This window comes from Lampetra fluviatilis, chromosome 13 (assembly GCF_964198595.1).
Source record: "Lampetra fluviatilis chromosome 13, kcLamFluv1.1, whole genome shotgun sequence".
In the NCBI taxonomy this organism is placed as follows: domain Eukaryota; kingdom Metazoa; phylum Chordata; class Hyperoartia; order Petromyzontiformes; family Petromyzontidae; genus Lampetra; species Lampetra fluviatilis.
In genome coordinates, this window is record NC_136287.1 from 7,997,048 (window position 1) to 8,130,332 (window position 133,285).

The following is a 133,285-nucleotide window of genomic DNA, read 5'->3' on the forward strand; positions in this document are numbered from 1 at the left end:
CCCAAATGGATTATTTGCAAGAAAATAAATATGCATTGACTCGACAACGTTCAATCTTTCTGGAGAATAATTGTATTTATAATGGATCTAAATGTGTCCCAAGATGCTGTACAAAAACAGGGGCAACATGCAGAATATATAACATCCATGTGCTCCCACTAGTTCTGCAGGCTGATGAATACATCTGCAATGAGGCAGTGTGGAAGACATTACCTGTGTGCACCTGCTTCTTTTGCTTGCAGGTACCTGTGCGACTACACCTACTACTATTCGCTGTACCTGAGCCATGGCAAGGCGACGTTTGTGCATGTACCCCCACTGGACAAGCCATATAGTGCTGAATTGCTGGGCCACGCTCTTAAGCTCATCGTGCAGGCCATGCTGGAGCAGTTGGATGATGTGCAGGAAAGCTGCCTTTAGCACGAGCACCACATTCCCATTTAATCACCCGCTTCTGAAAGCCTGCGTGTAAGAATCATGCCCATGCAACTTTGCTCTGTACACTGCCACCTTCGATCTGAAAAAGCAGGTTGAGCAATTGTGGCACCTATTCTTGTTTGCAAATACATGTTATATAACTGATTTGGTCGATGCAATTATTTTTCAGCAGCAGTAAATGGAACCAGGCCATTTAGTGCACAGCAGGGCAATAATTTGATGCACCCTTATCTGTACTGACATGTCATTTGCATTGATTTTCTGTCAGCCTCATTAGAAAGTGTTTCTTATGTTCCTAAACAGACTTTGTTGATTTGTTTAGAATGATCAACCTAATACATTACTACGGAGCTGGTGCAAAACTGCAACTGAACTATCTTAATGTTTAAATCAAAGGTCTGCTTATCGATGAGCCATTATCAATACCACAGCCTTTAACTCCTTTGCAACCTACATCAAAATGGGGCATTTAGCAAGCTACAGTTGTCAATATTTTTGCAACAATGGCTTAGTTGATTAATAGTAACCTTTGGCTTAAAACTTTCGTGACTGCAGGAATTCATATTCTTGGTTCTTTCGGTAAAGTCCCATAGATAGAAAATAAAAATAATAAAATTAAATTAAAAATAATAAATTTTAAATAAAAGCAAAAACCCACGACGTTTAGATCGCAACACACGCGGTCTTCATCAGGTGGAGAGAAAAGAGGGGGCAAGCCTCCAAATGCAACTGCTTATAGGGTTCCCAAAGTGAGTGAGCGGGGGACGAAAGCTAGGAGGAGGGCTGACTTGATTTGTGTTTTCTTGTCAACCTCTACCGTCAGCAGTCTGGATGTGTGTCGCCAGGTGCAATGCCTCCCCCCCCATCTCTACCACCCCCTCTCCCCACTGGCTCTGCCAGTGGGGGGGTGGCACGTGCCCCCCCAATGATCCGATCGAAATCCCTAATTCCGAAGAACCAAAGTGTATGGATTCCTGCAGTCACGAAAGCTTCAAATCAAGATTGTCTACTCCTACATTACCACTGGCTGACTTACACCACGCAGCTCTCGTCCCCCGCCCACTCACTTTGGAAACCTTTATAAGCAGTTGCATTTGGAGGCTTGTCCCCTCTTTTCTCTCCGCCTGATGAAGACCGCTTGTGTTGCGATCGAAACGTCGTGGGTTTTTGCTTTATTTTCTATTAATTTTATTTTCTATCTACGTGACTTTACCGAAAGAACCAAGAATATAATAGTAACCTGTTTTGACTGTAAACTTTGAAATTATATTTCGATTTAAAGCTTTCGTGACTGCAGGGATTCATATTCTTGGTTCTTTCGGGAAAGTCACGTAGAAGGGAAATAATAATAATTGTTTAATGTTTATTTTATTATTTCCCTTCTACGTGACTTTACCGAAAGAACCAAGAATTTGAAATTATAATTATTTATCATTATTTCAACAGCATTCCCTGCCTCAATTTTAATTGAAAGGAAAATATAGGCTTTAGGTAACTTATTTTCAGATGGCACAGTAATTGTATTGTTTCAATAAACTTACTTTAAACATGTGATTACTAGAAAAATAATTTTGGAAACTGAATACTTTTGCAAACTCAATGCCACAATGAAAATGTGTATGGTTAAAACTAAATGTTTTGATCTGTACAGAAAGGTTTGTATCTTTTTGTACAGAGTATAGTAAATTTACAATCGACATCAAAATGCAATATTTCAATGGATAGTTGTATAACACTATACTTTTAAATTGTGAATTAAATAGCCAAATGTTATGAAAATTAAGATATTTTTCTCCAAGGCCAAAGAGTAACCTACATGTATTTAATTGTGCACACAATTGAATTATGCATGTGTTTACATATCTTCATGGCCATAGTAAAATACATCTGCTTGCACATGCATACAAGCACCTGCATGATTGAAATTGCTTCTTGAGCAGTTGAGGGATGTAAATGAGAATTAGCTGTTCCATTGGACTCCTTGCAGTGGAAACAGGTTGATTTCTTGGGTGTCCAAATACAAAACAGCTGATTAAACAAATAGACGAAACACCTCAAAAACATTATCTAGGAAAACTTAGATTTTGCAAGTATTGTAATTACATTTTGTCACTGAAGCACAATCGTACACCTTAAAATGAATATTGGCAACAAATTGTTAGCATTTCATATTGAGCAATGACAATTTATTAAAAATGTACACTTGAGACATAAAAGATAATTGATTAGTCCAAATCCCAACATAAATGGACTGCATGCTTAAAGCCTAAATTATACTTATATTTTACAAACCGATGTCGAGATTAAAATGCAGAATAAATTTTTTTACCGCGAACAAGGATTCAAAAGCCGCAGTTCGAGAAAAGCATTTTTTACCAGGACTTTAATTGATATTCAACAAGTGGTGATTATAGATATTGTTGTTAGTTTTCTGTTGTAACATTTGATTCTAAAATTCTTAAGCACCATTTTACATGCTTGCACTTGGCAACTACTTCTAAAAGAAAGCATGTGGCCATGCAGACAGGTCTAATGCAGTCTCATAGGAAACTCATTTGTTTGGATATTATTCATATTTTAAAGTTGCATAGTAACGTATAAACATTGGATAGGTGCTCCAACTTACAATAAATAATTGATAGGTGGTATATTGATGGAGGCTCCGAAAGACACTGCATTATATTGAGTCTTTGTAAATGTTATAATTTATAGACAACATTCATAATGTAAAAATCATAAATATACACATTTTCATCATCTTTTCTTGCTGTACAGTTTGAACTGGACTTGATCTTGTGGATACAAACACATTACTTCAATCGTAAACATTTCCCTTGGTTCCTCCAAGTGGTTTTTGTCTGCTGACAACAGCAGTGAATAGCGGTCGCCCTTTGATGCTCTCTGCAGAAGAGATTTTCTGTTTATTTGCCATTGATGGAGTCCTGTGTTTGAGGGTTTAAACAAAAGGAATATCTACATTTAATATTTGCAGTGTAAAAGTTGTGAATGATCTAATACGGCAGTTATATTGCCAATATTAGAACAACGTCAATGAAGTGCAGATTTGTAAATGTGTCCGTTATTATTGCATGTCACAAGCCTATTGCCATTCGTTTTACTTCATTGGCTTCAGAGTTAATCAAATGTTATATCTTAAAAGTGAATGAATAACAAAAACACTGTAAATACATGTCAAGTTCCAGGCTACTTAATTATAATTCAATGTGACATGCCTGCAAAAGTACAAAGGTGATTATCGTACTTGGAGAGCATGTCCAAGGTTTTCTGTGTAGACTTGGTTTTCTTGTGCTGAGCGCCGTACAGGATTGTTTGAACATCCAGACACTGATAAAAGCGAAACAGAGTATTATATGCCTAAAAAAATACGGTGTTGTTCAACTTCATGTCAACTACATAAAAATGGTGTTATAGTTATGATACCTTTTAAGGGATATTGCACCTAGTCTTCTTTCACTTGAATTGCATACTTTCCCAAATCATGGTCAAAATATATTGTCCCTACATAAGATGCCAAAACGCAGTAACAATTTACAACCTTTTGTCAATCCACTGCCTCCCCACGCCATGTAATCATCGTGGTTGTTAACCATAGTTCATGCTCCATAATAGTTAATGCTGGTAAATGAAGATTGAAGGTTGATGGCCAGGACCAGATGAGATATATTAAGTTTTACTGATATAAGCAAAGGTTGGGTATCAAACTCAAATGGGCAAATTCGTAGTACAGGGCATAAACCACTGCGCCACTATCGCACTACCAAATGTGTTTTTTATGAACATTACTTGCAAGGGAATGCTTTATGTGAATACTTAAGACCAACCCACTGCGAAATTTTGAGGAATCTGCACGTTATGCAATATAAAGTAACATTCTGTGAAACTACAAAATCATATTTTTGATAACGTGATGATTACTATATTTCCCAATATTTCCCCTGCAAAGCTACCTTGTTGAGGTGTTTGTAAGCTTTTTCCAATTGGCCCTCGGCCATTCGGATTCCTCCCATGAGGTGGTGAGTCTCCGCCAGTTCCTTGCTGAACTCCCCAAACACAGACGCCTTGACATTCAGGGAGATTTGGAGCCTGACAATTGCTTCCTGTAGCAAATAGACAATTCCACCAGCAAAATAATGTGCTGCATCTTTTACATTAGACACGAGAAGACTATGGACCAGTGACAGTTTACTTTTATCAAGCACTTTGGGATGTCATTAGTTTGCTTCATTGTGTACAGAAACCATGCGTGTCTTATTGCAATTTGTTGAGCGCTGCTGTATTTTTCAGTGATAAATGCTAAACTTCGATGTTAGATTTAATTTTTGAATTGCAAATATTGATATTGACAGGCCTTCGTTTAAATGTCTTAATGTTTGTGTTCTTATCTAATATTTACCCTCTACTATTATTAGAATATACTAATTTATCATGATGATCAGGGTCAAAAAATATGGTTACAGTATATATTAAATCGTTATTTTTTCAAATAAATGTTATTACATGAAAATCAGTCTTATCAGGTCTCGTACTGAAATTAAATGTGAACACTGCTAATTTGATTGTGAAAAACACGTTTTTGGCAACTGAGTAATCTGGCTTGTTTTCTGTAGGGTAATGCACGAATAGTAATGCAACTTTATACAAACGATTCGTGTAGTTTAGGTTACAATGACCCCCAATTACAGACAAATGACACGGCTAATGGATTAATTTGTTCAATCTTGCTTGTTAAGTATTGAAGAGACTTCAGCTTTAGTAAATGTCCTTTCTGTATTCCTAACATGAATGATTCCCAATTATAATAAGTTATTGGACAAACTGGCTGCAATTATGAGTGTTCTGTGCCATCTAAAGAACTTGTGTAATGTACCTGATGTCTTTTGGCACGAACCAGTAGGTGGCAGAGATCATCTTGCACACAAAGCCACTCAGGACTGTCAGTTCCATACACCAGCTCATAGGAGTTCAGGCTCTCTACAAAGTATTTCTCAGCCAAGCCTGATGCAAACAATTGAAACAGTCAATGCATGTAAATAATTCCTGTGTTAAAACCTTCAACAATGCATTTTTGGGGTATGTAAAATGTTAATAAATATTCTAGATTTGAAGCTTTCGTGACTGCAAGGATTCATATTCTTAGGTTTTTTCGGTAAAGTCACGTAGGCAAAACATCAAAATTAATTAAAATAAAACAAAAATCACGACGTTTCGGAGGCAACAAGTCTCCGTCATCAGGTGGGACCGTCACAGCCAGATTAGCTGCATCACTTGATGTTTTATTTTATTTTTATTAATTTTGATGTTTTGCCTACGTGACTTTACCGAAAAAACCTAAGAATATTAATAAATATTGATGCATGCCGTGGAACCTATCCCTTCTAATTCAGTAATTTTACCACAATTTCTGAAAGTAGAGCACACTTCTTTTGTATTTCACAATTTTAGTCCTGCTCAGGTGCTTGGCACAAGTACATGAAAGTAGAAAAGCTTGAGGAGCCATGTCATAACTACTCTTTGAACCCTACATTCATATATCTAAGTATGATGAGTGAAATGAACACGTGCCTGAGCTCTGAAAGAGGCAGTATGGTAAAAGCAATAACAGATGGTGCACACGGATGATTTGCTAGTCAACTTCGATCTACTGTACAGGAGACGTTAGCCTCCTGTACAGTATATTTGTACACTGTTGCCAACACAATCTGTTCATGTTTAGTGGACCACATAGCCTACTTATTGCAATGCAATGGCTTCCAACTTAAAGGACTGAGGCAGTTCTTATCTGTTTACAGCCCTGGGCCAGGGGTGGGAATTCTGCATTCCTTTGGCCGGAGCATGTCTGTTGATCCCATGACTCCTATTTGCATTCCACGAAGTGGTATTCATTTTATTGACTTCACGGACAGTGAAATTCCCCCAATCAATAAAACTGCACGTGCTGCCCCATTTATGTACGTAATCTTTAAATGTCATTATGCTTTTAAATAAAGCAATGAAAAACATTAACACACCAACACTGTTCACTTTGAGAATGTATTCGGCCTACCCTCAAACTCTTCATCTTTGGCCGCTGCACATGCCTTGGCCATGATGTGAGCCGTCTCTGCTGCCTCCTTGCTGTCGGTGGTGTAAGAGGCCAGCGCAATGGAGTGAGCCTGCAGTGCATCCAGCATGTGTACATGAGGCTCACTTCGGTGAATGCTTTTCATTATGAATGACACGCAAATTTCATTTCACTATTTTTCAGCTTGCAGCTAAGGCGCATGAACCATCATGCAGTGCCATTCTTTACAGAGCCATTATGAGGTACAGCTTTTGTGGAAGTATTGAGGAAAAAAAGAGATGGTGGGAAAAGTTCACATTGGCCGAGAGGCTGCCTTTAAAATAACCATCCATTGAGAGAACAAATGACAAACCATATAAAGTCCATTGTGAATTTAAAATAAAAAATGCTTAAGGGCTCACTCGATATTTAATCCAGCAATTTGAATGCGTGCTATCTACGGGTCAAGATGCCCCAAGCTGGAACTCTTGAAAGCTTCGAAGTGAGCACAGTACAGCCGTGACTTGCCTGCAGAAGGTTCTCGATTGTCTGCTGGTGGTTCTGCCGTGCGTCCTCTGCATGGGCCAGATCCTGGTAGGCTGGGATCAGCTCAGGGCTGTCCTCCCCAACTGACAACTGCAGTAGTTTCAGTGTCTTCTGCAGTTGCTCAACTGCCAGAGCTGGCTTCTCCTGTTGTATGGACAATCTGATGGCAACCAAGCACACACCAAGCAGATGTGCAGCCACTAAAATGAGATAGCCTAGTGCTCACCTTAAAATTCACTTTTATAATTGAAGTCTAGACAAGTGTGTATCATTCAAAACTAGCTCTTTTCACAGAACAATCAAAACATCTGCAATACAATGCATTCATGCCTCTACTGTAAGCAATTTTACGAGGATAACAATTACAATAGATTAGCTAATGCTAAAATAAAAACTAACACATGAAATTAAATTACTTACTGTACCTTAGTTTCCAATATATCAAAAACCTAATTTATTGCCTCTTTTAAATTGTTGATTTCATATGGATCGTTTATTTATGTTATTTACATGGTTATCAATTATAGTATGGACGTCTTATATATGCAATGCATCTCTGACCTAGATAAACGTAATCATCCACAGGTGAATCAAACCAAGCATACCATGGACAAAATGTCCAACGGCTTTCATACATAATGGATTCAAATTATTCCTACCAAAGCTTTATTTTAAACCGGAGACATATGGTTGCATTCCCAGTAATCTGTAAATGGGATTTAACATTTTGATTCTATTAAGCCATCTAATTTAAAAAGTTACTTGTGGTGATATCATGTGTTCTCCATGGGACAGCACCTGCCCAAGGCTTGTGTGACTTCCAGGTCCATCTCCCCCTGTTCTCTCTCCAGCACCATCCCTGTCTTTGACAGCTCATTTGCAATCTGCTCTGCCCTAAGCAGGCATTGTTCTGCCTCTTTCAAAGTGATGCTTGTCAAGAAGTCATGTGCATTAGAATATTGTACAAACACATTCTTACGCTCACAAAATCAGATATTTGAAGGATTGGTTATTTTAAATGTATGCAAATTATCCGCTGTTACATTTCAGCTAATGGAGCAATGTTGTACACATTTTGACAATTTTTTTTAAAAAGATGATCAAAACTAATTTTTTTTTTATCATAACAATTCATGGAATTGCTAGGCGGGGGGTGAATCATTACGTTTTTTTATATGTTTTGTATATGTAAAGGTATTAATTTTACATAAATATATACCACGCTATTTCCCGGTTCCATATCAAAAAAAGAATCACTTTCAAAATGTACATAACAAAAGAAATTACAACATCAACATAGAAAAGCCTTTGCAAAGAGACCTTTGTTTACCAGACAACATATAGTCATGCAAGGGGTAAACCTTCACAGAGATCCGTTAAAGGTTCAGTACAATACTTGTGGTTCCATACGGGAGTTTGCTGCACAATGGAAAGGATATTTTTTTAGATGAGTGTTGGCCTTTCCCAGCGTGCAGTAGATTGTGAAGAGAGTTTTGAGTATGTTGGTGCGCTCTCCCGGTGACGAGGGACTGTGAGGCGCTGTCAACATGATCGCCTGGCCTGTTTCACAGTGCAGCTTTGCTTGCAGTGCCAGGCCTGGAGTTGAGGGAGAAGAGGGTGGGCAGGGTGAGCAGAGTGTGATAAAAGTTAACACAATAATTACATGTTAATGTTTGTTATTATAGATCGCCTATGTTGATGAGCCACATTTAAATTTGATTTTGTTAATGGCTTGTTTTTCGGTGTACACAGTAAATCAAGAACCGTCTAAGCTGTATCAATTAATCTAGATAAGTAGAAAAGATGTTTAACCTTTAATCAAAGCTGGGATGCTCTATCAACAAAAAATGCTAAATGATACAAGTCATAAATGATCTCAGCTATTAAAACACAAGTGACAGTTAATATCCTACATCAATTTTTCTCTGTATTTTACGCGTGATGCATATGTTTGACCATTAGTCCCAAAGTCTGGTTTGACCACCGGAATGTGAATTTGTAGTTGTTGCTCAGCATCTACATCCGCCATACGAAAGAAGAAAAAGTCCCGAAGTATCTCACCTCTCAGACTTAGATAACCATGAGCCAGGTTGGCATAAGCTTGTGCCACCTGCCAGTGCTCATCTCCAAAAACAATTCGACTCAGAGCCACACACCGTATTAGCTCCGTCATAGCTTCTGGTATCTGTGCATATACATACACCCCAATAAACAAACAAATTGCAAAAAGTTTATGGATTTATTAGACAAAGATAATCAGCATGAAGATAATCTATACGCATCACATTTCTTTCAGTAATATTCTTTATCACTCCACTTAAACATAATTACACACAACTTTTTACGAGGTGACACTGGTTGAAGCATAATGCAAGAACTAATCTCTACGTGGCATTTATTGTAATACTAATATGTGTTTAACCAGGAAAGCACGAGTCTCACACATTTTTCAGGAGGGTGTTGCACTGGATCGTTTGAACACTTTTCTTTGATCGAGTATTGTGAATGTTGGAATAAACTGGTATACCCAGAGCAAACCATCACATATGAGGGAATAAACACTCAAAGGTTCACAATGGTGGGCCATGAATACATTTGATGAATTGTCACTTTGCAACCAAGTGGATTTGGGAGTTTCACAAATCTGAGTGATCAAACAACCCTCGCCTCAGAGACACTGATAACACGTGTGTACTGCAGACCACTCTTGGCATACATAAAATAAAATGATTGTCTGCCGTTCGGAACACAACCTATATATATTCACACCAGCACTATAAATATCTAAAACATTGGCAAATAATACTGTTGGGTACTGAGAATGCTACCTGTTTGTTTCTCATGTGTGCCTCTGCCATTTTCGTGGCGATGGGCAGTTTGTCCTCAGGAGGGGAATTCCATTCGCCAGACGTGAAGTCGCCACCCCTTTTCCTCCGCCTCCTCTCTCTGGCGCTGCCACTGGGTCTCGTCGACGGAGTTTCTGTGTGATCGCTGGAGTGGCTGCTGTTGAGACTGACAAGAAATACGTCTTGGATAACTCAAGATGTTTGTTATTCACACAGTTGTGTTCAATGCTAGTGCACTGCTGTCAAGTGACATAGGATCGTTGGCATACCCCAGGATACAATACATGAAATGTGGTCCTGTATCCAATGTCCCTTTCTTTGTGGACCCCAGTGCAGTTGCACCGCCTGCACATTGACATCAACGCAGCTATGGTATAGTTGTTTGCAAGTGTTTAATTTTACGGTACATACATGGGTTGAGGTAGTTGACTATGAGACAGGAGCTTGCTCGCTATGAAAACCACTCTGTTTGACTACGGGATACAGAACATTGTGGGACATTTTTTAGGTATGCACAAGGACTTTGGTGGTAGACACCACGACACAAACCACTGACAACTGAGGAGTCATCTAGACGACACGGTGTTGGTCAACGCAAAGAGACACTCGTGGGGTGGGGGAAGCGGACAAGAGGAATCCTGTAGTGTCCAAGACTCCACATGCTGGGGAGGTGAATGCTCGAGTCTCTGACTGGGTAAACATGAACAACTATTTCTAACTAGAGCAGTGTTCTTCATTGCAAGGTCCGCTGTCCACTGGAGGCTTTTAGTGCGCCCCCTCCCCCCCGACAATACGCAAGTGCGAAAACTCCCCTTGCAGGCGGTGTGACGGCCCTCACCCCGATATCTCAAGGGGCCATACATTGAGTACGTAGGCCAACATCTGTCAAAACTTGACCCTTCTCTCCCGGTACGCACGCGTACATTTAACACCCCACCTGCGTGCGTACGTACACTTGACGCACACCCCCCCCTACCCCCCGAACCCTATAGCACGGCTGATATTTAATCCACGCAGAAACGATCAAGAATTAATAATATTAACGCGTTCAAGTAAACAGATAGTCCACCGCCGGACTAGCCAATGTAGACAAATTATTATCGAGGCTTCACCCCCCAACCTCCCTGTTTCCTATGCGTACGTATATTGCCAGTAGACCCCCCATACGCAAGTAGCTACTCATTTGGTTTAACCCTCCTCCTCCCTCCATGCGTACTAAGTGGATGGCTCCGAACGGCGAAAGTGCCTTCCACCCCTGAACATTATTAAACAACACCCGCTCCAGAGGTTGATCCTCAAGCATGTCTCGGTGCCGGGGAAGGAGACGAGAAGATCCGGGTGAAATGTGAAGCTAATCCCCCCCCCTCCCGAGTCGCTAGAAAGTGAGGAGGATGAGGAGGATGAGGAACCCCGCCTCGTCGTCCGCCGCCTCATCTCCTCACTTCTCGTCGGCGGCTCCGTCCGCCTCGTCCCAGCGACCGCTCGGCACCTCCAGCACGAAGGGCCTGCGAGCATCGCCATCGCTTCCACCGTTACTCGTAGCCATTTGTAGTCGACGATAACCCGAGGGATCTGATACTAGTGCCACTACGACGACTAGCAGTAGCGATGGTAGTAAATTTACACGACTGATATTGTTGTTTTCAGCAGCCACCGGTGATTCACGACTCGGGCCTAGGCCGAAGGGCGCCGGTGTCTGTCCGGAGTTAAAAACGCGCGTCCGATTTAAATTAGTATAGGTAAAATAACAAGACGGAGTGATGTATCCGCACGTTATCGCGAAGATAAACTAAGCGAGTTAACTATTTTGTTATTTTTGAGGAAAATAACAACAGGCCGCTGTGACCAGAGCTGCCGAGGAGCGGGTTACCGTGGCGACGGAGTCACCACGGGTCGTCGAGAGGAGACACAAGCACGAAACGCGCTTTTAAAATATTCAGTCAACCACAGCATTGTCGTGTTTCTTGGTTCATATTCTTGGTTACTCTTAGGTTTTTTCGGTAAAGTCACGTAGGTAACAAAAAAATAAGAATAAAATAACATATTTTTTGTATTATAACATTTTTTTTTATATTTTTTTTTATTTATTTTTAGGATTTTTTTAAATATTATTTTAAAAAATATATAGAATTTATTAATATTTTATTATTATTATTTATTTTTTTACCTACGTGACTTTACCGAAAAAACCTAAGAGTATGAATCCTTGCAGTCACGAAAGCTTCAAATCTAGAATCATATTCTTGGTTCTTTCGGTAAAGTCACGTAGAAGGGAAATAATAAAGTAATACAAATAGAACATAAGAAAAATTCTCACGACGTTTTTATTATTTCCCTTCTACGTGACTTTACCGAAAGAACCAAGAATATGAATCCCTGCCGTCAAGAAAGCTTTAAATCGAAAAAAAAGCATTGTCGTGTTTCTGTAATCGATACCGTGTGTGCATTACTGCCAGTGCATGTAGTATTCATGCCGCCAATGTAAGGTATAAGCAACCGGTGAGTGGCAAAATAAATTCGAGGATAATATCGCCTTCGCATGTGAGTCTACAATAAAAATGCGTGGTCTTACGGGATTGCATAAATTCAGGATTGTTTCAAAATAAGAAAAACTCTGGCTGTGTAAGACATGTTTATTTAATGTGGAGACGGATGTGTGCAAGAGACATTGCTTAAATAGTTATTTATATGTACCGCAACACTCAAGATTATTTTGAGCAATTAATAATTTAAGTCTCTTTAACATGAAGTTAAATATGAGACCTTTCTTCCCGGTATTATTAAAATATAACAATAGGGTTTACCCTTTATGGCAATAAAACAGCTGTCAAGATGTTAAAACACCAAACAGAATTCTTATTCAAGGAATCCTGTCTGCATTCACCACGTACTTGTGGTGAACATGCAAACAGAAACACATGCTTTGATAACACTGTAACAAAAATGTTTTTTTGTTCCTGGGTAGTAAGTGTTATTTCCTAATTGCTTATGCCTCAAAAGTACAGAAAATCGCCATTATTCCCCACAAACTTTGCTTTTGTGACCAGGACAGTAATATTTTGAAATTTCCATATTTTCAATGAGAATACGTGGTGTGCATTTGTGTCTTTCGTTCACGTAAAGTCCTGGTCACAAAAGCAAAGTTTGTGGGGAATAATAGCCATGTTCCATACTTTTTAGGCATAAGCAATAAAAAAAATAGTACTTAGTACCCAGGAACAAATTTTTGTTACAGTGTATAATCTATGCATTGTCTTTGAAACGGATTAGTCCACACCAGAGACGGCTTTCTTTTGAGCCTCGTCTCGAAGTGTTAGACCAGAGAACACCAAAACGCAAACAGCACAGAGACAATGCACTATCAGGGCATTTGTTGTTTGGGGTCAGCAGCTACAATATTGGGAACTGTCTTGCCAGTATATTAAAATATAATAGGTTTTACCCTTTCTTGCCAGTACTAAAATATAACAATAGGTTTACCCTTGTATTATAGTTGCTCACCCCGAGCTATAAAAGCCCTGATAGTGCATTGTCTCTGTGCTGTTCGCCTTTTGGCGTCCTCTAGTCTAACACTTTGAGACTAGGCTCAAAAGAAAGCCGTCTCTGGTGTGGACCAATCAGTTTCAAGGACAATGCATAAATTATCAGAGTATTGTTTTTTGTTTGCATTTGACTGCAAGTATTGTGGTTAATGTGAACATGATTCCTTGCAAAAGGTGTCAGTTTTGTTGCCAGAAAAAAAGGGGAAAACCCTATTAGTATATTTTGGTACTGGCAAAGGAGGTCCCATGATGAAATCCATGTTATCAAAGCATGTTTTTGTTTGCATGTTCGTGTGGTGAATGCAGACAGGATTCCTTGAATAAGGATTCTGTTTGGTGTTTTAACATCTTGACACCTGTTTTATTGCCATAAAGGGTAAAACCTATTGTTATATTAAGTTAAATGTTAAGATTGATGTTGTTGGCTTTAGCTGATTACTGCAGTACTGGGTGTTATTTGCTGTGCGTGAACTCATTTGAACGAATTTGGTTCAACGAGTAAAGAATATCTTTAAGACGTGACACGTTTGACCTACTTTTGACCTACCCCAATTACTTTCTGAACAACTTTCAGTGCATGTCATAAATACATCTTTATTTGGAACCCTCGTTATAGAATAGCCACATACGATCACATCACATAATAATGTTGAACTTATGCACTCGAAGAATGCCTTGTGGTTGGCAGGAAGAGTAAAAATACTGGTATTTATGTGGACAGCCAGATATATGAAAGGGGATATTTTGTCTGTATTTTGTTACTTTGAAACCACTTTAATCGGCATATTCTAATGATTTAAGTCAATTTCGCCGAGATGACATTGTGTTTAGGGTAACATGAGAACATGTAGAGGAGAATGTGGGCCACGAGAAGGCTCCAGTTTCCCACCCGAACTTGCACCACATCGTAAACCACCGCATGCTGCGCTCCTTCAACGGAGTAGCGAAACTACACGAACTCTCTTCTGAAGCACTCTCGTGGCTAGCAGACCTCGACATGGGCATTTAAACTCCTGAACTTATTGCCACACGCAACATTAGAATCGGCCTATTCATCCACACTCGGGGCATAACTTGTATGTGCCGAGCAAAGAGCTTTCTTCGCATGCCGAACAAAATCTTTTAGGAGCTGGAATAAATTGAAAAAACAAAGTGTTTTTTTGCGATCTTTGGGGTGATCAACAACTCGCTACACTTGAGAACCCGGTTTACCAGTCCTATGATCTGACATTTTATACCCCGGAGCCAATTGGCGACTTCAGGTTTTATCTGTCCTAAATCCTCTTTGGAATATTACATTATTTCTTTGACAATCATTCACACGTAGGCCTACAATGTACAATTGTCAATGTAAAAAAACCGATTAATAACAATTCCCTGATTTGGAAAACTTACAACAGACGATGTTTTAGGCAAAGGGTTTCCTACTCTATGAAGTAGGGTCATTTTCCCAAACTGTCTCCTAGTATACTGTGTATATATATTCCTCTTTGGCAGTTATTATTGATAAATGTGCTTGTGTACCACTGTCAAAGTATCATCACAGATTTGTAATAAATTGCATAGGTTCTATATAGTAAAATTCTGAAATGACAAACATATCCTTTAGAGGCTTGCTGCACTTTTTATTAAACACATGGAAACAGAAAACTTATAAATCTCAACCAAACACAAGGATCAATTACAGGTGAAAATGTCATCAACAGTTACCATTAATTTCATTACACGACTTTATGTACACCGAGATCACAGGATAAAAAACCTTTTGACAGGTTTTTATGTCACTGTGATTCTTGTGGGTCCATATATCAGTGCATCACATTGTAAAAAAATGTATTGGCAAATAAATAAATCTGTTATGTTTTTACAAATCGTTAAAAAAAGGACAACCATTTTATACTCAACTTCAAGGTAAATCCTGATAAGCGTTCAGTGTTCACGTAGGTATTTTACAGCAGACATCATAGTAGGCTCGTTGCTTTTAATCATTTGATTTCATATATTTCAAAGCATATTTAGGAATACTTTTAACAAATACTGCAGATCAAATGTGTATGAACTTACAAACGGTAGTTACATGAAATTCGGACTTGAACAATCTAAATTGAAGCACACCTTAACGATGCTCATGGGGCTCCATGTAGGCAAAGGGGAGTGGACTTTTGTTCATTTTTTCATAAAGAACTGACAATTCCAATAACCAATTAATGCAATAATTTTACAAAGGAAAACAATACGAGCAATCCTCATCTCAATGTTGCAGAATGCTAACTGTATTCAGTCCTGTTAGAAAGTATTTTAATGATTGCTTTATGGCTTGCACACATCAACTTTGGCTGGTGCAGATATGTTTTTATTTTATAGTAGACTCCTTTGTATCGGCCATTCTTTAACCATTACATCGCTCATAAAAGGTGTGTAGCGAGTCATTTAAAGTTTTATATATATATAAATAATAGAACTGTAGTATGGCAGTTGCTGAACAGAAACATTTGAATTGACATTATTAAAAATCTAGGCAGTTCCACTTTATATTCTTTAATTTCTGTCTCTTGCACGGGTTTACACAAGCTTGATGATAGGAAAGTACTTGTGTGCTGAGAAATCAAATTCTGGAGGAACCTGGAAAGGAGAACAAGGTACAATCAGTATGTGTATGTACTTCCAGTGATACATATGGCAGTTCTGATGTAACTGTGGTATGCAGTAGAGACTAAGAAGTTACAATAGACTGCAGTAGGTAAGTGTAGCAGAATGGTTTACCTTTGAATCCTTCTTGTGGCCTCCAGCAAGAAGCTTCATTACAACATAGTTGGTCTTGACAATCTTGAGCAGACTGTTGATCTGTAAAAAATAAGTGAATCTTCAATTTCTGTATTTTTATTTAAACAGTACATAATTGCACCAACCAAACTTGAGTAAATTCTGAAATGTTATTTATGCATGTTTAATAACACTGGTCATCACACTTTTTCTGGCATAAGGTATTCCAACGGTTTTATTGTAATTTTGGGGTGCTGATTCCAAATCTGGCATCAGTTTTTGTCTATCACATCAGGTTTTTGAGATATCAAATATTGCATTTTCAATTAAAACTGCAGAAGAAAAATATTAAATAAATGTGGATATCTACATAAAATGATTTTATAAACACACTATCCTAAAAATACAGCACCATATTTTAACACTAAAGTAGTCACTGACTCGCAACAACTTGCAATCATAAGTGACAGAGTTAATTTCGGGTAAAATCAATGAAAATGGCATAAAAATTAGATGTGATAGAGCAAATCTGAGATCAGATTTGGAATCAGCACCCTGAAATTAGTCTAAAACAGCTGCAAAAGTCCAGGCCAGAAAAAAACTTTTTTTTGTTGACCAGTGTAATTGAAGTCTGCATACTGTGACCATATCACTTACTATTCCTGAATGTTTGATTAGCACGTTGGCTAAGTATGGTGAGAAAGAAGTTCAACATACATACAGTGTAACTTTTGTCTATTACATGTTTCTTATACAGTTTTTGCTATCATAAACAGCAGCATAATTATATGGACAGTGGTGCAACCTCTAGTTAGGATACATTAAGTTTATATGGTGTGGAGTTAAAGGGTTTGTGTTAGTTTTCAGCTTTTTAGACTTCATGAAAGCTTGCCATGTCAAGCCAATGAGACTTGTGATAGGTTAAGGAACAGGCTTTGATGTACAACGTGTTTCCATTTTATTTAAGACCAGCTATATGCCTTCCACAAATCTCAACACAAATGAAATATTTTTACATTCTCTTGGTACACTTTGACCAACATAGCCAGAGTGATTTGCTTACAACATTCAATGGTGTGCAAGCTAAGGTACATATCTCATGGTTTTTCCACATGCACATGTGCTCTTTGACATGACCCTAAAATGAAAATTCCAACAAAGTTACGTCAGGCATACACGGGGGGAGGGCATGTGATTGCTCCACATCGACCAGTCACGTACTGGACCGGATCACGGTAATTAGGAATTAGTGGGGTATCTATAAGTGAATTACCCTATAGAGTGGGGTTTAGAATGGGGACTGTGCAAAATGTTTGCTAACCTCAGGATCTGGGCTGGCCATGTTGTCGAGGATGAGCTTGGTTTGCTGGAAGTGCTTCCCAGCAGAGTTGTAGAAGTCCTCAGCCTGCAGTGGGGGGTTGTACTTGGCCAGATTTGTCATTTCCTTGCAAACAAACAGCAAATGCATTCATTGTTCTTAAACCAGTGCACCACTGTTACACTTTTTTTTTAACGCCGCCACAACCAAACGTAACCAGTGCAATAAACACTCTCTCTTCCTGGAATCCACGACAAGTGCTGGGAGCAGTAGACACCTTGAACTGTGCGTAATGCACGGGCGGTGGGGTGATGACGCTGTTGAAGGGCGCAAAGCGGTGCTCGAAGCGGACTTGCTCGCCATCCAGCTCAAAAGTGGGCTTCACTACCTTCCCATCCAGGTCAAAGCCCACCATTGCCTGCCCAAGGGGGAACACAACAAAACTGACATTTAAATCACATGGTCAATATCCATATGTTCCTACGATATTTAGCTTTAATATCTTATTTCCATATGATAATAATAATATGCTTGTTTGTCTGTCTGTAACATACCTAAAATAAAGAGTAACAGTTTGGCTGGCTGGGGAGAGGGGGGCTGATGGCATCACCCAAGATTGGGGTGAGGTGGAAAGGAGGGGTTGATGACGTCAGAGATGCTGGGGTGTTGAGAGGGGAGGAGTGATGATGTCACGCAACGCTGGTGAGTCAGAGCAGAAGGGTGATGACGTCACGCAAAATTGGGGTTAGTTGGTGAGGAGGAGGTAGTGAGGAGAGGGGCTGATGGCGTCACAAGACATGGGTGAGCTGGAGAGAGTGGTGATGACAAGGGGTTGATGGCATCACATGGGATTTGGCAGTGGGTAGAGAGTGCAGCCTGTGTTTCCTGAAGTTTTGTTTCATCCTACTGTATGAATCTTGTTTGTCTCTAACGCTCTTTGCCAGTGTTTACTGCGAACCATTGCCCAGATTGTTTTTTAATTACTTTTATCAATGACATGCATTGTAATACATGTACAATCGTGAATAATTGTTATTTATTTTCAGCTTATAAGTATGAAAATGCATTATTTCCAAGTTTATGAAATCTTCATATTCACCATCCTTTACTGCAGAAGTTCTGTGGGTTCCTGCTAGAATGATATAATACACCCCCATGTGTATGAATAAAGTGTGTCATATGTTTAGCACTTGCCTTATACATGCCTGCACAGTAGCTCTGATAGGCTTGGTTCATTGCGATTTCTTTTCCAAGTGGTCGTGCTAAAACCAATACAATATCACATTTGTGTTATTTCTGCACATTCATAGATTCAAAAATTATCAAAGCGACTTGATTTTTTTTTACATAGTTGTTATAAGTGCAACGGTACAACATAGAACACCCTGGGCAGTCTTGTAACTGAGACATTCCATCTCAAGGGATTATCCAGGTAAAACAATTGAATAAAAATGACCATTTTCACGCACCTCTGATTAGCACTGTTAGCTACGCATGGTGCGAAAGAAGTTCATACATACAAAGATCATTGAACATTTCTTATATTTGAGGAACAAAATTTACATTTTGAAAAAAGTTGCAACATTAAAAATGACTGTACGTAACTAAATCCTCAGGCTACAGATTACCATTCAAAGTATCAAAACAATTGAACAGAAACGTTCCAATACAATGAGGGAAACATTGAAAGACTCCTGCTGTTAACTTACCCCTTTTCTTTTTCTTGGACTTCTTGCTGCTCCGCCCCTTCTGAGTCTCCTCAGATAGTTTCTCCTCGGCCAGCTGGGCTGCGTCAGCTCGTGAGAGCGTGGAAATGAGCCATCCGTAAAGCAGCTCTGACAGGTACCTGTGGGGCACCGAATATAACACAGCAAGTTGCCAAAAAGACCCTCTATGACTGAGGACATAAAGGAAGCTTAGGATGCATGGTGCCTGAACTGGCCGAACAACTATATCACTGCATTCTCCAGATGATAAAAATCTCCGGAAAGAAAGACGGGCCCCAAACTTGTGTCAGGTGTAAATAAAACAACTCTGGTCACACACACTGGGATAAGCAGCATCACCAACTTTTTCTTCAAAATACATGGGGAAATGTGCTCCTTATAATCTCGATATGGTAATAATGTTGCTGTGATTTACATATTCAGAACACTATCCCTGAGCTGCAATGCTTTTCTCAGTAGATGTCTGGCCAATTATATTTTAAGATTATTTTCCACGGAGGAGGAAACCAAAGTACCTAGAGATAATCCACAAATATAAAAGAATATTGAAATGTCCACAGATAGTTGAGCGAACCCACTTGCTTTAATGTCATCTCCTGACCACTTTGCAGGCCAGCAGGCTCTGGAATTCCAGAAACGCTGCATATATCCAGCAAGCCTTGTCTACAAAGCACTGGTTTGCAGCTGCTGCGCCACAATATAAGGAACAAGTGCTCATCAACAGCAGCTGATAAAAATCTACGTTAACTATCCACTGCTTCATGGTCTTCCAGACTGTATTGTAGGGGGCCCATCACCAGTTCAGATATCACTCACTGCTGCTGTTAGCCATGGCTGGGAATCGAATGCGACCACTGGGTTCACAGCGCCGTGCACTCACCACTGCTCCACCTTACGCAGCTGTTACAAATACAACAAATATGGATTATCACAACAAAAGGAATCTGCAGGTGCACACCAGAAAATGTAGTGGTACTCATGCACGTTGTAGAGCTCCAGCTCGAATCCGCTCAGGATGTACTGGATCATGACGCGCAGGTTGTGGTACAGCACCCAGGTGCCTATGTATGCCAGGTGCTGTCGCTGTGGCTCCTGCTTGATGAGCATCGTGTGCAGCGCCGCATCCACCTTCTCTGCCTTCGGAATAGCAAACACAACGCTGCCCTCTTTACACCCACATGATGTACGCACCCAAACAACATTGGAAACAAAATGTACAACCCAGCAATAATTATTGCTTTGAATATTACACTTGTTTACTCAGGAAAGCCTCATGGAGTCAAATTACTCCCTTCTTGAATGTCCTGTCATGTTTTCGCAGTGGGAAACGATGATTCGCTTTGTATATTCTAATTGAATAATTTGTGGGTAACTTCAAAATTCGGCAAAGTTGGACCACGATGCCTGCATTGGAGGGAATCTGGAGAAAACCCTTGCATACGAGGGGGTAACTTTTAACGCATTGCAAAGATGCAGCACAATCCTACAACACCTGGTGTTGCCCGATAAACTTCTATCCGATTACTGACCAGTCTTTATGCTGCTTCTAGGCATATATATATCAGATAGATGGGCAGCCATTCCAAGAGGCTCTTCTGCCAGCAGAGGTGTGAGCAAGTAATTGCAGAGCTGCACCTTTAATCTCACATCGACCTATGATTTGCTATTTATGTAGATTGCCATTGATAATGCCCACCTCATCCTGCAGGGTGTAGAAGTCCTCCAGTACGTGGCCCAGCTTGTCTCGCTGCCGTGCGCGGTTGTGCCCGTGTATCTGGATGAGGCTGCAGAACGGCTGCACCCAGAAGGAAAAATGTTCAAGGAACCAATTATCACTGCGTTGTAGCTCTCTGATGTGTTTTCAGGTTGTACAGCGCAATGTTCGGCATGATGTACGATGTTTTGCGCCACGTTCTGGGAGACTTTTCAGGAATTTAATGGTGCAGCTCACATTCATCCTTGATTATATATAGTTTCCAGGTGCATGTAGAGTGAACCAACGGATATCATGCCAAACAACAAGCAGCACAACCTGAAAAAACATGTTATTCAGGAATAAAACCAATGATAAGGGTGTGCAAAGGTTCAAGAGGGATGTAGTGTTGAAGAGTGCTCAATGAATGTCGAGTGAGAAGAGATGCGAACACTCACCCTGACAGCATGAGATAGGAACGTCTCCACGTACTCCCTGGCCTGGGCATGGTTATACAGTGAGCACCTGAAAAGTTTCACAGTAGCAATTAGGTTATCTCAATATAATTATCGCACTTCAAACAATAAAGCGTACCGAGTTGCAAACTCTCAAAACGAACCTGAATGGCTAACCTTAATGAAACGCTCAATATAATTTTAATAAGGAAATTATCGGAGTGCATTTAATTCAATGTCCTTGAAGTAGTTTTCACATGATATGCGATTACAATATGCAATGAAACGAACTGCGTTCCACCCAAATGATTTAATGGTACTTATTGCATTATTAAAGACACATGCCACGAGCCTTGATGTACACATTCAGAAATACACATTTCAGTAATACCATTGCAAAGATTGTTGTGGTTACGCTCGATAGTTTTCAGATGGGTTTCGGGTTGTACCGCGTGTTCTTCAACATGGTCTCCGATATTTCGTTTCACATGTTCCTCAAGTGGCTCAGTTTGTGGGTGGCGAAACATCCGACATCATGTCAAACACGCAGAGCAACCCAAAACAAACAACGGAGAGCTACTCATTGAGGTGTATAAAAGCTAGCAAGGCCTCACTTGTGGGATAGCACCGGCGGGCTCACAAAGGCTCTGAGGGCATCACGCAGCATCTCTTGCAGTAGATGGGTCCCAAACACTTTCTTGTTGTCAGCCAAGAAGGTTACCTGCCAGCCAGCATAGCCAACAATCATGCAGGAGCAGTTCAGGATTTATTGGTGAAAAAAAGATTAGAAACCACCAGTCGTAGCCCACGATATATAATAAAGGCTAAAAGAGCGCTGTCTGTGGACAACACACCTGCAGTAAGGACCGTGACAGCACACATGGAGACTGCTCACTGAAGGCAATGAAAAACTCCTAGAAGAAAAAATGGAAAATGTTAAAGACACATTCAGATATTAATTAAAACATCAATGGAGCATATTCCTGATGTGGCTGTGCACTTATAACTTCACTCACCCGAAATGTAACCATGTCATGTCTATACAGTAGCTTTAAGATAACCTTGCTTTGGGACACTGCTTTATAAACACCAATTGAATAAAATATAAAATAATTAGGATCTACAGTGCTGTGTCGTACCAGAACACTGTGGAAGCTGGCCAGATTGATGAGCTCACACACAGCCTTGATGCGCTCGATCAGTGCCCGAAAGTATTCCACCATGTCGTCCCGGCGGATGATCTTGGCGTAGCGTGGAAAGGTTGGGGGAAGCAGTCGCTGGTTGACGAGTGGCTCAAATCCCATCATCACCGGCTGGTCTGCTCCCAACATGAATATGCGGGGAAAGACATTTACATTCCAATGCAAACAAAAAAATGTAAAAAAAAAAATTCTTCCTTGGTGGAAATAAAACAACATCAATGCACTTTCCAGCGTTAGATACAGAAGTCTACGTTGGATGTTCGATGTACACTACCACAGCTGCTCACCCCCCTTGCTGGAGTCTGTCTGGGCCTGGATGCCATAGGGGAGTGAAGCAAGGATGCAGGGCAAGAGGTCACCCGCTTGCACCATCAGTTTCTGAGCCTCCTGCACCGCGCTCATCTGCCAGGAAAACAAGGCCATTTCGCTCATTAGTAACCAAATACATGTTAACAAACCCAAACCATGATCGGCTGGAATGTTGCTCACAATGACTTTTAAAGCATTGCCACAAACTAATAAACATGTATTTCATTCATGTTTGCCGTTACCTGACATAAACAGATATATAAATATTGCTATAAGCTCTCACCTCTTTCTTAGTAAACGCTATAAGAGCCGTGAGAAGCAATCGTGTGAACTTCAGCCGGGTGAACACCGCCACAAATTGTTGATGCTGAAAATGACAACAGTAACATTCGGTAAAATACATAACACACAAACCAAGAACCACTGTACCAAACTGCATCGCTAACACCTACAAGGCGAGTTTCTCATGTCAATCGACACTCACCTCCAGCTCGACTTCTGGGTCTCTCTCCTCCCCCTGTCTGCTTCTTGTATTCTGCAAAACCAATGTTTGTCTCATGTTACTTTATTTACTAAAATGGTATATTACTAATACCAATAGTATTGCACTTTTCACGAGATGAGAATGCATGAACAAAAATAATTTAAAAAAGCGTGTTCAATTGTGTTGCCAATATGAGCAGATAAAATCACCTTCACTTTCTTCTGGAAGTCATCCTCGACATCTTTCAGCATTCCTGCAAGTGAGACACTTCTCAGCTCATGCATTTTGACATCATATACTGTTGTGATGTGCAGCGATAAAATGTGTGTTAACAGCATTACCTGTTACTCTCAAGTCTGTCACATTGTTCGCCATTTTAAATCCATATGTCATTGAATGGAAATCCTCCTATAAAACAACCATATTCGCAGCTGTAAACATTCAATAACATTGGCATTTAAAACATCACATTTAGCATAATTTACTATATTTTTTCAAGTAATGTTCCTACGATATATGCCTTGGTGATTATTCGAAGTCAAGTGGTTTCCTACTCAACTGAACATTGGGTGGTGCTCATCTCTTATTTTATCCCAAGTCAGCGATGGAAATTCCACATTCCTACTGTCGGGTTCAGTTTATTTAAATAACAACCACTACGGACTTCTCAAACAGTAGTATTTTATTGACCCCAGTGGGATGTAGGGCTGAGTTGACCTACAATCAGAATTTGAATGAGACGTCCCACTGTCAACAAAGGCTAGGCGGCCAAGGAATGGATCCGAAAAGATATCCATCGAGGAGATGGAGCAATGAAATCAGCTCGTGTGCAAGTGCCAGATGGACTAACACATCATTGGTTTGTCAGAGATGGTGGAGGCTTGAGAAGGCCTTCATCCAGCAGTAAATTTACATGGCTGATGAGGATGAATATTCTCACTGGGAGTTGTGTGCTCTAAGGACAGTGCCACTGGACCTGATTTGGTGAATACTACATGAGAATATTTCTCTGACAGAAGCTGTATGTAAAAAACAAACTGTCCCACTCACCTCTTCAAAGACAGATGCTTTGTTGATCTTGTCTCTGGCGATGTCACACACCTTCAGGATGCCCAAGGCAAAGGCTTTCATAGCAGGGTCCTCGATCAGCTCAGGGTTGTGCAGATACAGACACGTGAACACAGTCTGTGCCAGAGAGTGACCTTCCAGCCATGTGATCTGTTGGTTTGACAGAACACAGTGTGTTGCTTAATATATCAAACCACCTAAGTACGTGTAATATTTGAACTTCCTTGTCCACTTGCAGCATTGTAATTGCAGTGAGGTGCAATTGCAATGTGCTCTCTGATAGAAAGTTATTCCACTTTGACAATGCAGACTTTATAAAAACTGCAACACTCATTCAAGTCGTAAAGTGACACACTGCAGTAGGTAACAAACAGCATGAACATGTGTTTTATTGATGCACTCACCAAGCAGCAGAAGCACGTGTCAATTATCCCAATCAGTTCAGATAAAGTCAAGTCCTTGGTCTTAACAGCACCTTCCTATAAAACAAAACATATCCACTGGGGTAAGTAAGAAAATGTTAAATACCTTATGCAGGTATCTTGAACAAGCAGCCAAATCTTTGGGAACAATTTAAAAATATGCAGCTATTTTTGGAAAAACAACATATGGAATAAACACTTTTTCATTAAACATATCACCATTTGTTGACAGTGAATGGTAATGGAAATAACCTGTTAAAGTGACATGTTCTTACCTTAATGGCCTGCTCAAAGTTGAGAACTTGCCGATTCACTTGGTTGCCAATCATACCCGCATCCATCTTCGGGTCCATCATTTCGATGGCTGACATGGCTTCAAATAAGCCAAAACTAAATACGTCAGATACACAAATAATAATTCAATAAACTTGTTTTGACTTCAGGTATGTTTCAAAGAATGTCATGACATATACAATAAAAAATATATTTTAAAATATGTATTTCCAAATTTGGCTTAAATATATTGTCAGCATTAATATTCTTAAAAAGTCAAACCAATTAAAATAGATAACAAGGAATTTGCAATCACAAGTTAAAACATATCTTATTATCTGGATGTATGTAATTGTATAGTGAATAAAAATAGGTTATTTGCGATGTATTAACTTTTTCTAAGAACATTGAATTTTGGTCAATAGAACAAAAAATCTATTTTTTATTGAATGGAGACCCCAAATTGTGACAATTTAATTTTGGAGGGGGTGTACTGCAGGACGTTAATTTCCTTACCCCTTGTCATGAATTAATTCTCCCAGCTTGAGCTCTGCAAAAAGACAAAAACATTTTAATAACTGCCCTAGGCAAACAGTCTGATGTGTTTTTGAATTGTGCCTTAGTATTACGAGGCACGGGCCTGTTTTAGTGTGGCAGCATTACCTTTGCAGGAGTCTGTAAAGTCTGTTGAGATCTCCATCCACTCTGTTGGGCCTTTCTCTGCCTTCTCAGTCAGACCCATGCCCCAGTTCACCTCCTCCTCTTCTGTTGCTTGGCAAACTACCATCGTGCCCTCCTGTGTTAAACACGCAATGGTTACTGCTATACACTCATTTTGACCCAGTAATCTTGGGGCTCAAGATTAATGCCTGAATTTCAGAGCCAGAAGTATGCTTGTATGGAATGTTAATTCCCAAGGCTCAGTCAGAACAAGGGACATTTAAGATGCTTGGTGTTTATTGTTTAGTTGAGTACAGTATTAGTGGTTCTGGCTCCCAGTACGATTAGACACCTTTCTGATCTTTGGGTTCCAAAGGCCGTCAGACGATGACAGCTTGTGGAATACATTATAAGATACAACTGGAAAAAAAGGCGAAATGCATCACTTTATTTTCATTTACATGATCTAGACTTAAGTCACATTTCTGATTTTCAGAGTTCAATGCATTTGCCTGAAGTTCAGCCGAAGGAAACGTCGGGATTCTTCGGGTTAAATGTTATTTTCTGAAGTTCACAGACCCTATGGCACCTTTAGAATTATTAGCGTCGAATTTTGATGCACTCATAGAACCAGACTAAGATACCGCGAAAGATTAAGGGACCTTTATGGTTTGTCAGGTTACTAATGTCGGAGACAACTTTCTGATTCTTAGGTTTGAATGCTATAAGCGAGGCTCAAGAATCAGGCAAATACAATGCACACATTACTCCACCTTCAGGGTTTATTACAACACGTCAATTCTCAAACCTCATGTCGGCATACTTAATGCACAATGTTGTTTCACTGCAGGTGCCGAACAAGGCAAAGACGCTCTCTGGGTAAAGGGGAGGCCACGGACACAGGCAGCGATGACTATTATACAACAACAGCAGCAGCAGCAGCAACAACAACAATAACAACAACGACGACGACTCGCGATACCTTTCACAACAAAGCCCCCTTTAGACGCTGACCATTCATAGGCGGCGACAAACCCCAGACCCGGGTCTGACGCCCGCCACGCGACGACGACTGGCAGAGCAGAGGCAGTCGGCTACGCCAGACTTTGGTGGTGGTGACGGTGGTAGTGGTGGTGATGGTAGTGATGGTGGTGGTGACGGTGGTGGTAGTGGTGCTAGTGATGGTGGTGGTAGTGGGGGTGATGGTGGTAGTGGTGGTGGTGGTGACGGTGGTGGTGGTAGTGGCGGTGACGGTGGTAGTGGTGACGGTGGTGGTGACGGTGGTAGTGGTGGTGGTGGTAGTGGCGGTGACGGTAGTAGTGGTGGTAGTGGTGACGGTGGTGGTGGTAGTGGTGACGGTGATGACGGTGATGATGACGACGACGAGGGCGCAACGCGATCAGCACGCGAAGACGCGCGCTGCCATCTTACTGAGGGCTTCACGTCGTCGTGTTTTACCACAGGGGGGCACAAAGTCGCTCGGTGACATTTGCCATAAAAACGTCGTCGTTGTTGTTGTTATTGAAGGGGGAGACGAGACGTCGCAACCCCTCTCGGTAAGGCGGCGGCCACCACCGAATGCTTGTTCCGTTTTGCGAAATAAAATTATTAAAAAAAAAGAAAACGCGATTTCGACTCGCGCCTGCCATCTTACTCGGGGCCAGGTCCGTCAACAACAGCGAACGACGTCGTCGTCAGACAGAAACATCTAAAACCCAACAAACACAGCCAGCAAACACAGCCAAGTCGTCGTCGTCGTTATAAAGTCGATTAGACGTTCCAACCCCACCCCCTCCACCCTCAGTAAGGTGGCGGCCCCACGTGCTACGTTTTGCGATGGGACTTTGTGGGATGAACGTTGAGATTTAAAGACGTAATAAGGCGGGTCGTGATTAACGTCGTGATTAAATGTATTTTATTTTATACCTACGTGACTTTACCGAAAAAACCAAAGGGTATGGATCACTGCAGTCACGAAAACGTCAAATCTAGAGTGATAAGGGGGTTGACAGGTATGTTTGACCCACAATTCGCAACACCAGCCGGAGAGATTTAATTGTTTTATTTTTATAAAAAAAAAATAGTTTTAAAAAATAGTATTAACATTCTTTAAATTTAATACATAAAAACATACAGCGGATGCGCGCGCAATTACATTCGCTAGACCGCATAAGGCGACGCGCGAGGTGATTGGCGGAGCGCCCCTCGCCAGCTTGCTCGCGATTGGTCGAGGGCTCACCGGGGTCTTAGCCAATCGCAGCGAGGCTAAGCGCTGCTGTCCGCCAGTGTCACGTGGGCCGGCCTGACGCTCACGAGTGGCGCGCATCGCTACAAGAAGCCGGCGATGGATTCTCGTCGTTGTTTGGTATTTATTATAACTGTGAACTTAAAAATCGCGCTCCTCCCACACCCACACACCCCCACACCCCCCCACACCCCCCACACATCATGCGACGATTTGATCTCTGCGAAACGATGGGCGACAAACGCGCAGAGCTCGTGTGTGTTGTGTGTCTTGTGGCTCGTGTGCGTGGTGTGATTTCACGTTGTTTCCATAGTAACTGCGTGTGGGCAGGTTTTGGTTAAGCAAGCGTTGTGTTTTATTTTTAGATTTAAAGCTTTCGTGACTACTGCAGGGATTAATATGATGATGATTGCTTGTGTTGCAATCGAAACGTCGTGAGAATTTTATTGTTTTATTTTTATTATTTTATTATTTCCCTTCTACGTGACTTTACCGAAAGAACCAAGATTATCAAGCGTTGTGTATTTATTAATCGGCTATTGTTGATTTTGCATATGACGATGTTTGTGTTAGCCTGGCTGCAAGGAGCGCGCAGTTGGTTCACGTAGTGCAGTATGAAACCGACGTGCTTGAAGTATGGGGCCGTCCATAAATGACGTCACGCACCTAGGGGGGGGGGTCAAACATTTGTAACGATGCGTGACGAGGGGGGCGGGGTTTGAGAAATGTGACGTCACATCAAAATGCGCAACTTCAAATAAATGTAGACAACACGTTCAACTTAATTAAATAGACTTTTTGATAAATGTTTTCTCCTACAACATCAGAGTGCAGCGCCACATTAAATACGCACTACAATGACAATAGTTTAAAGCGATTTGAAGCATGTTTTTTTTGGGGGGGGGGGGCAGAGCTTTGTGACGTCACATTTGAGGGGGGGGTCTGCTTCGCCACCATAAATGAACGTCTACGTCCGTGGTCCTTATTGTTATTTGCCGGCAACATTTGTTTAAGCAGGCACGGTCCTCGTGTGAACACTACGGATGTGGGCCCTTGAAGCAACATTGGCCACAAGATGTGCACATGTAAAATGCACACTGCCTTGCATTGTTACAAATATAAAATGCATTGACAGAATCTGTATGGCCACGTAAAAATACACTCGAATTCTGTGTTTAGTGTAGGCCCATTACAGATAATGGGCCGCATTGGCTGTTTACCCGCAGTCTTTATGCACACAGAGAGAGAGAGAAGCTGGACCAATGTGAACCTTTGAAGTCCCATTCCTGTATAGATACGTGGTCCCAACAATGTGTGGCCTCACCTAGTTGGGATATATCTTGCCTTATTGAACTATCTCCTGAAATTAGGTTTTTTGTGGCCAGTGCGATGAAACATTTGTTTTTGGGTTATGCTACGTGGTAATGTTATGACGGTGTTCTTGTCATTAACCCAACAAGGTTGTCACGCTCACAAAGATATTATTTATACAGGCTAGTGTTTCGATCATATTATTATCGATAAAGCTAACCGGTGGTTTTCATGACAGAATTGAACATCAACATGCGATGTTTCACACGTACGCTTTCGCGACCAATATCCATACTACAGTATCGAGGTTTTTGGTTTAGATCGCGTAAATGTGTCGTTAAACCCGCCACCACCCGAAAGCCAATTCGTAAGGTTTGTCACGTCAACAAAACATAACAATTCGTTACTAGTACAGCACACCCGTGTGATGGGAGAGTAAACCTAGTTGTAATTACTGGCGAAACGTCGTACTCGAATTGTAAATGTGGGTTTACTCTCCAACATACCAGTGTACGGTACTAGTAACGAATTGGAATGTTTTGTTACCGTGACAAACCTAACTAATTGGCTGTCGGGTGGTGACATGTTTAACCACGTTTATATTTACGCGCTCTAACCCAAAACCATTATTATGGATACGATGTTTCGCTCAAATTGCCATCTTTGAGCAGCTAAACATCGAATGTCAACGTTAACCCAAAAACGGAAGTGGCTTTGTGCTCACCTGGCATGCAGTATCTCCTGTGATGATTGATGTGGTATACATATTAATGAGCATATGTGAAAGCTTGACCTTTGGAGTATTGTCCTGAGCCAATGGAGACATATAGATACAATTACTGGATTATCTAACGTACTATTGTAGTGACGGGTCATTTATTCAGCAAAGCGCCGCTGTGTCTGAGGCCCGCATTGGCAAGTTTGAAAGTGTTTTTGTGTCTGGGCAGCTACCCCAGTACATACAGTGCCCGGAGGAAACTACACAGGCTCAACATTGTTTAATAATGTTGCTGTGGCAGTGGTGCACAAGCACAAATAAAAAACACTTAACACATTTGTCAATAACACTGCCTGAAAAGGAAAAATGTATAATATATAGTAGGCGACGTTTCGGGCAATGGCCCTTAATAGCACAGGATACGATTATAAGCCGTTTTAAGTGGCACATAGACACTTAAACACATGGTGCCTTTGTTTTAACCCGATTTAACTAAACATAAGAAATAAGTTTTTGCTTACGTTCAGAAAAGCTATCACGTTTATATAGGCTACACATTGATGTTCTGAAATTTTTTTGTGTTTTCTTATGTTACGTGTGTTAAGCCAGGGTTCTGTTCACTGTGAGTGCAACACCAATCTTTAACGGGTTTTATGCTGTTTTATATACAACTATCCACTAGAGGGCAATGGTAGCGTAGGCAGTGAAGCACATGGAGCAAAAATGAATGTTGGCAGTCGGCAGAATAGCTTTTGTGTTTTGCAACAATGAGCATTCAACAATGGAAATTCGCTAAAAGCTAACGGTACAGAATTTTGATAGACCACGTTTTTGTTTGCTCTGTGTTGGATAGCAGTTCTGTACAGATCGCATTGTGCATTTGAGGCCCATTTTAACGCAGTATACATTGATTTATATTGTTGACTAACAACTTGAGAGGTGGCAGCGTGGCAATATGAAACAGCAATATAACTTGTATTTTTTAAAATATATATTGCGGTACTGTATTGAGAGCAACATTTGCCACTATAACACTCCTTTTGTTTCTGGTGATTGACTCATTTTGCCAGGACACTTTTTTGTGGATGAATAATTGATGTGATTTTGGCTGAGGACAAAAGACAATGATCAAGGCTAAATCTACTCCAGACAAAAGGTAAGCTGTACGAATTTTTTACAATTATATGGGTTTAATTTTATTAAAATAAAACATTCTTAATTATAGTGATTACCTTTAATGCTGAAACATTGCCTTTTGGAAGTAATGTTTATGATTATGAAAAAATAAAATGCAATTAAGTGGTCGTTCATAATTGAATATAATGCATTTTACCTGCCATGTTATGCACACATAACTCTTGCTCGTCATTATCTTTAGTGGAAATAATTAAGCAGCATAAACGCAGCATTAATTTATGGAGCACTTTAAAATGTATGTGGCACACCTGTGATCTGCTATAAATGCTCTTAATACTTATAGAAAATACACAGGTGTGAGACATGTTATCGCTGCTATACTATCTCATCTGTGGAAGGCTGTCAAGGACCACACACTGCAGAGCAGAGTGCTCGCAAGAATCATTGGCCCTTTGCTTCATTTCAACCGCGCTTGCAGTATTTCGAAACATTTTCCATTTACGAAAGTGAAATATAGATTTAGATATATTTGATTTATTTTATAGATTTTATTTATTTCTAATGTCATACTATCCAATTCAGTGAATCGTGCTATATATTATCAATTTAATACATATTCCAAGCGAAATGTTAACATTGTATTGAGACAAAAATAGCAAATGCATAAGAAGGCATGTGGTTATTGACCATTAATAAATGCCACATCACCCCAACGGCTCATCGCGAAATAAACATATGGTGTAGTTTCTCCCGCTTGCCTCCTTAATGCAAAGAATGCACTCGTTTTTGTTGGTGTCCTTGGTGGCCAGTGTCTCCCGGCTTAACAGCCTGCTGGCTCAACTGGACGAGGGCCTGACCTCAAGTGGTCGCGGCGATATGGAGCAGGCACGCAGCGTCAGCTGCAAGCTTCTGCAACTGGTGCAGACACAAGGTGCAGATGGTTCATCCACCTCTGGCTATCAGATTAGTGTACTTTCATTTGCCGATAGCTTGTATCACACAGCTCCCGTAAGGCAAAAAATCACCATCTCGTGAAATATCTCTTTTCCTCTGTAAAACCGAGCTGCGCTGGGGCCATGCCGAGACAATTTGGCATGGGTCAGGAGACGCCAAGTTGATTTTCCATTACAGAAGCCGAGCTGTGCTTTTGACGTCACACGCATTGAACGAGTCACGACATATGTAGATGACGTGGTGACCTTGTGTCCTTTCTGTGTACTGACCGATGTGCCGTGTATTCAATGTATCATTAGCCCAGAAAATGGCCCTCTTTTGCTCCAGCCAGATTCAAATGTCATGTGAAGCCAACCTATCACATTTTGGTCCAGTGGAAAAGCATGTAATGCAAACAATTTTGCTGGCTCCCCTAGGATGTACGCTTGCGATTAGCATGGTTGGCTACGTGTGGTGCGAAAGAAGTTCAACATACATACGTGCCAGAGGAAAACTGATATTTCACTCTGAGGCCAAGTGTCTGTTGATGGGCATTGACTATAACCAGCAGAGCTCATTTTTGAGTGATGAGGCCAGAAACTTTGTCGTTGCTCTAGTGTTGTTGTTGACACCTACACTAGGTACAGGGAGTCCACGGGTTACGGAAGTGTTAGGTTCCAGAGAATGATCCGTAACCCGAAATTTTCTGTATGTAGGAAATATAAATTTTTTCCCCCAAAATGAAGATAAAATCCCATAGCCGGAAATAGCTGTGCCTCCCCTACCCGATTACTAGTTCGTTTTCACTCAGTACTGGATCGGGCTGTGGTCTGTTTTCTATTGCTTCCCGTATTGTATCGCTGTACATACGCTCTGCACTTCCTATTATTCTTTAATTTAATGGAATATCTACCCGAACACTACCCATAATTAAACTAATGGAACGTATACTGTATCCAATTGTTTCTGAATACCACGAAACATTTTAACATGAATTATTAACAGAAAGCAGTCACTTCCGAATTAGGCTAGCACTAGAATTCTACGATCGCTGTTGGCTGAGACCATAATCGAAGTGTAATTGTGTTAAATAAAGTACATACAGTAAATTATTCGTGAAATAAACTTAAAATTAAGAAACTATAAATTGAAACATGGGAAAAAAGATAGTTCTAAGCATAGAAAACAATTACGTAATGCTACTAAAAGAAAAGAATTACAATGCTACCAAACATTCCATTTACCTTAATCCTAGTGAAGCTTGGACTCGGTGAAGGTGGCGTTTTGGTGGAGGGGCTTATACCTCGCACCGCGTTATTTTCTTCGCAACCTCACTTCGCTGTACTATTTGCGCTTACATAACTAACGCAAACATTTCCACATTGAAATGTTTTTAGCATGAGTTATGGGAGCATTTCTTTACAGTCGGATTTTCGTAAGTCGGGTCTTCTGCAACCCGGCAATTTACTGTACAGAAAAACCTTGGATTGCGAGTAACTTGATCTGCGAGCGTTTTGCAAGACGAGCAAATTTTTAAAATATATATTAATTTGATAAACGAGCGAGGTCTTGCAATACGAGTAGTACGTGTATACGCTTTGTCTGCCGAGCGTCACGTGATCACAACTGATATACGAGTGCTTTGATATACGAGTGCTTTGGATTACAAACACGTTTCCGGAACGAATTATGCTCGCAATCCAAGGTTTTAATGTACTCATTTTAGAGGCAGTTGACTGATGAGACGTTATCATCAAGTACATATCCCAATTGGTAGTTGCTAATAGTAAGCATGATCAGTAATTTAATCCAGATCAGAGGGATCATAGTGCATTGTAATCATCACTATGTCATATGCATGAATGTTAATCCATTGATGGATGAAGGCATCCCCATGCCATACAGGTCGTAAGGATTATTTTATCATATTCCATCATACTCGCGGGGGAAGGTGGGAAACATGAAAGTACAATACAACAATTTATTTTGCTGCACTGCCCTTTGCTGATCACCATCTAGTCCTGCAGCGTATAATACCTATTATGCATTGTGGTCACTCAAACCATCACCGTCTAGGCCGAGCCCGTGCTTAGCTTCTGAATTTTGATTAGATTGAGTGCATTCCGGGTGATTTGATCATAGGATTGTCCATATGTATTCTGCAATGTAATGGGCTTGTAATGGACATGTCATGTCTATTACATGGTCAATATACATGACTCTTTAATGAATTAATAAGTAGTTTATTTATTGAAAAATATTTTTGTAATGGATTTTTTTTCTCGAAAGCAAAAGTCAACCATCATGCAAACAATTACATTGAAACCGTATTATCCTGAAACAAGTTTATATGTTCCTTTTGGTGCTAATTATAAAACATACATAACAGCATTCTCTTGTCAATGCGATATACTGTGATGAATTGGGGTCGTGTGATCAGGGCACCGTTATATATAGCAGTGAAGACTGAGCATCAATTCCTTGGGGCCATGCACTCGGCATACCTGTGAGTGATTAGTGCATAGTTGCATGCTTATCTACTAGTAATAGACTGCTTAAAGCAAATGTACAGACACAGTAAAAAAAAATGCTGAGAAGCTGTACAATTAATACATCAGTTTAACATGTAGGCTTTCGTGACCAATATCATCCATAATAGAGGTTTTTTTGGGTTAGATCGTGATCTAACCCAAAAAAACCTGTATTATAAATGAATATATTGTTACGTGCTTTTTATTCAACGAATTGTGACCGGTGGGAAATTTTTAGGGATTTTATGAGGAATGGACAGTGACTGCACTTGTGTGTATGTATGTTGAACTTCTTTCGCACCCTACGTAGCCAACTATGCTAATTGGAGGTGCGGGCAATTTTTAACTTAATACTGTATATAACCATTCTGGGAGGGAGCGATGGTGCAGTGGAAAGGGCACTGCGCTCTCAACACAGCGACCTGAGTTAAATTTTTGGCCATGGAATTGATTCTGGGACCCCCACTCATTCACCGACTGTACTAATGACAGGGAAGTATGGTCAAACAACCCCCCATGACAGACAAGTGTAGGGAGGCCTTCCTCCAGCAGTGAAATTGCCAAGAACTACATTATTACATTGTTATTGAATTGTAAGCATTCTTATCAGCAATAGGAATTGAGGAATAAGTGGAAGGTGAAATGTGTTTTTTTACGCTTCCACCATACTATTGCTCACTTGCATCATGCTGAAGTAAGCCCTGTGGATTCTTATTCTTTGGGTCTTTTGGTAAAGTCACTTAGATAGAAAAAAAATCATGACGTTTCGATCGCAACACAAGCAATTGTCTTCAGGTGATAAATACAGCGAGAGAGCTGCTGAAACAGGATGTTATATAGGCCTGAGATGGGTGCAGCCCAAGGGTAAGTGGGCGGGGTTAGAGATGGTATTTGCATGTAAATGTAAGATCAGAGGGCGTCCTGAGGCTGTGAAGGTAGCCATTGTATTGTGAAAAAACGAGAGCCACCGCCACATCGAGGGAAAGGAGCATCGGTGATTGTGCTAGTAAGACATACAGCCTGTCAATGCAAAGACCTCCAACATGGAAATGCAACTCAGAGAGTCGGAAATAACTGATAACATCGGCAGGTAGGGTGGAAACATCAGAGCCAGTTATGACTTAAACTGGTTAATAACGTCCTTCCAATGATTTCTCAGTTTGTACCCATCTTCTTGGTTGAAATTGTGTCTGTTTATATATCTGGATGGCTTCATGAACGAATCTGTGTTGATAGCCAGTAAGTTTGCAGAGTACCTTCGTCTTGGAAAAATCTATTTTGTGTGTGCCCACAGCGTTACAACAATGATCAGCCACGGCCGAGGTATTGGTCCTACCGTTCAGATCTGCCTTGTGTTCACGAACACGGTCTGTGACATGTCGCTTAGTTTCCCCCATGTAACTATTGCTGCAGACACAACTTAGTTTGTAGACACCAGGGTATTGCATGTCAGGGATCACATCCTTCACAGATGGGTTCAGATCACGAATTTTACGTACTGTGTTGAATCAAACCTGTATCTTGTATGGTGTAGAGTTTTGATGAGGAAATTATTCTGGGCTGGATGGTGGTGGGAGTCAGATTTTAGATAGGCATCCGTGTGGGTGGATTTCCTGTAGACTGTCCCAATGAGCCATCTGGTCTCTTTTCGATTAAAACATCCAAGAATGGTAACTTGCCATCCTTTGCCACCTTCATGGTGAATTTTATGGCTGGGTGTATGGAATTGATGTGGTTGAAGAATTGGTTCAATGCTGGCAGGCCATGTGGCCAGATGACGAACGTGTCATCTACATATCTCTTCCACAAGGAAGGACGTAGGATGGATGCTTGGATGGCATCTGTCTAAAAATTTTCCATGAAAACATTGGCTACCACTGGAGCTAAGGGAGAACCCATTGGGGTACCTCCAACTTGTTTATAGAATGTACCATTCCAGGTGAAGTAAGTGTTGGTAGGGCATTGTCTCACCAGGGCCAGTACATCAGCATTCAGTCCTTGTTGGACCAATCCTTCAATGATTGCAATGGTGTCAGGCACAGGAACTTTGGTAAACAAAGAAACTGCATAGAAACTGACAAACAAGTCACCTGGAGATAATGAGATGTCTTGTGGATTCTGTCAGCATGGACTTGACAAAGTGCCCATCGTAGTCACTCGATGACCTGTTTAGTCACAACCAAGAACCTTTCATACCCCACATTGAAACTAATGGCGATGGTTCAAATTACAATTCATAAGTAAAATGAAGTGGAACTGTGAATACCATTGTCTGATTTTCCACTCACTTTTAAAATGTGCCGCACTTTGTTGTTATGGCGATCCCTAAAAATTTCACCGATGCGAACTTAAGTACTGGTCAAATCAGGTGCAATTGTATTGGAATTGAACAGTTTCAGGCAGGAAACACTGCCAGTTTTGACCTTGCATTTTAACCAAGAGATCTAAACCTTTGATATTGAACATTGTAACATGGAATTGGTGCGTTAAGGACAAAAACATTTGGCTGGTGCGTTTACAATTTCTCATTTCAGATTCTTCACTGCCACATGGATGAGTGGAACATATTTTAAATGTTTCCAGAATGGCTAGTGAAATGAATCTGTGTAAGATTATAGGTCAAAGGATGTGCTTGCGTATAATTTATGTTGCGAACATTTTTACATTTCATCGTTTCGGTATAGCCATTTAACATGTACCAACAGTACCATAATTTAATATGATATTTTTTTTGTTTACCAGAAATACATTGAAGACAAGTTTTGCATGTTAGTTACTACAATATTAATGTTGTGGTTCTGTTGAATTCAACTGTTCCTTTCCATCCCTATAAAATTACATGCCATGTTTTACGATTACAATTTACAGTCCTCATAAATTTAACATTACAGCATAGCATTCTATACTTAGTTATATCTAATTGGAGGATCGTAGTACAGGTGCTGAAGTACTTTTACTTTTTAAACTAGTTGTGGCATTGCACATTTACAAACGTGTTAATTAGTTTCCTGCTGTGCGGTTAAAATGTTTCTGTAGGGAAAGTTGTGAAATAGTCTTTTTGTGTTCTTGGTTCTTTCGGTAAAGTCACGTAGAAGGGAAATAATAAAATAGTAAAAATAAAACATAATAAAACAATTCTCACGACGTTTCGGCCACAACGCAAGCAATTCTCACGACGTTTCGGCCACAACGCAAGCAGCGTTGTGGCCGAAACGTCGTGAGAATTGTTTTATTATGTTTTATTTTTATTATTTGATTACTTCCCTTCTACGTGACTTTACCGAAAGAACCAAGAAGATGAATCCCTGCAGTCACAAAAGCTTTAAATCGAAATTCTTTTTGTGGTTATATTTGTGCGGTATTCTATATTTAGCTTTGTATTGATATAAGGTGCACATGGTTGCATTATGACTGCTTGCCCTTGCTTGAATGATGATAATGAACAGCATGTCCTATGGGCAGGGTGAACCTTCCCCATCAGCCCTGTTCGCTCCCCTGTTGGCCCCCACCCGGTTGGCCTCACCCTTCCCCCATTGGTCACACTCACCTGATACTCACCATTATCAGATACTCACCTGACACCACTCACCTGTTACAGGACAGTAACCATTCACTTGATACCTGACAGCCACCGGCTACTCCGTGCTCACCTTTATCACTCAGGAGACACTCACCAAACGCTCACCACTCACAGTGCGGGTTTATGATGGCTCAAAGCTGCTGAACCATGAGTTATGCGTACGTGTCATTCTCTGTCTTGTAAAAGTGCAACACAGGCGGGGAACAAATATAACGTAAACGTTTGTTTTATGGTATCACCAGTATATGTAAACAATTGAGATATTGCCCTTTATCCACTTTTGTTTGTGGTTTGTTGCGTGGGTAGGTGTCTAGCTATGGGTGGTGAGCCTATGTGTGTGTGCACTGGGTTATTGGTCTCATGTATAATGGAAGCACGCAAATAGTTATGGGTCCAAAGTTATAACAAGTTTGAGCTCCCGTACTTAGCACAGGGTTCAGTAACCTGCGGCTCTGAGCCACATGCGGCTCTTTCAGGACTTCTTCATGATGTTATTCACATGTCACCGTGGCTCTTGAAAGATTGAGCTTTATTTTACCGAATTCAAAAAGGCTCTTGTTATTTTGGTTCCCCACTGCCTTAACGAACACAACAATGTCTGACCCAAACCAGGGGAACGATTCCTAAGCATGCCTGAGTGACGTCGGAGTGTCGAGTTGCAGTGCCTCTGGTTAACTTAGAAATTGCAAGGCCAGTCCTTCGTATTTATACTTTATATACATAAGGGTTGCACTGCTCGTGTGTAATCTTTAAAATAGCCCATTTGAACGTCATCACATTCATCTTGTTGAATGAAATTTGTCCAGTTACACTTTTTAACAGAAATGTTAAGCAGCTTATTGCAGTACAGTGAGCGGATAAAAAAAAACTGATGGCAAAAACTTTTTAATTCTTGACATACAAATTTATGTCAAATCACTTGTACTTTTAGGCCCCTGCTTATAAAAGCTGAAAGCCACTTTACAATACTGTTATTTAGTGGATACTTTTGTTTTGGGTGCACTGATAAACCATTATTTTGACAAAAGTGAAATTGTCAACAGCACAGTTATATTTTTATTTATTTACAATGGAAATGACATTTTCATTATTCCAGATCCCCACTGCAATCTGGTGATATGCAGACAATCATGGGCATAATGTAGTTGATATTAAAAGCATGAAACCCAAGCAAAGTTCTTAGAATAGACATCAGCTCCCATGGGTTTGCACAGCTGTCTAACTTATGCATCACTCTGGTGTCTCATTCTCATTTGCACTCTTGAGATATAGTGTGGTGTTTCTAATGCGGTTCATAGATACCTTTTCCTTTGCCACCTTTGTAATGCAAATTGCACACAAAGCAACATTAATAACAGGAGAATTGTGAGTAGTTATATGCAGGCACTTTGCATCACGCTGTCTGGAATATGCATGGCTCTCAAATGTTGTTTTGAAAAGAATACACTTGCTAGCGATGTGGAACCGTGACTTGTGGTTGAACCATTGCTTGTTATCTGTTGTCATTGCTGTTCTGCTCACTGTCCACTCATGGACTTGCTGCCTTGACAGTGAGGTAACACCGTGTCCCTGTCTTTTTGTCCAATTTATAGAGATTTTCACAATGGAGCTTAAACTGGACAGGTCAATTGAAACTAGTTAATCCACTTAAAAGACACAACTTCACGATCAAAAATATCTTGCCCCTGGTTGTGATGTATTTAAAATGTTATGTCATCACATACTGCTTGCAATTAGCAAGCCACATCATACACTTGCTGTCATGTCATGTGCTTTGGATTTGTAATTGGAATTTTTGTAACATTGGCCATATGTGTTTCACAAAGATTATTTTGTAAGGCACGTTCAAGATTAAAAAAACCCGCTTGTAAACCATAATGAGCAACCTTTTCCCCTCGCATTTAAAACAACACATTATGCATTTAGGGTGGCATGGTGGCGCAGTGGTAACATTTGTGCCTCACAAAAAGAAGAGTCTGCTATTGATATCTGACTCAAGTGCCTTTCTGTTTGGAGTTTTATATTCTCCCCCTGTCTGCTTGTGGGTTTCCTCTAGGTTCCCCTGTTTCCTCCAATAGCTAACACAAATATATACAGTGTAACGGGTAAAAACTTAACCTTCAGATGACTCCGTTGGGATTACATATAGCAACATCGCCTCCTACTGCAAGCATTTGGCAGTACTCTCTTGATAAAGGCCTGCAACATAGTCCGGCTTTCCTGGTTAAACAACAAAAATGCATTTTGGAGTTTGGTAATTATGCCAGTGCCGTATTTAAAGGTACAGGCATACATGTCTTATAAAAATCAAAACAATGTTTTTACTTATAATTGCTTTGGCAGCTTGTGACACGTTATTGCTCCTTTGACATGTAAAACCCAGCATGCAATGCGGTAATACAGCGTGACAATGGGATGGATGTTTTAAACTATGGCATGTGTTGTGGACAGGAGGTTATAGGAACAAGTGGACAGATCAGGCTAATGCTCAGGAAAGGCAAGCATGTGATCTGAGAAAGCCACACATAATACATTAACATGTTACTTTGAAAAAATACCACAGTTCGTCCCTGGAGCATCATATGTCTTTTCATTTATTTATTAAGCATGATGTGTTTAAATTAATACTGCAATGACAGCTCAGGAGCGGAAATTCATTCGTCAGTCCAGTGGAAAGCTGCCCTCCCGAGACAGGAGTGGAGGTAGATTGATGGACCCACGGTGTCAGCACGGAGGCTGCTGTCCATTGCGTGTCTGGCAGGGATCAACGCTGAAAGCTGACAGCGAGAATTAAAAACAAAATAATACAAAGCTCATTCCATGCTTCTGTCTGCCCGGTAGCACTTCCACAATGATCAGAGCATTCGGTTTTTATATTTAAAAAATGCCCTTACTAGTTGGTTGTGTCGGGTGGTGGCGGGTTTTAACGACACATTTATATATTTACGCGATCTAACCCAAAAACCTCTATTGTGGAAAAAAATTCTGCCACTGTATCACAGTTATTATGGAATGGAGTAGAGTATTTTAATTTTGAGAATGTTATGTTTCTTTTCTTTGGCACCTATAACAATAATAGACAATCATTAAATGATGGGTGACTATAAAATAAAAAGCACATGTGCTCATGGCTGATGGATTGTAGAAAAGCGTCAGAGGCTATAAATGTATACTTGGTGGAGGCATTGAGATAAAGTTGCAGTGACATGCGAGTTTTTATGTCTTCATCTTGCTTTCAGATGGCGATGTAATAGATATCTTGCACATAACACGAACGGCAGAATTTTAAAGACGGCATGTAAGCAGAACACCATTGAGCCACATCATAGAGCACTGATGTTGTGACAGCAATCCAAGGCTGGTGCATTAAACTTTACCTTGGTCCTCAACATAATCATCATCAGTCGTGGTCAATCTACTGCTGGATGAAGGCTTCCCAAAGCTACCATTACTTCTCACGTGATAGGTGGTGGTAATATCGCTTTTAATAAAAAAAAAGGCATTCAAATAGAAACAAATTTAAACGTTTAATATTGTTATCTCATCATTATCACGACATGCACATCCCTTGTGTCAATCCGATGCTGGATGAAGGCCTCTACACAGTGGATTGTAGTTGCTTTGGAGGAACAATGCGAGGTGGTCGAGACTAATGATGGAGTGGCAGCTAAAAGAGAGAACACGCTCTTGATGAAGTGATTAAATTAGCTCCTGTGCAAGTACTAGATGGGTAGTTACATTAAAGGACTATCAGAGATGGTGGTGGCTTGGAGCGTCCTTCATACAGGAGTTGATTGAACATGGCTGCTGATGAGAAAGTGATAGCTGGGGAACCGTTGTATTTTTTTCACCTACTGTAATTTAAAACAAAAATATTTAATTGTATTTGCAAACATGTCTCCAATGGCTATCTCAGGATAGTATGTTGTGCAGGTATAGTTAACTTTTTACCTTATTTTACATTTATATGGAGATTATTATTGTGCTTCAAAAGGACAACAAAAAACACGATAAATTACATGTATTTTAGGCATACACACAGGCAGTGTGTCCCAGAATTTCTGATATGAGTTTCTAGGTTTGTAAATGAAAACATATATTTTAGTAAATCGCATGTAGTTGCATTCTAGTAACAGTACCGTCTTGATGTCATATTAAAACGTATGATAGTGATGTTGCAGGAACGGATGCTTTAGTGGAGGACCAGACTAACTCTGTTGTCTCTTTTTCCCTATTAATGAAACTTAAAACTCGTGTTGGAAATCCCATGATTCCAAGTACCTATTATCAAGATAAGAGATGCAGTAATTGTTTTTTGGTTCATGGTTCACTGAAAAAGAATCGGTGTATTAAATAGGTTGACTGGGTGATGTTATCTGGCTATTGTTAAGTGAAAACTGAGAATGACCAGGAGTGTATTTTTGACTATTGCCTATGATGATAGTTATCCAATTCATTCAAATTCCATGCATTGCAGTGCTGCAGGTATTTTAATGCATGCTATATTTGTAAATGGATTATGTCCACTGGAGCAATCTGAAACAAGCAGCTGATTCAAATGCTTGTTATTCAGCTCTTGGTGCCTAGGAACACTGATGCAAATAAACATCCACAGTAAACAAGAGGAATATTTATGTTCGTAGGGAAACCATGAAGATATATTATCTATTCTTAACAAGATTTTATTGCACAAAATAGCTGAGCCACTAATCACAGCAGCTGGACGGTTCAAAGGTACACAAGTATTAAAATTATATGTTTATGTTCAATACATAAACAATGACCACGTGTGCTGCACTGTGTGAGTGTTAAAGTAGTGTTTACTGCTAAGTGGAGCGTGCCCAGACATTAGGGACACTGGAGTACCTGGCACCATTGTTAACATGCGTGACTTTCAATTGTCTTTCTTTACACAATGGCCTCGACAGATTTAAGACCTGGCCATCGTTTATCACCAGCAAGTGCTGTGGCGGTCCGATTACAAGAAGTAGCTCGCTCACCGATTACGTTTCGATCTAACTTTAGAACGATACAACACAGTACATTTCTAACCACTGAAAGCTACTTATTTTTTACGGACTAACTTGGAGCATGGTTTAATAATAGTAATTTCAACTTGTAACGCGCGATGCAATATTCGCTCAAACTTGAAGAGAGAGAACGCCTCGCTCAAGGAACCACAGATGAGCAAGCAGGCGATGAGCCAGTGCCACATTCCCTCTCGAGCACTGCACTTTATATATTTTACTGTCTTATCGGCCATAAGTATGTACATGTGGGAGGAAACCCACGCATATCCCATACAAAGGGGAGAGGTAAGGCCCACTTTCACTCTACCACATTGTTAAGGCAAGCCAGGGTATGGCACCTCTTCGATGCACATGGTAAGGGAGTTTTCACAACATATGTGCGATCCACTAACCCTTGCCTCCCACAGTGCTGGATTACACACATCAGCTCCGCGTTATTAATATGCGATACGCTGAATAAAAAGTTGCAGTGCCCCCAGCATTCGTCCAGAAATAGAAGGCTTACGCTCTTGCTTGGTGGCGAGTGAGATGGAAAATGAGGCTGTGTGCTGGGTGGTGGGCTTGCCTGGGTCAGACAGGGAAGAGTAGACACCCCCTGGTCAAAACTATCTCTGTATATATAGCAACTTCCTCTGGACAATCTCAAACATACGTGAAACCCTGAAGGCAGCGCAAGCAAAGGGTGCTTGTTGCTTGATTTACTGCATCTGGCCACTTCAAGCCGGTGGGTGTGATGTGTTTTGATGGAATTTTAAATTGTTGTTGTTTAGTACCTTTCTGCACATTTTGTAGTGGATTCACTTTTGTTTTTTATCATCACCAGCCATAATCAGTCCACTGCTGAATGAATGTGTCCCCATGCTGTCACCGTCTGTTATGGTCCTAAGATGTAACAATCCACCCAGCACCTGCAAAGGAGCTGACGTCATTGCTTGATCTAGCTGGCAGATGTCCCTTCAGACGTGTTACCTCCTTTGACTTGCAACGCTCGTTATTATAGCCCACCAGCCATCATCCTTCTGAGCAAAGTGTCTCGCCCAAGCCCGCTTACTTTTCTTAAAGTTATGTCTGTAACCTGTGTCTGTTCTCCAATCCATGTGTTCTCTCTCTCTCTATCTCTGTAAACCTAAGCATGCATTTCTCCACACTTTTGTGCACACTTTAGAACTTTTGGTCCATCTTCATCAGTGTTCATGTTTCTGATTCATGTATCATCGCAGTGAACATGCATTGATTAAAAACTATCCTCTTTAGACACATGGGCGTGTTGCGTTGCATTATCAAAATGTTTCTTCCCAAAAGTGCTCCATGCTCAACATCTTTGATCTCAGTCAGTCTGAATTAGCTGTCATAAATATATAAAGATACACAATCTGCTGTGTTTTCCGGGTTGGTCTTTATCACATACTGCATATATCTGATTGTTCGAGATTATTTGTTTTGTCCTTATTAAAATAAGAGATGGCTAATGTTTTTTCTATATATAAGTTTACTTTTGTCCAATCTCATTTTCAGAAATAATCTTCTAATATCACTGAATAATTTTGGTGAACACGTCACTTTGTCTGACTCCCCTTTCAGTATTATTTGAGTGCTTTGTTCTTTCACTATGGGAACCTCATTTGCCAGTAAAAATATGATAATTGGTTCTTTACCCTTCTATCTGGCAACAAAACTGACACCTTTTTACAAGGAGTCATGTTTGCATAGACCGCAATACCTGCAGTCATAATACAAACAAAAGAACATAACTCTGATAATGTGCACTGTCCTTGAAGTTGATTGGTCCACACCCGAGACAGCTTTCCTTAGAGCCTAGTCTCATATGGGTTGGACCAGATGACGCCTTTTGGCGTCATCTGGTCCAACCCATATGAGACTAGGCTCTAAGGAAAGCTGTCTCGGGTGTGGACCAATCAACTTCAAGGACAGTGCACATTATCAGAGTTATGTTCTTTTGTTTGTATTATGACTGCAGGTATTGCGGTCTATGCAAACATGACTCCTTGTAAAAAGGTGTCAGTTTTGTTGCCAGATAGAAGGGTAAAGAACCAATTATCATGCTTTGTTCTTGTTTATTTTTGATATTGTTTACATCACTTCTAATTCTTTTTAATTTAGTCCTTGATTTGTGAGAGCTTGGCTAACTACAAAGTAGAGAAACCTTTCCTAAACCCTGCTTGCTCCCATAGTTGGTTGACCTTGACATTTTTAATTCTTCCGTGCCTATTGATATTCATCAATAATTTGTATAGTGTACTTGCATAGAGATGATGAATGGACTATAGTTCTTCAAATCTGTTTTATGTCCCTTATTGAATTGAATAATGATTGAGGTATGTCATTATATCAATATTCTATTTTATGTAAAAAAAAGTAACACAACAGACTCTGTCTCCTCGACAGACCTGTTCTCCACCTGAGGACGGCTGCTTGCGTTGTGGCCGAAACGTCGTGACAATTATTTTATTATGTTTTATTTTTATTATTTTATTATTTCCATTCTACGTGAATTTACCGAAAGAACCAAGTAGACAACTCCAACAATTGATACTACTTGTTGTTGATGTCCACATTAACTCCACGTGGTTCAGGAGTGTTGCCCATTTGAATGCTGTGAAAGCTACAGTTGACTTCCTCAAGTGTGACGCTCCAGTGCCACACTTACTATTGGAAGAAAATGGCTATTATTGATAAACTATATTAGCCTTTTCCATAATAAGATAATTCCTGAGAAAATACCTTTTTCAGCTGATGTAATATTACGCAACATGTTTTGACTGTTATACCTGTTAATCCAATGAATTAGGAGGAGGCTATTTGTATAAATATCATATTTGCTTGTGCGCTTTTGGCAGGCTTCTGCTGATTATTTGGTGCTTATGGTGGTCCTCTCTGCTCTGCAGAAAAAACCCGAAAAGAAATGGCTGGCAAGGGCTGCAGTGGAATGGACGTAATGCTGTCAACCTTGGAGGTGTGAGCTCTTATAACGTTTGTTGGGATTGTGCCCAAGTGTATTTTGCTCACAAAAGTATTTCGTCTAATGTAATTCAGATGTGGGAAATGTTGCATGAATGTCTGCAGGCTCTGTTCTTTTTTTTTACAAATGAGAGCATGGATGCACATGTACACATACGATTCTGTATACTTATACTGTGTACGGCTGTATTTTTGTGTTTGTTTATCTGTGGAACTTGAAATTGATACTTCTAGCCCTGCTCTGTTAACATAAAGTAGAAAATAAATGTGGGTTTATTTTGAAGTTTTGTTTCTTGTTTTAATTAGGAGACTATTACTCATCTAGTCAAGTACAGTAAAACCTTGGATTGCGAGCATAATTCGTTCCGGAAACGTGCTTGTAATCCAAAGCACTCGTATATCAAAGCGAATTTCCCCATAAGAAATAATGGAAACTCAGATGATTCGTTCCACAACCCAAAAATATTCATGTTAAAATGATTAATACAAAATACTTTTTTTATATTTTTATTATTTAAATTTAATATCAAGTAATAAAATGTATTAATTACATTTAATCGTGGCTGGTGTGAGGGAGAGAGGAGGAGGGGGCCATTATTGTAGTACAGTTACTAAGGAACAGTGATTACACTTGGACATCAAATAAAAAAATACTTTACGCACACACACGTGGTCACAACACTATAGTTAACAGTATACGCTCGCACGGATGTTGACTATACGAGTGAGACACGCCGACTGAGACCGAGCATGGGAGACGATTACCCACAATCCCGCAGCGAGAGAGTGAGAAGAACCATCGGCTCAGTTGTGATCACGTGACGCTCGGCAGACAAAGCTTATACTGTATGTACTACTCATATTGCAAGACCTCGCTCGTTTATCAAGTTAAAATGTATCAAAAAAATTTGCTCGTCTTGCAAAACACTCGCAGTCCAAGGTTTTACTGTATATTCAAATTGAATACTGCTTCATTCTGGTGAGGCAGTGGTGAACACACTATACTATGAACCCAACGACCCTCTTCCAATCACTGGCCTTGGCAAACATCAGTGGCGAGTAATATCCAAACTGGTCCTCGGTCTCCCCTTCTTTGACCCACACTCCCAACTTGGTGAAGTATGGTCAAATAAACATGACCAAAAGGGGTGAGTAGGTTTTCATCCATCACTATACTGGTTAGAGAATGTACATTATTATTAGATTATTAACTTTGTAAACAAATCTTTCTGTTTCAGAATTCAAAGGACCACCAGGTCACAATGGACATCTTGAATATCTTGTTGGAGTTGCTTTCAGCTGGTATTGCTACATATTTACTGTACTTTCATACACATAATGGGGACAAAGCTATCAAAAGCATCTATGGCTTGTGATGCAATGCATATAGATTGTGTAAGGCTGCTTATGCATGCAATGGTGTTATTCTCTGTGAATGTTTGCCTTTGAGTAATTTGGCTCAGAGCACTCCATACTTGTTAAATGTGCAATTATTTTTAAGTCACAAAGCATTTACGAGGCAACTCACAAGCTCATGCTCACAGTTTATATTTAAAAACATGAGTTACTTTAAGGTCTTCAAAATTGAGCACGCAGAAATATCACAGCAACCTAATGTGTAGTAAAATCTCGTTTGCAAGTTCCTTACCACAAAATATTGTAGAATTCGTAGTTTGAGCCTGGATAGCACTTGTGTGAATGGCCCCCATGTACAACAGGAAGCTACCACGTTGGGGCTCCGTGGTGGGCTATATTGAGCACTACAATGTTGATATGCTGCTGCATACACAGCGGTGGTCCCTACTTTCGCCAACCCGCGCTGACCAGCATGGGGAAGCATGGTCAAGTAACCCCCACGACTCACCCTCATCCAGCGGTGGATTTCCAGAGGGCTGTACATGCACAAGGACTTGTTCGCTGTTACTGACATTTAAATGAAGAAGACTAATTTCAAATTGTTAAATTTCACATCTATAAATAACATGGCTTAACGGCATTGTTTTGTTCACCTGTGCGTGTGGTGGGGCTGTTGTGTGTGTCCAGGCAGCGGAGGTCGTGTGAGCAATCTGGTGTGTAAGGGTGGCTCTCAGATTCTACTTCAGACGCTGGTGAGGGCTGCCAAGGATAGTCCCACCAATGATGAGCTGATGCTGGTCATTCACTCTCTGCTTGCCAAAGTGGGACCAAAAGGTTGGGCAGCTTTTCTCATCTGGTCCATCTTTACTCCAGCCAGCCTGGCATCTTGTTTGCTCAAATCTCTGCCTTAATCGTTGTTGGCATTTATCAGTTTTTTTCAAATTAATCAGTGCTCGTGATGAATGTATAGAATGTTGTGCGTCAGAATGTATTGCAATTGTTTCTAATCATGATGTATTTGACCATCCTTCAAGGAGTTCAGTAGTCACTATTCACGTGCATTATAGTTGTCAGTATTCAGCATTCAACATAGCCTTTCAATTGAGTTGCATTTGGATCTTTATGGCTCTTTGTGGTAGGCAGAAGCATGTGTTGCTTATTAAATTAATTATCAAATTCAGAAACTGTGATGCATAAAATATGTAGTCGGCGTGAGAAAAGTAAATAGTGTAATGGTGCATTGATTCATCTTTTGAAATCCGTTCTTATTAAGATAAATGTATTGAATTGAGTGTGAGAATTGATTATTTTCGATTCATATACATTGTACATAATTGGTTAATTTGACTAACTGCAGCCACTAGAAAAACAACATTATTTATTCTTGAATCATGAACTTTAATTGTGACAATTTATCGAATTACACGGGAGTTGATTGGTGCAAATGTAGTTAATCATGATAAAATATAGTGTCTACGTACTTTTGTATTCACAAGTTTGTAAGCGCTCGCTACAATGATTGGTCAACCAGTTTTACTATGGGAATCGGTGATTTATTATGAATATAATGTTTGATAATAAATAAAAGATCTACTTTTGTTATATTATATCAATCATGTAATTTATTTTATGATTTCAGATGCTAAGTTCGCAACAAAAGCCAGACTGTGCGGTGCGTTGCCAGTAACGCTGACGCTTGTCAAACAGAATCTGCACAATCAACGCCTGCTCCTACCCTGCATGCACACCATCAAGGCCTACTCCGCCAGCAGTGAGCTTCCGCACTTGGCAACATTTGATCTCTTTTCATCTTTCCACAAAAAAATGCACTGCATGCAAAGCGATTTACAGTAAATGGGCCTCCGGTTGATGAGTTGGCTTTGCCTCCATGGTAATGGAGACTTTCTGCGTCGGTGGGGTTTATGCGCATGGCCTTCTGCTGTCATCAATGCAGTTGTGAATGCTGTCTCGCTTGGGAGAAATGGTGCGGTGGAACTGCTTTTCAAAATCGTCGGCCCATTCAGCAAAAGACAAAGCACTTTCATCAAGTGAGTAAGCAGTCAATGCCAATACCATCACAAATCAACTGTGCAATCACTTTGAACTGCATAAAGTCATCACTTTAAATAACACAATCATTAGCCTTGTGTGTGCAGTCACATTTAAAATGAAAATAATTCAAGAAACACATTTTCTAACATAAAAAAAAATGATAATACATCACAAATTATTGTTATTAATTTACACAATGGAAAATTTATTTCAGAGCGTTATTAGCATGTAGCAAATCTGAATTTAAGACCTTTTATATTGACATTGGTTTAACTGCAACGTGCTGTAATTCATTGCAACATGTTGGATATTGTGTTCTTCCATAATAGAGGTTTTTTGGGTTAGATCGCGTAAATATATAAATGTGTCGTTAAAAACCCGCCACCACCTGACACAGCCAACTAGTTAGGGTTGTCACGTAAACAGAACATGCCAATTCCTCACTAGTATAGCACAACATTTACAATTTGAGGTTGACATTTCGCTAGTAATTACAACTAGCTTCATCAGGCGACAGCCAGATTTGTGGAGAAGTCCACTTGTTTTGTTCCTTCTATAGAGGCGTAGATGTGGTGACCATACTTCTGCGCTCTTGCGCAAAGTGGGGGGGAGGGGGTGTTTTTAATGACACATTTATATATTTACGCGATCTAACCCAAAACAACCTCTTATGGATGATATTGGTCGCGAAAGCCGATGGTTCAACTGTTGTTGTATTCTTGTTAGCATGGAATATAATAGATAGCTTTCTTCCAGTTCACTATTTCCACACGTTTTACAATGAGAGCATTTTAAAGACTTCACCCATCACTTAGCAGTTTTGCATTTGGGGATCAGAACTATAATTGCAGTTTCAAAGCCAAGCTCTCAGGCGTGTAGCGGTTGTGCTTTGGTTGTGTGGCATTAAAGTTTCAACTCATCTGGCTTATACATCCCACCATTTAATCTTATTGAATATTTCTATTCGGTTATTAAAATGATTTTTTCAACGGAATATTCCACACCAATATTAACATTTGTAGCTTATATATATTATCACATGATATGCGAGGTATTTCTCAGTACAATTAGAGGTATGTATTATGTCGTTTACAAATATCCAGATGAAATATAACCAAAACAATCCCAAGAAAGTGGTATGGTTGAATTTTTAGCGAAAGTGAGATACATTTACTGAAATGATTTAAAATAACAATACAACACAAGTGTTGTAAATACTTTTTTGCAGTGTGAGTCACTGTAATTGAAGTAGCAGAGCACTGAAATAACCTAAAGCAGAGCAGGCGACTGTTACCTTTGCTTATGTGCATGATGCCATCAGTGTAATGGATGCCTGTCTAGTATTAAAAAGGTTTGCAAAGCATAACACTTCTGTGTGCAGCAGCCGACCTTGTGATTGAAAGGGTATGGCCTCTTACACTTAAAACATCATTCACCACTATTAAACTGTTCGTCTCTTCTCTGTCTGTATCTCTGGGGAGAAACCTTTCAGCAATAGTTACATCGTCTTTTGATTTTAAAATGTTTTTCAAGTATTTTATGTCCAATTGTGCTATTGCCATTTTTGTCATAATCACATATCACAATGCCACCTTTTGAAATCACTTCAACAAACCTCTGGTCATTACAATAAGGACATAACTTTCCCACCCACCGATCCACTGAGAGTAAATTTCATTATATGATAGTAAAGCTAATATTTTAAATTTGTAACGTTTTTTAGCAAGTGCAGAAACGAATTTTATGCAATGGGCTTTGTGTGTATATAGTAATTGGTGACCCGGATGAGATCATAAACTCGCCAAACTTGAAGATCCGGTTTAATAAGAGATGCGAACCGAGGATCTCAGTCGTGCCACCAAAGTGCGCTAACTTAAGAACCACTCGTCCACCTCTCGTAACATTGTCTGTCAAGCGTGCTGCTCACGTTTTCCCAGCAGAGGGCACTGTAGGACCGGCTGCATGGAGTCAAATAAAACATCAGGGGTCCCTTGAACAGAAGCGGACTGTAGCTCATCTCACCCCTCGAACCAAATATGCCCCAAACTAAAATGGCACACAACCATGTAGTGAAGGGTGGATTTGGCAGCACAGATGTAGAGTATTCATTTGGGGGTGTGCTGTGCGGTGGAGAGTATCAAGCATTAGCAACTGTGTTGTAATAAGATGCAGGATGCTGGTTATATAATGGATTTGACCCTTTGGCAGATAAAGCATTTCCCATAAATCTTACCTTGGCCTTCTAGCCTTACATTTGTGGAACTTATATTTGTCTTTCATTTACCTTGACAGGATCACCTTGGATACCCTTGCAACATTACTAAAATCAAGTAAGTGATAAATGGGCTGCATTTAAACAATTACATTAAGTGTTGGGTTCTCAGGGTTACTGGAGTTAACATTGAGCATATGTATATGGAATCTGCCTGCTTTTGCTTGGTATATGTTTTCATCATCAGGAACAGGTTCATTGCTTGGTTTCCATTTAAGCTTAAAGAATAGTGTAATATAAAATATATAGTATAACTTCAGTGGTCTGTGGTGAGAATGTCAATATTGGAAGCGTGCTTAATTTTATATTCAATACATCGTTTTGATGTAAACCTTTAGTTGAAATATTGAATGCAGGAAGTTAGTCTATAAATAAGTATGTAAACACTTGTGAATTCCAGAATGGACAAGTTAAAGATTAAACATAAGATATGTAAAAATACATCACTATATCAATACAATGCTTATTCTTCAGCTCACAATACGTGCATTGAATTGCATGTGTAAGATTCATTGTTTGTGAATTTGCACATCTTGTATCCAATGGCTTTGAGACCCTACCACATCCACCACACTGTTTATAAAATGATTTTTTAAATAAAATTTAGACACTGAATCAGAACAATGCACCAAATCACCAACAGGGGTGTAAGCTGAGAATCATTATAGCTCATACAAGCATCCACGTTTAATTGGATAAATTAACAACATTAAATTTCGATTTAAAGCTTTCGTGACTGCAGGGATTCATCTTCTTGGTTCGATTCTACGTGACTTTACCGAAAGAACCAAGAAGATTAACAACATTGCTTGTGAAATTCACTGCAGAAACGAATGCAAGAAGAGCGGTAGACCGGGGGAACATTGTCTTCCTGCTCAACGTGTACCAAGACTGGCACCGTCATGACGCTCGCCACAGCCATGTGCCTGTACGTCGCGGCTTGCTCACCTGCCTCAAGCAGATCACCGCCATCAAGCACGGCCGAAGGGCCTTCCTGGAGGCTGACGGCATGAAGATTTTCTACACCACCTCACAGGTGGGCCCACCCATCTCTATGGTTGCCAGCTTTGAAATTAACAAGACATGTCGACAGAGATCGCAAAAGAAAGTGTTGTACTTCAACGTCATATATCTTGGCAAATAGGTGTTCGCGACAATGGCGTCAAATCACAAAAGCTTATTCAAGAGCCAGAATAGTGCTGAGAATTATGGACGTTGCATTTGAAATATTTATTTTCATTAACTAAAAATATATAGGTGGATATTCCACACTCACCACACTGATCACCTAAAAGCAGGGGCATCATAAATGTGGGATCATGGGGCAATCCGCCGTGGTGTCACTGAATAAGTGTAGCGGAATAACTTTTTGAACAGGTATACACCATGTAAGCTTTTATTGAAAACCGCTGTGCAGGATTGCATATATTAACCTGTCGAAAATAATCCACATTTTGAACGTTAACCCCATTCACACAATAAGCTGCATGTGCACGGCTTCCAGTTGGCACAAATGGAAGTTTTCTGTTGCAGATGAGTGCTTGCGTCACTATAACCATCTGTAATGTTAACCCATTGTCGCACATCTCAAAGGTATGTTACGCGTCAATGGCTAGCCAACAAGTTTCATTGTTGCCGAATGCGCACCCCCTGGCAGGAGTGCCTTACCAGCCGAGGACTGGACCTGCTGGTGAACTTGTCTACCATGATCATGCGAAAGTGCTGCCCCAAGAACCGCTTGCCTCTGCCCACCATCCGAAGCGTTCACCACTTCCCGCTGCCTGTCATACCCACCACGGGCCCAGTGGCACAGCTCTACAACTTACCCGCCGGAGGTAGACAACTTTTCAGTACCAATGTCACGAGCAATCTGCTTTCGTATATCTCACTTTACACTAAAGGTCGCCGTCTTTTTGACGGATGAGGCTTTGTTTAGACTGATTGCGCGCTTCCCTAATTGAAAGCCTTGTTTTGTCAGTGGATGACGTGGCCGATGAAAGTGACGATAACCTTGAACAAGATTCCGAGCAGGAGAATGAAAATGAAGAGGAAGATGACTTTTTAGAGAAGGTAACAGCACCTCTGCAGTACTTGAATGATATTTATTTAACCTTGGCTGCATTTGCTGAATATATTTCTTTTCTAAAACAATAAGCCTTACTCAGTTCTGTGCGGAACTTAAAAAAAAATGGTTTTCCTAATTCCCTTCTTGCTGTGCTGGACAATAATTCAGTGTCTACTGAATAGTTGTGTTTGCACATTACATAAATTTTGTGATAAACTGTAGATGGTCACTGTACCCATGGAATCTGGGTCTTTATCTCGTCTAGGCGGTATCTTACCACATATATCAGTGTGGACATGTACAGCCATATTTAAATTCCAATTCTGGATAAGTGTGTCCCCACTTGGTGGTTATGAATGGTGGTCACTTATTAAAACAGTAACCAGGCTCAAACTTGCTTGACTTCGGAGATATGACAAGATCCATTGTATTTCCAGGTAACTTGGTCATAGGCATATATATATTCACATATATAGATATGCATATCAATAGACTGAATTTAATAAGACTGGCACCTCGCCTCAAAAAGTTTAAACGATGGCTTATGTGACCATTTTGTATAGAAACATATTTACTGGAAGAAAATTATATATTACATGAGTCAGCTGAGATATATTTAAAAAATGAAATAAACTATTTTGACGTACTTTGTCTGCTCAGTCCATAGGCATGCAAAAGTGTCATGCAAATACAATATTGGTTATTCAGGATCCTGACATTGAGACCGATCTGGACAAGTTAAAGATGAAGCCTACGCTTGATCGCTCAGAAGAGGCACTCAAAATGTACGAGCAGTTTTTCCCAGAGCTCTTGGACAGTTTTTCGGTGAGTGCGACGTGCCTCAGTGTTTGTACAAAACTCAACACATTCGTCAATGTCACTGTGGCCTTAAGAGGAACATTACATGAGGCACCACTGGCAATGCAGTATCATCAAGTAATTTGTTCAGTTTTTGGAACTTCTCTGCAGCCAAAATATTTTTTTTCAATTCTCTGTAGTTTAATTGTGGAATATATTATCTTTGTAAATTATTTTTAAAATGTTTTTGTATACATTTTTTTACACTGTTAAACTAATGCTTGTTTCCACACTGTGATCTTTTTATCATTGAAGTACATTTGAGTAACAGTTCAGGATGAGTATCCTTATCAAATTGTGTTGTTTATGTTCACTTGCTTTGATTGCACTCATTTCCTCATCATTTTGCATCCCATCTATAGGACACATTTTCCAAAGTAAATGAAAATATAAATCACCAAAGTGCAAAGAACATGCCCAGCCCCATTGTAATACCAACAGCAAGCAGCAACGACAAGTGCAGTAGCTCAACAGGTAAGGGGCTGCCCATTCAGAACAGCATGGCATCACCTCTTATTGATGGCGACGACTCAACGCAGAAGCCTCGTTCTGAACCCGGAGCCCAGAAAATGGCAAAAGGCAACAGCTTCAAAGATCCGCAGGGTTGTGGGCACAGTGCCGATTCTCGCGATTTCGTCATCGGATTCAGAGGCTTGTGCTTGGAGGTGTCAGAACAGTCGCTAATCTGCGGGTGCTTGAACGCAAAGGTGTGCATTCACGTAGACGCAAGCAGGTTCGGCGATTTGAAAAAGAACACGCCGGAGCTGAGCGTCAAGGAAGCCAAACGGTTGGAGGGTGCCAACTGGTGTCAAAAGCTAGCTGCATCCAAGAAGGCCCAGGCAAATGTAAAATGTACTGGCGGAGCCCCGACCTCAGTGTCTGTCCAGCGGGATCTGAAGGAGAAGATGATGGGTGGTAAGGAGTCGAGGGACAAGCTGGACCCTTCACACGACAACGAACTTTACTCGCTGCTAGCCAGCAATACCAAATCTGTGGCGGGGTTCAGCAAAATGGCCTTTCCCGACTACTATGGACATATACCCCCTCTGTACAGGGAGCCATCGGTGGAGAGGGAATATGGCGTTCAGAGGTAATTGACTTTATTGGAGTCATGGCGAAATTCTCACCCCCACAGGAGTAATGATAACACAACCACATAATACAAGACTTATAAAATATATGATTCCGAAATATGCCTGTTGCGCGTTTTTTAAAATCATCTTTATACAATGCAGTGATGATAAAAGTCAAATGATATCTCATGAATTTTATTATGCAATATAGCAAAAGTAATTTATCTTTCCATTATGTAAATTAGCATTTTTCCTTTTTAATTCGTATATATTTGGAAGTGTGCCATTTACAGATTGCGGTTGTCACACTGTGTCATTAACATTCAAATGTATTTTTTCTGAAACTTCTTAATTAAAGGTCCAAGATATTTCAAGACATTGAGCGATTGATTCGCCCTGGTGATATTATAGATCGAGTGGTGTATGACCTTGATATGCCCAGGTAATACTCAGAAACATGGATTTGTTTAATGCTTGCCATTATGTGTACATATTTAAAAGCCTCCGTTGGAAGTAGAGCTTAATGCAGAGCGCTTCCTGTATTGTTTTGACATGTATTTCAGCTTGGTCTCAGAAGATGGAGATTGCCTGAAATTTTGCTCAGAATTTGAGTCTGGAAATCTTCGAAAAGCCATTCATATTCGCAGGTAATTGTCAAAATTTTCGTAATTATGAAAAGCGTATTACCAGTTGTTGGACATGTATCTGTATATAATGAAGCCGGACACGTTTATGATAGCCGAGAACGAGTCTATTAATTAATGAGTTAAGTTGCTCAGCATTTTGGCAATTTCAAAAACTATTTTCATGCTTTTTTCAGACCATTTGTCGACACTGCTGGGTCCCAGATGAGCGACCAGGAAGGGTGCAGGAGAGGGGAGGGAGACAGGGAGCAAGGGAGCACAGATGTAGACAGGTTTAGGGAAAAGCAACCATTCAGGAATTTTTGGAACCAAAGAAAAAAAAGCTTGATTATGTTTGATTAAAATTTTGAGTTTCTTATTTTAAGAGTGTTATACATGATCGCCTTTCCACACCTGCGATTAGCACGGTTGTCTACATACGGTGCGAAAGAAATTCAACATACATACATACAATGTGTAGAAAATATATAAATTAAATGTGGAATAGTTTTGTTGGCATGTATACATTTGTGTATGGGGAACCTCATGGAAGAGTTTATTAATTTGCTTTTCAAATGGTTAGCTTTATTGAAATCTACAGTGTTATATTGGTCACAGCGGTGAAATGATGTATACAATTTCTGTGAACTAATAATGTAGTCAGGTGAAGGGTGAGAATGGCCACTCGATTGTGCACAAAATATGTGCTTGTCATGTATATATGTTGAACTTCTTTCACACCGTACGTAGCCAACCATGCTAATGGGAGGTGTGGGGGAAGGACAACAAACTAAACACAGAAAAATGTAACATGTGTGCTTGATTGCTTTTCTGAGAACAGTTTCGTTTGATTTATAAAGTAATATTTCATTATTTCTTGTTCATTTTTCATGAATTCTTTTCATAATTAACATGTTTCTCCTTTGTTATTTATTGTTTGCCTGCTTGCTTCGCCAATTTAAAGTAGTCACTGCAGAGATGCTCAATTATATGAAACCATCTCATTAAAAATACTTAAAATCACAGATGGTAAGAGCATTTTTGTTGTTGTTTGGTATTAATAGTACGAAACAAAATATTCTTCACTATTTGCTTTGACGTATGGTTTTGAGTCCTGGAAACGGACAAAGTAAAGTAAATAAAAACTTGAAGTATGGAGAGAAGTTTAACACTTCGAAATTCCAATCATGGAGAGAACATATAAATTATAGACATTTTGTTGACTGGTAAGGAAAATAAGTTGGTTTTGGCAAGACACACCGGTAGAACGGATGAAGGCCATGAATGAGATTGGTGATGGAATGACAGCCAATTGAGGGAACCCACCTGAAATGATGAGATGAGCTTACGTGAAGTAGAAAGATAGATGATGCATCACACGATGATGGCAATAATGTGATGATGCCTTAATCCAGTGTATAAACCATGGCTGATGATGGTGGTTGGTGGGGAATTTTATTTATTTGAAGTTGTGGACAACCATGCTGTTCATCACATGACATCCTCCTGTTTGTCCAACAGATTCGGGGAGCGCATTATTCAAGCCAGCTTCTCATGAATTCAGATGGCCACCTTAAAATTGAAGCCTCAAATTACACATTGGTCCATTTACACTGTTGATGCCTTTGATTTATTTGTGCTCCTTCAGATATGAGTATGACCTGATTTTGGACTCGGACATTAACAGCAACCGGCACCATCAGTGGTTCTATTTTGAAGTGAGTGGAATGGAAAGCGGAGTGCCTTACCGCTTCAATATCGTGAACTGCGAGAAGGTCAACAGCCAATTCAACTATGGTACGTGTTGCAATGTACAGGGGATAGTGAGTGCCATCAGAATGTAGAAATCTTTCTGTCTGAAGCCTTGAACATCCTTAGCACCTCTGGCATTTAAACCTCTTTGAGAATAAATGGCACCCATCATAAGCAGTTTACTGTATGTAGTCTACACAGCACCATGAATCTTCACAAATAGTCTTCAAGTGTTTCACCAAATAAGTTACTTTAGCTTCTATCAACCTCAAGACAAATAATGCTACTGAATTTCAGTAAATTTAAGGAAGAAATATTTTGTAATTATCAGACTATAAATCATTTTTGACAAGGAGTCATTTCCTATTTTAAAAATATAGTTGTAATTATAATAATGACATTATGATGTAAAACATTTTGCGGATCACTGGGAATTCAAATGGAAGCACAAGGCTTTTATTGCAATGTAATGCCAGCACAACAAGGCCAAGATCAATATGAATTCTATTTTTAAAAGCAAGTTGAAACTGAACCGTTTGCAGATGATTGACTTACCCACCAAGGGACATTGGGTTCTACAAGTCTGTTTGTCTCTCTGGCTTAAGCACATTTTACTTGCCAGTACAGATGGTCTGCCCACTGACCTGTAGACCCCTTGGGTGCAGGCTTACATGGCAAGAGCAAGGTGCATATATAAGGTGAATTTTAGATGGTTATCATAACCCCAATGCTACTGGATACCCTAAAGCCTCCAGAGGCTAATGGGGGATGTCAGCAGCAACATGGTTATATGACATTGGAAGAGAAAGAATATAAAATCTATATTTTTTTGCAGGGATATATATATAATAAATATATTAGTTTTAAATATTGAATGGTAAAAAGTACGCAATTTTTTTATAGTTACCCCAGCAACTCAAATTTGAATTCAAGCAGTGAATAGTTATTTTTTTTCACTGGTTTTGTAGGTAGGAAACTGATATATAATCAGAATATATCTTGTATACATATACTAGTTTGATGTGTATTAGAATGTGTGTGTGTCCGCATATGTCCTGCAGGTATGCAGCCTGTCATGTATTCAGTACGGGAGGCAATGGCAGGGCGACCTCACTGGGCACGGGCCGGCACAGACATCTGCTACTACAAGTACGGTAACTTTATGAGCCGCAGCATAGCTGGCAATTTACTAGCATCACATTTAAGCAGCATTGCATATGGGTAGGCTGTGTGGGCGGTCACATGTTTTGTACCGTGTGTGCCACATAGGAAAACACAACTTGAAGACAATTACAGGCATTCAATTTACTAACGGTCAAGCGCAGTGTCCAACCACGCCCTTCCCATTGGGGCTCAGCGTTAAAAGTTAATTGGAATAGATTAGGGCCTGGCAAATTCTGAACTGCGGTCTGCATTGATTACCGAATCATTAAACAGGGAAAGCGGCGGTGTGCGTTTCCCACATTGTGGACAGTGGGAATTCAATTGCATGTGTCAAGACCGCACGTTCACGTGCACAAATCACAACTTATCATGTGCAACCGTGTGCCACAAATGACGAGTTACTCAACATCTTATATTCAGGACCTGCCAAAAGACACGTTTTTCAATCGCCAATGTTTTTACACTTATTACAAAAGCCTTTGGTGGAGGAGGTTATTGAATTTACATGATTATGTTCTGTACGTGGTTCGTCCTGATCTCTTTGGTTTTGGAAATGTAAAAGCAGGCCTTTGTTCCATTATTGAAGTTGAGAGCATTTGTGTGGCAAAATAAAAACTTGTGAACTCATGGTCTTTGACTTAGCCAATTTGAGAAAGCAAGCAGATACCTGGGGTAGAGTTAAGATGTCAAATTTACCATGCAATTTAACTTTTGTAAAATCTATCAAGTTTTTTTTGTATATGAAGCATTTTTAACAATGCAGATGTTTATAAAAAATGTTAACAGCATTATTACAATTATTGGAGAGCAATGGAAATGCACCACTAATTTAACTACCTTTTTATTGAAATGTTCCTCCTAAAATACTTTTAGTTGTTTATGGTTCATATTGTAAATGGTAGTTAACAATTACAAAGCTGTTAAAAAACATCTGTTTAGGTTGTTTTACCCATGTCAGCGCGGAGTCAATATCAGCATAATGGGACACGCTCTGACCTCTTATACTGGGGACTTTTATTTACCGTAATGAAAAATCAATAGGTTTTTTGGGTGAGCATATGGGGTGATGGGTGACCAGTGAGCACAGAGCTGTCTTGCATCGGCTGCACTGGGCGATGAATTAAAGGGGTTATGGAGAGAACCGGGTGGCAGAGAACGTGTAGGAAAAAAGCCTTGAGAATAATTAGCGGACAGGGAATAGATGGGGAAGAGTTAAGCACTGCTCTGGAGTCATTGTTCGACCCATCGCTATCTCCTTAGTCAATCGGCCATTTCCTGTGGCCCAAACATATTGATTAGGCTAAGTAGTTCACTTTCGGTGGGCGAGGATGGAGAGCGACTACATAATAGATGGGATTTGAGCATTAATTCAGGTAGAGCCGTAAACAACCTGGCTGAAGGAAAGATGCATTTTAACTGCTTCTCTTTTCACCTGTTTATTACTGGCAGCATTTGTTATGGGAAAGCACAGTCATAATTGTAATACCACGCCCCATGGATATAGGCGCCTGCGTTATGCTTGTTCTACTTTATGACCATGTTGCATGTTGTGTTCTTGCTGTAATGTTTGCGCATTATTGATTGTGTACACAAGCAAAAAAATTAACTAATGGATACGGAGAGTTTCCATTGACTACGTCAGTAATTTTGGCCCTTTTTAATTAGCCTCCGTGGTGAATCCACGGAGAGGCACATATAGTAACTTAGTCAGTGTGCTCATTATGAAGTGATGTGATGCAATGTTATAGTCCTATTTTGCGTATTACAAATTTCCCATTGGTGTTTGATGGTTTGTGGCTCACGTCTTTTCCAACCGTGTATTGTTAGTCCGTCCTTAAGCTGCCTAAGCTATTTTACACAAGGTGTAATTTCCTTAGAAACATTGACTGACACGTTATTCTATGATGGTATCAAGTGTAACTGAATATTTTGTTTGCCACACAAAAGATCACAAACTTCCTGCATGTTTGTTGACCACACAGCAACAAAGCACTTCATGGCTACCTAAAGTTCCGGGCGGTGTCCGCGGATCGTTAATGCACCACGTTTTTTTTTATTCAGCAGCATTCCTCTACTTATCTTTGTTAATTTTTAGTTATCAGTCTTCTACTTTTGTTTGCGAGGGGGGGTGGGGGTCAGTCTCATGCCAATCAATATGTCCAGACTCTTGAGGCTCTGTTCAAGCTGATTCCCCCCAGCAAATTGAGCGTGCCCTTTTAACCTTGCCCCCCCCTGCCCCCCACAGCACCGTAAAGCATTATAATTCACAAAACTCATTTGAGATTATCGCAGCAGTTAAATGTAATGCCCTGTGCGCATTACTACATGCAATTCATGGTGGTGTAGCCATGGGGTGTTTGCATTTAGCTTCCATTACTTATAGCTGAAGTCTGTAATTTATAGGCATGTGATGGCCGTGGTCTCTGCCCATTTAAGTCGTGGATTATTTTTTACACAATTGTTAATAAGAATGAAGTGTTCCAGGTAAAGGGTGAACACCACCCAGACCATGAGTAGATTCACTCTGCAGAGATAATGCATGGTGATTTTATGTAAAGGTCGACCACATTTGGTTTAAAATCTCATATCTTACATGCCAATGTTCTGTACTGAAGTGCTTCTGATATTAATTCCTATGGTAAAAAATACTCATACGCCATTAAAATATATACATTGCTATTAATTTAACTTGTACAATATGTTGAAGTGATTTACAACATATATAAAACAGCAATACTAATAGTGTGGCAACTATTTTTAAAATATCAGTTATAGTAGTTAAGCAATATGAAATTAATATACGATTTTGGTCAGATTACCATGACGAACTTCAATGATTAAACACAAAGCTTGCCTAAGTACGTTGGTTAATTTACGCATTCAGTTTTGGTTACAAACACATGTTAGAGAACTGAGCCAATCACATTCAACTACGTAGATATGCCAACAGCAGCCAGCAATGCTCTATACCAGAAAGAGAGAAAGGGAGTAAGCCACTCGATTCAGTACCTGAAGAAGCTCCCAGCACGTGAAGGGAAAAACAGGAGAATCCCTGCTCTGTAGTTTGTGAACATACATTGTGCTTGTTTTCTTATTTGCTGTACTGTATTTTATTTGTTTATATTTTGTCATTTTGGTGACCCCCAGGTCATTCTTGCAAATTACTAAATCCTGGTCAATTGAGTTCTGGCTTTTGGAAAAGCAAAATTAACTTGACATTGCCCAATTTAGCTTTCTTACATCATCTGGTGTGCAGCCTAAGTGATGTGGACCGCGTGACATTAAGTCGTAGGGCGGCTGCATGTGGCTGCCTGCATGTGTCTCCGGTTTTCTCTTCCACATTTGTAAACATGCATTGAGATTATTTAGATTATATTATATATGGTGCTATAAATGTCAAAATGATGGGCCACTTTGTTGAGCTATAATTTGTGATGGCCAGGTCGCTTTTGAAAAATAAGTTAATACGTTAGTGGGCTTTGCCTGGTAGGATGGGGATGGTTTAGTTGGATTTGTATGTGTTTTGGCAATTTGTTTACCTTTCGATTGAAAGCTTTCGTGATTGCAGGGATTCATCTTCTTGGTTCTTTCGGTAAAGTCACGTAGAAGGGAAATAATAAAATAATAATAATAAACATAAAAAAAACATTGGGACCCTGTCTTTCCGACAGCTCTGTTTCTTCACCTGAGGACGGCTGCTTGTGTTGTGGCCGAAACGTCGTGAGATTTGTTTCTTTTATTATGTTTTATTTTTATTATTTTATTATTTCCCTTCTACGTGACTTTACCGAAAGAACCAAGAAGTTGTTTACCTTTCTTGTACTTTGCACTACTATCATGTTTTTGCACTGTTTGTTGTCACGTTCTGACCTGCCTCTACTGGACATCTGTGAAAAGGAACTTTACAGCTCATCAGATGCCTCCAGTATAAATAAATATTCCGATTCTAAAACTGAATAGCTACGGTGTGCTGCTTTTAGGAACAGCTTCTCGCGCAGCTCGGCAGCAGCTGGCGGACAGCGCGGCAAATCCTACTACACTCTGACCTTCACGGTGACCTTCTTTCACAAGGATGACGCCTGCTACTTTGCCTACCACTTCCCTTATACATACACCAGCCTAATGGTGAGCTGTCACCTCTCGCTATGCATGTATTAATTACGTGACATATTACATATTAGACGTGCAATGTGCGAGCCTGCCGCAATTCGTTTTTTGTCAAAGTAACTTAGGCCGAATCCATTATCACAACAAATATGGATCGCATTATTGGCTACGGAAACCTATGTTTTAAGTCAACCCTGTTCAAGTTGAGCGTACAGCTTATAAGCATGAGGCACTACAGAGTCTTCGCATACATCGAAATCATATATCTTGGTAATTTTTGTATTTATTTGTGCACAGGTGTGCTCCATGTGGTACATTTATAGCTACCCAAAAATATACTGTCTTAGAAAACAATATATATGCTAAATATATACATAAAAAATAATAGTAGCATTAATGATTTTACTTGCCCTGAGAGATATGTATAAATACTTACTTCAGAGAGTGGAACCAAAAACCAGAATCAACAACTGGAATAAACTGCCTACTTTTCACCAAAACTGAAAAACAAACCTAAATAAATATATTTTTCCAAAATGAAAACCAAAAAATTAGATTTGGTTACCGGTTTTAGCCGGTTCGAAATGTATTTTGCACTTTGTAGCTAAGGTGTTAAATTAAAAAATGGCTGTCATCCCTCGGTCAATACAGAAGTTATTGCCTATTATGCATTGTAACATACATATATAAATGTGCTTTTCCCCAATGAGTGCTTGTTATATATAATGGGTTCAAGTCACCTCTGCAAACGCTTGAGGTGCTTTCATTTGCCACAATGTAAAAGAGTAATCCACCGTTGCATTGAATCACGATCCTGAATTGTGACAATTGAATTGCTGTGTGGGAGGTTGGGTGAATCATTCCACCCCTAATTCACACATGTACGTGAGCACGGATATATCATTCGTATAGTTTTCATGCATGAGCCACTCATTTCTCCTTTTATGGCTGCACAAATACCCGCATTACGTGGTTTTTTCCCAGAACCTGAGCGGCCTGTTGTTTTTGCTCCGGTAGGTGCACTTGTCAAATCGTACCTAGTGCCCGTAAAAACAAACAAAACAAGAATTGACAATTATAGTAAATTGGTAGTCCTAGTGTTGTTGAAACAAAGTGCTGTTTTAAAAGATTTTACTCTCAACAGGGTGTGTTTATATTTGCTGTAATGCTTTTATTGTGATTTTTCTGCAGGAGATTGCCTTAACATTTGCCTGCATGCAGCTTACTGTTGTGTTATTTATGATTCGGAGAAAATGGCTAAGGCTCAAGTAGCCATGCTATGGTACCCTGACATAGCTATACATTGAAGACCTTTACATCTTCATGCTAATGGTTTTAGATTTGACCATTAATATTTGTATTTAGCATAGGATCTATATGAAATACTAAGCACAGGAATAACTTGGAGCAGCCATATTCAATTAATATCTTCGACCTCAGTCATAGTTCAAGGGCGCAGTGTGAATAATTGATTGAATATCGACACCAAAAATGGTGGCGTTTTGTAGTTGGAGGTGCCCCTAAAAGGTGGGTTTACTCCATACTGTACGATGTTTCTGGAAATGATGGTAAAGTTACGAGTAATACAATGCTCCATTAAGTACATGCCCTTACACTTAAAGCCAGCTGGAAATTGTACTGCATTTTCAATTATTTTCAGGCTGTATCCATACAATTCAATTTCAAAGCAATTATTTTGCTAGGTCCTGTGATTGAATTTCAGTGTTTAGTAAAAATGGCATACCCAGCAATATATCTTTCCTCTATGTGCTCTCTTTATTAAAGATATGTTTTAATACCTGAAACAATTATTTGTTAGATTTTGGCCATTGACCACGTTTAATATTCATCAATGCATAACCTTCAGACAGAATTTTCCAACTGAAGAGGAGAGTTTATGTTTATCTTATAGCTTGATAATCAGCAGCAGTTAATTAAAAAAAATGAATTTCCACAGTCATATGGAGTATATTAGAGGCTGGTCTCGTAGTGGTGAGCGCACTTCGCTATGAAGCAGGCGACCTGAGTTAAATTCCCAGTCACGGCTAACATCAGCAGTGAATGATATCGGAAACCAGTCGTGGGCAACCCCCTCTCTTTCATCATCCAGCACGAACTGGCATGGTAAACTACGGTCAAATAACAGCCGTGCCTGAAACGTCACATGGAGGCCTTCATCCAGCAGTGGATTAGCACAGGGCTGTACAGATAGTATGTTGCATATTACAGCATTTCAAAAGGATATCTTCCGTGTCATGAACATCATCACACCTACAAAACATCAGAAGTTTTATTTCGTATATATTTTTTTTTGGGAGAAAAGTTCCGGTACAGAGCACGAGTGGGAAAAAAAGGAAAGGAGGCACAGATATCCCGCTAACAAAAGCCCGAGGTGCGGTGCTCGGGCGGCAGGGGAAAGGGAGAGAGATGGGCTCGCTTACCCAACTGACGTAGGGACAACGATCAGGAGAATGGATTTTATTTGTAAAGTGAAGGGAAGGCTAGGGGAAATAAAGACAAAGGGAGAAACATCAGATACTCCATTTGCACCACATTGCACAACTACATTCGTAGCTGGATTGCGCTGCTGTTTTTTTTATATTTTCTCTTTGCTCTTTCCCCCTGATACAGGCTCACCTGCAGGGCCTGGGGGCAGCCTGTGACCAGCGACAGATATACTTTAAGCAGCAGACGCTGTGCCAAAGCATGGGCGGAAACGGGTGCCCTGTGGTCACCATCACAGCCGCCCCACAATCCACCGGCTGGCAGGACATCTACAGGCTCCGTAAGCAGATCCTCAAACAGGGAAATTTAAGCAACTGCTGACGAAGTGTTACTTAATTAATTGTGCCTGTGAATCAATGTTTGTTGTTAATTAGTGTGTTGTATAATTCAAAGAACCTTACGTGTAAGGTGTTTTTTTTTATGGCCAGTAACCCTATGCAGCTGTAACATACAATGTAAATGTTCACTCTACTTGTTTACAGTATTACACCCTAACTGTTTATGTACGTACATATTTTGTGATTGTTAATTTATTATTAATGGTTGTTTAATGTTCATATTGATGTAAGATTTACGATGTAAGATATTTTGACATTTTGCGTAGGGTTTATTGTTTTATGACATGCATTAATTACCCTTTAGTAATAACAGGCATAAAGAATGGATTGGCTATCATCTTGTTTAAATAAAGGCTATACATACACCTCCAAATTAGCATGGTTGGCTACGTACCATGCGAAAGAAGTCTCAAAAGGGTGGTCCGTAAGTTTTGAAAACAATAACTTGTTTCCACCAAGTTATGGTGAATTGTTTCCACCAAGTTATAGTCAGGCTTTTTTTGTTTTTTTTCAATTATATTCCATTTGTGCAAGGAATCATGGTATGAGATAAATACATTCCTATGTGAACTCTTTCAGAAAGCAGAACATCCCCCCCCCCCCTTGTTAGAGAACTGCCTCTGGAAGGTGAGATCACCAAATTGCCTCTGATAACCCTTCAAAACCCTGTTATCTAAGAGCACTGCAAATTCTAGCTCACCTTGCTTTGGAGTTGTTCATCACAGCTTGTTCATGTTCTGATGCGGTTTATGGTCACGTCAGTCATTGTCTTTGAGGAAATGTCAAAGCCATGAGGTGCAATGTCTGGATCTCGAATGAGGTTTTTATTCTGCATGGCCGCGCTGTTCCACTGTTCGCCAGGGTTCTTTCTGAGACCGGAGCTTTCTTGCGGCCCATCCGATACATGTTTTAATGTTATTTTAAACACAACTAATACCGTCATCTCAGCCAAATGGAGGTTGTTAATTGAAATCTAGATATAATCAGTAGGAGGGAGGTGGGGAAAGGAGATAGAGGAAAGTGAAAGATTGAGAGCAATGGGGAGAATAGAGGTGGGGAGGATAGAGGTGGGGATGGAGTGAAAGGGCGACACTTCACATGGCCTCATAGTCCACCTAGCCTGGCACAAGTGCTGTGGTGATACCATGAAGTGATTAATGGTGAATGGCGGCTGCTATTGGAGGAGAGGAATATCGAGGGAGGGAGAGGTAGAGGGGGGGATAGAGGCATAGAGAAACAGATAGAAACAGAGACAACGTTAAACATCGATATACATTTGGATATAAAGCACAGAGAAGGCAGTATCAAGGTGGAGAGAGACAGGGCCCTTTTCAAGATTACATTTTTTGCTGGATGGCTGGGAGCAATGGATGGATGTCCAAAGGACACGTAGGTTGCTAGTATATATCAAGAAATATAAAATATAAAAATGTATTGCATATATTTGCATATACTGAATCTGTACAATTAATGTTCAATTCTAAAAATTCTAAAACATTTTTACTGTCATAGTTGAAAAGTATTAAACATGCTGGAGCACTGGCTCCAGTTTTTGTCTAAACTGACACTGGCTTTTAAACGTTCCATTACGCCTGTCGTCTTATCTGGTATGCCTCATGGATATTACTATAAATTGTAGGTGCCACTGCCAGTCTGACAAATTGCAGTGTTCGCTTGAGTCTGATGCCGGGGAGCCTGTAATGTCTATAAAAAATTCATAAGCAAGCCGAAATGCAAAAGGTTATGCCATGATGGCAGTGTGTGCTGGTACGTGTGCCCCTGTAATTTATTACGAACAGAAACACCATTAACATTTTTATTCTTTACATTAATTATGACTGTAAATCTTAATGGTATTATAATGCTTACAAAGTGATGTTGAAATGCATTTAGGTGCATTTTTCATGCAGTTCTCACTTTTATATGTCATTATCCAGATTTCAACAACTTTTAGCATCTATGCAAGCTCTACAACTGCCCATTATGCACAGGCAATTTTCCTCCTGAGATACAGTTCTCTTACTCTTTGCTAGGGTATATATGTGTAACGAGGCTGATAGCTACTGAAGCAGTTGAAAGGAAAGCCAGTTTCCGCACTTGTATGAGATCTTACAAGCTTGAATTTAAACTATAGTTACTTTGTGATTTGTAATAGACAAAACAAAAACCACACAGTAGCTTGCACATTCTAGCATAATATTATTTGTGACGCATCACACACATGGTCTCCATTAAAATACCAACACATTTGCTAAACCAGAAGTGCTCATATGGCACATCCCATTCGTGGAATAATGTAGATCAAAGCAATTCCCCAAAAAGTTGGCTGTGGAACACCACGAACGAGTACACACATGCATGTTAATCTCACTGCAATTGTGAACCGATTGTGAGTGCTGTTTCCCGGATGTAATAGCTGGCAGCACTTCACAGGCACATTTTCATTCCGATTGTGTGGTTCATTTTCTCGCTGGAAAGCAAGCCCAATCTCGGGCTGACTATACAAAGGGTTAATGGACTGTGGCTTATTGAAAATGTGTACTCCCTTCCTCGGACCTTGCTCACACTCTGTGCCCTTGTTGCTACTTACAGGGTAATTTGCATACATGCACTCCACTGGGAGGGCAGCACTTCAGATGACAATGAATGGTGTGGATGATCGAAGAAAGTTGCACCGGCATGAAATTTCCACACATCACCTTGTTTTTAGATATATTACTCTTCTTTTGTGGTCGTCGTTTTCCCGCGTAAAGAACGATGTAGGCTGTGGTAATATGGAACATGTTGTACATTGCGATGCTCCCTATGTGTGCGCGCGTATGTATGTTGTGCATGTGCCTGCGTGCGCGTGTGTGCGTGTGAAGGGAATCGGCCGTATATTTTCCTCACCTCGCGGGTGCATCCCGGCGAGAGCAACTCCAGCTGGGTGATGAAAGGCTCGCTGGAGTTCCTCATGAGTGATGACCCCCTGGCCCAGAGCCTGCGCGAATCGTACATCTTCAAAATTGTCCCCATGCTCAACGCTGACGGGGTCATCAATGGGAGGTGAGATGTCCTAAGTGGTGCAATGCATTTTAGAATATATAACGGGTGGCGTTTCAGGCATTGGCCCTTTGTCATAGCGCATAAGTAGAGGTCAGTTGGAGACTGCTCTATATACCAGAGGGGTCTCATGGTGTAGAGTGCGGACTCGCTGTTTATGTGTTCAGAAGGGATATTGCCTGAAATGTCGTCTATTAAATATTTTTCCTTTTATGGCAGTTTTATTGACAAAGGTGTCAAGTTTATTGTTATTTGTGCTTGCGCACCACTGCCGGTGCAGTATCACCAAATGATAGGTGCATTATAAAATCCTTTCACCTGTGACAGCGATTTATTTTCATTACTTTTCTGCAATTATATAAATAAACGTAGGTTGCTTTTAGTAGCAGAATGTATAATATAAACTATTGTTTTCATCGTCATTGATTCTTGTTGGACACTCTGCTTTTTAAAACATCTTCATTTCTGTCCGAGACACTGTGACTTCAGAAACACAAGTATGTGTGCTGTGTCGTTATCTTTATTAGAGTTAATTATCTTGTGATGATCATGCATTGTGCAGACTACAAAAGGTATAATTTCAGAGCAATCGAAAACAATCTTAATATACCATGTCTTATTTCCCACTCGGTCAACAGATCTATTCACGATTTAACAGGGTTTTACATTATGTGCTTCTCCATCCTTTTAACACGTAATGTATCAACATTTTGAGAAGAATATTTGCTGCTTATTGCTATGCCTGAAACATTGTATGTCCATCTGTTTGTCCATCCATGATTTTTAATGTTTCTGGAAAGCTAAAACAGCCTACGCTGATTAACATGGTTATGCTCCTGTGTGAGTGCATGTAGGTGTAAACGTGTTATTGCATGTTAGTGCATCTATTTGTGCGCATAGTTGCATTGGTGTAAACACAGGCATTGGAAAGTGCATCTATGTGTGTATGTACGTGTAGTGTGCTAATTCAGAGACACTAGTAGGAGGCACTCTCATTTATTCTGGCCTTCACAGCCATAGGGGATAACTACACACTGGGTCAGGACAGCCAACATGCTTTCTGACCCTCAGCTTGAAGAGGCGAAGACTATGACGACGGCAGCATGACGAGTTCCACTCCAGACCACGGCAGCCCCGACTGTGAGTCGGAGGTCGCATTTTATCCTCTATCAGCGTGGCTAGGCTCCGCCCTCGGTCACGCCCCCTTCTGGATTCCCCCAGAAGGCTCCGGGCTTCGCCCATGTGTCCCAATGGTAGACCAGGCTGTCACTACATATGTGTTGTGTCAACAATTAAGAGACAGAGTTTCTAGGAGGCACTTTCTTTATTAACAACTTTCACGGTCTCGTCCGCACATTTTCCACAGTCGCTCAGCCTAGCCTGTACATAACACTAGCTGTCTAACACCAACAGCGCTGATTGAGATAACCAACTACTATCCTTCGTAGCACAATATCTAGCGGAGACGTTTCAGCGACTACGGCGACGAGACGACAGCAACGACGAGACGAGTCCATTCCCAGAACCGGTAGCCTCGAGCTCCCGCTCTCGGCTACTTTTATGCTCCCAGCGTGGCCTGGCTCCGCCCTGACCGCGCCTCCCTTCTCGAACCCGCAAACAGGTTCCAGGGGCATCCAGCTGGGGTTCTCCGTGATCCTTACCCTATTTCCTCCCCTCTGCCAACACACCGTGCACACCCTCACCTGCTTGAGCACTATCTGTCCACCACAGTTGCCGCCGCTGTCCACCAGCCGGCGCTGTTACGCTACGCATGTACTTGCATTGGAAGGCGTGCATGTGGGCTTAAGCGCAAGCATTAAAGTTCGAGCACGTGGGTTTAAGCATTCACACCAAACGCGTACTCTTGATTCTACATATTTTTATGCATTCCCAGGTGTACATTCTTTCATACTGTTAAATTCAAGAATTAAAACTGAAGTTTCTTAAATAATCTGGCTCACCAGCTTGCTTTGTATTTTTGGACTTTCTATTAGCATTAGTCACGTACAAAGTCGCGTAAATAAAACAAGTGCTTTGACATTGAACGTCAGTGTATATGTTAGAGGATAGTTTATATTATTTATTGAGTACAGGGAAATGGCAGTGTTTATAGTTTCTTTATTTACCCTCTCTTCTGCCTGTACCGAAACTGTTCACTGTCTTGCCTGTGAGACATGTGCAATATGATTTTCGTTATATCATGTACCTTCTGAAGGGACAAAAAACAGGACCGATCTGCAATATCTTGCATGGCGTGTATATATATACAAGCACACACAATGCGATTCAAACATGATAGCTTTTTGCAAATACACTATACACCTGTAGAGAGTTCACATTCATCAGAAGCCAGATAGGATCCGTAATCACTTCTGAGACATTGCAATTTACAAACCAACACCCGTAAGCTGTTCGAATCAACAACAAAGGAGCCATTATAGTCGAAGAGAACCCTGTCCTATTTCGTGTGGTGACAGATCCACAAGTAAGCCATTATGTGACCACAGCGAACAAATGAAGCGTTCGCTTCAAGCTCTGCAACACTCTTTAATTAAACAGGAAATGTAAAAGGCAGTGCTGGAGAAAAAGCCTTTGGGTAGAATTTGTTCCAGCCAATGAAAAACTCTTGTGGAGAAACACAGACATCTCAGCATGCTGTCTCTTTCGTAATGTTAGCCTCTGCCAGCACTCTATTCAGAACACTTCCCTAAGAGGTCTCTTATGCTGAAATCATGTGGTTTAACGCTGACATTCTGCATAAAGCACATGAGCGGCAATCGCACACATGGGTGCGTTTTACTCCATTGTTTTGTAGAAATATGTTGGCCTCACGTTGGCTTCCTAGTCTAAAAAACATTGAGATGAAAAAAACTGCTTGTGAAATGTAGCATTCGCCTACTGCAATTGTGCCGCAAGAAATGTTTTGTTCCATGATATTAACAGGGGTTAATATTAAATAGATTACATTAACGCGACTATCACAGCACCACCATGCCACTATCACTAAATTAAGGCTGCCTCTATCACGGGCAATTTAATTAAATGCTCATGCAGGTTAACGGCTGTCGGAATGCTATGCAGAGAGTGGGACCCGCATAGGGTTTTGATGCAAGTGTCTTGCAGGAGAATAATAGCTTCATTGGCAAAATACCACTAATGGAGGGAGACACTATCCCTCTATGGGTGGAATGTGCTCTGCCTTACTGTAGTAGCACTCGGTGTAGGTGGAGCACTGCAGAAAAGCCAACCCGTGGGGAGAAATTTTAAATTGGTATTTATATTAGAGATGTGCTCCAGCAGATGTGTTTTTCTTGGTACTGGTACGTGATTGCGGTGATATATTCTATTCCATGCCATGGGTCCGATGTTCTACATACACTGCTTTTAATCTTTCATGGCAGGATAAAAAAACCTGTGTTTTTAGACACTTTGTATGTCATGTGACATTCTAAAAAGACGGGGGTTTTCTTTATTATGTTTCAGCAAACTCGGCCATCTGCAGTATTTAGTGTATTTTTACCCTTCACAGTTTCGGCTTATCTAAGTCTTGTTGGAAGAGCATAATGACGTATTCACGTTGGTGTATTCATTGTCATGTAGTTGTAGTGAGCGACTTCCGAGACACAACGTGTAGAGGGCTTCTTATTTATTTCTCACACTTCAGGCAAATTACTGGGCGACATATATATACACGGCTACGCATAGCTGACCCATCTACACAGCCCCATCGGCGGCATCTAACTATATAGTTGGCTGACTAATATAGCGACGACGACGATGGTAGCCGTGCAGAGGATCGGCCACGCGGCCGGACGATGAAGAGAGATGACAGCGAAGACAGCGACGGCAGCCAGGACCCGGACCCCACGACAGCCCCGAACCTTCGGTCACGTACCCCTTATATACTTCCCAGCGTGGCCAGGCCCCGCCTCTGGCCACGCCCCCTTCTAGAACCTTAGGGAAGGTTCCCGGAGCTTCCCGACTGACCCCACCTTTTACCTTTAACCCAGTTACACCCCCTTTCTAGTTGGTTATTATATAATGCACCCATACTCGTGATTACCCCTCCTGGTCAACAGATGGCACCCTGTCATTATATAGTTAATAAATGTTTCTGTTTGAATTTATATTGGATTGCGTTGTAATAAATGTAGTTGCTGCAAAATTGCTGCTATCTGTGTTTCTGGAATTGCAAGCATTGTTTTAGATTTTATTTAATTTCCGATTTAAATTTAAAGCCAGGCAGTGGTGGCGCATGCCTGTAATCCAGCACTGTGGATGTGAGGGTTAATGAAACACTGCACAAATGTTGCAAAATACTTTCCCGTGGACATCGAGGTGCCATCCATACCCTGACTTGCTTGAAGAAAGTGGTAAAGCAAAGTGAAGATTGATATCATCTGTCCATTCTATATGGGATAGAGTGTTGCCCCCTCGCACGTGTGGGTTTTCTGCGGGTGCTTCAGTTTCCTTCCACGTGTATCAACACTCATGAATTGGCTGAAAACATCTTAATACACAGGACTGCAGAGCTTGGGTAATTGTTGGCACCAGCTCACAGCCTGGCTGCCTTCAATTTATTCCTGTGGTTCTTCGCTTGTGAAATGCAATTTGTATGAACTACGATATATAAAACGAAATAAACATTTTGATTATTTAGATATTCCAGACATCTATATCACTTCATATAAGTGATTCCAGAAAGGCTCTGAGAAAGCCATCATGCAGTCATGTTTTAATTTTGTCATGTTTACACATGCATTTACTGTATTTAACACATATCTCAATTTACTAACGTCCTGAAATATAATTTTATTAAAGTTTTCAGAAATAGTTGTTTTACTTGGTAAATGTTTAATATTCGTAATATTATTGCTAGTAGGGGTGCCACAATGTATCAATTCACGTAATTATATAAGCTTGCATTGAATATATCAAATCTCAGTTAGTTATGGCATTAAATTGTGACCCTGAATCGCGACAATTCTTCAAATCGCCTGTGCTGGGGTGGGTGGAGGCGAGGGAGCTGAATTGTTCCTCCCCTATTTTTTTTTTTATACCTATGTGTCCATGGTGTGCAATGCGCTGGCCTTCATTACAGAGGAGATATTATGCATCAAAACGTGGTTCTGCATGAGTGAATGGGATCAAGTGTGTTTATGATGCCGGCTCAATCGCCACAATGGTGTTAGTTCCACCGTTGTGTGTGTGTGTGAAGTCCCGCTGTTGACAGCGGTTGTGTTTGTTCAGCTACCGCTGCTCTCTGGGTGGAGAGGATCTCAATCGACAGTGGTCCAGCCCAGACCCCGAGCTGCATCCCACCATCTTTCACACGAAAGGGCTCCTGCAGTACTTGGCTAGCATAGCCCACACTCCGCTGGTGAGGATGAAATTAATCCGCCGATTCTCCATCTTTTTATTTATTTATTTTTTTATCCTTGTTTAATTATGATTGTTGTTTTAATTTTCAAATGGTCACAATTTTCTACGCAAATGATCACTTTGTAAAATGTAAACCATGCACTATTTCATGATTTGCGGTTTAATGTTATTTATTTTCTCTCTAATGGTATGTTGCCTCGGGCTGTTCTAAGTTCTGAGTATTAAAGAAGATTTTGCATGTCTTATGAACAAATATTATTCTATGCAGAGAAGTATGAATAGTTATGTTTACAGAACGTTAGATGTATTGTTTAAGTCATATATAGACTGAATATATAAACATTCACGAAAGGCAATACAATATAGCGTTCTCGCTTAGACCTGAAATATTTCATCAAAAGCTCAAGTTTATCCGTCTGACAGTTGGGGTAGAATTTCCACAGTCTTGGCAAATGCATGCAAAGGCAGCAGACACGAACCCAATACATTTATAGGCAGGATGTAATGTCAGTTAAGTCAGAGATTGAACTCCCGGTACCCTAGCACTAGCAGTGAGGGATAAAAAGCCATTATTGGCACGTGAGAGCGTGACTAATAATTTAGATTTCCATCTTCATAGAGTGCAACTTTGCAAGTCGTTGAAACAGATGTCTCGTGAAATCTGTGATGACGGAGCTGAATGGCTTCCAAGTAAACACTTGCAAGTTTCTTTACGCGGGATTATTTTGCATTATTCACATGAGCGGTTTCAGCAAAATAATAAAGCAATTGTTCAGTTCCTGTTGAGATTTTAAAGTCACAACACGTATTACATAAACCACGTGCTAAATGAGAGAGTGTAAAATGTCATGTTTATAAAAAAAACGGCCATTCAAACATAAATGAAAGTCAAAAGTATTAAAAGGAGTTATTGCACAAAGGAAAGGAAAACTTGCCTGGAAAGATTTTGCTTTTATAATCTTGGCTCAAACATGCATTGCATTTAGCGGTTTGATTAATGAGACTTGGCATGCAATGGATCGTTTGGCAATAGGATTGCTGATGTTTTAAACTTCATCTCCAAATGTTTGCCGTAGTTGCAGCCAGACTCATGAAAGTTACCGGGGGACTGACTTTCCAGTGACACTTTCACTGGAAACACCAACACCTCAGTTAGATGTACCCAAATACAGTTTGATGTGCACATAGTTTATAAAGCCGAGTATTTAAAAGCAATTGTTTTTTAAGGTTTCAATGGGTCTGTGCATTTTTGCTACTTTTACGAGAAGCCTATTGTGTTTTCAGTCATCTATAACTCAGTAATTTTTTTAGTAAAGTTAACAAATAAAAGCAGTGATCCATATTAATTTTTTTACATAAAAACATTGTTTTGACTATGTAAACCTAACTTTTTTTGGTAAATAACAGCAGCTTATAGGAAAAATAACTGGTGTTAGAGCCTCTCAGATTATCAACGTCCTTACATTATGGATACACTGTGTACGAGTCCAGTGTTACCACTTCAGAAAGCTTCTTTTAGCTGGTGGGTGAGCATACATGCCATACATAGGCTCCTGTGTTGTTGGATGCAGTGACACATGTTTGTAATTCAGCACTTCAAAAGCCAGGATGGTGCATCACATTTTATTGTGTTATACTCTTAAAACTGTGAGTTGATTCTGGGATGACTGCGTAAAATTGGTTCTTAATTTGTTTGTGTGGACCTCTGTTATCCCCTCCTACGTGTAGGTTTCCTCTGGGTACTCTTGTTTTCTTTCACAATCAAGTACTCATTAAAACAGATTGGCCCATCATTCTGTATAATGCATGGGTCTCCTGAAAATGTTCAGAGACTCATTGACTCTTCTGAAGATAAAAATGACATTTATTCAGAATATCCGCGTACATGTTTGAACACAGGCAAGCTGATGATCACTTTGCTTGCTCAAGAGTAATTTCACGTGGAATAATGTGCTTGTTTTACACCCCATGGGCAGGTTTACTGTGACTACCATGGCCACTCGAGGAAGAAGAATGTCTTCTTGTATGGCTGCAGCATGAAGGAGACCATCTGGCAAACTGCTGCTGAGGCCAAAGCATCTTCTGTCTACGAGGATTTAAGCTACAGGGTAGGCGTGCCACACACAGCGGTGCCTAGGTTGAGTGCAAATGCTTGCATTTGGCAAAAGGGTGGGCTTTTGGATTAATTAAGATCCTGCATAGTAACCATATTGAATGTCTTTGTATGTATGTACAAGTATTGTGCGTGTTTTTAGTTAGGGATTGTTGACATAAGAGTTGCTTGCGGTTGAATACAATGAAGTAAATCTTTGCAGAGAAATAATTCTGGTCGTATACATGATACAATTATACGGACATGTCTGAGATTTTCATGATTAAATTAGCTCGACGATATAAAATCTATCCTAGGCAAGATGTCAGTGCTTAACTAGACTACATAAAAAAAACGATAAAAGGCATTGAGGATAATGAGGTAAGATAAATAATAAATATATAAATGAGCCATGTCAAATTATACATGCAAATTGATTACATAGCTCCATACAGTTCTTGCTTTTATTCTCAATTTCAAAGGTATGCATGGGTTCATGGTTACATTTAAAATGTTAGTCAATTGGAGGTACGGATAATTATAGACTGTAATGCCTAGTGTCTATGGGTCATGTCTAATAATTGTGAATGACTGTGTGGCAACGACTATCATCAACAGCCACCGCATCTTCATGTGTAGGGCCAAAGAATAATGCATATAACAGTCCACAGTTGAGCTCTGAAATGATTCCTATTGAAATACGTTATGTGCTGTACCTAGCGATGTGAAAGTAGGTAGGTAAATATCTTGCCATCCTCACTTAGGATGTACACTTGTTGGAAACCAGCCACTGCATGGTTTTTAGTCTGGTCATCACATTGCCAATTAATGAATTGTTTTGTAAAACCAAATCTTAACGCAGGTAATTCAATGAGATGTACACGGGCAAAAAAATTAAGATTTGTTAATTGTTGTAACATTGTAATAGTTCAGTAGAAATGACCGATTTCCAACCGGAATCCCCTGAACAAAGCGAAACGACACAACACATGGTGCAATTCACGTCAAGATTGCTTCATTGCCTCAATGCCAATTTAAATGGCATTACACCAGTTGCTGTTTCAGGTTGTTTCAGCAGATTGACTTTTCTGTGGGGAATTGCAGTTTGCAACGCTCTGTTGGGTGACTTCTTAATGAATACAAAATAAACAACTTCTTAAATCACAACTGAAATCCACTAGAGAAAAACTGAGCTAATTTGCTTCACCATGCACATTTAAAAGCTATTCCTTGTTGTCGTGTCAGCGTTTTCTTATTGCTTAGAGAATTATTATCCAAACAATGCTTCCTAAACAAACATCCTTCCTTTCTATATGCATGGCACCCTGTTTTGTGGCACCCTGTTTTGTGTCGCATTTATCTCTAATGGTGTGCGAAGTGATTTGGTAAAAAAACATATCTGGAGTGTTGCCTTTATAATTGCAATTTGAGGTTAGGCTTGTGTGCACTTTTACTATTTATACATCTGCTATCTGAATCCTCTCAGTCTAGTGCAGCATATTATATATTTATTTTTTCTTATAAGGTTTATGCGTGTCCACCGGGCAAAATATCTACTAAATATAATTGTTTAAAGATAAATTGTTGCTTTTATTCTTGCTAACATAAAAGCTAACAATTTGCAAAACTTAATTTGTCAATAATGTTGCATTGTCATTGTTTACTTTTGGATTTTTGCCAGTCTGTTTTGTATGCTTTACATGTGAACAGCAGTCAAACTACCATAAAAAAAAAATCTATTTTATTTCAAGAAAGTGGAAATATATAAATTGCCATAGAGTCGAATCTGCTTATAATGTGTGGTGGGTTTTCAAACTACATTACATTAAATGGAATTGGCTATTACCAGAATTAAAGCTGACTTGAAATACCCATGCTCTTTATCACCCCACACATGCCATTTAACAATGATGGACCTATTGTGCACAGTCTGGAAAAAAAAAATGATGACACTGACTTTCGTGCAAAAAGCAACTTGATCACGGTCAGCATTGTCACTCGTTCATCATGAGATTGGCGTTGGGGTCATGCTTTTGCTACATTTCTGCGTGACTCGTCTTAGTGGCTGAGTGGCTCAACTGTATCACTTATCGGGGTTAATAGAGTATGGATGCCATGTCGCCACATGACATTAAGTGTGGGACGATGCAAATTGCAGTGCTGTCAAAAGGTTTCTCTGAGAGCCTTAATGATGGTGTGCCACCATCACCGCCACCAATACTGCTTTTCCCGTTGCATGTACAGACCTTGCCGAGGATCCTGCACCAGATTGCGCCCGCGTTCTGCCTGAGCAGCTGCAACTTCGTGGTGGAGAAGTCCAAGGCATCCACGGCGCGGGTCGTGGTGTGGAGGGACATCGGTGTGCTGCGTAGCTACACAATGGAGAGCACCTATTGTGGCTGTGACCAGGGCATCTACAAGGTACCTGTGCGTGCCAGGGAGGGGTCACATTGGTGGTACCTGGAATTCAGTTCCATAGAGACATGGTATTTTTGTTCACTTCAATTATGCATTTATGTGCAAGAAGCCATAATTGTAATGACCACTTTGACCTATTTTTTCCCTTCATTTGACTATACAGTAAAACCTTGGATTGCGAGCATAATTCGTTCCGGAAGCGTGTTTGCAATCCAAAGCACTCGTATATCAAAGCACTCGTATATCAGTTGTGATCACGTGACGCTCGGCAGACAAAGCGTATACATGTACTACTCGTATTGCAAGACCTCGCTCGTTTATCAAATTAATATTTATTAAAACATTTTGCTCGTCTTGCAAAACACTCGCAGACCAAGTTACTCGCAATCCAAGGTTTTACTGTATACGCCTATTAGTATCCCGATCGTCACAAGTGAAACTGATGAAAAAAGAGAACATTTTCAAATATCATTATTTAGCTTACCTTGTTCCTTCCGATTCCTATGGCATGATACAAATCTGTTGATTTGGGGGTTTGAAAAGTTATGCATTTCTGGACTCTTGGCAAACCTGTTATTTTAAATATGTGGCCATCATGTTCAACCAATGTATTGTTTGGTATCTATAGTGACCAAGGGCATGAAGCCCTGATGGATTGTCTTCACAGTACATATTCAATGTGCAACACATAGGTATGGCAAGATAGTCATTGGCATGACATTGCAGTTGTAACACCATGTTTAATTCCGTTGATGACAATGCGGAATTAATAATGTCATGTCACAGATTAAATTGCTTCATACCAATGTTGTGTATATTGGGCTGCTATGTAAAAATAAACCACAATTGTATGTGGGCGAACACATGTTTGTAAGCAGGACAATTGGGAAATATCGCTTTAAACTTGACATGGTGTTTATAATTGGAAACAGTTGCCAGAGAGCGTGCAGGGATAGAAATTTAATTTCTAGTGTGTAAAAAGAGGTCAAATTACTCCATACACTGCTCAGGCCCTGGGAAATGTTCAAGTGAAATCAACAACGGCTTGGAATACGTCCTCTCCTTGTTGTTTTTTCAGTGTAAGAGAAAAAAGAAGTTTCAGTAATTAAAGTGTTTAAAAGGCATCCTGAGCAACAAATCACTTAGCTACAAAAAAGGGAGGGTGAAGAGCGGGCAAAATAAAGAAGAAGAAAAAAAGCAAGAAGAAAAATCCAACAGCAATGATAATTGCACACTTTAACGAAACCAAGTCAAAACCTAATCCCGAGTAAAGTCTTGGTTCATAACAGGGCGGGCGGGCGTGCGTGCGTGAATGGTGCCAGGGAAGCCAGATGGGTTCCCAGGAGCTGGAAGAGATGGGAGCCAAGTTCTGCGTGGCTCTGCTTCGTCTCAAGAGCTCTCTCGCCCCGGCTGAGAGTTTGCTGCTGCCCCCGCGTGGGGCCTGGGCCGGACCTGACCCCGACACCATCGAGACTGTGTACAAGCCCTCACGGTGAGCCACACGCCCCGGTCCACCGGGGTCAGAATGCGTTCATTTCTGCTGACAATGTCGTATGGGGGACTAGCAACATTTTAGAGTGATGTTCAGTTTTTATGTCAAATCAAATTGCTTTGGAAGATGCAATGTGATTTCAGAGATGTTTCTGCGATTTTGGCTTATATGTTTTTTACGCACGCTTGAAGTGCAGTGACTCAGGTGGAGAGTTGTGAGATTATTTATAAATAGAGCCATCATGATAAGAGATTGTCTTGGGTGTAAAGGATTCACCTAGTGGTTTAATGACTTGTCGCATTTCGATTCAAGGATCAATCCTAGTTTAAACGTTGCGGTGAATGCTCACGCCTTTGTTGGTCGCAGGATTAGTGTGAAGTCCATAACATGCAAACATTAATGCTGATTCTTACACACACAGTTTGATGCATGTTTTGTAAGCATCTGAGTCTAAAGTAATCGATGATTCAATGTTTGTTCCACCTCTATCGGACCCCATCAAAATATACTATCCCTTTTGTGGCAATTTCTTTGATGAAGTCCTTGACATTCATTTGTTGGCTTGAAGGATTTTGGAATTCCTCATTAATGTAGCCTGGTTGCATTCACACTCGGGGAACGTACTTCTTCTCAAGGGCACCGTGGCACGCTTGCTGAATGTATTTTTCTTTTTGCTACTTGTATTGTTGAGAGAAGACAGCATGACATCACCCCCGCTTATTCATGGCAAATAATAATGAGGTTGTTATTGCGGGGGCAGGGCACCATTGAAACAAGTTGCACAGAAACACTCGACATCACTCACTTGGGATTACACATCGCAATCACAGGCCCCTACTGGCAGACTAATGCCCGTTTGCCGGCCAGGTGCTAAGCTACTTTGTGCCCACAGCCACAGCCACCACTGGGGGGGTGCTCATTCAAGTGTGTTGTGATGAGATGTAATGTGCAGCGCACTTGAGATGCCCTTGCGTAATTGGTGCTATATTTTAAACAAATAATACATTTATGATCATTATCACATTGTGCATCAATCACTCAGTACTCTCTCTGTATATTAGATGATAACCCATTGAAAATCATGACTTATTTACAAGGGAGACAGAGCTGTCTCCCTTGTAATATTCTGCATTTTATTTGTGGGTAATTCTATAATATAAGTAGGCTTTGACGGTGGCACACAAATTGTGTATTCACTTGAGTAATGACACTTTTTTTAAATGTCCAAAGCATAGCCGATGGCAAGCCCTGGTCATTTTTCACAGACATTCCTGGGCATCTGCAGGAATCAAATTGTCAATTGCGTGCAAACTGGATCAGTGGTGAAAGCTATAACCTCCTGGCCACCCTGGCACTCCTGATGTTGGACAATTACTCATGGCAGATGTAAACCTGCTGTCTTATATAAATAATGGCGTCACCAGTTCAAAGCACCTGCACGTGCCGTTTCGAGTTTGAGCATTGAGACCTGTATTGTGAATCACAAGAAAACAAATGGTGGTGATGACCAGTTACCAACATTAACCCTATCTTCTCATATAAAAGCATGAGCTACAAGGTTGTGTGGATTGTTACGGTGTCTTAACAATCCCGTACGTGCATCTGTGTTGTGCACGTGCGTGTGTGTATATATATATGTTTGGGTGCATGTGGGAGCAGTGGTTTTATTGCGCTGCACTACAAATCTGGTTGCCTGGGTTAAAATCCTATTCACGCATTAACATGAGTGGCAAGTGATATCTGGATTGATCTTGGACCTCCTCCAGGTCGACGCAGCCTCAAACGAGTCCCCGGCACGACACATAGAACATACACACTGGGGAGACAAAGGCGGCCTGGCATGGTGTTGGCCACACGAACTCCCTCACGTGCTGTGCCGGGCTTCATACTTGCATGCTAACCGCACTTGCCTCAACAGTCTCTTAAAAGGCTACGCAGGGTGTATGTGTGTGTGCAGGAGTGAGTGGGCTCCTCTGGAAGCCTTACTTTTCTGTGAAGAAGGACCATTGCTTGAATCGTTTCCTATTACATATATACACAAAAATCGATTTCAAGCAGTGTCATTGATGGTTGTGCGTTGAGTTTTTGTTAACGGCCACATGGGGGTTGGTGGTGGTGGTTCCGTGTCCCTGCGCATGCTGGTGAGCAGGTTCTTCTCGCTGGAGGATGAGCCGCGCTTCGCCGAGGAGATCGACTACAGCGCCGAGAGCCTGGACGAGCAGGAAGGCGGAGAGGACGATGTCGCCGTCGCCGCCGCCGCTGCTGCTGCGCCAGACGATAGTGACGAGAACCGGTCACCACACGTGCACACCGGTCGCAGGGAGTACTGCTAGAGGCGCGGCGGGTTCACGACCCCTCGGTCACTCTGCGGTGCTGGGGGTGGGGGGTGGTGGCTGGCTGTCTTGCTCCATAAAGAAAGCCGCAGCCGAGGTTTATTTATAAAATTGGTAAATGTTGCTTGGTTCGTAAGTTTATATTTTATTAAGGAAATGATTGTAATTTTTTTTAGTGTGTCCAGAACATCATTAAAAGCAAGAAATGTGTACTTACAGGGTAATGCAGAAAAATTACAGTTTCAGGTTAATTGTAAAATTCTAATATATTTTGCTAACTCATATAATTGAAATATACTCATGTTATTGATTGCATCTAAAAAATAGGATGCACAATAATGGTGTTGAGACAAAGTAAATACAACTGACACTAAGCCACAACGGTGGCTTATTACAGAGCATTAACAAAAAAGACTAGGCCACATTATGATCATTACAATTATTTCCATAGTAAAATGTTGTTCACATCTACAAGCAGTAATTGGAATGAGATACTGTACTTCAAAAAATATTTGGCAACATGTGCAGAGTGTGGGCCCGAGAGCTGTGCATGACAGTGCTTTAAAATCCCATCTCGTGCCTCTGGAGAATGCACTAAAAGGAGCATAGTGCTGTCATGTATAGAGACGTGCGCTAACGACAACTGAATCTCACTAAAAGAGGTTAGTGTATCCGAGACATTTTAAAACAGATGCCACTTGAAGCAAATTGCAAATAATGTGCATCAGACAAGCGGCCCTCAGAATTCGCCACTCAAAACCAAATCTGTAAAGCAATGGGGCACATTTCCAAGACATAAATGGTACGTTTTAAGTCATTGAGGAAACTTTGACAGGTGTATAGATGGTTTCATGCTCGCTTTAATTGCCATAATATGCTGTACATAGAGGCTGTAAGCATCCCAGAAATATAAAGTTAAAAGTACATAACTGTCTTCTTGCCAAAATATATTTACAAACCAAATGAAGGGAAGGAGGAGCAAATTATTTTTTTTGTTCATGCTTCACTGAACATGAAATAACGTGGTTGTGCATGCTGAGAAAAGCATACAAATGAGAGGCATATCTTTATAGAAAATGTCCAATTTAAGAGAGATAGCAGAAGTCACTGAAGCCTTTAAATCATACGCAGGTTAATGCTCATTAAAATCTTCAAATTAATAAGAACCTACAGGCTTGGATGAAACGGATCCACATGAACACACAATAATTGCACCGATAGTGCATTTGCCATTCCCTGCACATCACTCGATGGCAAGGCAAGTTTATGATGACTATGATTCATCCTTTACATTTAGTTGAAATGGAATACTTTTGGTCAATAGCACTTTGTGCGAGGTGCATGCGGCACGCTAGCCCAGGGTACTCGTATGTCCCAGTAAAGATTCTTTATTTTGCATGGTGTCCTCATCTTGCCAGCTGCCCAAATGTTCAAAGCCCCAGGCAGCTGCGTACAAATCAACACCATATGAGGGTGCACCCTAATTTATGGAGCAGGCACATCATTCGTGACTGTAGCCCTTGCAGTGGGATGAAAGCAATCGTATAATTATAGTGGAAGTGTTACCTGCCGAGCACCAGACATGGAAAACAATTTAAAGTTGTGTGATTTTGGCAGGCAATCAATACTTTTATCAAGATTAAATTGAGCTCTATGCAGACACACACACACACGTGTTGTATTTACAAATTTTCGTACAACTTTTGCGCACACCGTTCACTCACTTGAGCCTCTGTTGCGCCATGCAATCTCTTTACGTGGAAATATGAAGTAATATTTGTCCATTTTTTTTATCTTCTCCTGAATTCTCCTAGGAGGTTTCCGTTGGCTGTGCTAATGCTGGAAATCTGCCGTGAGAAAGGAATGGAATGTTTAGTGCAGCTGTAGCCCTCCTTGTAAAGCGTTTCCACTCAAAGCGTCATGACCATCAGTTCATTACTGCCGCCCATGGCAAAAGGCTCGTGCACATCTGCTCATTTTTTTATGAGGATGCTTGCAGACGGCTACATGACAGCTCTTGAAACCACTTTCCTTACATTACTTGACCTGACCTTATTTGTTGTTATGCTTAGGGTCTGTAACTAATTTAACATTGAATGTTCTTGAGTCAATTTTTATGTCGAGAATCAAAAACTGACATATTACTGCACTTTGTATGCATTCATGTTATCAAAACCGCAAAGTTTGGGGATGGTAAATATTTTTAAAAACACATGCATGGTAACAAATAGTGTATTAGATAGTCTATGCTAGAGGCAACGAGAGACTTTTTAAAGTCCAATTACATGATTCAGAATTTAGTAATTCATATTTTTTCTTGAGGGAATATGCAATATTATAGATTGCCCAGTGGCTCATGTGCTATCTATCATTCCCCGTATTTTGGTTTGATTGCAGCCCTCCATAGGGAAGATAAATATTTTTACTTGGTCTCTGTTTTGACGTGGTTCTCCCCCGCACTGGAGCCGAGTCCGATGTTACACCTGGTACCACATCTGTTCACACGAGACAGCTCTGTTCTTTATAACCTCAGAGGTAGTAAGGGTAGGGTACACCGCTGCCTCTTTGCATTATCTTTGCTTTCTCCCAACGTCGAGAAAAGTTGGGAAAAGCAGGTAGCACATTTCCAAGCAACACTTGCATTTACAGCCAAATTTGGCATCTGTCTGTGACTGCCACCATAATAAAATTCTTGTTATTCTCATTAAATGAGTCATGTAAAACGAGAGCCGGGGGCAATTATTTATTTACCTACTTATTTATCAACTTTTTCGTTAAGTGGTTGACATTTTGCACCCGCATTTGGAGATTTGTGGTGCAGTGCAACATTTGGAGGTTTGTGGTGCAATGTGTTTCTATGTTCTGCAGATTTACAAAAGGAATGCACCGGTCGGTATTCACAGATACAGCTCGATTCAATGTCGCGTGTGAAAAATAACATGCAGTTACCCCCTGGTGTTTGCAGAGATACCGTTTTCACAACTTTGGAACTGAAACTACCGTAAATAGGCAAATAAATATATGGGCTAACAACTTGAACTTGAGGCTAGACGATCCCGGGCCAATGCTTATAGTGGCACAGCACTCAAGCGTAAACCCACGTGAGAGAGTTGGGGTCTCACTCCAGTTGCCTAACTTTGGCCGAACGGTTCTGTAGTTTGTGCCCAGCTATCTGCTGCAGGTTTCTAACAACCACCAACGGTTGCATTGTCATTCACTAACTTTTGTATATATCGTGTTTGCAGCAATGTCTGCCTTTGCCGCTGTAAAATGCACAACATTCGAGGGCATTTGATGATGTAAAGTAAGTTCGGTATGGTTAATGTCGATAGTCGTGTAGTTGTATGTGGAGGAAAATTGTGGGCTTCTAATCCCTGTTGCAGGGATGCAAGGTGGTATGCAAGCAATCACATGTGTTGGATGGATCACTTAAATAACCCTGGTTGTTTCCCTCCTCTGTTCTGTAAGCATCAACTTTAGAGCAACTTTGTTTGGAGTCCAGATTTACTGGTGTGAGCTCAAGCAAGGTGATGGACAATTGATCTGCGTTTAACATTCATGCATCAGTCGTTTGAGTCAGATTTCCTTATAACATTCTGTACTGGTCGGTGGTAACTTCTGATTCGAAAGAACGTTAACACCGCTGTTGCAAATGTATGTATTGCATTTTTATTCAAACATGATGGTGGATGGTTCGGTTCATTTCTTATGGTTTTGATTTAGAAACCCTTGGTAAGGTCATTCAAACATTTCTCTGTAAAGCATGTGTAAAACTTGGAATACACACACATTATACATCCTATCATTGAAACTCAAAAACTTTCATAATATCAGAAATATGCAAATATTGTCAATCTCAAACCATGGTATTAAATAATACATCTAATTCCTTGCTGCTAAATATATTTGCATGCCATTTACCGTGCTTTAAATTTAATCAGAATGTGATATTTAGGTTTGTTACATCTGTAAAAACGGTTGTGTTAATTGAGTTTTGTATTTTCTTGCACACGGTTGCGTCAAGAGACGAGACAAAATTACCATCGGCTGATGAATCGTGAAACGATCTGTTTTTCCCTAGTTACACTGACATTTGTTTTTTTTCTGTGTTGTCATAATAAATGCAGAGAATTTCACGATGAAAATGCATGTATACAAGATGAGTAATTCTCCACCTCTTGGTTGTAAAACATTCACAGCTTGGTCAAGTTGCTTGGTGGCAGCCGTTAGCTTTAAATTACCTGCTGTGGTGTTCCAGCCATTAATTTCACGGTGTCTAATTCATCAGCAGCAGCCTTTCATTTTCGAAGAGATTTTTTTATTTATATTTTCTTTATATCGGATCAAAAATGTTCTCGTGTCTTTGATATGTTCTGTGCAAATGAGTTGTGCTTCAATAAGGTACAACAAAAGTGGTCTTTTTATTTTTTATTTATTTATTGAATACCTTTTACTCTTACAGCAACCAAAATATTGTGGCTCTCTATCACGCGGGCTACATTAATGGGAAAGCAAGACAGGGGTGGTACTTTATAATTTAGCATTGATGAATAAAACATCAAAATATAAGTTAACATCAATATCATAATTGTATATGTTGTCTATAGACATGGTGCCAATTATTTTGTGTATACAACTTTTGCATGGTTGCATGACCTTTAAAAAAATGTTTAGTTCAGCTAACTCAAAACAACCTGTTCTTTGAATACAGAATTGTATCTTTCGTCACCCTAAACCGTATTTTTGTTCACGATCAAAGGTTCCATAAGTTGCTGGATAATTATACCCAAAGTTGGAAATTTAAGAGCAGGTAATGTCAGAATCTCGATTTTTGGCAGTTTGTGATGATTGATTATTTACAATAAATATGTCGTTTTTGTTTAATGATTACATATATACACGTAAGTTTATGAGGAGATAACTTTTGAGTGCCTCGTATCTGGCCAATTATACTGTTTTTCTCCTCTCCTGCTTTGTGCCCGAGTTAAGTTTACCGTCTAAAAAAAGCGCATCTTAATTTATGTTCTTACTATAATGCATGCTATTGCAATGCAGGATTGGTGATTCAGTGTTATTCTCGCAGCCGTATAGTAACGTTTTCAGAATTGTAGGTCTTGTTAAAATCTCATCTACAGACTGTAGTTGCCTGTAAAAGAGCACCTAGACAGGTCCAATAATATTGGCTCTTACAAGCTTCCCAGTGCAGTGCTTTTGTTGTAATCGTGCTTTCGCTATTCACGAAGCAATCCGTAAAAAGTTTTTTTTGGGTTAGATCGTGTAAATTTACGTGCTCTCACCCAAAAAAAACCCTCATTTGGAATGCTTCATGAATGGATAATATTGGTTTTGAAAGCATACGTGTTCATGAAGTAGTGTTCTTCCAACCGGTTATATTGTAGTGTCCCTCACACAGGGTGGTTGTTGAATTCCACGGATGTAGTTTTACGTTTTTGTTTATGTAAAATGTGTTCAAAGCAACCATATTCACCACATTGTAGGTGTATGTTGATGGATGGTCCTTGTGAACCCTCGATAAATAGCAAAAATGTCCCACGTGTAGGACACAGAATCCGTCTCCAGCAGAGCTCATGCCTTCACAAGTCACGTCGGTGCTGACCCCTTGATTGTTATAAACGCTGGATATGTTGCATGCACTCGTGCATTTTTATTCTCCCCTTTTATACTGTCATGTGGATTCTTTCTACATACAGTTGTGTACATACTTCGCTGTTGATCCGTTAAGTGCTGTATTTTGAGTTTTTGTACAGCCATATGTTATGGCAGATCACAAATTGTAATGCTGCACAGCTTATCATTTGCCTGTGTTTCAGTAATTAATCTCGTGCTCAATAAAATATATGAAAAATTGTTGCATGCTGTAGTAACACATTTATTTGCGCATTATGCATTGCTCCAGAATTGCTTAAAACCTTAGCGGTTAATCCATCAACAGCAATCTATATGCGTAATATTAATAACTTGGGCAATGGACTATGCATTTTATTATATTATAAATGCGGCGGCTGCTTCGGGATATTAAACCTGCATTGTCACATGACTAGATGACATGTTTTTAATGATGGATCAGAGTTACCTTTTGCAAAACTCTTTTCTTGAGCCCATTTTAAAGATAGCTTACGAATGAGAACAATATGAAGTTGTAAGAAGAGCAAGATAACTGGTATCATTCATGTTTGCCAAGTTCGGTAAACATACTTAATTGCATTTTTCCATTTAACCTGTAAGCTCCACAACACTGATGTTGATGTTAAAATTAAGGTACAAATACCACGCTCAATTTGAAGAGCCGTTTTGAAAGCTTGATCTCATGGGACTGTCACGGTTCAGTGCCCAATGCACCTATGGTAAATTAAGTCATAAATAAGTATCCTCTATCCCTTTGCAAAACAACTGCTAGGATTTTTTCTCTCCAGCAATCACAACAAAAGCCAAGGCAACAATACTAATACATGTCCTCTGCTTTTTAGTAGCATACCAAGAATAGAATTACATCATGGGACCTCCTTTGCCAGTACCAGAGGACGCCTTTTGGCGTCCTCTGGTACTGGCAAAGGATCGAAAGAAAGCTGTCTCTGGTGTGGACCAATCAGTTTCAAAGACAATGCATATATTATCAGAGTATGTTTTTTGTTTGCATTCTGACCACAACTATTGTGGTTAATGCAGACATGGTTCCTTGTCAAATGTTTCAGTTTGGTGTTTTAACATCTTAACACCTGTTTTATTGCCAGAAAAAAGGGAAACCTATTCTCAAGAATAGAATTGATATAATTTGTAAATACTGTACTCTTTATAACGTCTGGGTTTTCTTCACACAAAAAAGCAAACAAACGGTATTTTAAGGACTTGTGTTCGTAATGCGCACTTATGGGATAGGAACATTTAAAGTACGAGGTGGCCTGTGTGTTTTTATGATTACATTGCACGTTGTGCTGCTTTAGGTGATTCGCTCGCGTTGTTGGTCCCTTGTGCTCTGTGTCACATTAAAAACAGCAGGCCCTCTCCCATCACCGCCACTTCAGCAGGAGTAATTACAGAGCCATACCTTCATCCCTTCCTCCCACTCGGACGGGAAACTCCTTTGATCGCCAATGAATTCATGCCAGCAACACATGTATGCATGCGGACAGGTGTGTATAGCATGCACGCGTAGTGGATGTCGTGTATGCAGGGTAACAATATATGTTTACATACTGTACATGTAAAACTAACGTGACTCAATTACTGTAATGTTACATGTCTACATTTGTTCTATAAAAACTAATGTCAGATCAAATATTTGCCAGAACATTTTGTTCTAATGGGTGACAACAATTATAAGTTCGTGTGGGCAAACCCAGGCATACAAATAGCGTTATGAAGCTGACTTATTTGCGCAGCCAGCTGATATGTTGGATTTAAGCCGCTGGTTACGTGTCTTGATTGCTACATTATACACTTTCTCGTCTTCAAGGATGTAACCTCAACGTAGTCTGGAGGCTATGACTGCATTTCGTTTTTCACAGTTGTGCTGCGTGGCTCTCCGATGTGTTTCCGGGGTTGTACCGCGTGTTGTATTGCACGATGCCTGACGTTTCATTCAGGGAACCAACGAGAATGAATTCGGTTATCATAAATCGCATAATTGAGGAAAGAGTATCCCATCTTCTTGGTTCTTTCGGTAAAGTCACGTAGAAGGGAAATAATAAAATAATAAAAATAAAACAATAAATCTGGCTAAGGGAAGTTTACTACGTGACTACCGAAAGAACCAAGAAGATGAATCCCTGCAGTCACGAAAGCTTTAAATCGAAAAGTATCCCATCTTTTGAATTTTGTATTGTAGGCTCAATGCAGTATACGGCACTCACAATTCCCGATATATTGACTGGATTTGCCTTCTTAAATCTAATTATATCGCGAGACGTGCGTTACACACCAACCTGAAATATGGTCGTGGTCACATGCTCGTGTGAGCTTGGACGTGGATGTTAGTGCTGTTTTTGGTGAGAAAAAAAACTAAAACGAAATCCAAAGATGCCGTGCAATTTCCAGTGACGGTGATAATATAAACACCTGGGGTAAAAGTGATAAAAAAAAATGTCAACATAAAAAAATGTTGCTTGGAACCATAAGTGTGTCAATACCTTAGAGAAATAACGCAGTGCAGGTGAGATTTTTTACACATTCCGTTGAGTGTATTTTGAGAAGACATAGGAACAGGCTAGCTCTGTCTCTTTGCAGTTCATAATATATGTGAAACAAGGATCTCTCCCTTCCTAGAAGCTACTTACAAACATTGACATCAATTAGCAAATGTCATGCTTGGGACTGTGCAATTGACCTAACGACCTCCCGCACACGTGGAAAACTACGTTGGGTCTCGCCTTTGCAAAGTGTATGCAAGGCAAGCATATTATTCCCCTGTGTTCTGAGGTTTAATTTTGAAATGCAAATGTGTGTTGAATTAAACATTGCATGGCTTTTATTATTATTATTTAAAAGTGTGTTGTTTTTATTTTTTTTTAATTATTTTTCTGGGAGGAATATATACTAAAACATTCAAAGGACTGCACCGCGATGCATTGGCCTGTCAGTCATGGATGCATAGTCACCATGCAGTAAGCGGTGGCAATTGCTTGTGGAAAACAAGTCCCGTGCTTTGTAGTAAACTTCCCTTAGCCATATTGCCTAAAGGGAACTAAATGAATAAATAAATCAAGAGCAAGAACTGCAATTTCACTTTGTATCGAAAAGCACATTATTCAGGGGCATTAATTTCACCCTCACGTGGGTCCTCACCAGCGTGGTACAGTCCTGGAGCTTGGCCAATGGCAGGGCTAATGTTTTGTTATAAAAGCAATTTACAAACCCACGTCTGTCGAATACTGAAGGGAACGGCCATTCTTTGTCTTTGACGTTCTGTGAATTTTTTTTCTTCTTAGAAAATCTGCTATCAGCACTGTCGTTGTGTGTGCATCGACCATCTGTGTCCCTGGCGACTCCTGGGTATTCATGCACAAAATAACTCTACCATGCTTGGAGCCACATTTTCCTTTCCCGGTTCATAAAACGCAGCCAAAATTCTCCTTTCGAGGCCCAGCCTTTGGCAACGGTAATGATGAGTTGTATAGGAGCCAGGCCACACGCCGGCTTTCTGCTGGCATCGAGCAAAGCTACTGGATTTTCTGCCAATATGAAATGTTTTGCCATGTAACTGTCATACATCTGTCAATTTTTACTTGTCATTTTGTTAGAATTACACAATCGTAAGAAAAAATATACGCACGATGTCTGGGTATAGAATACTTACGAAGACTCGTCGGTTTCAGTGGCATTTAAATAGACTTTGTTCTCATAAAAGGCTTCTTTCACCCACTATTTAAGACATCCCCAGCGATATGCACACTGGCACGAGTCAATAAACTGTAGGCGTTTTCATGCGGAGAGGAATTGTAAAGCAAAGAAAGAACGGGAACTAGTGTGAGAACCAACCATTGCATTACCACTGGCACCGTACTTCGTGACATTGCAGTGAGACGGGATTATTTCGCAAGCCATACCAAAAGTCAAATGACATTAAATAGTTTTCCCTTACCAGAAATCATCCATCAGCAGCAACGGCCGTGGTCAATCCGCTGCTGGATGGAGGCCTTCCCAAGCTGCTGCCACCTCTCACGATCCGGCGATGTAACATTCCGCCCCAGCACCTGCACACGAGCCGCCGATCTCATCGTTATATTTTCCTCGGTGGACGTGCTTCATTCATTGGCTGCCACTTGGTTCTTATTATAGTTGACCATCACTCACCATGCACACTGAGGGACGTGTCCTGCCCAACTCCACTTGCTCTTCTAAACACTGCACTGCGCTGTGCTTTGATACGCTGTGCCAAAAACAATAACAAGCCACTCACGGTATTGCTTATAATTGAAATGTACGGACGAGGTGAATAAATGTAGTGTTTGTTTAAGGACAACCGTTACTATAATCTGACTTTCAGTTAGACTGGAGGCCCCTCTAGTGCTCCTGACGTGGTCACGGTACAAATGGGACATCTGACTTGTGTGTGATTTTTTTCTGCGTAAAAAAAAACCCATCAGGTTTAACCTGAGAAGTATTGAATCGTAAATATTGGCGAACACGATTCACGAACGGTGTTTTTTTCCACATTGGCACGAGAGCTCGGCAGTTGGGCTGATGTATTTTTTTTTGTTCACATCAGTCATCACTCCCGAGCGAAGCGTCATCACATTTGCAGAAGCTCGTGAGGCTGCTTGGAGCCGACTGCACCAGTGTACGATCCTGCCCTGCATCGCACCATCATTTAGGCGTTTATTGATTCATTTATTTTCACGCCCTGTAAAATGTACCTGAAAGTTATATACTGTACTCTTAGTTCTTTCGGTAAAGTCACGTAGGTAAAAAATTAAATAAAAATTAATAAAAATAAAACAATAAAAATCACGACGTTTCGAAGGCAACACAAGCTTCCGTCTCCGAAACGTGATTTTTATTTTATTTTATTAATTTTAATTTCATTTTTTACCTACGTGACTTTACCGAAAGAACTAAGAGTATGAATCCTTGCAGTCACGAAAGCTTCAAATCTAGAATTATATACTGTATCCATCTTTAATATGTAGATGCGTCCTATTCCATTGTAAATCATTTACCACGCCCTCCCGTTTTGTTAGGATGCAGCAGTTTGACTCTCCACGCCTGAGGTGTTTCTACGTGATAAAGTCCATGCCGTGTTTGCTCATTTCCATGATTGATGTTTACAAAGCATAATTAAGGACTATGGCTCAACATGCACTCACATACCAAATCAGAAGAAAAAAGACCGTGAGAGTATGTTTTTTGTTTGCATTCTGACCACAAGCATTGTGGTTAATGCAGACAAGATTCCTTGTAAAAGGTTTCTGTTTGGTGTTTTAACATCCTAACACCTGTTTTGTTACCCGAAAAAATGGGAAAACCTATGATCATATTTTGGTACTGGCAAAGGAGGTCCCATTATGTAGATGTTCACCCCGAGCTCTCATTACTCTGAAGTGCGTTGTCTTTGTGCTTTGTACGCCTTTTGGCGTCCTCTGGTCTAACACCGTTTGAGACCAGGCTCAAAAGAAAGCTGTCTCTGGTGTGGACCAATCAGTTTCAAGGACAATGCATATATTATCAGAGTATGTTTTTTGTTTGCATTCTGACCACAAGCAATGTGGTTAATGCAGACATGATTCCTTGTAAAAGGTTTCTGTTTGGTGTTTTAATATCTTAACACCTGTTTTGTTGCCAGACAAATGGGGAAAACCTATTATCAAACTTGGGTGAGTTATGTTGCTCAAGATTATGATTTTTTTTCTTCACTCTAAACATCACCGGTTGACATCATGACCACTTTACCTTCTCTGGACAATCAGCTCACGCAAAATGAATTGGTATAAAAACCCGTACATCAAATGCAATATTTATATTTGTATAAAGTACAAAACTTTTAACTGAACAGCAAATCAATACGTAAATTTTAGACAGCCAAATTAGTTTGTATTTTACTATTCCTCAGCAGTGACAATGTGACAAGCTGCTAGCTAATTGATTTTGTTGCTTTTATTCTGTGCACAGGTCTTGTATTGATTGGAGCTGAAGTATGTTTACTTGAGCTGCAGTGAATTTGAAATCATTTAATCAACGCAGCGAGCGCCGTGTGTAGTATGAGCGGGCATAGAAGACTCGGCCCCAATAGCTCAATAAACAAGGCAGAGTACAGAATGATGATGCTGAGCAACCGAGATTCAGAATTGGCCACTTATCTGCCGAGGTTAAACCCTGAACTGTGGCATCAAATTAATGATGCTAATCACGGGTTCTCTTGGAGTAAGTAGTGCACGCTTTTATCATAAATAAGCCAGATGGTTCGCGCAGTATGTTTTAAGCGTGTGAAAGGTGAAGGCGCTAGCATTATCCTTGCTATCGCCACTAGAAGGGGCTTTATGGAGTCCCCTCTTGAGGGTATTTTCGCCTACTCTGCCACGTTAGCTCGACTTTTTTTTTTAAAGAGGTGGCCTATACATCCTTGAAGAGGTGTGAGTACCCACCACACGTGACCTATCAATAGAATTACTGCGGTTGTACCATCTTATGGGATAAAAAGAAAAGGAAATACGTCCCAATGTTTCACCCGGTGACCTCTAAATGTCAAATCCAGTATGCTAACCATTAAACCACAGCAGAATCTTAAGCATGTGTACTAACATTGATTTTATATTCTAACAGTATACATTATCATGCAGCGTATATCTATTTAGCTTATTACACAGTACGCTATTTTATAAGTTATTCAACAATGCAATTTCCCCGTGTCTGCATAAATATTTGTAATGAGTAATTATTTCGCTGTAATGCATGACAAAATAGGAGTTTATCATACATAACTAAAAATCACCCTCATTATGTCTCGGTGATTGCAATAAGTTTGGAACAATTCTATAAAGTGATCTCACTTTCAGGGTAAAGGCAGCAATGTCAAAATTACAAGCAGAACGGAATGTTAATTGCAACAGTTGTCAGATGTGGGAGTAGGTGTGATCCGATATGCACTGTAGGCCTGTGCAGCCCATTGGCACTTCATGGTTACTAAAGTAGCTACACAAACAGGCGATACTATACATAATAAACGTGTGATCAGACTATCATGACAGAAAATAGCTCACAGCCGGCTGAAGATCTCTCAACGCTGTGTTGGTCATGGGTAGGGGTCAGCAGCCTGCGGCTCCAGAGCTGCATGAGGCTCTGTAAGGACTGTTCCCTGGCGTTACTTAAAGACCGCCGTCTCGTATTTACGTGGCATTGTGGCTCTTGAAAGATGAGGTTTTTTTACAGAATTAGAAAAAAGAAACGGCTCTTCTTGTTATTTTGGTTGCCGACCTCCCGGCCATGGGGGTAGTTTATACCGTACATCTCCGCACCCGGCAGTGTGGCTTGATAAAAGTGTGCATCACGTGACTGGGAATCAAACTCAGGTCGCCGTGTTCATTGCGCCACCGCTCTTGCCCCCTCCTTACCCCCCCTTCCCTCCAAAACAAAAATGAATAATTTTACAAATGTCAGATTATCTTTATGAAAGTAACTAGGTTTGCAAATTGCAGTGGAGATCTAAAATGAGTAAATTACTGTTTTAAAATGTGAATGGTTGGATGCTCATGCTTGATCAGAAATGTCAGCTTAACGAATAAGAGTTAAAATCGACTCTTAAAATACCGGATGAAGTGTATTTTTTGCGTGGAATGGTCCCATTCGAATCGATTGTTCCAGTGATTGGAACATGATTAACAAACCAGTAAACGGAAGGGCTTACAGTCACTTTGTAGCTAACAAGTAACCAATTATCATGCAATTAAGCACATAAAACCTTTGGGCATGGCTAATGTTACCGTCATAACGGATGCCCGTACTTTTGTTTCTCATGGATTTCCCTTGCAAAAAGAGTCTCGTTGCGGTGAAAATCAAAGTATTTCATGTTGTTTCATTTAGACTTTGCAAGGGCATATGAAGGCACGACACAATTCAAACTGCATAGCATGTACGTTTCTTGTTTAAAACGTTACAGGGCATATGACGGTCAGGCAGATATTTTACAGGGATGATTATCCAATTTCATTAAAACATTTGTCATATTTACTGTGTAAGTCAGTGGAGGTTGCAGCTTCAGAGGCGGTCGGCTGCTCTCAAGTTTTCTAGCTGACGACTGTGGGGCTCGTCTCAGGACGGTTTCTTGTAATAATATGTGAAGATAAAAACTCAGAAAATGAACACGTCTCACGTCACAAGATAAATCAGCACTGAATACAATTGCATTTTTGGTGCAGTTATGCACCAGCACGCCGGTGCTGTGGTTTGTGTGGTTTGTGTACAGATCGGCCGCAGCATTCGAGTGCCCAGAGAGGGTTGCGGCCAAGCCTCAGGCTGGGGCTTTTCTTCCAAACTCAATTATAGGCCTAAGAGAGAGAGAGAGAGGTCGAGGAAAACGGCGTCAGTCTTGATTTTGTTGTTTCATTTAAAATCCAGAATTTATGCTCATTGTAAGAGCTATTACTTTGCTGTCATGCGCTGGTTAGGCACGTTTGTTCAATTATAAAATTTGTTAAAAATATATTAATAAGACACTGTGGATATTATATCAGCCTAAGGTGGCAATCAGGTCAATCGCTTTATCATTTTGGCTGCTTAAAATAATCAACCGTTGTGTTCTTTTTTGTTGTTGCGTGTCATGTGGATGTTTTTATTTTTCTTCCACCGGAAAAAAGCCACGGTAACACGTGACAGGCAATGATTTACGAACCAAATTAGTTACGAGGCAAGTAACTTTATGCAAATTGATGCGCGGGTCACGACAGGTGTTAATTAAAGAATAGCATCGTTTAATTGTACCGTCACACAGTGATGGATTCAGAGATGGAACTGTGTCCATCAAGCCTTGCGCTAATTGCCATTAATAGAGGCTCGAAAGTTTTCTGGCACGTCACAGTATTTACAATATCTAAAATACAAACATGTGCTTTGCATTAACAGTGTACACAGTTGGTTGTGGACAGGGAAACAATGAAAACCAAACCCATTGTTTTATTACGATTGTTCTTTGTCATCTGGGTTCAATATTGGCAGGATTCCAGATATTCACCAGGCTACTCCAGAAGCCATCGCTGGTTCACCAACCTCGACATTAACATTTAAACATTGATGATGAACTCCCGACCATACAAAATAGGTGTAGTTGCACCACACTAGGTTTATATTTGCTTACGAATACATACAACTGTAAGTTCTATGCTACAAATGTAGTGCTATGCGATGCCATAGTCGTGGTGCCATACAAGGGGTTGAACTTATTGTGTTTTTTTGTGTAAGCTCGGGTTAACCGAAACCCATTTGAGTCGGCTACGGTTCAATAGATTCAAGGTGGGTTTCAAAGGGCCTGTTCTTGTGAATCGTTTGCTAAAATTGTTAAAAACCGGTTCAAATTTGCAGATTTGCCTACATTGCAGGCTGCACGGGAGGTTTACATTTTGTTAGTTTTGATATTTTGCGAGCCATTGTGCAATGTTTATTGCAAAGCAGAGAGATGTGTTTAAATCACTTCAAACGCGATTCTCTCTCTGTGTTGCAGCTTGCAAGCAACTGTGAGATGGAGCTACAGAGAGAACTGTAGATGCAGGGGCACAGAGTGTGGCCATCTCACCGTGTAGCCATCTCACCGTGTGGCCATCTCACCGTGTGGCCATCTCACCGTGTGGCCATCTCACCGTGTGGCCATCTCACCGTGTGGCCATCTCACCGTGTGGCCATCTCACCGTGTGGCCATCTCACCGTGTGGCCATCTCACCGTGTGGCCATCTCACCGTGTGGCCATCTCACCGTGTGGCCATCTCACCGTGTGGCCATCTCACCGTGTGGCCATCTCACCGTGTGGCCATCTCACCGTGTGGCCATCTCACCGTGTGGCCATCTCACCGTGTGGCCATCTCACCGTGTGGCCATCTCACCGTGTGGCCATCTCACCGTGTGGCCTTGTGTTGACTCAATGCCGAGTACTGCAGCTCTGTGTACTCGGCGGCGCACTTAATGACTGATGGGAACACCACTAATGTGCCCACTAGCATTATTGGTTAGAACTGAAACTGGCTGAGGGATCATGGCCATTTTTACTTTTAACACCCCAGCTACAAAGAGCCATATATATTTTTGACCCCCCCCCCCCCATAAAACTGGCTTAAACCGGTAACCGCATCCTCTTTTTTGGGTGTCATTCAAGAGCAACACATTTTTATTTAGATTAGGTTTCAGTTGAACAAAATTACCGGTTAAAACCGGTTTCTGATTTTAGTTCAGTTAGAGACTCTCCGGTGCAACGTCACTTCCACAATGCAATACGCCAGGCGTAATTTCCTGAAACCGATGCAAGTGCTCATTAATGGCATGATTTATTATGGATAGACGTATTCACCCACTAATTAAAATAATAATGTGTTCATTAGCGTGCATGCGTTCATGCATTTAATGTCGGAGCCCGATTTAATTACCACGAGGTTGAGCAACATTAATCAAACTGGGTTTTTCTGTGTGTCAATGTCGGATGTGTCCTACGCTGTTTATTCAATGATTAATAGTTTCGCGTGCATTGTGCATTATTGTCTGCCACCGATGTAGGAAGTGAAAAATAATCATGCTCCTGTAATTTATTTCTCTCCATCAAACTGGTATTTAAAGTCATTCCTGAATGGCCCGCATATGTGTCTGTCTCTCTCCGTGTGTATGTACGATGGCTATGACAAAATCACGTGGAATGCACCCAAATCTCGTCAGGTCCCAGAAGGTAAGAAGGGTTGAGCCTGGATAGTGATTTCGGGCGAGCACCGTGCACAACAGGTGTGTAATAGGCTGTACGACTGTGTGCTACTCAGATCTGCAAGGCACTCAAGATTCTTCGCCACATTCAGGCAGTGCGCCAAGAAGAAGAAAGTCAAAGGATTTATATAGTTACCCCATAAACACATTTTATAGAGTTCATACGCTAGCATTCGGTAAGCACGAATGCTCCTTTGATATGACCAGAATGTTTTTTTTTATGCAACTCGCACATTAACAGTGATGTATTGCACCAACAATGGTTACAGTAGCACAACATACAGATTTATACACCAGCTTGGCAGTAATGAAACACGCTTTAAATATTTGGGGGCATTTAATAGGAATGCTAATTATATTTGAAACTTAAGTGTAATTGTTTTCATACAGGGGCTGTAGCCTGCATCCCATCACATTAATTATACTGCTAAAATATTTGCCAGCCTATCAATATTTCATTACATTTTACGACTCAAATTATAAAAACATTACTCTAAATGTGGAAAGCTATTACGTAATGGGCCGTATGTTTTGTGTTGTTTACTCGGGTTGCAATTCATTCCATTGTAAGCTTCAATGTGTCTACCCGTTCAATGACATACACCGAAATAGCACATATCTGCATGCAAATAACATACCTGAAGCCAGTGCAGTAATCTTACTTTAATTGAATGGGTGAGGCACACGTGTGGTAATAATGCAATAATTGTCCAACTCGGCAGAGGGATTTTGTGATAAACTGCCACATCCAGGTTAATATTAGTGCAAGCAGTGCAGTTTTTGTTCCAAGATTATAAATAAATATATATAAATATATGTTTTTACCAGGAACATGGTGTGCTGACAGAAATATTAAAAAGTTGTAAAACCTATTCTAAGTGAAATGCGAGCCAAAAAAAATAATATATAATTCATTATGTTTCTGGAATGTTGTAGCATTCACTGTAGATATGCAGCACAGTAATAATGTATTCTCAATTCGGCGCGTCTGGCATCTATGTATTTTCTACCATGGACATCTTGTAGTTTGGAGATAACTATAATTTGTGTAGTTAATGGAAGCTTTATTCTTAATATTAAAATGTTTTACTCTGATATGCATGCATGCACGTGTGTCTTTTGTATATTGTATATTGTACACTAGCTGTACTACCCGGGACTTGGATTTACCACACCCGGCCGCCTTTGTCTCCCCAGTGGCGATGTTCACACACCACACCATCTAATTGTTTGAGGCTGAGTCGACCTAGGGGAGGCCCAGGACCGGTTCAAATAATCGTCACCGGTGTTGGCCGTGAGCGGGAATCGAACTCGGGTCGCTGGGTTCGTAGCGCAGCGCGCTAACCACTACACTACAATGCGTTACGCTTCCACATGCGCGGGTCACATGACAGATGTGACGTCACAGCTCACTTGCCATGCAAAAAATAAATGCATTATTGAGCTCCCCCCCCCCCCCAAAAGTGTATTTTTTAAATTATAATTTTTGCATGATGTACAGTCTGGAAAGTACCCACATGGCAAATTTCAAGTTTGTTGCATGTTGGGAAGTACGCTAAACATTTTGAACAGACACATATTCACAACTTTTCCTTTATATTTATGGATATATAAAAAAATAAATGTTAAACCCTTTACTTATGCAAGTGTAATGTAATGCCAGCCATTACAGCAGCCAACACTCATCACAAATCCCGCACTTCTGCTTGGGTAAACGCATTGGTCGTATCTCTTGGGTCGGTTCACAAGAAAAATATTATTTGACATCAGCAACAGTGCATTGCACAATTACGCACTCTTTTTTACTTACCACAGGAGAGGGAAAAATGTCATTGCTTTACATTTAATTTCACACTCATATGTCATTTGCCTCGTGAGGATTTGTTTCTTTTGCAAGGAGAACCCATGGCATTTCCTCAAAATGGTCATCGTAAGGAGGTAGAATTCTGACAAGGATTCTGACAAGGGCAGCCAAGTGTGGAGATGCTTGTTTTAGGAATGAAAAAAAATTACTCGGAGTGTGCTAATGAGATGTTACTTATTTATTTATTAGGCGCCACAGTGGCTTGATGTTATCGCCCTCGCCTGGTATGCAGGAGGTCGGGACTTCGATTCCAACCCTGACACCTGTATACTTGGAGTTCACATGTTCTCCCCGTGGTCGCGTCGATTTTTTTTCTTCGGGTCCTCCGGTTTTTCGCTCCACAAAAAGAAACATGCGTTACGATCATTTAGATTCTTTGGCTGGCTTTTACCTGTGTAGTAACGCTTACGACTCGTTGACACCGGAGTTGGAGACACACTTGTTTATTTGAACACCAACTTTGTGACATACACAATTGAGGGGGTATCGGCCCCCTCACCCGTCTATCTGAGGACACACCTCTAGGCTAACCTTAGCCTGCCTCTGAGTCCTCCACTAATGGGCTAGGGGAGGCTATCTTGGCCCGACACTGGTCAGTCGGGCCCGGTACCCAGAGTCCAGACCAGCACTGGCTCTGGCTCTGGTACCACGCCACTGGCTCGAGCCTGCGCGGTCCTGATAAGGACGGCGTACCAGGGGGAGTCCAGGGCTCTATCTCAGACGTCTTCCGCCTCCTCTTCTTTAGCTAAACATCACTTCCGAGCCCTTCGATACATTCCCCTTTTATACCCAACCCCTCCCTGAGGGGTGGGGCCCCGGGGGATCATAACGACCGAATCGACCCCCCAGGGTGTCTGGCGCGGACGTCGCAGAGGGCACCTGCTTGTGCACACATGTAGCCCCGCCTACTGTGTTTGTTTACCATAGGCTGCCATGCATAACGGGCTCTCTCTCTAACACCCCTACATCACTCCCCCCCGCATAGCATGCAGCCGTCCCGGCTGCCAACATACAAAAATTTGACAATAAAGGTGCCTTCACCCCCTGACCGCGCGTGTGCCTCACTATTTTTGAACAATAACAGGAACCAGAACAAGAACGCAACAACAAGATGAGAAACAACCCGACGCACCCCCCCCCGAATAAATACGAATTCCGTAAAAAAACAGCCTATATACAATCAGCAGGGAACCCACCACGCACACACAACACACGGTGAACCCAACATATGTACATCCGAGGAGCGGGGAACACACCACCCACACAACACCCAATAAACACAACAGCTATGTACACATTTTCCGGCCTCACAACAGTTTGCGCATTTTAGCGCGCGTCCTTGCAGCGGGCCCCTCGCACGGGGTAACCCCGCGTGGCGGACCATCAGGTGGCGACTGTCCGTCTTGGGGTGAGCATTCATCCGACTCCGCGTGACCCTCGGTATCCGCAGGAGGGGTGATCGGGCGTGAGCCCGTCACTCCCGATGCTCCTGAAGGTGGCACAGCCGGCAAGGCATTAGGTGAGAGCGACGGAGACGGACCCAGCGAGTCGGCCGACCCCCCACACGTTTGGCCACGCGCGTGTGAAGTGGGATTGTGTACCGCTGCGAAGGGTTTCAACCTAGAGGGGTGCACGAACCATCTCCGCTTCCCCCACTTTATGCGCACGCACTGCGGACGTAACACCTCCACCACTTCCACAGGGCCCCGCCACGGCCGCACCAGTTTAGAGGAGGTTGCCAGTGGCACCTGGGGGCAGTGCAACCATGCCTTGTCCCCCGGCTTCCACTGCAGTATGTGCGCTCGACTCAATCTGAGGCGCTCATTCGCCTTCTGACGGAGGTCAGAGTTTTGCATTGCAGCATCCCGTGCCTCGGTCAATTTGTCCAGATTAAATTTAACATGGTCAGCCAGATTAGTTTTTCCCTGTGGCACGGGGATCCGCAACTGGGCACGAACAGGCGGGTCTGGTTCTCGGCCGTACATGAGGTAAAAGGGAGAAAACCCCGTAGCTGCATGGGGTGCCATCCGGTACGCCGCCAAGACCCCCTGAATTTGTAGGTCCCAATCCGTTTGCGAGTCCGAAACTTGTTGTGATAACATGGACGAGATGGTGCGATGCAAACGTTCGACCATCCCGTCAGTTTGTGGGTGATATGGGGAGGTCCGAATTTTCTTTGTGCCCAGGAGATCGCAGACTTGTCTGAGTAGTTTACCGGAAAAATTTCTGCCCTGGTCGGTCAGCAACCTCTCCGGAGCACCTTTGTCCAGGACATAACCCTGAACAAAGGCCTCCACGATGGCTGCGGCCGACTGGTTGGCCAGAGGCCAGGCCATAGGCCAGCGTGTAAAATACTCGACACCAGTCAACAAATATCTATTCCCCCTGGGGGTGGCGGGGAATGGTCCCAAAATGTCCAGAGCGACCAGCTCGTTTATCCTGGACACTTTGATCGATTGCAAAGGCGGGTTAGACTCCCGTGCCGGCGGTTTGCGTTGTGCACATTGAGGGCATGATCCCAACAAATCCCCAACATCCCTCGTCATGCCAGGCCAATAAAAATCAAGTTGCAACAAGGCGAGAGTCTTTTGGGTCCCCAGGTGTAGGAGGCGCTCATGAGCGGCCCATACCACCCTACCCCGCAACCCAGTAGGGACCACCAGCCGATGTCGGCGTGACTTCCCGTCCCAATGCATCAGCAGACCTTGGCACATTTCCCATGCGTCGGAACCACCTCTTTTTCCCCCCGCCGCACCGCCAACGCGACGTCGCCACCCGAGGAGGGAGACATCCTCCATCTGGAGGCGCCCCCATTCAATGACGGGCAACCCCAAGAGGGAATCTTTGCCCTGTTGTTCGATCGAATTAGGAACCACTGCATCGTCGTCGTTGGCGGCCGCCAAGACAGGTAGCGATGTGTCCCCTGGAGGCCTGCAACGTCCAGACCCCAGGAGGCATGCACACTCGGAGGCGGTTGGCAAGCGTGACAGAGCGTCCGCGTTGGTGTGGCGAACGCCCTTACGGTATGTGGTTTGGAAATCGTAATCCTGGAGGACCTCCAACCATCGGGACAATTGTCCCGATGGCTGTTGAACCCTCAGGGCGTACTGCAGTGCCGCATGATCTGTGCGGACGGTGAAACGCCGACCGTACAGATATGGGCGATACTGTTGGATGAAATGGACAATTGCCAACAGTTCCCTACGGGTGACACAATATCGTTGCTCCGCTGGAGACAACACCCGACTGCCGTACGCAACCACATGTTCCACGCCGTCAACCACCTGGGAGAGCACGCCCCCAATACCCGTGTTGCTCGCATCGGTGTCGAGCAAGAACGGTTTTGAAAAATCAGGGTAAATCAGGGGAGGAGCGTTTACCAAAGCATCCCGAAGGGAGCAAAAAGCAGCCTCCTCCTCCTGACCCCAGCAAAACCGAACCCCTTTAGATGTTAAAGCATGTAGGGGTTTGGCGATAGTCGCAAAATTAGCGACGAAGCGTCTATAATACGACGCAAACCCAATAAAACTCCTAACCTCTCCCACTGAGGTGGGAGTCGGCCAGGAGCTTACACACTGCGTTTTGGCGGGATCGGTAGAAATACCTGAGCGCCCCACGATGTGCCCCAAATAACGCACCGACTCGCGTAACAAATGGCATTTTTGGGGCTTAAATTTCAAATTAGCAGCCCGCATCTTTAGGAAAACCGCCCGCAACCTCTGGAGATGTTCCTCAAAAGTTTTGCCAAAGACAATGACGTCATCCAAATAAATCAGGCACGACTCCCATTGCAATCCAGCCAAAACCAATTCCATCAACCGCTGGAAAGTTGCCGGCGCTGAGTGTAAGCCCATCGGCAACCGGTTGAATTGAAACAGGCCGTGCGGAGTACGGAAAGCAGTTTTAGGCTTTGAATCATCGTCCAGAGGAAGCTGCCAGAATCCCGAAAGTAAGTCCAATGTGGAGAAGAATCGCGCTCCCGCCAAGGCGTCAAGCGATTCGTCCATCCGTGGGAGCGGGTATGCGTCGGCAACCGTAATTTTATTAAGGCGCCGAAAGTCAACGCAAAACCGCAACGAACCGTCCTGCTTCTTAACCAGGACGATCGGCGCTCCCCAAGGGCTGTTGGAGGGAGAAATTATGTCGGCGGCTAGCATGTCATCAACAGCCGATTTGACATGGTCCTATTCGGCGGGACTCAACCGAAAAGGATTTTGGCGTATTGGCGCGCTGTCACCCGTATCAATATGGTGACGCAGCAGATGAGTGCAGCCCAAATCGTATTTATCCCGACTGAAAACGTCGGAAAATTCCCTCAGTAGTGTCTTAAGACGTTGGCGCTCTAAATTTGACAGGTCCGTCGATCCCGCGCAAAGCGCCTCGAGCCACCCTTCATCGCTGTCTGAATGTGGTCGCGGTGCAGGGGCAGCGCCGACATGACTCGCGACGGGTTCCTCACAGGGCACCGGCGTTGCGTGAGCAAGCACGGTCCCCTGTGGGACCACCACCGTCTGCGAGCCCACATTGAGGACCGCGATGAAGGGTTCTCCATCCCCTCTCACTATGGTCTGGGCCGGGAGTAAATTAGGTCCACTGACCCCGGCCCTAGACGGTCCCAGCAAAACCCCTTGAGCCCCAATGCCCTTAGCGAAGGGCCGCCGAAGTCTCAAAGGAATTAACATTTGCGCCCCCGGAGGAACGCGCACCGTTCTATCTACGAACGCCGGCACCGTCGCGAACGCCGTCCGGCTCGTAGCGGGGGATGGCAAAAACGCCATGCGTCGGCCCGATGGGAGCTCAATGCATCCCTGGTCGATTAATATCCTAATCGGCATTTTGGCCAGGAAATCCGTCCCCAGCAGGCACGGAACCGCCAGCGAGGAGGAAACAAAAATCGGCCCAGATAATTTAATATCCCCGACACAAATTTGGGCTCGAATTTGTCCGATGATGCCAAGTGAACCCCCGTTAGCAGCAAAGAATGGCACATTAACAGGCATCAAAGGACGGCTCTGGGCAGGGAGAATGTTATAAATCAACTCCGAAATAATGGTCGCCGATGCTCCTGTATCGACCAAGATGCGCACCTCCACCCCATCGATGTGACCCACAACGGCCGACGACCCCGACGACGCGGCTACAACCCGATGGGCCAACACGGACCACTGGCTGGGTTCAATGTGAGTACCCAGAGCGGTGCGTGTTGGTGCCATGGTACGCGATATTGGCCCCCCCTTCGCTGCGGTGTTTAAGTGTGCGACGGGCGTGTGCGTGGGCCAAACGTGAGGGGTGCCGCGACTCGCCGGATTATGATGGTGGAGCTTGTGACGAGGGCCGGCGTCCCGTTGAGGTGTCGTCCCGCGCTGCCGAGGAGAGCGGCACCCCGAGGCGACGTGGCCCCGGATGCCGCAGTTGTAGCAGCGTGGAAGCGCTGGTGGCGACGATGGACGTTGTAGATGGCTTGAACCGGCCCGGTCCCCCCGCGCTCCCGCTCCGTGCTGCCGTCGATGGTTGATGGCGCAAACCTCTTCCGCCGGGAGGGTGGCCGCAGCGACGGCGCGCCCGCTCGCCGCCTTGCTGGCCTTCCGTCGTTGAGAGGACAGGTTTGCGTGGAGGAGACGGGCCACTTGGAGGGAGCACATTTCTGCATCGTCCTGTGCGACAATGACGATGTCTAAGTCGTCCGCCAGCAAAAGTATCTTTTCTGTCACCATGGCGTCGATCCCCTCGTCGTCCATTCGTGGAAAGGCTTCCTTTGCCAGCGCCAGGAGGCTTGTACGGTATGCCAGGGGCGACTCCTTCGTCCCCCGCTGGCGATCGTAAAAGAGTTGACGACAGTCCGATGGTGGCCCATACACAGCGGACAGCACTTGCATCGCCTTCCGCAGCGTGGAACGCCTCTCCTTCGTTGCCGATGTTAGTGTGGCGAGGGCGTCGCTGTCGAGGAGTGCTGGCAGTGCTCGGAGAGCCTCGGCGTCTGTCCACTGTGCCATCTCCTGGTGAGCGAGGAAGCGCCGCTGGAAGCCGCCCCAGTCGCCCTCCTCGCCCACAAATTCTTTGAGCTGCGGCAGTCGCTGATGTAAGGCAGCGGCTGCAGAGGACGATCGCGCTCCCTCGTCTCCCTCACTCGACTCAGCGTCGGCCCGAAGCAGCGATGGCATCGCCGGTCGCACCCGTGGTGACGCGGCAGGTACTGTACTCCCGCCGTTGGACGCGATGCTTAGAGCGGCCACGCCCTCAACAGCAGCTGCGGCGATGGCGGGAGTTTCAAAATGTTGCTCCGTTGAAATGGCGGGAAGGCGCTGTGGTTGTTGGCTGCTGTCGCCTCGTGGCGGTCCCGCAGCCCCCAGCCGTGTGATGTTATCGAGCATGGCGGCTGCGGCGTACAGCAGCTCGGCCAGCTTCGTGTGCGCCTGCCTCAGCCCCTCCGTCGACGGCTCCCCTTCCTCCAGCTGCTGTGGCGTGGATGCACCCAGCCCCGGCTGCTCGATGGCATCTTCAGCCGTCTCGGGCTCTCCAACTGCAGCGGTGTCCTCCGCCCCTGGTACTCCGACTCGAGTCGTCCGGCGTGTATCCATGTTCGTACTTTGTTTCACTTCTGACGCCAGATGTAGTAACGCTTACGACTCGTTGACACCGGAGTTGGAGACACACTTGTTTATTTGAACACCAACTTTGTGACATACACAATTGAGGGGGTATCGGCCCCCTCACCCGTCTATCTGAGGACACACCTCTAGGCTAACCTTAGCCTGCCTCTGAGTCCTCCACTAATGGGCTAGGGGAGGCTATCTTGGCCCGACACTGGTCAGTCGGGCCCGGTACCCAGAGTCCAGACCAGCACTGGCTCTGGCTCTGGTACCACGCCACTGGCTCGAGCCTGCGCGGTCCTGATAAGGACGGCGTACCAGGGGGAGTCCAGGGCTCTATCTCAGACGTCTTCCGCCTCCTCTTCTTTAGCTAAACATCACTCCCGAGCCCTTCGATACATTCCCCTTTTATACCCAACCCCTCCCTGAGGGGTGGGGCCCCGGGGGATCATAACGACCGAATCGACCCCCCAGGGTGTCTGGCGCGGACGTCGCAGAGGGCACCTGCTTGTGCACACATGTAGCCCCGCCTACTGTGTTTGTTTACCATAGGCTGCCATGCATAACGGGCTCTCTCTCTAACACCCCTACACCTGTTAAAATAAAAATCGCTTAGTTTTATTCGTATTTTTTGTGATTTGCTTACCTTTCCTCTTTTTGTATTGTTTGTTGTTGTGAAAAATAGCTTTATAGCTGATCGGATTCCTCCAGTTTAAAATAAATATGATTCTGTGACACAAGCAACACAAGAGACCATGCCGCTCGGAACAACGTTGGGATATGAACTCATCACAGGGGGCCTTTAAGCGATTCTACAGTGGCAGATTTGGGCACTTGTAATTGATGAAGATCCAAATAGCCCGAGCACCACCGGCTGATTGAGTAGAATGTTCCAACACGCCGTGCAATCGGAGAGGCACACCCGGGTCCCTCATGATTGCCCAGAGCATGCCAATATGTCCTGTAAGTGAAACTCTCCGTTACCTCTTGAGCACAAGAGGTCAGCAGGAGGTATATCGCTGGACGTGTGCATTTGCAGCCACTATTTTTTTGCGTGTGACAAAGCCCAAGGTGCTTAAGCGAGTAATACCCAGTACATGCGTTTCACAATTACACGTGTTCAATTGGTTGCGGTACAGCTGAAAACGTCAATCCTTCCATTATGCTGTCAAGAGTATGCACAAATCCCCGGCCTCTTAACGGACAGATGTTCTGCTCGCAGGAGTCTTGCCGATAACTGCTTTAAAAAAAGTGCAGAATCTGTATTACCGTAGCATTAGCTTGCGAGTGCGCTGTCCATTGTAAGATCGTTAATCAATTGGGGGGGGGGGGGGTAAATCATTAATCTCTGCCATTCACTCGTGTATTTATGGTGGCCTTTTAATTAAAATCCATCCTCCATTGGCGGTGAATGGAATAGCCAGTTTTGTGCTGGCAGGCTTCTTGTTATTTTAACTGATTGCTTTGCAATGTCTTACCATAAATTGCATATGTCTGGCAACTGAAACCAACTGTGGTGCTGTTTAATAAATAAAGTTTTCGAAAATCTGTGTTAAACTAGTAAATGGTACATAGCGTAAAGTAAACGTAAATGCCAGCGGATGGAACGGCTTGGCTGAGCAGAGCAGTGAATGGGTGTCTTGAGTAACTGCAGCTGGGGCTCATCTTTCCAAGTCTACATCACATCCCACAGATGTGCCCTGCAGACCATACCAAAACACCGGTCAAGCCTGCCGTCTTCCTCAAGTCGCAGCCATGTCTTGATAAACACTGCTCGTTTCTCTCTTGCTACCACACGGCCCTACCAGGACACACTAAGTGTTTTTTGTCCACACCCACCTTTAAGGCAGCCTGGATCCAGAATTTTATTTGGGTCTGGGTCGTCAACACATCAACTGCATCCTCAGGCTGTAGCTGGAGCAGCCGGGTTGGAGCCAGCTTGGGCAGCCTAACTTCATAGACAGGCCACCCCAATACAACCTGATGTAGTTGGTAAACAACTTTCTTTGAACAAGCCATTGTCTGCAGGGTGTGGTTCAAGTAGGGATCACCATCCAGCCACTGGAGCTATGCACTTTTAAATCTCGATTGAAAACTCATTTCTTTACAACTGCTTTTTTGTTTCGTTGGTTGTCCTTCCCCCACACCTCCAATTAGCACGGTTATCTATGTACGGTGCGAAAGAAGTTCAACACACATACTGTCATGTAACAAACATTACACTATGGACGAGGGCAGGTAGGAAAGTGCTGCCCCATAGTGTGTATAAGGGGGTCACTTAAAAGGATCTCAGACGTTGTTCTGTGATGTCTGCTTCCATGGGTCATTCTCTGTGGGCCGTGAGGTTGCATTGCTCTACGACACTTCTAAATGGATTCTTCTCATTATCAGGATACATTTCGGAAAAAAAAACAGAAAATAACATAAAAAAATAAAAAAAGCTGGAAAAAAATATACAAACGCTGGAAACAATATAAAATAGCAAAAAAATATATATATTTTATTATTCTTTTTTGCCAACTTTACCACATATGGTTGATTGTGACATGGTTTTGTGTGTCCTCAGAGACACTCATACAAAAACACATTTAAAGTTTCAAGCGTTTGGTCGAAACCAGTGCAAGCTGCGTTTGCTGTGTGGTTTGATTTGTTTCATTGGAAGTGAATTTGATGAAATAGACTATGCAGTTGGATTACATTAAAGTACATGGAATATTCCTGTTATTTCAAATCCCTTAAGGCAGTTGTCTGCACACTTGTGTCACGATAATATACTGAGATCGAGTAACGACTTCGGATAAACGCAGGTTTCAGAATCCTTTACAATTTGTTTTAATGTTTAGGTGACTGTTTGCTTTTCGTTGGGGCTTGGGGGAATCCTGTAAAATATTAAATTCCGCTACTTTATACACATGATGTCAGTGTAACTGTTATATCTTTGTAAACGGTTTCGATCATTTCTAAATAATTTTCATTAAGGCAATTGCAAGAGCTTGGATAGCAGCAACAGTGCACGTCGACTCAAAAGCATTTACATAGTCTAACAAAAGTCAAGCATAAGTGTTTAATTTTAACACGTAGGCTTCCGCGATCAATACATTAAATTATCCGAAATACTGTACAACTGTCAGCAGTAGCAGAACACGCGTGATAATGTTGAAGTTTTGTGCAAAACTAGCTGCTACTGGCCAAGACTGATTAGAGAATCTATCGAAATTGAAATAAATCAAAATAACTTTAACCGTTCAGATAGCTACCGCCTTAGTGCTGCGTGGAAGCGAATCATCAAAGAATGCATTATTTAAATGCATGCCTACAAAGGGCAGTGTACTTCAATAGGGATTACCGTTGGTAGGGATATTTTAATAAACACAATAGACAGGAAGGACAAGTTAAAAGGGCTCGCATAATGCACATGCATAATGTACGTTGCCTCAGTAATCTCCCAGCACATTGTGCAAGAGTGCAGAAGCCTGGTCAACACATCTACGCCTCTAGATAAGGAACGAAACGGTAAGGCTCCTCGACAAATATGGCTGTCGCCTGATGAAGCTAGTTGTAATTACTGGCGAAACGTCGTACTCAGTTTGTAAATGTTGTGGCTTGGCTCTCCAACACACCGGTGTGCTGTACTCGTGACGAATTGGCCACGTTCTGTTGACGTGACAACCCTTACTAGTTGGCTGTGTCGGGTGGTGGCGGGTTTTAATGACCAATTTATATATTTACGCGATCTAACCCAAAAACGTTTATTATGAATGGCGTGTCATATTCACTTATTTATCGAAAAAAACGATTGATACTATGTTTAGTTCTTTTATTTAAGTGGTCAAGGGTAAGTACAACTTCATGAGGACATGTACGGTATAGAAAAACTGGTTGACAATTACAGTATGCAGATTAAATTAGAATGGCGACACCCACAAATAATATCTGTAAACTATGCCACTGATAGTAGTACGTTTGGGAAATTCGGTAATGCAGTGGGATGAGCATTGCTAGGCTGAGACAATTGCACAATATATTTTTAGAGGAACCTTAACACAGAATATTGTATGCGCTAACGTGCATAAATATTTTTAGATTCACAAAATTATTCGTTTTATTCCGTCACAGCAGTCTCATAGTGATGCATTTTAGTGCATGCAAATGAGGCTGCATTATTAAGAATTGTGGGCATATTCGTGTGGTTGTCATGCTGCTGCCAAGTTACAGACAAGTGATATGAAACATGAATGATGATTACCAGTGGTGCTGGCCCAATGAAGGCCCTAAGCAGAAATTATATTTAATGCCCCCCCCCCTCCCCTTTCAATTCACAAAATCTTTGTGAATCTATATTAGAGATATTGGCACGAGATTTAGTTACATGTAGAAAAAAACTAGGGATCTAGTGAGTTCATAGAAGAAATACGGACACGATATACGTGAGAGAGAGTCATTGGCTTTTATAGTTATTAGCTGATATACTCTTAGGTTTTTTCGGTAAAGTCACGTAGGAAAAAATAATAATAAATGAAAATAAATCAATTAAATCACGACGTTTCGGAGGCAACACAAGTCTCCGTCTTCAGGTGGGATCTTGTGTTGCCTCTGAAACGTCGTGATTTAATTGATTAATTTAAATTGATTAATATTTTATTTATATTATTTTACCTACGTGACTTTACCGAAAAAACCTAATGAACCCTTGCAGTCACGAAAGCTTTAAATCTAGAATTAGCTGATATGTTTATTAGCATTTGTCTTTGAGCTGATATTGGATGCACACATTTTTTTCTCTCACGAATCCAGGTCCACTCAAACCTCCTGGGGCCCTAAGCCTTTGCTTGGCTTGCTTTACACCCACAGAGTAAACGGTCTCGCAAAGGTGTTTTTTTTCTTTCTTCCAGCCTGTTCATTGTTGCGTGAGCGTTTTCTGCAATGAAAACCCAACCCGTGACACGCGACGTTAACTAAGTGTTTTAACAACACATCGTCATCATCATGCTGCGTGTAGGCTGGACCTGAGATAACCCTGTTCTCATCAGCATTTTTGGATACGGTATCAACATTTTTGTTGCGTTGGATCTCGTCGGACCATCACGACGTTGATGGGTATGTGCTGTAAAAATCAACTTACACTAATGTTCTCCAGATTAAAATGGCCACTCCAGCATCGGTGATTGATGTAACAGCATTTTCACGAAACCATTATGTGCGCTTGATTTATTGCCGGGCGATGTGACATCGGTGACATCGATGATGTAAGAAAAAAAGAGGTTAGTGGCATATATTCTTTAATAAATGAAATATTCATGCCACTAGTTTGCTGCGGCCCAATATCTATAAAACCGATACACTCTGCAGTATTAACCGTTTAAATAATGAGAACCAAAAACTGTCCGACAAACATTTTCACAACACAGTAGTTTGCTTACGTTTGTGGGCTCATGCTCGAAATATTATTATTGGAATTAAAATAAATTGATGTTTTGTTATCTTATCACGAAAACCCATCGTAAAGTCTTTGTCCTCTTTGCAGCATATTTTAATTAATCTGTGGTGGCACTCGCAAATGGTCGCACGGTAATTATCAATACAAGCCGTCGCTCAAGTGAAACTGGTTGCTGAGACAGTTCATTAAGCATAATGACAACCGGAGCAAATGGGCGTTACAATTATTTCATGATGCGGTCATTTATTTGAGAGATATATATGAATGGCGTCATGGGCGTAGCCAGAGAAATCTGTATGCACATGAGGCAGTAGCGTAGAGTCGTTGGTGGGCCAAAGGTATGTATGTGTACTGGTATATGTGTACGTGGTTGGGACGCTTTAGCATTCTCGACATCCGATTTGCCACGCGGGTAAACGCGTCGCAAAGATTGGGCCCTTGAGTTATGGTGGCCGCTGCCCCATTGAATGAAGAATTGTTGCATGCGCTCACGGTAATCTGTGATGCAGTGAGGCAGAACGCCACGAAATCGGTATTTATGTTTTTGTTAGTTTAAGCAGTGATAACGAGGAACACGTGGATGGCTGGGGTGGGGAGGGGGAAGTGATACCAAGTTACGTTGAGAAAACATTTAAACTCTGGAGCGATTTCAACAAACATTCTATATTTTGGACCCCATTTCAACATCGTTTATTTGCCGTGGAATACAATAATATTGTAATTTAATGTCAATTGTAGATTAGTACAATACGATATGTAATTATCTAACACTTTTTGAATGACACATTTAAAGTGATGCCTCAGTAATTAGTCGTGAAAATAACTGAGGTTGTCTTGCCTTTTTTAAATACACTAATAGTTATTATTTAGTAGATTTGGTATTCATGGAATTCTTATAGCGCAAGGCCATTAACGAAGGCGCTGCATGCAAGTATAGTCTATAGTACTTAGAGAGACGATATTGTTATGTGTTCTAAAACCAATTAAGTAAATTGCGAGTAATTTTCTAAATTGGACCGTGACAAGTAATCGTGAAATTGCGACTAAATTGAGAAGCAAATAACGTCACGGGGATCTTTTACATTCACTGTGATACAGGCGACGCGTTTTTTTAATTGTTGTTGGTGAGTATAGCGGCAGTATTAACCAGGGTTGCCGCTGGGATCGAAACACGAAACTTCTGCAAACAAGGCCAAAAAAAAGGCGTGCGCCCGCTCAACCCACGTGACCACCAAAATTTTTGTTCATGCAGAACATTAATTATATCACCAGGAAGAGGATGCAAGATTTTGTCTATGGGCGGTACAAAAACTGAATGTTTATACGGTAACTTTAATTTGTAATTTAAACAAAAATGACGAATGACCAACGTTTTGCAAATACAGTCCTACAAACATTTGGTTTAATATAAACAAAACACGTTAAACGCAGGCGGAGCTAGACCATGAAGATTTATTTTGCAATGTGTACTAAAGCTGATACTTTGGGATAATGACACAGGTGGGTTTTTGAGTTACCCTGGCGACTACGATTGCTGAAGGACCCGGATAAATGCGGGGCCTACGAGCACAATAAGACAAACCGATTTCGAGTCGCGACGGAGCGAGACTGAGTGTGTGCCATTAACCGGAATGAAAGGATCGCAGTGCCACTGGGGTTCATATTTCTTTTGCTAAATCCTTTAAAGAGAGCATTAACCTCAACTCTTCTCGGAATTATAAAAAAAAACATTTTCTCGTGATTAAACTGAAAGCTCTTTACTCATATTCAAGCTGTGGACAGTTCAAGGTTCAGGCACGGCTAATAAAGTATAAGAAGTGATTTTTCCATTTCCCGTTTCACGTCGGCTCTCCGCGAATACATGAATTCAGTGGCGGAATTTTGGGGAAGGCGACATGCGTCTAGATTGGTCACACTTTGGAGGCTAATAGCAATTTAAGACTAATTACTGGGAAACATGAAGATCATCGTGAGCCGCAAATGCTGTTAGGGAGCACTTTGTCGGTTCGCTTTGGGCGAGAAGGGTACATTTATGGGCGGCTGTGGCTGATGCAGATGCACTTAGAGGAAGAGAACCCTCATTATGGGGTTTTGTGATAAACTTGGAAGCATCTATATGCAGTAAAGCTGACATGAAAAAAACCCACATTATCTTGGTTAAAGGTGACTTGCTCTACAACACAACACTGTACGAGCCCCTTCTCTAACAATGCAAGTGCACATGCAGAGGAATGTTAAGAAGGCTCTGCCTGCAGCCTTTGTTGATATGTCATGTCGCGATTTAACCCTTCTATAACAAGCAACGCTCGTATTTTGGGTGCTTTTCAGTCTGTTTGTTGTATCCATGACACAGTTAGAGTCCTGCATATATGGGCTCCCTCTTGTGGCAGATTTAACCCACCCAACTTCAGATTTCTATAACATGTCTGAGTTCGGTGGCCTTAATTCATGCCGTGTTGTCTTTATTATAAATTATATTGCAAACGACAACTCGTGAAAATGCTAAAAGCAAGGGTGATCTTTGACTTCATACATATGCAAAGCGGGTGCACAGAAACAGAAGGATCTGTGTTAATAAGGCATTGAATTGCGTCACTTTGTGAAAGCCACAATGTGAACGGTCTCATGCAAAGCTAAATGAGGCATTAAAGATGGAAAGGGCCCATTTATCATGGAATAAGTGGCAGAGTAAATGATACAGTTAATGCACATACTGCTGCATGTCTTTAAATCGTTGTGAGGGTGTTTGCAAAAACCGCATTCTCTGGACTGTTCTTTTAACCAGTTCAGCTCTTATTTTGTACGTTTTGTTGAGATATGTTTACGGTTTTTGAAAAGGCAGGATCGTGGGATGAACAGCGCCATTATAGCGATATTCTTTGTTGTGTTCCACCGTAGTGAATGGCTTTTGCCAAAATATTTATTGGAAGCAATTTTTTATTTTATTTTATAGCACAGCTTATGTAGATGAAATGTTATATTTTGGTGTTTATATATACTCATTTATAAACATAATAAATATAAAATACGTAAGGTATACGTTAATTACAATATCTTAAAATCATTTGAATACATCAGCATGCATCTGCGCATGTGATAACTGCATTTTCCCTCTCACATTTATGTAACTACAAATTGAGAGAATGTCTTCTGGTTCTATTGAGTTATGATGCAAATTGCCAGCACTGTACATTTTGACAATTAAAATGAATAATGAATGGCACACTCGAAATAAACAACGCTCTGCCGGTTCCCCTGCCAATGAGCATTCGTGAAGACAGCATTGTCAACGGCGCAAACCGATACCGTGATGGGTGCATTTGCTCACCCAGTATTAAGCGAAACATTGTTCTGCATTGTCAGCTGTGCGCATGCACACTTAATAACACCTCAACACATTCGTCAACAACATTGCCCTAAAAGGAAAACATATAATAGACAACGTTTTTCGGGCAATGACCCTTCTTTGTAGCAAAGACAATGTTAACCTATAGGGATTTTCAAAGATGTAAACACACCGTTTGTATTCTTAGGTTTTTTCGGTAAAGTCACGTAGGAAAAAGCATTAAAAAGTAAAATATTTGATACAGCTGTCGTGGCTGTGACGGTACCACCTGAAGACGGAAGCTTGTGTTGCCTCCGAAACGTCGTGATTTTTATTTTTATTTTATTTACTTTTTAATGTTTTTACCTACGTGACTTTACCGACAAAACCTAAGAATATGAATCATTGCAGTCATAAAAGCTTCAAATCTAGAATTAACACCGTTTGTAACAAGGCAGATGAATGGAAGCTTGGTTAATACAGGTAGGAACAACAGTTCCATACTGCCCACCAGGGATTATTTGTCTGTTTGTCTGTCGTGCATAGCCACGCCCTCGATTTGTGTCACGCAGCTTGCGCCGCGTGACACGGATCGCACGAATGCGTTGTCTAACCAAGTTCCTACCTGCCCACTCCGAAGGAACGTGTTCAGAAGTGCATTAACGCCTGTCATCTTGGTAGGTTGCGAAACAGGAAAGACCAGCCAAGATGAAAATGTATATTCTTGGTTCTTTCGGTAAAGTCACGTAGATGAAAAATAAAAATTAAATTAAATTAAAAAATAAGTTACAATTTAAAATGAAAGAAAAAAAACCACGACGTTTCGATCGTAACACAAGCGGTCTTCATCAGGCGGTGAAGGCCGCTTGTGTTGCGATTGAAACGTCGTGGTTTTTTGCTTTTATTTTTAATTTTGCTGTTGTTGTTTTCTATCCACATGACTTTACCGAAAGAACCAAGAATATAAATTCCTGCAGCCACGAAAGTTTAAAGTCAAAGGATGACAATGGCCTTTTTAAATGTTTTTTTTACATCTGACCGAGAGGTTAATTATACAGAATTGAATCATTACTCTGGGAAAGATGGACAAAAGGGGAGAATGAGGGGCTGTCTATGGCTAAATGAACTAAATTAGTGCGAATGGGGGGGGGGCATTTGGAAGAGACTTTAAGAAAGCGCCTTCGTGATCTCCGTGGGGAGGGAGAGAGAGGACAAGGGTCTAACACGTGTGAGAGGTGACGTGAGGTATGTGCCTGTCTACCGAAGGTAACGTCTACAGAGGGCAACGTAAAGTATTCTCGTCTCTCGAATATTTAGGTGCCATGGTGTGGAGAGCTTGTTCGTGTACAGCCACAACTGTACACGAACAAGCTCTCCACACCATGGAGATGAGGATGCTCAGATGGAGCCTCGGGCTCACTCGATGGGATCGTGTCAGGAACGAAGACGTTCGGAAGCGACTTGGTGTGGCCCCCATTGCGGACAAGATGCTTGAGGCAAGGCTTCGGTGGTACGGCCACGTGATGCGAAGTGAAGAGTCATCAGTGGCCAAGACTGCCTTGCGTATTGAGCCAGAGGGCCGCCGTCCACGCGGGCGTCCGAAGAAGCGATGGATGGACCGAATAAAGGAAGACATGAAGACGGTCAACGCATCCCCTGAAGATGCCCTGGACCGAGCCAAATGGAGAAGACAATGCCGAAAAGCGGACCCTGCGCCACAGCGGGAACAACGCTAGGAAGAAGAAGAAGAAGGTGGCGAGATGTGACTACCTCGCCTGGTATGCAGCAGCTTGTGGGTTCAACCCCGACCCTGATGCATGCTGTATGTGTGGAGTTTGCGTGTCTCTCTCTCTCCCTGGTCGCGTGGATTTTCTCCGCGTCCTCTGGGGTTTTCCCTCGACATTTAGAAACATGCGTTTAGAGTATTCGGTTGATATGAATTTCCACATGATAAGCCACTTCATTGAGATATCATTTGTGGCCAGGTCGCTTCTGAAAACGAGCTATATAAGCTCAGTGTGCCTTACCTTGTACAATAAAAAAAAGTTTAGTTTAATACATTGTATACTACGACATGTCATCTAGTGAATTTAGTACGCATTATAGACTACACAATGCATATTATACATATTATACATGTTATATACTGCATGAAGCAGTTTGTCGTGTGTAAATGTATATCATATATAATGGCATCCCAGTGCATTGAATACATATTTTATATGACAGTCTATAACGGTATTCCAGTCCATGTCAATGGATTATATACTGTATTATATATTACATAATGGAATTATAGGAATTCACAAAATACATTCTATACCATGCAACATTCCCGTTCTTTTCACGGTATTTTAGTGCATCTAGAATATAAACGTGAAACATCGTGGTCTCCCCACGGATATTATGGGTCCGTTTAACCAAACCTATTTTGTCCAAAGCCAAATTGGTGCAGAGAGGGTGTTCTGCAGCAGTATAGCATGTTTTTTTATTTTATCAGCATTCATGTTTGTGCGATACTTTTGATTTCTCACGTGACACTGTAGTTTTTTCTCTCCCATTGATATTTTCTTCTTTGCTGCTGTACTTAGTTTTGCTTTAGTCACTTTGGTGACATATGCCACTCTTGTAAATGCCACTAAATCCCGGTCTCTAGGGCATAAATTACATTTTCCCAGAATATTTTCTGGGGCTGAGGAGGGCATTGAAGGACATTTTGGAGCTCAGCCCAAGATAGCCCCCATCTGAAACTAAGCTCTGCTCGTGTTTATGTGATACTGATGCTTGCTACTTTAATTACACCCTGAGTGATGGAGTGATGTGAGAACACTAGGCAACATGGGAGTTGACACACCTGGATGGAAGCTGTGATGGGAGGTCGTGATGAAGAGTTTTAAAACGACACAATGTCGTAGGACATCGCCATTGCTAAGAAAGCATTGTTAGTCAACCAACGTTTCTCCGTTGTTGACAACATTGTTTTGTTGGGTTTGCTGAGACTTGAAAATGCTACATGTATCGCATTGCAAAAGTAGGGATGGGTTGTTGTGCGCGCGTGTTTGCGTGCGCGTGCATCCGCACCTACGTACGCGCGAAATAGCAATTGAAAAGTGAAGGCGTGCATCATTATTCACAGAAAAATGTCAAGGTTCCTGGAGTAGGCTTTTAGCCTCGCTTGTATACCATTGGGAGCGCTTGTCTGCCTCGGCAAATTTGCGAAATGGATTTTGCTGATGAAATCTGCAAGCTCTCTCTGTCTGTTCCAGGGCCAATATTGGGGGACGCCAGCCAGCCACCTCCACGGGTGTGTAGGTGGTGACACAGAGACCGCTCTGAGCAGAGCCCGTGCCCCGCTACTTCACACACCAGCTGCAAGAACCTTTTTTCCCAGGGTGGTGGTCGCGCGCGGTGCAGATTTTTGCCGTTCAATTCCCAGCGCACACTTCAGGTGTGCTCTCCATCGTATGAATATCTCAACGGTCGCGATATAATGCGAGGGGTTTGTTGTTGTGGATATGTTCGTTCACATGACAGATGTGTCGAGTATACGAACCGTACATGTTGGTCCCTGGGAGAACAATCACAAGTTATGTTGTCACACTTCCTGGCACAGCCGTATGTGCGTTGGCGAAGTTGTATTGGATGGGTAGATATTCTTAGGTTTTTTTCGGTAAAGTCACGTAGGTAAAAAATTAAAGTTAATTAAACTAAAAGAAAAATCAAATAAATAATCACGACGTTTCGGAGGCAACACAAGCTTCCGTCTTCAGGTGGAACCGTCACAGCATCTTGATACAGCAATCGTGCTGTGCCTCCGAAACGTCGTGATTTTTTATTTTATTTTTATTACAAACATTTTTACCTACGTGACTTTACCAAAAAACCTAAGAATATGAATCCTTGCAGTCACGAAAGCTTCAAATCTAGAATGGATGGGTAGAGTTTGCAGGGTGCCTGTGCATAACGTTGTTATGAGAGCTGTGTGGATTTTGCCGAATTGTTCTCTACAACAGGGGGGTTGGTTATAATTGTACACTTTGCAAGAGAAACATAAGTTGCATTGACAGAAACGAATTACCCAGATACCGTTTACCGAACAGCTGTTGAATATTTTAGACGCAGTGGGCTGATCGTTACATTGTTTGTCTAAACTACAGCATACCCTTTCGAAATGGCATTCTAAAGTTCCCCCGCATGCTTGGGGAAAAAACCCCCTTAATTAGTGTTTTGGTTAAGTGGTCACCTGATACCCTGTCAATCCCAATAAGACAGCACTGAGCAATCTGTCAAAATAAAAGCACCACCAGGGGCACAACAGTGATTTCAGTGTTGCTGCATAACATGTATCATTCAATGGGGCTTTTAAGCTGAAGCGGTTGTGCCCTAACTTCTTTGGCATTGCTACGCAATACTTTGAATGAAAGCATACACTTTTTTGAAAAATAACTGAAGACAAAGTCTATTGATAGCGATGGCATAACCGCATACATTTGTATGTATTGTTTATGAGACTTAAAACTGACAAACGTTTTTAACCGCTGTAAAGGAAAGAAAAAAACACGTGCAATACACATACTGTTAAACGTACTTGTTTTTGTTTGTTGCAGTCTTGTGAACTTTCGTGATTAGTGGGGGGATGCTCGAAAGGGTTCATTTGTGAAATCAGTGTAAAGTGTCAGGATCGTTTTACCAAAAACACGGGGAGAAGTTTACAGAAAGACAAGTCTTCCATTGCGTGTGGTCCTGCTAAGTATTTATTTAGAGTCCACTGTGGAAAAAAGGGACCCACCACCACCACCACAATGTCATACAGATGTTCGTGACCCAACTGCCCAGGGCAAAACATTAATCGGCGAGGAGCATGGAACCGTGAATGGAATTGTTGGTAAGTGCCTGATGGGCACCAATCTGGTGGTGTGGTGGTACTTTAGGGCGATTAGATGTGCACTGAAAGACAAATGACTCGAACAAACGTCTCATGTCACCATTTTAAATTACAGGCAGTGCGTACGGTGATTATCAGCAATTGGATTTTGCACTCTCATGTGCAGCAACTTTGTGCATCCAATTGAATGTTTTTAAATGTAATAAACCATTCTACATTTTAATTGAAGCCGCTCTGGTGTCATTATTACGGCGATCTTGTTCTCATCTGGCAGCCTTGGAATTATGCATCGGAATGACAATGGCGAAAGACCAATCATTGAATCATTTTGAAATAACAGTCAATACGTTTAGAAGAAGTGTATTTGTCGATTAAAGCTCATTGAGCTCTTTTTCAAGGTCGACTGGGACACGAGACAATATCAGCTTTGATTTGTGAATCTTTGCGATAGTTTCTTGTTTTTTCTTCTTTCAGAAATGACCATTGGGTCAGACGTATATCACATTTGCAAAACATACTTTTTTAAGAAGGGGAGTAGTGAAGTTAGTGGCTGCCAATGATTAAATGCCAACATACGGTACAGTATATGAATCCAGCATTTACTTTTTGTGTAGAGACTGACAACAGGAGAGGCGTGCGGGATATTCACCTTGGCTTAGCCGATGCTAAAGTACGCAAATGTGGATCTCAAAACACGAATACGCCACGCGTCCTTCTAACTTTTATGAGACCATCGTTGATCTGAACGGCGGAACATTTGCTCAAGCGGTGGGTGCAAAACGCCCGTCCACGTGTTCCCGCCGCTGTCGTCCCGCCCGCGATGGCGTCACAAACAAACCGCGCTTCGAGACGCGTTCCGGCGAGCGATTGGACATGACAGCCGCGTGTCCTTGTAACCAGTAACACAGAAGTGATGTCTCGGATTCCTCGTCGGGGACTTGTGACGCTCTCCGCTTTAGTGGGTGAAAAGGACAAGTTATTGATCATCCCCGCTAGGGCCCGGCCTTGAGGTGGATGGGAAAGTCCACGTGGCAATGGAACGCGCCTCCCACCCCATCTGCGTAAAATAGACAGCGAGCGTTCTGAGCCGAGAGCCTGCAGACAGCGAGTGGCACATGAGCATTATTGATCACATGCGGGAGAGGTTTGTTGATGAATGAATCAAATGGGCTGTGACAGAGAGCACGGCCGTGCGTGTTGTAAGCATTTTATTATTGAACCAGACACGTTTCGCGTTTTCATTGCTGCATTGCGTCTGCCCTAAACACCGGGTTCCCTTCTGGACGCACAAAGCGTGGTCTGTACGAGATCTACTCCTAGCCTCCTTGGCCATCTTGAATTGAAAAACGCATTTCTTTTGAACTGCTTTTTTGCGTTATGGGGCCGTCCATAAATGACGTCACGCACCTAGGGGGGGAGGGGGTGGTCAGACATTTGTGACGATGTGTGACGATGGGGGGGGGGGGGGGTTTGAGAAATGTGACGTCACATCAAAATGCGCAACTTTAAATAAATATAGACAACACGTTCTATTTAATTCAATAGACTTTTTAATACATGTTTTCTCCTACAACATCAGAGTGCAGCGCCACATTGAAAACGCAATGACAATATTTTAAAGCGATTTGAAGCATGTTATATATTTTTTTTGGGGGGGGCAAAGCTTTGTAACGTCTTATTTGGGGGGGGTCTGACTTTTTGTGACGCCGTGTGACGGTGCGAAAGAAGTTCAACATCAATACGTAATGGTTAAGATGGCAAGGCTTACCTATTCTCTCTTGCCCATTCTCTTCCTCTTCCCTGCCCTCAATCCCCTCCACTCCTTCCCGTCCCTCCCCTGTTTGTTTTGTGACCCCTCAGTACCCTCTATCGCGGTCACACATTCCTTAACCCTTGCACGCCCCTGCCATCTAAATCACCGTTTTTTAAAAACTATGTTTTTGCGCATTGAGTGAAGGCACCCTCTATAAATATAAAAATAACATAAGCTATGTACATGGAACCTCTCTTTCCAGGATCAAAATATAAGAATAGGTGTTACCCTTTCTGGCAATAAAACAGGCGTTAAGATGTTAAAACACCAAACTTAAACCTTTTGCGAGGAATCATGTCTGCATTAGCCACATACATTTGTGGTGAACATGCAAACAAAACACATGCTCTGGTTGTCTATGCATCGTCTTTGAAACGTCCTCAGGTCTAACACTGTTTGAGACTGGGCTCTAAAGAAAGCTGTCTCTGTTGTGGACCAATCAGTAAAAAAACAATTCCATATACTAGCAGAGCATGTTCACCACAAGTATATGTGGTTGATGCAGACATCATTCCATGCAAAAGGTTTCAGTTTGGTGTTTCAATATCTTAACACCTGATTTAAAGCTTTCGTGACTGCAGGGATTCATGTTCTTGGTTCTTTCGGTAAAGTCACGTAGAAGGGAAAAAAAATAATACAAATTCTCACGACGTTTCGACTGCAACACAAGCAATCATCATTACCGCCACTTTTTTCAAATTTTCTTGCTGTGGATTTCACACCTGATGATGATTGCTTGTGTTGCAGTCGAAACGTCGTGAGAATTTGTATTGTTTAATATTTTTATTATTTCCCTTCTACGTGACTTTACCGAAAGAACCAAGAACATCTTAACACCTGTTTTATTGCCAGAAAAAGAGTAAAACCTATTCTTACAAGATACGTTACGTACGTGTAACAAGGTGACTGTTAGAGTTGCCACTTAATCACTAACTCGATAATCGGGGCAGGTATCACCAGCGCTCTGCGATCACGTGGGGCGACGCCCAAAGGGTTTAAATGCCCTACGCAGATAGAATCTCTCGGCGTTGTGCGTGTTTTATGTTTGTCCCCCCCCCCCGACTTCCGTTCACTCTCTTGGCGAATCGCCCAAAGAACCGTCCGGCATGATCTGACGAATTAACAGCCTCCTTTATATTCGTTGGGTCTTTCGGTAAAGTCACGTAGATAGGTTCAAAGAAAATAACAAAAATAACACGTTAACATCAATAGCCCCTAGATTTGAAGCTTTCGTGACTGCAAGGATTTATATTCTTATGTTTTTTTCGGTAAAGTCACGTAGGTAAAAAATTAAAATTAATAAAGTAAAATAAAAATAAAATAAAAATCACGACGTTTTGGAGGCAGCACAAGCTTCCGTCTTCAGATGGAACCGTCACAGCATGATAGCTGAATTTCTCTTACTTGATACAGCTATCGTGCTGTGATGGTTCCACCTGAAGACGGAAGCTTGTGTTGCCTCCGAAACGTCGTGATTTTTATTTTATTTTTTTATTTTACTTTTATTAATTTTAATTTTAATTTTTTACCGACGTGACTTTACCGAAAAAACCTAAGAATATCAATAGCCCCGCCCACTTCGTTTATGACTCTTGGGCTACACCCATTTCAAACCTTTAACACAGTTTGCCTCAGTAGCTTTCCTCTCTTTTTTTACCTCCTGATGACGACCGCTTACGTTGCGATCGAAACGTCAGAGTTTTTGGTTATTTTTGTTATTTTCTTTGAACCTATCTACGTGACTTTACCGAAAGACCCCAAAGAAATGTGATTTCCTGCAGTCATGAAAGTTTTAAGTCAAGAGCCTCCTTTATCTTCCAGCAACTTGAATACAGTGCTCAGTGGCAAGGCCCTTAACATATTCTCCGGTGTCCGGTTGAATTTAGCTGTGAAGACATTCCCCATCGGGTGGTAAACTGTTGCGGGGGTCTTCTTCACACTGGACGGTCTTGTGAGCTCCGCAATCTAAACCAAACGAATCAATAATAAAGGTTTTTGGGTTCGATCGCGTAAGTATAAATTTATTGTAAACCTCCACCACCCGACACAGCCAATTAGTAAGGGATTTGTCACGTAAATACTATCCAACACACCGGTGGGCTGAAGTAGTAAACTTATTGGCGTGGGGCTGGGTGGGGGGTGGGGAGGGGTGGGGCTGGGTGGGGAGGGGCTGGGTGGGGAGGGTGGGGTGGGGCTGGGTGGGGAGGGGCTGGTCACCTCGTGGTGCCCTTATAAAACTCAACGTTTAACCTACTCACGCCGGCTTGTGCCCGCCCTCACAGTCGGGAATATTTTCGGAATACACCACGCCGCCGTTGACCCTGGCCATTGACCGAGCAACCCAACGTTCCTACCAGCTCCCTCCGCAGGAATGTGTTACATTATCAGCCAAATAATCTGAACGCACGTTTCTAATTGTGGAGGACAAAACCAGAGGACCCGGAGAAAATTCGACGCGACCACCACGGGGGAGGGAGACCACTCGAACTCCAACTATACAACAGGCATAGTCAGGGACGGGATCGAACCCACGAACTCCTGCGTACCAGGCGAGGGAGATAACATCCCCTCGCCACCGCGGTGCCCCAATCAGCTCGCTCTCAAAGTGTGCGCATTGGTCCGAGTGCAGCCTCACCGGGAATCCACGGACGCAAAACACCCGATCCGAGAGTTTTCGCGCCATCTGTTTTGATTTGCACGTGAGTCAGCATGGCCCAACCTCGGTTAAATGGCCTGTCACGCGCAAGCCTCTGCCGATCAGAAGCGCATACATATTATCTTCATGGGGGCCATCGTCTGTATGCTGTCAAGTGGTGCTCATGCCGCGGGGTCAGGAGTCTTCGCATACACATCACAGGCACCGGCGCACGAATTCATTAACGTCCCATTCCATTCCAGGCCAGCAGAACCTCTGTCTCGCCACGTGCCTGGTCCTTTCCCGGCCCTGGTACCATGCCAGGTCGTGACAAAAAAGAAGTGCAAGAAATCTGTCTTCTCGACAGGTCTGTTCTTCACCTGAGGACGGCTGCTTGCGTTGTGGCCGAAACGTCGTGAGAATTATTTTATTGTTTTATTTTTATTATTTTATTATTTCCATTCTACGTGACTTTACCGAAAGAACCAAGAAGATGAATCCCTGCAGTCACGAAAGCTTTAAATCGAAAAGTGCAAGGAAAGCAAGCACATAGTTAAAAAAAAAAACGGAATTACTCATTATTTATTTCGGCTAACTTAAAGGTTGTGTATTGTTTATTAGCACAGATTGATGTCGGTTTCATGAACTTACAACACAGCACATGCATGGCTCTTTACTGCAATACTTTACTACATCGACTATGTAAATAAGGTTATGAAGGGCGTTTAGCGATGCAAAATTACCTCCACAGTGACCATAACGACAGCATCGAATGAACAGCAGAGCCATAGGTATGAAAACATTATAATCCCCATAAAATTTATTTTAAATGCAAAAGCCATCGAGCTATCAATCCTACTTCCGTCACTTCCGTCGTTAAGACACGAACGTACCTTCAAAGCGGTGTTGCTTAATCCTCCCATCGCCGGCAGTTACTAAGCTGTGTTCCACAACATCTCGGAGAGAGGCGAGTTTAGTTTTTTTAAGCATAAGACCTTAGATGCGTGAAGGAGTCATAACTGAAGCCATCGCACACTGGTCAAATGTACTCGTTGTTATTTGACTTTGGTGATACAAACAAACACCCCTGGTTTATTTATGTAATGTAACTATTTCCATTGATTTTATGAAGCAGCACCATTTTCTTTAGAGAAAGACACAATTGTTCAATGATACACCGGAAGAGCCACGTGGCATTATTTAATGATAATCATGGCCTTTATTTATCCGGAAAAGACAAAATCAGGTTCAGCCTTATTTTTTTTAAAAAGGGTCCTGCATTGGGAAGTTTGTCCAGTTCCAATGTTGAGTGTTTGGATTCCGTGTGAGTGCCTGGAGAAAACCCTCGCTTATACGAAGCGTTAACACTCGATGTTCCGCAGCAGATGTAGGATTTAGACCTTTTAAAGTCGTTTTTGTTTTTACCCGTGAGACTCACTGCAGTTGCAGCTTTTCCAGTTTGCACCGTTGCAACACTCTGGAACAACTACACCCTGGCACGCATTCTGGGCACGATTATACTTTGGAGGCTGGGAAAGGAAAAAAACATACATAAAATAAACCACACACATGTTCCAACAAATTACAATTTAGAAAGGGGACAGCTTGTGTTCATTCAAAGGAAACGAGCATGTGTTGTCAAGCGGACACGGAGATGGTGAAATGTTTATACGTGAATTACATTCCTCCTTTTATTTTGATAAACGTGTAGCTTTATGGAAAATTTGCTCACGATCGTGAGTGAAACTAAATCAGATTTCCGTGACATTTGCACGATAGCACGGGACACTGATGGTCAGATGTGTCTCATTGCTGTTGGCCTGAGGCATGAAAGCTATGAAGTGAAGATGGTTTCCTTTGAAACAGGAAATGAAAGTTAATCGCTTACCGTCCCTTGCATTATGTTTAATAGGTTTCAGACTTGCCTTTTGTCAAACGCTTCGTGTTTCTTTGTCCAAGTAAAACAATAGTGCATTGTTACTGCGGGCAGATGAGGATAATTAGCATAAACACTCACTGCATAGCTGTGCTTTCAAACCCTTGTTGATAATGTGAACATGCAGTCAACGTTTCGCTCTTTGTGTGATGAATGTCATTATATTGGTGTTTAACGATAGGTTGTTGGTTTAATGATTTACAATTTTGATGACAGATAAGCAGTACAACAACCTTCCTAGCTATCTCATTTGCTAATGAAGGGTTTTGACGCAAGTTCATTAATAGGTGACGCATTCATTCCTAATACGATGGGAAAAAAACCATTGGCAGCATGGTCATTTATTTGACAAAATAATAAGCCAATGCGCATCGTAATTGACTTTTCTGAGAAAACAATTATCAACCTGTGGACGTTTTCTCACATTAAGCATATCATACAGGCTATTCAGTTAATAATTATTAACCTATCCTATAGAAGGGAAATAATAAAATAATATGTGACTTTACCGAAATAATCAAGAATATGAATCCCTGTAGTCACGAAAGCTTTAAATCAAAATCTATCCTATAGAGTTGCATTGAATAGCCGAAAGAACCAAAGAGTGTATGGTTATAATCAGAGGTGGTGCCATTGGGAATATTGAAGGAATCCAGAAAGTTTTTGCAGTGATTTAAAACGGTCCTATAAAGTACTGATGCTATGTTAAAAAAGCTTAAATTGTGTCATGGCATACTTAAGGTGATAGAGGCAAACTACAATACCTGCTAATTCTAGATTTGAAGCTTTCGTGACTGCAAGGATTCATATTCTTAGGTTTTTTCGGTAAAGTCACGTAAATAAAAAATTAAAATTAATAAAAGTAAAATAATATATTAATAAAAAGTGTGCCGTACTTGGCCCTTCCCCTCTTCCCCTCCCCTCTTCAACCATTATATATACGGAGTGGTAGCTCTTGTAATCTCTCATTGACTTGATACAGCTGTCGTGGCTGTGACGGTTCCACCTGAAGACGGAAGCTTGTGTTGCCTCCGAAACTTTGTGATTTTTATTTTATTTTACTTTTATTAATTTAATTTTTTTTTACCTACGTGACTTTACCGAAAAAACCCTAAGAATATGAATACCTGCTAATGCTGCAGTACATTAACGAAGGGCACCTGCAGCTGTGAATTTGATGTCAAAGACCCTCTGGCATGATTGATAAGAGTAGACCAACGTGTGTTCAAGTTGTGGCCCAAACTTGTTAGGTTATCAATAATATCAACTACAGAGTAGAATTCAGTATATACTTCTTACTAGTGTTGACTGGGTATCTTTGGGAATGCGAAATTACATCGAGTGGATCTGTCAATCATTTGTAAGTCGCATTAAAAGCATGCATATTGCTAACTATAATTCTCGACATATTGATTTAATCCTGTTTTAACAGATGACTTTACAAAAATGCATGACTTCGCCAAGATAATCGCTTACATAATTTATCATACTCTACAGAGCTATGCAAAATGTTTGCACATTGAGTGTAAATATTATTAATAAAAAGCCAGCGTTTTGGAATAAAATAAAACAAAATAATCAAATGCAGGTCTATTATTCTGGAAGTGATGCAGTGCCGTGGAGAAGTGCAATATCTTAATGGAAAATACGGAGTGCGCTGAACCCTGCAACTGGTGCGAAGGAACAAAACATGCAAAAAAAAATCATTGGCAAGTGACATACTTTGGAAGGGTTCGGGGCACATCTTGAGGAGCTGTATGGTGAAGCCTCATTCATCTGCTTGGCCAGACTCCCCCCCCTCCCCCCAACACAGCTCATGCGACGGTGGAAGTCTCCTAAACCTGGCGTCGTCGATGGCCACGTGGCTCCAGGAGGGCACGACACCTGCCCCATGTCTTCGGAGTGCTCCTTCGCCCATGGGCAATGCAAAACCTCGCGGGTATTTGTTAGGCGCGTCCGGCGTTCTCAACATTCACGGGTTTTTCGCGGAATCTTTTTTTTTGTATCCAATCGTGAGACGTTCTCCATTGCGGATCTCGCTCGTTCGGGTTTGCGGAGTGTTTTTGGCGCACGAGCTGCTTGTTTTTTTTTTACTACGTCGCGGGATAAATATGTGCCCGGCGCGAGCAAATATAATACGCCAGCGGACGAGGGAAAATATTGATGCTGGAATTGTGCTTGCTATTGAACATGGAAAGGATTATGCGCTCAGAAATAATCACGCTAATTACATATTTCAGTACTCCTTACCAGAACATACTTTGTGTGCGAGCATTTCCATGTACAGTACGAGGATTGTGCTCGGTGTGATGTGTACGCACGGAGCATAGTTTGCCTTGTCGTCTGGGCTGGAATAATTTCATTAAATGCATCACGGAATCACAATTTGATTATTGTTGTAATATTTAATTTTAATTTAGTCAAAAACGCGACATACATTATACATGTCAATATATTAAAGTGAACTATAAATAAATAAACAAATAAAAACGTTAACCATTTTAAGTGGCTCATTAGCAAATAAATCGACTGACCGAACTGCCAGGAGATAATTAGAATTCCATAACCGTGGCAACAGTCGTTGGCAAAACGGGTCAAGTTGTAACAGGATCTGGGGATCAGTTTAAATGAATTATATGGTAATGTCTTCATAATAATTCTTCTCGCTATGCCGTTCATAATTGTCATTCTCATCGGTGTCCTTGTCATGTGTAGCCTACATTCGTGTTGTAAGTCTCTTCTGCCTTTTCCGCGGTTTGATATACATGTTATTGTCATACATATAATCACCATCACCTTCATCAATAACATCGGAGTCATACTGCAATGCCTAGTGGGTATTATGGTCGTTTAGCTCTCACGATGCCTTCTCGGGTTGCACCGCGTGTGGTTTGGTGCGACATCCGACGCCACCGCTCCGCGAGCTGAGAGCATCGTGGGGGCAGTGGCGAGGCCTGGCCCCGGCGCGATCGCCGCTTGTTGCAGGGATTCCCGGTTCGAACCCCCACACACAAGCCACCCTGGTAATCACTGCGGGTGCATTAAGCGTAAAATACCCACCATCTGCTTCTACAGTCGGCGCTAAAGATCCAAACCCTGATGTCTCAGTGTGTTTGGCGTCCTGGTCCAAATTTACCAAAAGTTGAAAATTACTCACTACAATTACTCAATTGGGGTTCCGCACAGCAACATCGCCCCCTACTGTGAAACTACTGCTGACTACGTCTGTGAAACATCACGCCTTCGCGGTAGCCTTGTACTATGAGAATGGTGCAAATACCAAATGTACTAGATTATTATGATGATGAGTATTATTCTTCAAGAACTGAAGCAGATGCTGAAGAAGAACCAGTACATGGAGCGAAACGTCGGACATGAAACCCGAACAACACGCGGTACAACCTGAACACACACCGAAGAGCTAAACAACTTGGTCATCGTTCACGATTATTCCGACAATCATCCAAAACATGCTATATTCCTTATTTTATGGAGCCTTTTCTTATTGCTCGTCATTTACAATTTCACGATTTACTTTGTACGCTTGTAAGCATGGACACAATAGCGGTGGGATGCGGGCCGCATACGACTTTCTCACCGATGAGCAATAGGAAAGTGCTGGGTAATGCACGGAGCACGTGGCAGCTCGGATTCACGACGCGTTACAAAACAACGCGGGGTGCACAGGATCGGCTCCAACTCGTCATCTGCCTTGCACTGATATCATCACGCGTACGGCTGCTGATGTAGATGCAGAGCAACAACGACAATTTCACATTCAGGTGGTTTCAGCCAGACAACCGTGTTAGGAGCAGCGTAATGTATCGCTGTGAGGTCTCCTTTGTATTTGCAGACGGAGACATTATAGCAATACCGCAGAGCATTGTGACTGCCGTGGGTATTAGCTGATGTGTAAGATGACAGCTTTCTGTCGGACTGCCGTGCAGATCATCCCTGTAACACCGAACATGCAATGCATTCCGAGCAGATCCTCTACCTTTCACTCTTTCAGTCACGTTTTTAAATCCTTTATATTAAGTTCACTTGCTTGCTTGCGTGCTTGCTTGCTTGCGTGCTTGCTTACGACCGTGCAAATCTTTCGGTCGTTTTTGAACCCACTTCCCGTGATCCAATCGAGCTGACATTTTCCACACAGACTCGTTGTGCGAGACAATTAATGTTCGTGAAAAAAAATTCCAAAATTTTACACTGTTTAGGGAAAACAAATTAAATATTTAATTACCAATTGCTTAATACTGGCAGACAATCATCTGACCCATAGGTGGCAGCCATCTCAAGCCAGAGGACGAGAAGACTCTAGCCGCCACGCATATAAAGGATTTATAGTGAAAAACTATGTTTTTACGGGTTATACTGGTTTTTCTTCTTATTCTTCTTCTTCCAATTTTCACGAGCTTGGATGTGTCGGAATGTGGTCCGTGTTTAGCAATCACCGACCCAATCTCAGAAAAAAAATACAAACTTCTGTGCGTTACATTCATCAGAGGACACGTTCGAAACGTATTCATCATTTCCTTTTCCTCCCTTCACCCGTTGAACACCGCGCCAAATGTGCACAACGCCGTAATGTAAAACATGACGGTGATAGTAAATGAAACCGCTACATGCAACCAACATATGTCACTAATGCACACAGCCCATGCATCTTCTCAATAGAGTACAAACCTGTGTTTACTTCACATGTTGCTTTCGATTTAAATGCAATACATCTGGTTTAGTAATGCTGAAATGTGCAATATTTTATGATAGCTGATAAGTATATCTTTTACTGTTTAGTTTTTTTAATAGTTTTTTTTCAACCCAGTTAAGACGTCTTGATCATTAATTAAATAACACATATACTTCTATCAATAACGCTAGAGTCAATTGAAGACTACGACTATCGTACATTACGCTAATAGCCGAATACACGGTAGCTTTAGTAGGCAGACACAACGACGTTAAGGTAATTTGCGGCGATCTGGTAGCGCTTTCAAAAAGACGCTTTGCTTCTCGCCGGAAACTGACACAGTTAGTAGAGATGTACATTATATATTCAATTCGACGTACAATTGTAGGCTTGATAAACAAGACAGGACCTCGGAGCGTCCTTTGTAGTACTCACAATTGAGTTACCTTCAGCCGGTTATTGAGAGCCCCCAAGGTTCTGCGTGATCGGCCACACGAACCTTCTCCGCCGC

At 41.6% G+C, this 133,285-nt stretch overlaps 5 protein-coding genes across 15 annotated transcripts in view; 2 read left to right on the top strand and 3 right to left on the bottom strand.

Annotated features, from left to right (window-relative positions):
• Positions 1 to 3,874, top strand: part of PGPEP1 (pyroglutamyl-peptidase I) — a 12,461-nt gene extending 8,587 nt beyond the window's left edge. For both annotated transcript variants that reach the window (XM_078862230.1, XM_078862229.1), the window contains one exon: positions 243 to 3,874. In XM_078862230.1, coding sequence (XP_078718356.1) covers positions 243 to 420 — 178 coding nt within the window. In that variant the 3' untranslated portion in view covers positions 421 to 3,874. The remainder of the gene's footprint in view (positions 1 to 242) is intronic.
• TTC23 (tetratricopeptide repeat domain 23) lies at positions 3,241 to 11,860 on the bottom strand. Of its 4 annotated transcripts, none has more exons than XM_078862225.1 (11): positions 11,334 to 11,860; positions 9,874 to 10,048; positions 9,107 to 9,230; positions 8,485 to 8,641; positions 7,844 to 7,969; positions 7,028 to 7,205; positions 6,503 to 6,611; positions 5,327 to 5,454; positions 4,407 to 4,556; positions 3,701 to 3,783; positions 3,241 to 3,380 (listed from the first exon to the last, which is right to left on the bottom strand). In XM_078862225.1, the coding sequence occupies exons 1-11, from the start codon at positions 11,435 to 11,437 to the stop codon at positions 3,254 to 3,256; spliced, it is 1,461 nt and encodes a 486-aa protein (XP_078718351.1). In that variant the 5' UTR covers positions 11,438 to 11,860; the 3' UTR covers positions 3,241 to 3,253. The 4 variants fall into 4 exon arrangements, with proteins under 4 accessions (XP_078718351.1, XP_078718352.1, XP_078718350.1 ...); XM_078862226.1 differs by having other exon boundaries at positions 4,407 to 4,517; positions 9,874 to 10,057; XM_078862224.1 differs by having other exon boundaries at positions 9,874 to 10,057.
• Positions 11,861 to 15,036: 3,176 nt separating this feature from the next.
• On the bottom strand, positions 15,037 to 27,079 carry NAA35 (N-alpha-acetyltransferase 35, NatC auxiliary subunit). 2 transcript variants are annotated; one of them, XM_078862237.1, is made up of 23 exons: positions 26,822 to 27,079; positions 25,811 to 25,943; positions 25,664 to 25,697; positions 25,150 to 25,264; positions 24,857 to 24,931; positions 24,435 to 24,602; positions 23,726 to 23,792; positions 23,594 to 23,637; positions 23,385 to 23,435; positions 23,184 to 23,267; positions 22,879 to 22,993; positions 22,529 to 22,707; positions 22,244 to 22,303; positions 22,004 to 22,110; positions 21,393 to 21,459; positions 20,938 to 21,036; positions 20,200 to 20,378; positions 19,224 to 19,360; positions 18,709 to 18,776; positions 17,792 to 17,932; positions 17,518 to 17,640; positions 16,197 to 16,277; positions 15,037 to 16,055 (listed from the first exon to the last, which is right to left on the bottom strand). In XM_078862237.1, the coding sequence occupies exons 1-23, from the start codon at positions 26,822 to 26,824 to the stop codon at positions 15,996 to 15,998; spliced, it is 2,190 nt and encodes a 729-aa protein (XP_078718363.1). In that variant the 5' UTR covers positions 26,825 to 27,079; the 3' UTR covers positions 15,037 to 15,995. The 2 variants fall into 2 exon arrangements, with proteins under 2 accessions (XP_078718363.1, XP_078718364.1); XM_078862238.1 differs by having other exon boundaries at positions 26,790 to 27,079.
• A 206-nt stretch (positions 27,080 to 27,285) lies between these two features.
• Positions 27,286 to 89,701, top strand: AGTPBP1 (ATP/GTP binding carboxypeptidase 1). Of its 6 annotated transcripts, none has more exons than XM_078862232.1 (26): positions 27,286 to 27,363; positions 31,152 to 31,237; positions 32,028 to 32,149; positions 46,199 to 46,266; positions 47,510 to 47,573; positions 48,315 to 48,461; positions 49,267 to 49,398; positions 49,582 to 49,675; positions 51,972 to 52,009; positions 52,779 to 52,987; positions 53,609 to 53,786; positions 53,930 to 54,021; positions 54,725 to 54,841; positions 55,237 to 55,964; positions 56,306 to 56,389; positions 56,511 to 56,594; positions 58,219 to 58,367; positions 59,384 to 59,471; positions 63,467 to 63,611; positions 66,225 to 66,378; positions 69,301 to 69,481; positions 74,729 to 74,858; positions 76,837 to 76,968; positions 79,197 to 79,373; positions 80,693 to 80,862; positions 83,012 to 89,701. In XM_078862232.1, exons 2-26 carry the CDS (start codon positions 31,206 to 31,208, stop codon positions 83,193 to 83,195), a joined length of 3,699 nt encoding a protein of 1,232 aa, XP_078718358.1. In that variant the 5' UTR covers positions 27,286 to 27,363; positions 31,152 to 31,205; the 3' UTR covers positions 83,196 to 89,701. The 6 variants fall into 6 exon arrangements, 5 of the variants coding, with proteins under 5 accessions (XP_078718358.1, XP_078718359.1, XP_078718357.1 ...); XM_078862233.1 differs by lacking the exon at positions 27,286 to 27,363 and adding an exon at positions 27,416 to 27,819; XM_078862231.1 differs by lacking the exon at positions 27,286 to 27,363 and adding an exon at positions 27,853 to 28,172.
• A 12,594-nt stretch (positions 89,702 to 102,295) lies between these two features.
• Positions 102,296 to 107,213, bottom strand: LOC144935512 (uncharacterized). Its single transcript, XM_078862239.1, has 2 exons — positions 106,767 to 107,213; positions 102,296 to 102,952 (listed from the first exon to the last, which is right to left on the bottom strand). The coding sequence occupies exons 1-2, from the start codon at positions 107,111 to 107,113 to the stop codon at positions 102,880 to 102,882; spliced, it is 420 nt and encodes a 139-aa protein (XP_078718365.1). The 5' UTR covers positions 107,114 to 107,213; the 3' UTR covers positions 102,296 to 102,879.
• Between the last annotated feature and the right edge of the window lie 26,072 nt (positions 107,214 to 133,285).

Bases quoted from the DNA above. Each gene is read 5' to 3' on its own strand.
- TTC23 (XM_078862224.1), bottom strand. From the start codon at position 11,437: ATGGCTACGAGTAACGGTGGAAGCGATGGCGATGCTCGCAGGCCCTTC. The intron at 8,642-9,106 runs GTGAGATACTTC...CCTCAACTCCAG, and splicing joins TGGTTATCTAAGTCTGAGAG to GCCTGGCACTGCAAGCAAAG. The intron at 3,381-3,700 runs GTACGATAATCA...CCTCAAACACAG, and splicing joins ACCTTGGACATGCTCTCCAA to GACTCCATCAATGGCAAATA.
- NAA35 (XM_078862237.1), bottom strand. The intron at 22,111-22,243 runs GTGTGTTGTCCA...GCTGGCTGGCAG, and splicing joins TGTCACGGTCCTTACTGCAG to GTAACCTTCTTGGCTGACAA. The intron at 19,361-20,199 runs GTGTGCACCTGC...GGTGCCCCACAG, and splicing joins GAGTACCACTACATTTTCTG to GTACCTGTCAGAGCTGCTTT.
- AGTPBP1 (XM_078862232.1), top strand. From the start codon at position 31,206: ATGATCAAGGCTAAATCTACTCCAGACAAAAG. The intron at 58,368-59,383 runs GTACGTGTTGCA...TATGTCCTGCAG, and splicing joins CAACAGCCAATTCAACTATG to GTATGCAGCCTGTCATGTAT. The intron at 80,863-83,011 runs GTGAGCCACACG...GCTGGTGAGCAG, and splicing joins ACTGTGTACAAGCCCTCACG to GTTCTTCTCGCTGGAGGATG.
- LOC144935512 (XM_078862239.1), bottom strand. From the start codon at position 107,113: ATGCAGAAATGTGCTCCCTCCAAGTGGCCCGTCTCCTCCACGCAAACC. The intron at 102,953-106,766 runs GCGAGTCGCGGC...TGCCACCTTCAG, and splicing joins AGCTCCACCATCATAATCCG to GAGCATCGGGAGTGACGGGC.